This window comes from Struthio camelus, chromosome 22 (genome assembly GCF_040807025.1).
Source record: "Struthio camelus isolate bStrCam1 chromosome 22, bStrCam1.hap1, whole genome shotgun sequence".
NCBI lineage: Eukaryota > Metazoa > Chordata > Aves > Struthioniformes > Struthionidae > Struthio > Struthio camelus.
The window spans coordinates 8,642,222-8,763,058 of record NC_090963.1 but is presented as its reverse complement, the minus strand read 5'-3'; the positions used below and the strand labels follow the sequence as shown (position 1 = coordinate 8,763,058).

At 52.1% G+C, this 120,837-nt stretch overlaps 9 protein-coding genes across 25 annotated transcripts; 4 read left to right on the top strand and 5 right to left on the bottom strand.

Moving 5' to 3' along the window:
- Window positions 1-1,934: 1,934 nt before the first annotated feature.
- LOC138061878 (uncharacterized) lies at window positions 1,935-12,609 on the bottom strand. The gene is made up of 8 exons (XM_068916452.1): window positions 12,444-12,609; window positions 12,024-12,094; window positions 11,756-11,918; window positions 8,852-9,369; window positions 6,970-7,116; window positions 6,542-6,712; window positions 4,217-4,432; window positions 1,935-2,208 (listed from the first exon to the last, which is right to left on the bottom strand). The coding sequence occupies exons 1-7, from the start codon at window positions 12,595-12,597 to the stop codon at window positions 4,226-4,228; spliced, it is 1,431 nt and encodes a 476-aa protein (XP_068772553.1). The 5' UTR covers window positions 12,598-12,609; the 3' UTR covers window positions 1,935-2,208; window positions 4,217-4,225.
- A 199-nt stretch (window positions 12,610-12,808) lies between these two features.
- SIAE (sialic acid acetylesterase) lies at window positions 12,809-18,760 on the top strand. The gene is made up of 11 exons (XM_068916895.1): window positions 12,809-12,834; window positions 13,312-13,400; window positions 14,413-14,574; window positions 15,769-15,932; window positions 16,032-16,170; window positions 16,273-16,456; window positions 16,884-16,993; window positions 17,080-17,213; window positions 17,407-17,561; window positions 17,649-17,844; window positions 18,010-18,760. Exons 2-11 carry the CDS (start codon window positions 13,355-13,357, stop codon window positions 18,232-18,234), a joined length of 1,515 nt encoding a protein of 504 aa, XP_068772996.1. The 5' UTR covers window positions 12,809-12,834; window positions 13,312-13,354; the 3' UTR covers window positions 18,235-18,760.
- A 354-nt stretch (window positions 18,761-19,114) lies between these two features.
- On the bottom strand, window positions 19,115-24,487 carry PANX3 (pannexin 3). 2 transcript variants are annotated; one of them, XM_009681928.2, is made up of 5 exons: window positions 22,954-24,487; window positions 21,642-21,784; window positions 21,158-21,372; window positions 20,300-20,964; window positions 19,115-19,314 (listed from the first exon to the last, which is right to left on the bottom strand). In XM_009681928.2, exons 1-5 carry the CDS (start codon window positions 23,132-23,134, stop codon window positions 19,253-19,255), a joined length of 1,266 nt encoding a protein of 421 aa, XP_009680223.2. In that variant the 5' UTR covers window positions 23,135-24,487; the 3' UTR covers window positions 19,115-19,252. The 2 variants fall into 2 exon arrangements, with proteins under 2 accessions (XP_009680223.2, XP_009680224.2); XM_009681929.2 differs by having other exon boundaries at window positions 19,126-19,314; window positions 20,312-20,964; window positions 22,954-23,279.
- On the bottom strand, window positions 24,476-29,062 carry RPUSD4 (RNA pseudouridine synthase D4). Of its 3 annotated transcripts, none has more exons than XM_068916662.1 (7): window positions 28,941-29,062; window positions 27,066-27,231; window positions 26,186-26,387; window positions 25,843-25,936; window positions 25,593-25,743; window positions 25,160-25,257; window positions 24,476-25,007 (listed from the first exon to the last, which is right to left on the bottom strand). In XM_068916662.1, exons 2-7 carry the CDS (start codon window positions 27,187-27,189, stop codon window positions 24,810-24,812), a joined length of 867 nt encoding a protein of 288 aa, XP_068772763.1. In that variant the 5' UTR covers window positions 27,190-27,231; window positions 28,941-29,062; the 3' UTR covers window positions 24,476-24,809. The 3 variants fall into 3 exon arrangements, with proteins under 3 accessions (XP_068772763.1, XP_068772762.1, XP_009680228.2); XM_068916661.1 differs by lacking the exon at window positions 28,941-29,062 and adding an exon at window positions 28,025-28,215; XM_009681933.2 differs by lacking the exon at window positions 28,941-29,062 and adding an exon at window positions 27,331-27,499.
- Window positions 27,483-35,513, top strand: HYLS1 (HYLS1 centriolar and ciliogenesis associated). 2 transcript variants are annotated; one of them, XM_009681932.2, is made up of 2 exons: window positions 27,483-27,616; window positions 33,504-35,513. In XM_009681932.2, the coding sequence occupies exons 1-2, from the start codon at window positions 27,611-27,613 to the stop codon at window positions 34,428-34,430; spliced, it is 933 nt and encodes a 310-aa protein (XP_009680227.1). In that variant the 5' UTR covers window positions 27,483-27,610; the 3' UTR covers window positions 34,431-35,513. The 2 variants fall into 2 exon arrangements, with proteins under 2 accessions (XP_009680227.1, XP_068772764.1); XM_068916663.1 differs by lacking the exon at window positions 27,483-27,616 and adding an exon at window positions 28,347-28,475.
- PUS3 (pseudouridine synthase 3) lies at window positions 28,950-36,143 on the bottom strand. Of its 4 annotated transcripts, none has more exons than XM_009681931.2 (5): window positions 36,011-36,143; window positions 31,892-32,325; window positions 30,048-30,616; window positions 29,390-29,580; window positions 28,950-29,257 (listed from the first exon to the last, which is right to left on the bottom strand). In XM_009681931.2, the coding sequence occupies exons 2-5, from the start codon at window positions 32,276-32,278 to the stop codon at window positions 28,950-28,952; spliced, it is 1,455 nt and encodes a 484-aa protein (XP_009680226.2). In that variant the 5' UTR covers window positions 32,279-32,325; window positions 36,011-36,143. The 4 variants fall into 4 exon arrangements, with proteins under 4 accessions (XP_009680226.2, XP_068772756.1, XP_009680225.2 ...); XM_068916655.1 differs by having other exon boundaries at window positions 28,950-29,251; XM_009681930.2 differs by having other exon boundaries at window positions 35,993-36,126.
- DDX25 (DEAD-box helicase 25) lies at window positions 36,075-46,723 on the top strand. Of its 4 annotated transcripts, none has more exons than XM_068916659.1 (12): window positions 36,075-36,162; window positions 36,829-36,886; window positions 38,724-38,768; window positions 39,126-39,261; window positions 39,361-39,453; window positions 39,564-39,666; window positions 40,489-40,603; window positions 41,106-41,283; window positions 43,056-43,293; window positions 43,733-43,895; window positions 44,189-44,377; window positions 45,827-46,723. In XM_068916659.1, the coding sequence occupies exons 5-12, from the start codon at window positions 39,392-39,394 to the stop codon at window positions 45,886-45,888; spliced, it is 1,110 nt and encodes a 369-aa protein (XP_068772760.1). In that variant the 5' UTR covers window positions 36,075-36,162; window positions 36,829-36,886; window positions 38,724-38,768; window positions 39,126-39,261; window positions 39,361-39,391; the 3' UTR covers window positions 45,889-46,723. The 4 variants fall into 4 exon arrangements, with proteins under 4 accessions (XP_068772760.1, XP_068772759.1, XP_068772758.1 ...); XM_068916658.1 differs by lacking the exon at window positions 36,075-36,162 and adding an exon at window positions 36,223-36,302; XM_068916656.1 differs by lacking the exon at window positions 36,075-36,162 and adding an exon at window positions 36,678-36,742.
- A 1,650-nt stretch (window positions 46,724-48,373) lies between these two features.
- On the top strand, window positions 48,374-55,578 carry VSIG10L2 (V-set and immunoglobulin domain containing 10 like 2). Its single transcript, XM_068916451.1, has 8 exons — window positions 48,374-48,422; window positions 49,025-49,381; window positions 51,878-52,177; window positions 52,961-53,242; window positions 53,500-54,180; window positions 54,715-54,834; window positions 54,937-54,961; window positions 55,031-55,578. Exons 1-8 carry the CDS (start codon window positions 48,374-48,376, stop codon window positions 55,164-55,166), a joined length of 1,950 nt encoding a protein of 649 aa, XP_068772552.1. The 3' UTR covers window positions 55,167-55,578.
- A 1,097-nt stretch (window positions 55,579-56,675) lies between these two features.
- CDON (cell adhesion associated, oncogene regulated) lies at window positions 56,676-117,503 on the bottom strand. Of its 7 annotated transcripts, XM_068916775.1 has the most exons (23): window positions 117,269-117,452; window positions 103,126-103,229; window positions 102,438-102,556; window positions 101,598-101,914; window positions 92,425-92,561; window positions 89,762-90,034; window positions 88,016-88,162; window positions 87,602-87,745; window positions 86,676-86,963; window positions 85,555-85,824; window positions 84,284-84,637; window positions 79,920-80,203; window positions 77,896-78,070; window positions 76,612-76,740; window positions 74,620-74,826; window positions 73,725-73,906; window positions 71,878-71,983; window positions 68,478-68,600; window positions 66,805-67,032; window positions 65,314-65,588; window positions 62,771-62,850; window positions 57,782-58,035; window positions 56,676-57,113 (listed from the first exon to the last, which is right to left on the bottom strand). In XM_068916775.1, exons 5-23 carry the CDS (start codon window positions 92,498-92,500, stop codon window positions 56,947-56,949), a joined length of 3,762 nt encoding a protein of 1,253 aa, XP_068772876.1. In that variant the 5' UTR covers window positions 92,501-92,561; window positions 101,598-101,914; window positions 102,438-102,556; window positions 103,126-103,229; window positions 117,269-117,452; the 3' UTR covers window positions 56,676-56,946. The 7 variants fall into 7 exon arrangements, with proteins under 7 accessions (XP_068772876.1, XP_068772875.1, XP_068772874.1 ...); XM_068916774.1 differs by lacking the exons at window positions 101,598-101,914; window positions 102,438-102,556; window positions 103,126-103,229; window positions 117,269-117,452 and adding exons at window positions 95,660-95,891; window positions 97,485-97,751; XM_068916773.1 differs by lacking the exons at window positions 101,598-101,914; window positions 102,438-102,556; window positions 103,126-103,229 and having other exon boundaries at window positions 117,269-117,503.
- Between the last annotated feature and the right edge of the window lie 3,334 nt (window positions 117,504-120,837).

Genomic DNA, 120,837 nt, shown 5'->3' with positions numbered 1-120,837 from the left:
GCACCTGTATGATGTCAGGCTGGCCATCGCGTGTCCGTCAGTGACGTCACGCGAGCCGACTCGCACCTGTATGATGTCAGGCTGGCCGTCGCGTGTCCGTCAGTGACGTCACGCGAGCCGACTCGCACCTGTATGATGTCAGGCTGGCCGTCGCGTGTCCGTCAGTGACGTCACGCGAGCCGACTCGCACCTGCACGACGTCAGGCTGGCCGTCGCGTGTCCATCAGTGACGTCACGCGAGCCGACTCGCACCTGTATGATGTCAGGCTGGCCGTCGCGTGTCCGTCAGTGACGTCACGCGAGCCGACTCGCACCTGTATGACGTCAGGCTGGCCGTCGCGTGTCCGTCAGTGACGTCACGCGAGCCGACTCGCACCCGCACGACGTCAGGCTGGCCGTCGCGTGTCCGTCAGTGACGTCACGCGAGCCGACTCGCGCCTGCACGACGTCAGGCTGGCCGTCGCGTGTCCGTCAGTGACGTCACGCGAGCCGACTCGCACCTGCACGACGTCAGGCTGGCCATCGTGTGTCCGTCAGTGACGTCACGCGAGCCGACTCGCACCTGTATGATGTCAGGCTGGCCGTCACGTGTCCGTCAGTGACGTCACGCGAGCCGACTCGCGCCTGCACGACGTCAGGCTGGCCGTCGTGTGTCCGTCAGTGACGTCACGCGAGCCGACTCGCACCTGTATGATGTCAGGCTGGCCGTCGCGTGTCCGTCAGTGACGTCACGCGAGCCGACTCGCGCCTGCACGACGTCAGGCTGGCCGTCGCGTGTCCGTCAGTGACGTCACGCGAGCCGACTCGCACCCGCACGACGTCAGGCTGGCCGTCGCGTGTCCGTCAGTGACGTCACGCGAGCCGACTCGCACCCGCACGACGTCAGGCTGGCCGTCGCGTGTCCGTCAGTGACGTCACGCGAGCCGACTCGCACCCGCACGACGTCAGGCTGGCCGTCGCGTGTCCGTCAGTGACGTCACGCGAGCCGACTCGCACCCGCACGACGTCAGGCTGGCCGTCGCGTGTCCGTCAGTGACGTCACGCGAGCCGACTCGCACCTGTATGACGTCAGGCTGGCCGTCGCGTGTCCGTCAGTGACGTCACGCGAGCCGACTCGCACCCGCACGACGTCAGGCTGGCCGTCGCGTGTCCATCAGTGACGTCACGCCAGCCGACTCGCACCTGCACGACGTCAGGCTGGCCGTCGCGTGTCCGTCAGTGACGTCACGCGAGCCGACTCGCACCTGTATGATGTCAGGCTGGCCATCGCGTGTCCATCAGTGACGTCACACCAGCCAACACATGCAACTATGACATCACACTGACCTTCAAGCATCCATCAGTGTTGTTGAGCCATCCAAGCCCCACCTGTATGACATACCAGCCATCACTCCACCATCCGTGGTGTCACACGAGCTATCTCACACCTGTATGACATCAGGTTGGCCCTGCTGTGTCCATCAGTGAAGTCACACCAGCTGACTCCCGACCACTATGGCATCCCAGTGGCCTTCATGCGTCCATCAGTGGTGTTGGACCCTCCAAGACCCACCTGTATGACACCACGCCAGCCACCCTACATCCACCGGCAGTGTCACAGCAGCCGACTCACGCCGGAACATCGTGGTGGCCACCACACACGTCCCTCAACCGCATCACACCGTGCGCCGCCCCCGCGGCCGTCTGCCACCCGTCAGTGACCTCGTGCCGTGCCACATGCGCCTGTAGGCCACCGCGCCGGCCGTCACGCAGACGTCGCACCACCCAGCTCATGGCCGTACAGGATCGTCCCGGCCAGCGCGCCTCCCCTCCCCTCCCGCCGCCCCGCTCCTACCTCCACGTATGACATCACACCCCCCGTATGACATCACGCCCCCGTCAGCATGACATCACGGCGGTCACAGCGGGCGCCCAAGGAAAGGGGACGCCTCTCACACGGACGTTTATTGGCGGCCCGAGGCGGCCGGGGGGGACATGCACACCGGCGGGGGGGACCCGGCGGGCGCCGGCGCGGGGCGGCCCGGCGGGCGCATGCGGGGGGCTCGCCGGGGGCCAGCTCTGCCGGCGGCTGAGAGGGCTGAGCAAGCCGCGGGTGCCGGCGAGGGGAGGGGGGGGCGAAGCGGGGGCGGCGGGGGCGTCCGGCGGCGGGGCTGCGGCTGGCGGTGGGCGTCGCGGCGAAGGGGGGCTCCGTCCGGCGCCTCGCGGCCGCTGCAAACAAGGGAGAGAGGGGTCAGCGGCTCTGCCTGCACCCTGCACCCTGTCTGCACCCTGCACCCTGTCTGCACCCTGCACCCTGCCTGCATCCTGTCTGCACCCTGTCTGCACCCTGCACCCTGCACCCTGCCTGCACCCTGCACCCTGTCTGCACCCTGCACCCTGTCTGCATCCTGTCTGCACCCTGCCTGCACCCTGCACCCTGTCTGCACCCTGCACCCTGCACCCTGCCTGCACCCTGCACCCTGTCTGCACCCTGCACCCTGCCTGCATCCTGTCTGCACCCTGCCTGCACCCTGCACCCTGTCTGCACCCTGCACCCTGTCTGCATCCCTGCTCCTACCTGCACCCTGCACCCTGTCTGCACCCTGCACCCTGTCTGCACCCGTCTGCACCCTGCCTGCACCCTGCACCCTGTCTGCACCCTGCACCCTGTCTGCATCCCTGCTCCTACCTGCACCCTGCACCCTGTCTGCACCCTGCACCCTGTCTGCACCCCTGTCTGCACCCTGCCTGCACCCTGTCTGCACCCTGCACCGTCTGCATCCCTGCTCCTACCTGCACCCTGCACCCTGCACCCTGCCTGCACCCTGCCTGCACCCTGCACCCTGTCTGCATCCCTGCCTGCGCCCTGCACCCTCTCTGCATCCTGTCTGCACCCTGCACCCTGCCTGCACCCTCAACCTTACCTGGACCCTGCACCCTGCCTGCACCCTGCTTGTATCCCTTCTCCTGCCTGCACCCTTCTCCTGCCTGCACCCTGCTCCTGTCTACACCCTGCCTGTATCCCTGCCTGCACCCAGCTCCTGCCTGCACCCTGCACCCTGCATGCATCCCTGTACCCCGCTCCTGCCTGCACCCTGCTCCTGTCTGCACCTTGCCTGTATCCCTATCTGCATCCTGCACCCTGCCTGCACCCTGCCTGCACCCTGCCTGCATCCCTGCACCCTGCCCGCACCTTACTCCTGCCTGCACCCTTCCCCTGCCTGCACCCTGCCTGCACCCCTGTGTGCACCCTGCTCCTGCCCGCACCTCTGCCTGCACCCTGCTCGCACCCCTGCGTGCACCCTGCTCCTGCCTGCACCCCTTCTTTCAAGCCTGTGTGCACCTGACCTGCACCCTGCTTACAACCCCGGGTGCACCCCTGGGTGCACCTTGCCCCTGCCTGCATCCTATCTACACCCCTGTGAGCCCCCACACCCTGCCTGCACCCATTTGTGCACCCTGCACCTTGTCTGCCCTGCTGCGTGCACCCAGACGCTACCTGCACCGTTTTTCAGGCACCCAACCCCTGCCTGCACCCAGCCCTGCATCCTCCCCCCAGCAAAGCAACCCAGCCGGCCCCCCCCCCCAATTTAGGGGGAGGTGGAAATCCAGCCCCCAGCAGTTCCCACTCCCCATCCCGGCTGCATCCCAGGAAAAAACCCCGGCTCCACCAGCCGGCGTCGCTGCCTCCTGGCCCTGGCGACACCGAGGGCCCTCCAGGTGCCGGGTTCGCGTCCCGACACCCCCTCCGGTACCGTTCCTGCGCCGTGGGCGATATTAAATTTACTTCTTTTTTTTTTTTTTTTTTTTTTCCTGCCAGGAGACTGTGACACAGAAGCTTTTAAAAATAGCAGGCGCCGAGGCGAGCCGGCCGGGGCGGTGTTGCTAAGGGAGAGCCGCGGCTCCAAATCTAGGGCTTCGCCTCGCGCGCCGTCTCCAGGCTCGCTCCCGCCGGCGCGCTCGCGAAATTGGGGCACGGCAGGGCGGAGGCGCGCGAGAAAGAAGGGAGAGGAAAAAAAAAAGGGGAAACAAAAAAATCTTTCCCACCTGGGAAAGGTTTTCGAGTGGGATGCAGCGCGGTGCGGTGCCTCTTTGCCATTTTGGGGGCGCCACCAAAAAAAAAGCCAAAGGGAGGGAGGATGTTGAGGTGCTAAAATGATGGGGGAAGGTGGAAAAAAGCAAGGGGTTTTTGGTTTTTTGGGTTTTTTTTTTTTTTTGAGCCCTAAGGTGCCCTCACCCGGCCCGGTTAGTCGCCGTTGCGGAGGTCGCCCACGCGGGTGCTGTTGGCGCACTCGGCGTCCTTGCTTTTCCGCTCGATCTCGCCGCCTTTTATCTTCTTCCGAGTCATGTGGCCGCGGAAGCTGGCCTGGATCTTGGCAGCGGCCGCGTTGGCGTCGGGGTCGTCCAGCGGGATGTCCAGGATGTCCTCGTCCAGCTTCGTGCACGCTCCCTCCTGCAAACAGGCACGGGGAGGGGGTTTTTTGGGGTGATGGGGGCACGACACGCACGGCGGCCACGGGAAACAGCACCTGAGCGCCGAAATTGGCCTCTTGTGCAACAAATCTCAGCTTTTCATTGGCGCCCCGCACCTCTCGGCGGGAAAAACAGCTGCATTTCTGCCACGCCACCTTGTCCCAGCCCCGAAACGCAGCCCCTCATGCTTTAATCCGGCGGCGCTGCACGTGCCCTTGGGGGCAAGGTGTCCCCCATCCAAATTTAGCGCCGGAGACTGCAAACTCTTCAGCATTTTTATAGCCCAGGAAGAGGGATTGGGGGGGGGGGGGGGCGGTGGGAACGGCGCTGCTCGCCGGCACGATTGCTCTCCACCGGAGCGAGGCGGCGGGAACCGACGGCGATGAATCACGCGCCGTCGGCTCCCCACGAGTCTAGACGGGGGGGGAGATCGGCCGGGGCCACCCCCGTGGCACCTCCCATGCAGCCCCGTGTCCGTGCAGATGGATAAATCCCACCTGGAGCAGCGCTGGAGTGAATCACTGCACCTCACTCCCGCTAAATCACTGCACCTCACTCCCCCTCCGGCCGGGCCGGGCCAAGGTGGGGGGGGGGAAATCAGGCCGGACCCATGAGGTCACAGCTGGTATGGGGTTTTCTTTTTTTTTAGGATGCCCGCCGTGGCAGTGAGCTTCCTCCCCCCCCCACACCCCTCCGCTGCCATGTCCCGCTGTGGCATGTAATGAAATCCGCCGGGCTCTGCGCTCCGGCCCCCGCTATCAATAATTGAGAGAGCAGCGAAACAGGATCCCCCGAAATGAGCGGAAACAAATGCAGAGGGGAAAAAAAAAAAAAACCCACAAGGGACCCAGTGGAGGTATGCGGTCACCCTAGGGTGGGGGGAGGAAGAAGAGGGGCTGGTTGAAGGCAAAGATGGTTTTTCTGGGCTGCTCCTCTCCCTCGTCGCGGAGGGAAGGAGGAAGGGTGCAAGGTGGCGTTGGGCACCCCCAGCACCCCAAAAAGCCACAGGAGCCGGCCTGGCTCCGTCCCCTGCACCTTCCTGGCCGTGCGGGGATGTTCTTGGGTGGCTTCAAGGACTTTGCAGAGCTTTTTGGCTTGTTGGCAAGCTGCGAGAAAATAAAATCGGTGGTGGGGAGAGGGAAGGGGGGTAAAAGCGATGGTGGCTCCGGCGGGGAGAGAAGGGGAGAGAGGGACCCGTCTCTCCAGCTGTGCACGAGGAGGGAAAAGCAGCCGAAGGTGGGGAAGGGAAAAAAAAAAGGGCACTTTCTGCCGGATCGGCTGCCTGAGCTGGCTCGGGGGCCAGGCAGCAAGCAGGGGAGGTGGCCGAGAAGCCCCAAAATCACCCACAGAGCCTTTTCCGAGCCCAAGTCATAGGAGGCGACGCCGTCGGGGAGAGGTGGCCGCCCCAAAAGGGACCCCCCCTGGCCGGATTTTCCTCATCGGAAAAGCCAGGGAAACGTACGCCGGGAAATTCCTCGGTGCTGGGAGTGGGGGGACATCCCCATCCTCGGGCTGCCGGCACCCCGGGCTTGGCCCCCCCGTCACCGGAGCTGGGGGAAAAACCAAACCACAGCATGGGAAAGAGGTCAAGCGGCGATGTTGGCACCGTGGAGCCGACAAATCGGCAGCGCCCACAGGATCGGCCGGGGCTCGGGCGGCCATCGGCGGTGGGGTGGGTGCCGGCGGCCCCTGGGGGCTGCCCCGAGTCGGGGGCCTGCGGGGTTTCGGCAGTAAGGCGCAGTGATTGCGGGCGGCATCGGCGGCCGGCCGGCTGCCGCCTTCGCTCGGCGCGGCGAGAAGCACCCGGACACCCACACGCGCTGGCGCCTCGGCAGCCGAGCTCCCCACCGCCACCACCCTGGGAACCCCCCCCCTTGCCAGCCGCCGTCACCCCGCTTCTGGCCCCAAATCCTTGCCGAAATGCAGCCGGAGCAGGGCCTGCCAAGGGCAGCGAGGCTGCAAACCTTGGGCTGGAGGTGGTGGTGCGAGGGTGGGGGGGGGGACGTGGGAAAAAACCCACACAACCCCCCAAAAAAAAAAAAAAAACCCTAAAAAGCCCCAAATCCCCGCTGCCAGCACGGCTACGTACGTTGCAGCAGTCCATGGTGGAGGTGACGCTGGCGGGCGGCCGGAGGGCGAGAGGTGCCGCGCTGCTCTCCCAGGCGCTCCGCTCGCCCGGCGCTCTCGGGAGCCGCTCCGCTCGCAGGTGGCAAGTTGAGCGGAGCCGCTTGCCTACGTAATGCGGTTGCTCCCGGCGAGCCTATCAGACCCGCGCCGCCAGCACCACTTCTCGCCAGGCTTTTCGGGTTTTTTTTTTTTTCCTCCTTTTTTTTTTTCTCCTTTTTTTTTTTCTCCTTTTTTCCCCCTCCTCTTTTTTTTTTTTTTTAATTCCCTCTCCTCCTCGCCCGATTTTTTTATTTCGCAGCGACTCCCCTCGCTCCCAACTCCCTCGTAACGCTTAAAGGCACAGGCAGCCCACGCCGAGGCGGCGTGCGGTATAAAGACACTATCGGATACCGGCTGGGTCGCAAGGCGCTGGCCGCTGCCGCGGGCCGGGGTCCCGTACAGTGCCGAAAGAGGCAGGGAGGGATGCTTGCAGGGATGCTGATGGGCTTTTCCCCATTTGCACTGGTTTGCCATACTGTATTTGATAACGGGCTGAGCCTGGAAGGGTTAACGGAGGGGTAACGTGAATTTTTGGGTGCCCCATGCCCAGGGAGCGCAAGCCCGAGGGGCTGCTGGGGGCTGGATGCAGCAGTGAGAAAACTTTCCCGCGAGGGATGCTCAGGGCTTTGCCCGGGCACCCTGGCTGCCGCTTCGCTCCGGCACCGTCTGGAGGGGGGGGGGGTTTCCACCAAAATGAGGGGGAAAACTTCCCGGCGAGGCCAGGAGCCCCCGAGCGGGGTTGAACGCCCCCTCCCCGCGCCGTGAGCTCAGCCTTGCCTGCGCAGCCCGCTCTGACCTAGTTTTCGGAGCTGCCTCCCCCGGCACAGCACAGTGCTCTGGGAAAAGGGATGGGGAAAGGGCTTGGACCGGCCACCCGGGATGCGCCAAAATGTGGGTCTGGCCCGTGGGGGCCCTTCGGAGAGATGCTCTGGATGAGCTCACCCGGCTGGTTTGGGGTTTTTTTTGTTTTTTTTTTTTTTTGCCTAAATCCATCCAGCCTTTCCCTGCTCGCTAGGAGCATTTGAACCCCAAAACTTCAGGGGTTTTCTGGTAAAAGGAGATGTGCAAAAACAGCCCCATATGTTTTGCCAGCCCTCTGTGTCACTCTAGCTGCACACGGGCTACCCCCAAACCCAGCTTTCGTCCTCGGGCCATTGTGGCCACAGCAAAGCCTGGGAGCCCCTTAGGGCTGCTGGGATGAGATGCACAACCCTGGGGCAAGATGCATGCACTTAGGGTGAGATGCATGGTCCCAGGGCGAGATGCATGGTCTTGGGGCAAGAGGCATGGGCCTGGGGTGAGATGCATGGACTTGGGGTGAGATGCATGGTCCCAGGGCGAGATGCATGGACTTTGGGGCGAGATGCATGAACTTGGGATGAGATGCACAGCCCCGGGGTGAGATGCATGGTCCCAAGGCGAGATGCATGAACGTGGGATGAGATGCGCAGCCCTGGGGTGAGATGCATGGCCTCAGGGCGAGATGCATGAACTTGGGATGAGGTGCGCAGCGCCAGGGCAAGATGCATGGACCTGGGGTGAGATGCATGGACTTGGGGTGAGATGCACGTATTTGGGGTGAGATGCACAGCCCTGGGGCGAGATGCACAGTCCCGGGGTGAGATGCATATCTCCGTGGTGAGATGCAGGGCCCTGGGGCAAGATGCCCGGCCCCAGCACAAGGGCCACGATCCCCATTTCCACTCCAGAGCCCCCCACCGCCGTCTTCCCTCGCTCGCCTCTAATACCAGGCTTGGGTGTTGCTAAGCAACTGCACAACTCGCCGGCTCGGCGTGCCGATGCTGGCTCCGTCCTGCTCCGAAACGCTCCCCGGGGACGCGGGCATCACGCTCCCACCCCCCGGACAGCAGTCGTCCCGTCTCCCCTCACCCCAGTTTTGGGTCCCAAGGGCTGTGCCTCGCATCCCCTTATAGCGCCGTCCCAGAGGGGATGAAGCAGATCTGAGCCTCAGCTGGGCTTTGGCCATGGTCCTTGCCCATCGTCTCCTTCTCAGGGAGTCTGATGGCTTCAGCCTGCCCCTTTGCCAGGCCCATCCTATCTCTACCACCACCACCATTCCTGTCACCATCCCCGTCATCGCTATCCCCATCACCATCCCTGTGCCCATCACTTCCTCAACACTGTCACCCCTCCCATCATGATCCCCATCTTCATCGCCATCCCCATCCTGTCATCGTCACCATCCCCAAGCCCATCACCATCACCTCCTCACCATTGTCACCACCCCATTCCCATCACGATCCCCATGCTCATCGCCATCCCCCATTCCTGTCATCATCACCATCCCCATGCCCATCACCATCACCTTCCCACAACTGTTATCATCCCATCCCATCATGGTCCCCATCCCCACTGCTGTCACCATCACTATCCCCACGCCCACTGCCTCCCCACCGCTGTCACCAATCCCATCGTGATCCCCATCCTCCTGCCCATCATCTTCTCCATCCCCATGCCCATTACCATCCCCACCCCCATCGCTGTCACCATCACCATCCCCATCACCGTCACCATCCCCATCCCCATCAGTCACCATCACCATCCCCATCACTGTCGCCATCCCCAGCACCATCCCCAACACCATCCCCATCCCCATCCCCATCACCGTCACCATCACCATCCCCATCATTGTCGCCATCCCCAGCACCATCCCCAACACCATCCCCATCCCCATCCCCATTACCATCACCATCCCCATCACTATCACCATCACCGTCACCATCCCCATCACTGTCACCATCACCATCCCCATCAGTCACCATCACCATCTGCATTATTGCCACCATCCCCATCCCCAACACCATCCCCATCCCCATCCCCGTCACCATCACCATCACCGTCACCATCCCCATCCCCATCCCCATCAGTCACCATCCCCATCCCCATCACTGTCACCATCCCCATCCCCATCACTGTCACCATCACTGTCACCATCCCCATCCCCATCAGTCACCATCCCCATCCCCATCCCCTTACTGCCCCGAGCCCCTCATAGCCCAGGTTCAGGCCACGCTGCCAGCCCCTGCTGCTCCGCTATGCCCCTTCAGCATCCCATGGGGCATCCAAACCCGCCGTTCCCATTCCCGCCCCGTCCATCCCCATCTCAACGCTCCCATCAACAGGTCCCGGCGCACCAGGAGCGTGGGCAGGCCCCAGCCACCCGCCTCGGCCGCACGGTCCCGGGCGAAGCGGGCAGGGACGCCAACAAATACCCTCCGACCGAGCTGCCGAGCACCAAAACCAGCCCCGAAGGTGGGTGAGGGACCCCGATCCCGGCCCCGGGCCACCTCCGGAGCAGTGTGGAGGCGGCGTGAGCTTTTTCTGCCCGGAGACGGCTTTTTCCCTCCTCCCCGGCGGCCGGCGGGCTCCGCTCGCGGGAACAGGCTGCTTTTTCAAGCATCCCTCGAATCTCGGCGGCGCCGTTCGCGCCCGCTGGCGCCGGCAGAGCCGGTTTCTAAGTACCACAAATGCCACCTCTTCCCACCAGCGCCGGGGAAAAAATAGCTCCTCGCGCAGCGCCGCTCTGCTCTAAAAAAAAAAAAATCCTCCTTCCAGCTTTGAAGCAAAGGCCGCGCGGCTCAGCCTTGTGTTGAGCCCGCGAACCGATCCCCCCCTCCCCGTTTTACAGCTTCGGGGTGCCTCTCGCCCTCCCGTCGCCCGGTTCCGGTTTTATTCCCGGGAAAAAAAAAAACCCCAAGAGCAGCGCGGGAAACGCCGGGAACGCCAGCCGGGCCTCTAAACCGGAGGCCGAACGGGGAGCGCCCGAGAGCGGGACCACGGGACCATGGCAGACGCGTCGGCCGTCCCCGCGCCGGGGGGGTGGGCGGACGGGCGGGCGGGTTTTTCGGGCGATCTCCCGGCCGGCGAGCTGGCACCGCGCGGGGCGAAGCCCAACGCTGCGGAGGAGACGCGCCAAATGCCAGAACATTTCTGATCGTTAATGTCGTCTTGAGCCGCTTCCAGGCCGGGCGGGTTTTTTTGGGGGGGGGGGTGGTTTTGGTTTTTGAGGCTTTTTTTTTTTTTCCTCCCAGGCTGTCGCCCGCGGCGAGTCTGCCAGCGCTTGCTTGGGGGGGGTCAAAGCCGCCCGCCCCGGGGGCGATCCTGAACGATGGATATCTGGATGGCGTTTTCCGGGGGCTGCTCACCCCGGGGACGCTAAACCGCCCTTTTCCCCTGGATAAAAAAAAAAAGGGGGGGAGAAAAAGGGGAGGAAAAATAACCCGGCGTGCGGTGCGGGAAAAGCAGCTTTTCCTGCTGCCGAGGAAGGGGCAGGCGGCGCGGGGAAGCGGAGGGGGGGAGGCGAGCCGGGGCCGCTGCCAGCTTTTTCCGTGCCTCCTTCCTGTTTTCCGCGACGAGCGCCGGGGGCCAAGGCGCCCCGCCGACCCCCGGCGTGGGCGAGCGCGGCGCGCCGCATATGGCAGCGCCGAACGGCAAGGAAAGTGGCGGGGGGGGTGGTGGGGGGGAATAAATAAATAAATAAATGAATGAAAAGGGAGGCAGCGAAGATGCCCAGGTGGGAGGTTCGGAGCCCCCTCCTCCGTTTGACCCGGTCCCGTCGCAACGCTTTCCCCGGGAAGGGGGTTTAGCAGCGGCCCCCGAACGCCGGGGCTGCAGGGCCGGGCGAGACCTGGGCCGAGAGCAGCTGAGCGCCGCGGGGACCTCGGGAAACAGCACCCCAATTATCGGCGCCGCCGTTATTAAGTCCTCGTTACAAAGCCTCCCGCGCGCAGCCGAAGGCCCCAGGAGGGCAGGATCCGGCCCTTCAATCACCGCCCCTCATTTTAGCTCCTGTTTCCCAGCCGCCCGTCCAAAGCGGCGGCGGGTCGCGTCCCGCGGGACGCGTCCCCCTTACGGGGCGTTACGGCCCGCGCCAGGAGCCCCGGGGACCGTCGTTAACCCGGTTACGGTTTTTCCCGGCCTGCTTTTCGGCGCCGGGCGGGAATGAAGGCGGTTTGGGGAAGCGGCACCGCGGGAACCCGGCGCCGCGCTTTCCCGGCGCTGCCCCGGCCGCCTCTGCGAACGGACTCAAAACCGCCCGGTTTTGGGGTACGCTTGGCAAAAATAAATACCCTTTAATAAGCAGAAGGGCGGCGATTCGCTCGTGGTCAAGCCCAGCTTTCCCGCGAGGCGGCTTCTCTCAGCTGCTTCAGCTCCCGGCGGGCCCTGAAGCCCCTAAAGGCGGCCTGGATTTTGGTGACGGCTTCTTGCCTTTTCTCCCAGTCTTCGTCCCCGAACGGGAGCTCCTTCAGCGACGCCTCCGCCCCGTCCGGCCCCGGCTCCTGCAGAGAGAGGGCAGGAGGGAAAGGGCTGCGCGCCGAGCCCGCCGGCCTGTCCCCTCCCCAACCTCCGGTCCCCCCACGGGCCGCGGCCGGGCGGGAGCCTACCTGGAAAGCGGGGTTGTTGTAAAACCTGTCCTCCAGCCGGGCGCCCCACTCCGCCGGGTCGGCCGAGCTCCCTGGAAAAAACGTACCGGTCACCTCCCGTCGGGTTGCCGAAAGCCGGCCCGACGCCACGGGAGATGGGCGCAAGGGAAAGGTTGGATCCCGCCTCTCCCTCCCTGCCCCCCCCACCACGGGATGGGCATGCTGGGCAGGCCCGATGCCCTGGGAGATGGGCACGTGGGGCAGGCTTGATACCCCTTGGGATGGGCACGCTCTGCAGGCCTGATGCCATGGGAGATGGGCACTATGGGGCAGGCTGCACCTGCTCCAGGATGGGGGCATGGGGCAGCCCTGGGGCAGGACGGTGCTGGTGCTGGGGGGGGGGGGGGTGCTGCGCAGCAGGGATGCAGCCTGGCTACTCACGCTCTCGCTCCTCGAGCAGCGCCTGGAAGTGCTCGGCGGCGAAGGCCACCACATCCTGGGGCTGGGTCCGCAGCACCTCCCGCGCCAGCCCTTCCAGCAGGTTCCTGAAGCCGGCGGGGACTCGCAGGTGGGTGTTAGAGAAGGGGATGGCCATGCCCTGCCTCACCTGCGGCGACAGAGCCGCGTCTCACCCCGACCGCCGCCAGCGGCCAGCGCCGGGACTCGAACCCGCGACCTCCCGAGCGGGGAGGGAGGGCAGGGGAGGGGAGGGAAGGGGAGCGGGCCGCGCCGCGCGCCGCCGCCAGGGGGCGCCGCCGCCCCGCCCCGCCGCGCCTGCGCAGGCCGCGCCTATAACTGCGCCTGCGCGGCCGCTCCTCGGTCAGGGGCGGGGGTGAGCACTGGGAGGAGGGAGCGCCCCGGCCCCGGCCCCGGCCCCGGCCCCGGCCCCGGCCCCGGCCCCGGCCCCGGCCCCGGCCCCGGCCCCGGCCCCGGCCCCGGCCCCGGCCCCGGCCCCGGCCCCGGCCCCGGCCCCGGCCCCGGCCCCGGCCCCGGCCCCGGCCCCCCAATCCCCGCTCCCTTCCCTAGGCCGCGACCAGGCCGCGCTCACCGCTGCGGCCGCGCTGTTGCCTGGCAACCAGCCCCCCTCCCCCAGCAACGGCGGGTTGCCCTGACGCGAGGCCCCGGCCACGCCCCTCTTGGCGGTGGCCACGCCCCCCCGCGTGGGGACAGCCAGGGCGCCCGAGGGCGCTGCACCCCGGGGTGCCCCCACCGGGTTTGGGGGTCAGGGCCTGGGGAGGGGGTGGGGGGGTTACTCGGAGGCGTTGAGGGCGCTCTGAGCACGCTGCCCTCATGTCCCCCCCTTGGCCAGGGCGGCGCGGCGGGAGCCCCGCGGCCTGCTCGGCGGCGCGGAGATGGCGGCGGCCTGGCTGCGGCTGCTGGCGCTCGCCGGGGTGGCAGGTGAGGGGCAGGAGGCCGAGCCGAGCTGTAACGGGGCCGCCGCATGCTTCCTCCCACTCTCGCCCGCTGCTGCGACGCCTCGAGGCCTTTTACATAAGGCGTGACTTCGCCCGCGGCTCCCTGCCCGGTCCCGGGGGCTCTCTCCCTTCCCTGCTCCCCGCGGCTTTTTATAGCCTCGCTTTCTCCTCCGACTCGTTTTTATGTAACCAGGCCTCCTCGATCTGGGAGGCAGCCTCGAGACAGCAGCCAGGCCGCTGTCGCTATTAAACGGGGCTGATCCGTGCTGCCGGTTGCCCGAGCGTCTGCATCGCTCCCTGAGCGTCTCCCGGGAGCGAGGGGGATGCGGGCAGCCCCGGGGGCGCAGGGAGCCAAAGGGTTGCCAGGACGTGATGCAGGAGGAGCATCGTCCTGGATCGTCCGGAGGAGGGGTTGATCGTCGCCTGGAGAGCGGCCCTGTGGGAGGGTAGAAGTGGCTCTCCCTGGAGGCTGGGGACCTTGTTTCTTAACCGATCCTTCATTTCCAGGCCGCGTGCCTGGTGCGCGTGGGGTTTTTCTCTGCCCAGCTTTCTCCGCTTGGCACGCCAACAGCCGAACTCTTTTTTTGCAAGGGGGGGAAAAAAGGGTAGAGCATGTTTATGGGCAGGTTGGGCTGACAGAGAGACTCTAATACTATTATTGGTGGAATTGTTACTGAAGCCTGTATACAAACTTTTGTAAGACTGGACCTCTCTCTCAATGCAGGTACTTTCCCCTTGGAAACAAACCCTTGATTTAACCACCTTGGAATTGACCAAGATTGAAGGAAACCATAAAATAATGCAGAGTATAGACTAACCTATGCTTAGGAAGGAGTCAGACGCCACGCGTCTCTGCCATAATGTGATTTTTATCGTTGCTTTTTGCCTCTCGGAATGATGTTCGTGATGCTTAGCAAAGCTGCTGCTGCCCCTGGGGTGACTGCTGAGGGGTTTTGGCATTAACCAGGCTGTCGCGGTGTTTTTTTACGTCCTAGGGGCAACGTTTCGCTTCGCCTCCTATTACACAGACCACATGGTGCTGCAGAAGGAGCCGGCGGGGGCCGTGGTGTGGGGCTACGGGGAGCCGGGGGCCGCCGTGACCCTGTCTCTCGCCAGAGACGGAGATGTTGTCATGAAGAAGGTGGCGCAAGTTAAAGGTCAGTCTCGGCCCCTTGCTTTTAAACAAAACAAACAAACAAACAAAAAAACAGATGGGAGGCAGCCCCAGCACCTCGGAGCTCGTCTCCCTAGGGTGGCCCCAGTGCGGGTCGGAGTCAAACTGCTGCCCCACGGTTATGCGGAGGCTCGCGCAACGCCGACAGAAGTGCCATGGTGATGCCTCCAGCTCGCGCACCGGTGGGGCTGCGTGTTCCCGATTCTCCCCCCCACACACACACACCCTGGGAGACCTGCAGGCCTTCGGCCTCCCTCCTCCCCACCAATGCCAGCCTCTGCTCACTTGAGTTTCCAAACAGTCGACTCCTGTGTGTGCTGTGCGAGAGCCAAGCTGCTGTTGGAGTGGGTGGCGGAGCGTAGGCTCGAGGCTGTGGAGGGGAGGACGGGGTTTGAGCCTCTCTCCCTGTCAAAACGATCGCCGGGAAAACCTCCAAAGTAGTCCTGGCTTTTTTTTCTTTTTCTTTTTGGATGCATCCCCCTCAGAGGATGCTACTGCTAATGATGATCTGTAAGTCCTAAATGGTGCTGCCTCTGCAGGCACAACCTTCCTAGCGGCTAGGAGGGCTCGAAGGTATCTCAGATCTCACGTGCATGGGATCTGCATCGGTGTCCTGCTGCCTCTGTCCCTGCAGTTCCCTGCTCCCCCCAACTCAGGGTGGGGGGAGCAGGGTTCTTGATAAAAATTTCATAAGTGAGTTCCTCCAAGGGCTGGAGAGGCATCTTGTGAGAGAGCAGTGATCTGCTTTTACCAGGGTCTGGGAAATCTGTGGGATCTGGGCCCAGCTGGGCCAGAAAATCTGTGTTAGGCTCAAGTCGAATGTCTTTGTGCCTCAATTCTGCACCTCTAAAATTAGCTGGAGACGTCTCAGTGTCACACACACCAAGCTGCTCCTCTAATCCCATTCCTCCCAGCAGCTTCTGCTCTGACACATTAGTCTTGGAGATTTTTTTTTTTTAACCCCTGCCTTCCTGCAAGAGGAGAGACCCGCTAAATACAGAGAGGTTCTTTATCCAAATGCACTTGCCCATTTCCCCAGGCTGGCTCTGTATGGGGAAGTTTTCCTTCGTTAAATGTTTAGCTATGGTGATCGTCAGCCACTTACCCATTCCCTTTGCAAGGCTCCTGAGGCCTTCGTAGGACTCCCAAAAGAAGAGCAACCGTTCTTTTCTTTCAGAGCCCTCTGGGACATGGAAAACCGTCCTGGATCCTATGGCTCATGGCGGCCCTTACGCTCTGACGGCAGAGCAGCGCTCGGAGAACCTGACGCTGCAGGACATCTACTTCGGGGATGTCTGGCTCTGCAGCGGGCAGAGTAACATGGTGATGACCGTTCTGCAGGTAAGCCCCATGTCGCAGAGTCAAGGCGACGTCCAGCCAGCTCACACGAGCCCTGTTGGGGAGAGGCCTCGCCAAATTGTGGCCCTGCCCGTTTCCTAGATCGCCAATGCCAGCCAGGAGCTCGCAGCCGCCTCTCGCTACCCCTATGTCCGCGTATTTGCCGCAGCTCCCGTGCGCTCTGATGTGGAGCTGGAGGACCTTGCATGGATCGACCTGCCGTGGTCTGTCCCAACAGCTGGTGCGTGCTGCCTGCCTCCAGAAAGGCCTGGAAATGGCTCCCCTCCCTTTTTTTTTTCCCCCCTTGTTTTTGGAGACCTGCAGCATGCTGCTCCTTGAACAGGAATCCTGGGCCACGGCAACTTCACTTATTTCTCGGCCCTGTGCTGGCTCTTTGGGCGCTACCTCTACGAGGCGCTGCGGTACCCCGTGGGGCTGGTGGAGTCCGCCTGGAGCGGCACCCCCATCGAGGCCTGGTCCTCGCCAAGGGCTCTGCAGGCGTGTGGCCTCCAGGAGGACACGGGGAGGTGAGAGCAGATCCTGCAGAAACGCCTTCTGCTCCGCACTGCGCTGCTCTCAGGAGCATCCTCGCCCCCGTGTGCCCGGAGCTCTCGGCTCCTCCTTCCCTTCCCCATCCCACCGCCTCTCCCTTGCTCTGCTGCAGCAGCCCTGGGTGTCCCTTGAGCCCCCCCTCCACCCTCAGTGAGTCACTCGAGCACAGATTTTGCCCACTCTGGGAAAAAATTCCCTCCCAGGCTGAGAGCACAGGGCACATCTTGGCAGGTAAAGGGCGAGGAGGTGGGAGAGATGAAGCTGAAGGCTCCTGCCTTGCGTCTTGCTCGTTTTAACAACGCAAGCATGTTGGTCCTTGAGGCCCTCGAAGCACTAAGTGCCGGAGCCAGTCAGGTGTTTTGTGCAGGATCTGCCACCTTCCAGCTCTGTCTTATTTTATAGGCTCTCCCCTCGTGAGCATCTCTCCGAGCCGCAGGTGTCTTCCGTGCTCTGGAACGCCATGATCCACCCCCTGCTCAACATGACACTGCGAGGGATCATCTGGTACCAGGGTAAACTTTCCCCCCTTCCCCGCTTAGCACAGAGTGGCCCCCGCTAGCCAGCTCGGCTCTCACCGGCCCCTCTGCTCTCGTTGCAGGCGAGACGAATGCCTTCCTGCACACCGACCTGTACAACTGCACCTTCCCCGCGCTCATCGCCGACTGGCGCCAGGCTTTCCATGCTGGCTCCGCGGGGCAGACGGGGCCACTGCTGCCTTTTGGATTCGTGCAGGTGAGGTGACGGTGGGGTTTGACCCCCGTTTGCAGCGCCCGTGGGCTCTCCCCTTGACGGCCCCTAGCAGTGATGGAGCAGAAGTGCCTGCTGTGCAGGGCAAGGCCACACTGCAGCCACCGAGTTTGGGAAGGGGCCCAGGGGCGGCTGAGCCTGAGGCCCTGGCGCTTACCCTGCTCTCCCTGCCTTGCAGTTGGCCACGTACCGTCGGCAAAGCCCCGACGACAGCTTTGCCCGCCTCCGGTGGCACCAGACGGCCGACTTCGGCTTCGCGCCCAACCCCAGGATGCCCGGCACCTTCATGGCCGTGGCGATGGACCTGGGCGACGAGCACTCTCCTTACGGCAGGTGAGCCCTGGCCAAGGGGGTGCCCCCTCGCTGGGGTGCAGGGTGTGGGTAGAGACCAGGCCAACCCCTCTTCCTCTTCCTCGGCAGCATCCACCCCCGGGACAAGCGGAATGTGGCCCACCGGCTGCACCTGGGGGCCAGGGCCGTGGCGTATGGGGAGAAAGGCCTGGTTTTCCAGGGGCCTTACCCCACGCGGGCCACTGTGGATGTAGCTAGGGGCCTGATCAACGTCACCTACAACCAGGAGCTCCTGTGGCGCCAGAGGGGCGAGCGTGCGTTTGAGGTGAGGAGTGGGAACACCGCAACAGCTTCTTTTGCTGCTGTTTGAACCCAAAATCTCATCATGAGCCCTAGAAAAATTCCAGGGTGGGTACGAAGCAGCTGGAAGGAGGAGGAGGCCGGGGTGGGGGAAGGGAAGCTCGTGGTGACAGAGGCTTCTCCCTCCCAGGTCTGCTGCTCCAGCCAGCCTCCGCTGTCCCCGTGCAAGTGGGTGCCAGCGCCCGTGGTGGCCGTGGAGTCCCACATGGTGACTCTGGCACCCACTGGGTGCGGGGCCCTGGCACTGGGCTTGCGCTACGCCTGGGCCGAGTGGCCGTGCGAGTATGAGGCGTGCACCCTGTACAACGGCCAGGGCCTGCCCGCGCCACCCTTCCTGCTGAACGCTCGGCTGTGAGGGGATGTCCTCTTCCAGGCAGCTTCCAGGCCGTGCTAATGGAGAGAAGGGAGCCCTTACTGCTTCCCCGCACCTGGCAGCAGCTTTCCCAAGGGAATTTGGATGAGGCAGGGGGGAGGGAACACAGCCCTCCTGCACCCCACCTCGTCCAGCTTCTGCCTGCTGGATGGCTGTAGCTCCAGCTTTGCCTCGCCTACACACAAGCAACACAGGGCTGTACAACAGCAGAGCCCTTAACAGCCGTGGCTTTCCAAATTGGGGAGGGGGCTCGTTTGCTCCCTGTCCTGCTAATTAAACAATTCCCAGACACCCCCCCCTTGGCCCTGAAGTCAAAGATCTGCTTTGATATATTAGACAGAAATGGGGAGATGAGAGCCCCCCCCCCCCCCAAAAAAAAAAAAAAAGTCAGATATGGACCACACTGCGGCTGGGATGCTGATTTGCACAGGGCAAGTCTCTTCCTTATAGTAGCAAGTAGCACATACATAGGAAAGCTGGTTAATAAAGGAATTAAGCAGCTCATTTAATTCTTAGGTCTTTTTTCCTCCAGGGCTGGGCTACTCCCACACCTCCCCTCCATCCCCATTCCTCCTGTAACAGCAGGGAAGATTTTGTGAAATCAGGTGCTACGTGGCACCCAACGCTCAGAATAAGACGTCTGAGATAAGATAGTTTCTGCACGAAAAGGCTTTGTTTGTTTGTTTTACCCTTTTTTGCTGAAGATGAGGGGCTTGAACCCCCACACCCTTAATGCTATATATAAAGAAAGGGAACCCCAAGAGGAGAAAGACCTCAAAGACCCAGCAGCTGCCCTAGTACAGGGAGCTCGGGCTGGTCGCTGACACCAGAGCCCCATGTTACAGACGCTAGCACACCGGGCTGTATCAAAACCTGAGTTTAATGTATTCAAGCAACGCCACCACCAAGGAAGTGGGGGAAACTGGATCCCAAATGGGGCGCGGGGAAGGCGGGCTGCGGTCCAAGGCCATCGTGCCATGGCTGCTGCGGGTTCCCAGGGTCAGGCCGAGCCCAGTGAGTCCCTGGCAGCTTTTTCTTTCTCTTCCGCTCTGGGCTTCATTTCTGGGCAGGAGGGAGAGAAGGAAATTATTAAGCTAGGTGCTGGAGTGAGCTCAGGCGGGGCTCTTGGGCTTTCTCTGCCAGCGTGTGACTAGCCAAAGCACCAGGCGCACTAGCCCTGTGGTTGCTGTGGCAACACAGATGCTAAAAACAGCTCAATTCGTCCTTTTTTTTTTTTCCTTTCTCCTTTTTTCCTCTCTAAACCACAGACCTCAGGATGCATAGTCAGGGCCAGGAAAGGAACCCAGGCATCCTGGCTCCAACTCCGCAAGAGATTAGCTGTCTAGCAGAGCCTAGAAACCACGGCTGCACAGGCCAGGGAGCCACGTGAGCCCGCCAAGGAGGTGCCCCCCCCCCCCCCAGCTCCCAAAATCAAAGCAGGCTGGAGAGAGCAGCGATAGCTGGGTAGGGTCTCTGCCAGGCCACCCAGCCCACTGCACCCTCCGGGGCTGTGCTAAGAGGAGACCGTGGCGCAGAGGGCTATGGCACAAGCCTGACTCCCAGAATCCTTCACTGGCACTGCCAACACACCAGCACCCGGGGGCTTGAGGCTCTAAAGGCCACTACCAGCAGGCTTGGCTCTTCTCTCTGCCAAAAATAGGGATCCCCCAGCCCCCCCAAATTCCCCCCCCCACCCCAGCCAAGCCCAAAGCCCAAGTTGAAGCCGGCAGCTCTCCCATTTCTCAGCAAAACTGTTCCTATAGCAACTGCTGCCCACGCACAGGCTCCGAGTATCGTCACAGCCCTGGCTTGCCAGGACCGATCCCCTGCCGTAAAGGGGGAGATTGAGCCATCAGCGACCCCCCCCACCCTGCGACACCCCAACAACTCCCCACCACCACCACCTTAAGGTCACAGCAAAGGGTTAAGGGCCAGGGCGGGTGCATCCGTCCTCACCCCTGCTGCCTGGGACCTGATGGCCTGAGAACTGAGAAGAGCACGCGAAGCTCTTCTCTTTCCTCTACCGAAAAAGTGCCTGAGGACCTACCTAGGGCCTCACCGTTGGGCAGGGGCACAGCACCATCAGCCTCCGGGGCACAAGCCTGGTATTTTGGCTTGGTGGTCTCCAGCCCAGCCAGCAGCGTCATGAAGTCGACGACAGTATCGATGTCCTGCTTGTTAGAGGTGGCTTCCCGCAGGGCGCTCACGGCATTGAGGCGGCTGAAGGACGTCACCTCAGAGATGTTGGCCCGCAGGAAGAGCAGGATGACGTTGAGGTCGTTGATGGGGCAGGTGAGCATCTTGCGGCTGAGGAGGTCAAAGGCGGGCAGCATCTCATAGACAGAGAGCAGCCCCTTGTCCCACTGGCAGAGCTGCAGGGCATTGTAGATGACAACAGGCGCAAGGAGGACATAGACGCTGCCGACGGAGAAGCTGATGAGCTGGAAGACCGAGAAGAAGACCAGCTTGCAGGGGATGAGCGGGGGCACGTGGGGCTCGGCCTGGAGCAGCCCTGTTCTGATGGAGCAGCTGAACTCATCCTGGAAGAAGATGTTGAGGTGAAGAAAGACCAGGTAGAGGCACGTGGCGGCCAAGAACAAGAGCAGCAGCAGGTTCCTCAGGAGGTAGATGAACACCAGGGAGTGGGAGCGCTGCTTGCAGGTGAGGTAGCGCTCCAGCAGCGGGAACTCGAAGTATCTCTCCTCACGGGCCCTGGGGGGAGAGGGGAGACAGCAAGGTGTTAGAGCCACCCCCATCACTGAGGGAAACTGAGTCACTTCACTGAAGGTCCCAGGCGAGGGCATAACCCCAGCACAACGCAGAGAGGCTGAAGAACAACGCGGTGACCAGTTGGAAAGCGCCCGTTGCCCAGGGGCCTCGCTGGGCCCTCGTGCCACAGCCTCACCTCTCGTACTCCTCCCAGAAGCGCTCCGGCTCGGCGCTGGCCTGCTGGACCTTCCTCATGTGCTGCACCAGGCGCACAGAGCGGTTGTAGGACTTGTCCAGCTCGTCGATGATGAAGAGGAGGTCAGAGTGGAGCGCGGGGGTGGCCGCGTAGCGCCACAGCAGGTAGGGCAGGTACATGAGCACGGCGACGACCAGCAGCGAGTACGGGAAGATCTGAGCAAAGGAGACAGCGGCCAATAAAGCATCCCCCAGGGTTGGCGTTTAGGGGTGCTGAGTGGCTGCCAACACATGCACGCGTTGAGCTGAACCCGTGCTGTCCCCACCTGCATCATTCCCAGCAGGGGAAACCGAGGCACAGATTCTGTGTCACATCCCCCCCTTCACTTCTGCTGGGCACCCAGCAGGATGTGTCCTCGTCAACGCCGTGGAGGGACCTGACAGCGCCCAGACATGAGCTCCTAGCCCACCCCAGACCCCCCTACCTTGAGAGCCCAGAGGGACTTGGTGACAGCGTGGCCCTCGGCGTCAAAGCTGTGATGGACGAGTGATTCCCAGCAGGCTGTGTCAACGTAGGCGGACTGCTTCCCCGTGAAGTTGGCAGGGGAGAAGCAGCTGATCTGTGAGCCTAGGACGAAGAGCGGGGTCAGAGCCTGATGAGACAAGGCTCCCGCATGCAGGTACCACGGCCCAGGGCCGCCCTGGGTGGGAGGCAATTACAGCCACAAACCTCAGCCTCAGAGGTCCAGCAAACACAAGCGTCACCCAAGGAAAGCATGTATACATATATATATGTATGTATGTATGTATGTATATAAGGGACCACTTGGAAATGGGAAAAAGCCCGTTTCGCAGTCATCTTGCAGCTGCCCTTCTCCATCACTGGATTCTGTGGCTCTTGGAGGGGCACTGCTACACGGCAAGGACTTTTCCATCACTTCCCTAACACATGCACCTTTTTTAGCATGACCATGGCAAGGGAATTAAATAGAAACAGGCCAGAAACCAGAGTCAAACCAAACCCCCAGAGGCAGCAGCAGAACTTCAGCCACGTCCAGATTTAGCTTGAGGTCAAGACGCATCCGATGATTGTGTTATCAAAGAAACCCTATGTCCTGCAATCGCAGGCTCGCTCCCATCAACCGGGGGAAAAACCAATCAATGTGAGCACTGTGAGCACGCTCTCCGGGCCAGCCTGGCTCCCCCAGGGGATGCAGGGACAGTGTAAACCCCAGAGAACACCCACAGATGCACGAGGCAGAGCAAGAAATCATCCGCGACTCAAAATAAACACCAGCGCCAGCGACCACATCAGCACACGAAAGCCAGCAGCTTCGCCCTCCCCAAGCAGCCTTGCCTCTGGGCAAATCCTCCTGGGAGATCCCACCTGAACATCACCGTCCTGCTCCGAAACCACCCGCATCCCTGCAGCCCATGGCACTGCTATTCCTATTCCTGGACTGTACTGGTTCCCAGGAATTAATTAATAACTGCTCATCAGCAATCAGTTACAGACAGAACGCTTCCTAAAATGGGGATTTCCAGACATCCATGACTGCCTTATGTTGGACCGTGGTGCAAAGGTAAGGGTTTTGCAGTGATAACTGCCCCTTTGGATGCATCAAACTGCCCCCAGTGATCAGAGAGCAGTCAAGACTCAAAATCCAAACCCGGATCCCCTTCCAGCCCCTCCCGGCCTCTCCACAGCACCACGGAGCTGCACAAAACCCACGACCTACAGACGGAGCCATCAGGGCCTGGCCCTTGCCCCCCCAGCCCAGCCCGGCGGTGACTCACCCGCAGAGAACTCGCGGGCGAAAGCCAGCGAGACGAGGAAGAGCGGCAGCCCCACCGTGACGAACTTCAGCACGCGGTCGCTCGGCAGCTCCAGGCGCAGGCCTTTGGCCCGGGAGCCGTTGGGGTCCGGCAGCAGGGCATCGGAGAGCATGTACTCGGCAGCCGTGTGCGAGAGGGACATTTTTTCGGTCAGCGCAGGATGGGCCACAGGGAAGAGGAGAGACCGCTGCTACTGCCTGGGGCTCTGGTACCATCTGAGGTGCAACCAGCGTGGCGAGTGACTTTGTAGGGCTGAAGGCGTCGCTCGCCAAGCGTTATGTACCGGGTGGCTGTAAATGACAGCTTAGACCATGCGTTAAATCGACTGATAATTACAGGGGAAGCCTCTCCCCGGGGAAGATGCAAATAGTACGCCCCGAAATAGAAAAAACAGCCGTCAAAGCACCAGGGAGCACAGCGATGGCTGGGAAGGCGGCATTCCTCCCCGGCCACAGCCATTCCCATCACAGCCTGGCTCCGTGTGGTTTTACTCCCCTCTCTCATAAGCAGATGTATTTCTAGCAGCGCGTTCGAGGGGCGTGGGGCTCCCGAGCTATTTTCACCTTGTGTACCGAGCAGGGAGGCAGGGGACAGGGCATCACCCCACCGAACCACCCCAGGCGGCACCGTGGGGTACAGAGCGCCCCTTGCAGCACCCCAACCCGAATCCGTTACACACTCGTGCAGGTGTAGAGAGAGGCAGCAGGGAGGAAGGGACATGGGAAGGTCCTGCTGCCCAGTCCTGAGCCCTTGGGGACAGGTCAAGAAGGGCTGCGGGGAACCACAATACTGTCTAGCAGGGCTACAGGCACTGGGAGGCCGGAGGACATTGGTGGCTGCATTTTTCAGTAGAAAGTAGCTTTGGTTCCCCTGGACAGCAGCTTCTCAATCTCTCTGCTCACCCCCCTCCTCAGCAGCAGCGTGAGGCTTTGCCGTGCGGAGGAAGGAACCTGGCTCCAAGGGACCACCAGCCCACACGAGAGCGGGGACGAGGCGGCAAACTTCAGAGGGAGAGGGATCCAGATAACAGGATCCAGAAATAAGCGATATGGAAATCAGGAGGGACGGTGGGAGAGGAAGAATCCCCTGGGCCTCGTCGCTGAGCAGGGCTTCGTAGTCACTGCCGAGCACAGGTCCACTAGCTAGAAAGCCCCGTGCCTGCATCTCCTACAGCATGGAGCAGAGGGAGTCCCAGAGCGGCTTGGCCAAGCCGAGGAAAGGAACTCCCTGCGATGCCGTGGCTCTGTGCAGCCTTTCGGCACAGCAAAAATCCACAGCCGCTGCCAAACGTACTCAGTTTTCAAACGAAGGTGTCTCCAAATTTGAGCACACGGAGCCAGCCCTGCTAAACAGCCCTGGAGAGACCAGCGGCAGCAGAAGGGCTGAGTCCCTGAACCAGGAGGGACTGCACCCACACACAATCAAACCTGCTCAGGAACTGAGGTCCTCCTGGCCTGACCACAGAGAGTACACGAAGCTTCAGCACCATGGGAACTGGATCCTTTATTGCTCAGAGACAAGTCCAGAGCATGGACAGCAAGTCCACTTTCTGTCCAGCCTCGTTTGTCTGAACAAGAAGCTCTTCAGTGCACCCAGTCACGATCCTGCACCAAATCGGGCAGAAAACACACTCCAGTACCTGGTTTGAAGCCAGCAGCACTGTTACCCAAAGGCAAAGTCTCTCTCAAGCAGCAGAGACCATAGATTTCTTCACGCTACTGGCTCTAAGGCAGATGCCACCGCAGAACAGCTGGACCCAGCGCTACCATGTGCTAGAGATGCAGAGAGGCACAGCACCAGTCTTGTCCTGCCTCTGCTCAGGCCTCAGGAATCTCCAGCTTCAGCTTCATCATCGTGCTTTTGAAGAAGTCAGGTGTTTTGCACACCAGGTCTATCTGCTTGTCCTTGCCAGTGCCCAAAGGGAGGGAGAGCCGGTGGGCGTGGAGGTGGAGGGGGAGGTGGCGAGCCTTCGTCTGTTCCAGTTTCAGCCTCTTCAAGGTGATTTCAGGGAGCTTCTGCACCAAGGACAGAAAGGGAGGTGAGAACGGTGCCAACAACCCTCCCACAACCCGATCTCTTCAGCTGGGAGGGAGGCCTCAAAACGCCGGGAGGCTCCATCTGCCCCTGTATCCTGCCCTGGGCCCCACCAGCATGGGACCAGCCTTACCTGGGGTGCCAGCTTGCTCCAGTGCGAGTATTTGTGATCCCCCAGGATGGGGCACCCCAACCCGTAGGCCAGGTGAACCCGGATCTGGTGCTTCACTCCTGAGGAGGGGAGGGAAAGAGGAGAAACGTTACCACCTCCACTCTGAGCCTCAGCTCCGTGCTTGCTGCCCACCCAACACATGCCAACACAACCCTCACAGAAGGAATCTGGATAACCCCGTGCCGAGATCACTGACAGCCAAAGAGCGGCAGCAAACCATCGCCCAGAGGAAGCTCATGCCCAGAGCGAGCCTCGCTCTGGCCTAAAAGGATTTAAGTCATGTCTTTGCTTCCAGGGCTGCTCTGAGCACCCCGCAGCTGCAGAGCTGCACAGAAAGCACAGCCAGGGCTGATCAAGCAGCACCCTGAGCGTCAGCATGGACGCCACGACTTACCTGTAATGGGCTGCAGCTCCAAGAGAGAGCAGGCAGAAGAGCTAGCCAGGACACGGTACCGTGTCACGGCGCTTTCGGCACTGCGGTTCTTGCGGATTTTCACCACCTTCCCATCCTCGGGAGCCAGGCAGTAGTTCGGGGCCAGCGTCATCTGGACCGGAGCGAGAGGGTGAGCTCACAAGCAGGCAGGAGAAGCGGGGAGCTGGGGGAGCGCGAGCCCCAACCCGCAGCCGAGGGGACGATCGCTCACCTTGTAGTGCGGCTGGTGGCTCTGCACCTCCTTCTCCACAATGGGGATTTCCACGAGCCCCTCAGCAGGGTCTGGGTCCCCCAAGCTGATTGCCCTGGGGAGAGAAACTCGAGGTCTGCAGGGCGCCAGGCCTTGGCACACTCAGAGCAAAGAGAACGCTCCGGTTATTCCTCTCCATCCCCCATAACCCAGCCCCATGACAGGAGAAGCAAAGCAAAGATAAGCAAATTCCCACCGCTAGCACAAAGCCCTGCTACCCTGCACCTATGTGTTGACTGTCCCCTCACCCCTTCTCGAACCTACAAGCCCTTCAGAGACCCTTTTCCCACAAAACCTTTCCTACCAGTATATCTTCTCCACCTGGCGAGTTTTGAAGAGGAGCCGGATCTCGTCCGCTGCCTCCTTGCTCCGCGCCAGTATCATCACACCTGTGGTCTCTTTGTCCAGCCGGTGACAGAGGTGCAGAGGCTCGGCCCTCACGTTCTCCAGCATCTTGGCCAAAATTGGCAGCACGTCAGTGATACAATTCTTGATCCCGGGGCCACCTGCATAAGCCACAAGCAGCAAGGCAATTAGAGCAGATATTCACCTCTCTGCGTACCTTAACGCACTTAAATTACCCGCCCATAACGCGAGAGGATGGGACTGCAGGACAAGGTAGGATTCCTACACCATCTTTTTCAACAGCGATTGTTATAAGGGACTGCACTACCTTTTCCACCTACAAGACAGATTGTTCAAGACTCCTCAGTATGAGAAGGAACGCAAAGATGACAAACACCCCAAAACACTCCTTGGAGCTCAAAGTAGGAAGGAAAAATCTTATTATAATGAGGAGAGAGATAGACGATACCCTACCAGCACCCTCAGTCCGTTTCCAATTTCCCCTCTACAGACAGACAGGAGATCCCCCAAGACCCAGGTCCCTTTTCAGCTCGTTACATGCTAAAATCAAAGCAACAGCTTGCGCTGTGCAGACCATGTGAGATCACTACAGTCTCCACTGGCTCATAAACTCTAAATCAACATCTAGTACTTCAGCAGTAGCATCTACTACATTTGCAGCTAATTTTGATCAATACTTAAAGCTATGGGATCCCCAACAGTTTGATGCCTGAGAGAAGGAAGATCAGCAGAGGTTTCACTATGAGAAAGACGATAAAAGAGACAACGTGCCGTAGCCTTAGCACTGTCACCGTGCGGCGTGATCTGCTTTCCCTCACCGTGCACAGGAAGGCCATAGGGTTTGTTGATCACCACAATCTCGTCATTCTGGTACACGACTCCCTGTCTGAGCACTTTGGCCAGCACATTGGGGTGGACTTGCTGCAGCTGCTTGCTCAGCATGGCGAGTTTCCGGACTCGTCTCTGTAGCGGGTCTTTGGGGATCTGTGGAAAGAACAAAACACGACCAGGGGAGGATAAACTGCTTTGTGGTTCAACTCTTGGCTTTCGCACAAAGCTCCTATGTGACCTTCAGCTACTCGCCTGCCTTCCATCTGCTCCCGCTCCTCGCTCCGCAGCAGTGTTCTGAGGACAACTGTGATGCTAGCAGTTACTACGGTGACAAAGGCCAGGCACCGGCCCACAGTCCTACCCCAACGACCGACTTTGTGGGACCCGGCTTAGCGCGCGCAGAGGGGCCGCTCCAGGTCCTCCCCATTGCCTGGCTGCTTCGACATCTGCTGCGAGTGGCAGCGAGACCTCAATCAAGCTGTCACCTGGCCCCTGCCGACAGCAGCTAAGGAGCTAACGCCAAGGCTTCAAAATGAAGGTACGGCCGTAAGGCAGCAACTAGCATGAGCAGCGCGGCGATTCCTCGGCTTTTTAGGGGGGCTCCCCAACACTCTGTCCTGGCCAGGAGGTGAAGGGAAGGGCAGAGCACCGAAACCCAGCGGGGACAACACAGGCGCGCACAGGACCGCAGCCCTGCAAGTCTGATCCATCCCAGCCCGCCGCCTTCCCCTGCAGCCTGGGGCGCGGGCGAGCTGCAGCCGGGCGGCCCGGGCCGCGGGGAGGAGGGGGGATCCCGGCCCAGACCCCGCTCCACGTGGGCGCCCCCCGCCGCAGTGCCCGCCGGGAGCTGTAGTCCGCTGCCAGCGCCGTGCCCATGGCGCCGCAGTGCCCGCCGGGAGCTGTAGTCCCGCGGCTGAGGGCCGACGGCCCGCAGCCCCGCGCTCACCTCTCGCTTCTCCCGCTCGCTCTTCTCCGCCCGCAGCCGCTCCGCCAGCTCCTCGGCCCGCAGCGCCGGCGCCGCCGCCCGCCGGCTGCCGCAGACGCTGCGTGCGGCCTGGCCCAGGGCTGCGGCGGGCCGCCACAGCCGCAGCCCGCGGCCGCTCACCGCCGCCGCCATCTTCCCTCCCCGCCCCTTCTCCGTCCCCTTCCGCCAGGGCGCGTGGCCAATCGCGGCAGCGGGAAGGCGTCGTCTCAGCGAGCCTGCCCAATGGGGGCGGGAAGGCAGCGAAGCGACAGCCGCATCGGCCAATGGGGTCGCGGCGGAGGGCGGGCCTCGGAGGAGGGCCACCCAACGGCGGCGGGCCCCGCCCCGCCGTTTAAACGCCGGTGACGGTTAGCAGCCGTTAACGGTCGCGGCGCGAGGACGGGAGAGCAGCCCCGGGTGGGGCGCGCGGCAGGTACCGAGGGGCGCGCGGGCCCCGCGGGGGGGCCGGGCGGGCGGCCCCGTCAGGGGCCGGCTGTGGTCCCCACGCCACAGCTGCCTCTACCCAGCATATCCCAGTAGCTCCCAGTAGCTCCCGGGCGGCCCCAGCCCAGTCCCTCTGGGCCTCCCTCAGCTCCGGGGCTGCCCCCCCCCCATCGTACCCCCCCCCCCGAGAAGGGACGAGCTGCTCTGAGGAGGGGGCCGAGGTGCCGCTTCCCCCCCCCCCCAAAGCGAGTGCGCAGGCAGACCAGGTTTAGCAACCTCCCTCCACAGACCATTACACGCTAGCATTCGTAGGAGTTCCTGAAATTTATAAAAATATCATTGCAAAACTGCTTAAAAAACAAAAAAAGCTACCCTTCCCCCTGGAGCAGCCTTTCTTTTGATGAAGCAGGCTTGCTTCTGGCCCCCCTCCCCCCCCCCCCCCGCCCGTGGAAACCTGCTGTCATCACTCGGTGTCTACGCAGACCCGCTTGGGAGCTTGCTCAGTGCTATCGCCGTTCTCTGTGGCATCGCCGTGGCTTCTCTTAGGCTCTGGGTCCGCTCCGGTCTCTCTTTCCCTGCCCTGTGGCATTTCGATGCGTCCCCTCTGCACAAAGTGATGGATGCGGGACTCCAAGCCCTCGCACTTGGGGCGGTCCAGTAAAGGCTTGTAAGTGCGAGCTTTGACTCCTTCAACAAAGCTGCTGACCTGATTATGGACTGGAGGTTTCATATCTCCCCAGAGGACAGTACTGAGGTTTCCTGGGCCTGTAACTTAAATGAAGAAATAGCAATGGTTTGAACAACCTATTTGATGATTACCCCTCTCCCTTCTTTTCTTTAAACAAATTAGCCCTTGCCTTGTGTAACTCTTGAGGTAGGTATTGCCACAAAACCATTCCTTACCTTTTTCAGTAGCCACAGGAGCAGCATCTAGGCCTCGTAACATGTCACGTAACACTTGAGTTTTGACCGCGTGGTTGGCCCAAAGCTGCTGTAGGTGCGTAACATTGAACTCCTGCACTTCTCGGTCATAGAGCCACTGAATGTTCTCAAACTCACAGTCATACAGAACCAGGGGAAACTCTACTGCCATGCTAGAAAAAGGAGAGAAGGCATTATCTAAAGATGCTCGGACAGCAGGAGCCCTGCTAGAGCAAAGATGCTGTGATAGAGAACGCTTACAGTGGATTAACGCAGGTCCAGGCTAACAACGCTATGTCAGTCTTTGTCCTTTCTGCTAAAAACAGGGCTGTCATGTACAGAAGCCCTTTTCTGATAAAAACTTAAGTGTTGTTCATAGGGTTAGTTTCACCACGCCCCAAGGAGTGAAAGCATCAATAACTTACAGCTTACTTTTCCAAGAACAAAGACGTAGCAAGTAAATGAGATCCTTCAGGATATCATTTAGAGGCCACTGGCAGTTTTCTTCCGTATTGTGAGAGACTGCTTCACAGGCTGACAGATAAGTAGTTTGCCAGCAGCACTTCATGCATAGCAGTCTCTCTTCTGCTCAAGCACTGTGAGAAGCAGCCTGGGAGCTTGTCTAAGCTAAGTACAGTACCTGTACTGTGGTTTTCGGGGGTTCTTCGCTACATCCAGAAGCTCATCAATAATTTCTGGGTTCTCCATCCTCTGTCCAATGAGGAAGAGGATTGCCATCATACAGCGGACTTGGTGATACAGGAACGCCAGTCCTGTCACTTCAAACTGGCACAGTCGGAAAGGGTCCTGCAGCCCAGTTTCTGCTCCCCTATCCACCCACGTCACTTGTGCGCTAAGAATAGTTCTTTGGAAGTTGATTACGCCATTGGCTACGTCCATTTTGCACAAGTTACGGAAATCGTGGGTCCCCACGTATCTCTGAGCGGCAGCATGCATGAGGGCCACATCCAGATCTGCACAAGGGAAGAAGTAGCGATAGGTCCTCTTGAGACAGCTGAATCTAGCGCTGAAGTCAGGCTCTACAGGGGCCCAGGCTAACACACGTATGTCAGGTGGGAGCACCCTGTTTAGAATATGGGTGTAGCGGAGCTCATCCTCACAGTTACTGCCTTTGCCTTCCAAGTCACCCTGGTGACCATTTAGTTTCTTGCCCTCTGACAGGTTTGAGCGGAGATCTAGGGAAATCACCTGCAAAATTGGAAAAAATGGGATTATACCTTGGATGGGCTTATTCAGCATGTAAAACCAACTCTCTTCCTACACCTCTGCTTTCCAATTTGAAATAAATTCAGGATCTCTTACAGATGAAGGTGCCTTAAATGAGTCTATCTTACCATTTTTTCCTGTGGGTAAAGCTCTAAGCGCCTCTGCTAAGGTTCCTAGCAGATGCTGTAGATTCCTTTAATAAAACAGAGGAAGTTGCAAACTGCCTACATAGCATGGTCTCTAAGTGGCTTAAGTTTTTATCAGTGCTTGCAGGATACGCATGTGCTTTTTCTTCTGGGGATTATGACTTGAACCCAGTAACAGTCTGATTGTTCAGGAAACCTGGTGTGGGAACAAGTTCAACGATAAGTGCGACATTAACACTGTACTTGGATGAGCACTTTAAATGGCACTAGAAAAGGTGGTCTGTGCCATTGTACTAGGTCAGAAAACTGTGCGCTTCATGTTGTGAACCAGAGTGGACAACTGTTCCAAGATAAAACTACTCAGCAAAGCCGCAAGTTAACCCAGGCCTGTTTCCTGACCACAGACAGAAGAGAGGGAAGGAGGGAGAAAGACTGGCCTGAAAGCAAAGGCACCTTAAAGGGCTTGCGGCAGTGCAAGAAGGCTGTGCTTTCGCAAACAGCTGAGCCAGTCCGATGGCTCCTTGCCACCAAGTGGGATGGCTTGCTCCCCTCCCTCCAGCTCCTACTCCCACACTCCCTTCCGCTCACTGTGGCTCTCCTCAGACCCTTCTGTACAGGAATTCAACTTCCTCGCTCCGCAGGAAGCTATTCAATTATTATTTTTGCTGGGTTAGTGAGTTAAGTCAGCTCAGAGGGGTCTGCCAAGTGCTGCAGTCAGCACAGGAAAAGCAACAAGTGCATACGCAGAGGAAGGAGCATCTCCCCTTTCTGGCAGCGCCAAGCTATTCTAATTGCTAGTCCCATTTCAGGAAGCTGCAGCCTTAAGGGTATTTCATCCTCTCAAAGCAAGGCCCTGAAAAAACAACACTAATAAGCACTGCAAGTCTCTATTAAATTATCATTCCGCATGCAAGAAACCATCACCATGTTCGCTTGCAGATTACTAAAAAACTGAAGGCTTTTAAAAACATATCCAGCCTGTACTATCCTGTAGTTAGCATTGGGTTCATCACTGCTGTACAGAAATCTCACAGGATCTCCATCTAAGCTCCACCACCCTCGCTGGAGCCCACAAATCCAGAAAAACAAGATGGCCTAAGAGGATTCTGACCTGTCCAAAGGCACTGACTCCTTTGTCCGTCCGCCCACAGCGATGATAGTTGGAGGTCTGTCTGTCATCTACCAGCCGCGTCTTCTTTAACGCTTCAAACAGTTTCTCTTCAATAGTGTTGCTGGTGTTCTCCTGGCTGGCAAAACCTTGGTATCCCCAGCCCAGGTAGGCGATCTTCAGTGCCACGTGCCTGCGGCCGTAGGCGCTAAAATCAAATGGCCGTTGCTGGCGTTTCCTGGCTTTCCCAGCCGCCGAAGGAGCATCTCTTACGCTAGGACCTTCCTTGCCCTCTAAGAGTTTCTCCTGCAGTCTCTTCACTTCCTCTTCCAGGTCCTGCACCCTCTTCAGGAGTCTTTCTTGATCAGCAACCACAGTCTCGTCTGCCATAGCGAGTGGATTCCTCGTAGTCGTAGTTACCGAGAGCTCCTTGAGGTCTGCAGAGAAAGAAGGAAATCTGGGTTTCTGTGTTTTTATTTGGCTTTTATTACACATTTGCTACAGGCTTTCTCTAGAAAAGAATTAAGCTGATAGATCTGCAGAACTTTTTTTTTTTTCCTAAAACATCCCTTGGTGGTCCTAGCAGAACATGGGCACGGACAAGTGAGTTTAGCTGGGACGGTTTTTCCTCGCTCCATGCAACGAACCCCTTTTGCACTTCTAATCACTAATCTTCCAGCTACTGCTGTAACATCAGATCTACTATGTCAACCCTGGCACAGTGATAGCACATTTTCAGCTAGCCTTTTGCTATCTGTACAGAGCTGTCACGGAATAGTTTCCATTTTCACAATGTGCTCAGCTAGCATCAACACTTCAGACAGCCTGCTAACAGCTGTCATTCATCTTACAGCACCATCTGCTCTAACGTTTCATAATGGCATCACTGCTACACGATTAAAACTTGGATTTTCAGACTCGTTTAACGGAATAAAGATATCCAAAACCTTTGAAGTGAATGGAAACAGTGTCCTGCAGATCTTGAGTCCTACTATAAACTGGACCAGCAGAGCACAAGACTCAAGCAGTCCACAGCTTTCCCTTAGGTTATGATGCCCGATATCTAAATAAATGTCTAAAAACATACCGCAGGGAGCCTTTTCCTTAGCTGTGGAAGTAAAATACCCTCTTGGACGTCCCTAGATGTAATCACAACTAGGTGCCTCTGTTTAAAAGAGCATATTTGTTTGCATAAGGGAAAAAACATTAATACATCTGCACAACACTGACAAAGTCAAAGAGTGAACTGAACGTGCTTTACTTTTATCCATCGTCACATTAGTATTTCATCTACAGTGTAATTCCTGTTAGTACAGTTTCATGCAGGAATTTAGAAGTCACATCAGAGGGGGCTTCAAGGCACAAAGATCATTATAGCTGCGATGTGTTTGTATTTGATGCATGGAAACAGCCTTCTCTCAGTGGCAGTAAGGTTAGCAGTGTAATCAATCCTTTGAGACCCCATCTGTGTAACTGGAAGCTAAATAAACACTCATGAACTTGAGAAGTTACTCGGTGGCCAAGAGTCAGAGGTTAGCCTTCACAGAGCCTCCTTTATGTGCCTTCAGCCAATTCAAATGTACCCAAAGAAATTAACTGCAATTTATCTTTGCAGAGTCGATCCAGCTCAGCAGATATCATGGAGGAAATGATGGGACCTGACAGGTATAGATGGGCCGCCCTGAACGACGAAGAGCGGCTAGCAGGAGCGGCTGCTTTGGCTCTTAGCCAACTGTACGCAGAGCAAGGAGATGGCGATAGCCGAAGAGGAGCCTGGGCGCTTCCCCAGTACGATCCCTACAGCAAGGCCTCGGTGGCTTCCGGGGTCCGGCCCACTCTTCCTATGCTGTTACGGCACAAGCAGGCCGAGCCCTGTGTGCCATCCTCTGGGACGTCGAGAGGGACCAGGAGGCTAGTAATGAAAAGGAAAGTGCTGAGGCGGAGACCTGACGGAGGAGTAGAGATCTCTGACGAGTCGGTCGCCAGCGAACCAGAGACCAGTGTCGAGAGCGACCCCGAGGTCTGGAACCTGCAGCAGAAACTGCTTCACCTCAGCACCCATCTGGAAGACAGCATCTCCGAGGGGGAAATCGAGTCAAACAGCAGTTTCCTCGACGAGCCTTCCCCGGAACTTTTTCGCCACCGGCAGACTCCCCCCTTTCTTCTTAGGGACTTCCAGAGCCAGAGCTCTCCCTCTTCCCAGCAGGACACGTCTGCGGTGGGACAGCCAAAGTCTTTCATCCCTCCAAGGTTAGAGCAACTGGGCCGTAACCGTGGGAAAACTGACCGCGTAGCCAAGTATTTTGAATACAAGCGAGACTGGGAGATGTTCCGAATACCAGGGGAGGATCAGCGGAAGGAACTGCGCTGGGGCATTCGGGAACAGATGCTCTACAAGCCTGACCTCCCAAGCAAGCCTCAGCACTTCTACGTCCCCAACAGTTACATAGTGCCTACTGAGAAAAAGAGAGCTGCCTTGCGCTGGGAGGTGCGCTGCGACCTGGCAAACGGTCTCATACCCAGAAAAAGCTCTTCTTCATAGTTACATAAAGTCCTCCTCCATCCACAGGACTATCGCTTAACTTCTCAGGTGCATATCATTCTCCTAGATACTTTTTTCCTTCTGGAGGCCCCAACAATTTGGAAAATCTCCTTTGTATTTATACACATGGGCTGGTTATGGTATAAAATTACTTTACCTAGCTTCTTACTCCGTTGGCCTGGTTAAACATCGTTGCCTCTCTGCTAAGACGTGCAAAGCTTCTTTTTGAGCAACTATTGCATCAAAAAGTATGGGAAGCAGGCAAAATGAAGAACAACCAGTCAACCTACTCTGTGCTCAAGAGAATAACCAGTATAATAAGTCTTGTGATTTTTTGCAATGAATTGTTCCTGCTCCTCTGGATGGATTGTTGTGTGAGCTATTAATGCTGTTTTATTTATGGTTTCTCAGCAATATGTTTCTGTAATAAAAGCATGTGAAAAGAGCTGTTCTGTAGATTACTTAGAAATAGTACTTGGCACAAAATCCTCCTAAATAAATGTCTATTATTCCAGACATATCTTTGCACCTATAAATGCTCGACTTCCCTTGCCTTGTTTTACCCCGTTTTAAAACTGAAGTCCTGGATGAAGTAAAAATAACCCTTTTTATCCAGCCCTAGGGACAGACTTTCTTACAAGAAAAAGCCTTCAAGCCGCAACATGGAGAAGGTATGAAGAATTCACTTAGCTACCAGAAAACGGCAGACTCCAGAGCTGGCTTGGACAGTTTAGTTGCAGGACACGGACAGGAAACGAGCGCAGGAAAAAACGCCAGGGCATCTGTCACAGATGCCCCAGCTAAATCCCCTCTGCCTTTACAACGCGGAAGCCCTAACAGTTTACCTAGGTAGGTATACCTTGAATTCACGTGGGCCCTTTTTATAAGTTCAAACTCTGTACCAGCTTCCTACTCGCTCTGCAAAAAAACAGGAGCGGAAGGAGCTTCCTCACTGTCAAATTTAGCCCTTGTTTTCAAAGGCTCCCTCACCAGCATGTAATTCCCTTCACAAACAAGCTACATCACAAAGAAATAAGGTTTTGGTGGGGTTTTTTAGCTCATGCTACAAATAAACCACAACTGTCTCCCGAAAGATGCCTTTCACCCGTCATTGTCCTTCTGCAAGTATTTATAAAACCTGTTTCTCCTTCTGTGCCGATGCACGCACAGGCACGCCCCCTCTACACACGCTGCAATTTCATCTCCGATTTCAGAGCAGAGAGACTCAAAGATGCAAAAAAGCTAATTAACAAAGACAAACCCCGAGTCCACGTGCTCCCCACGCTTCTGGGATAGAGCGACTCCCGAAGACTACCCGGGTCTGATCCCAAGGCACCAGGGCTCTCCCTGGGGGGGCTCAAAAAGCACGCGTAGCCCACGTTAATCGCCAACGGACCGCACGCGTCTCTCCCGTCAGCACCGCGGTCGGCACGGATCCTACGTCGTCGCCCTTTCAGCGGGGATGCCTAGGGCTGGGGAAAGCCACGAGTGCCACCTCACGGAGCTTCCCACCGCTCGGCCCTCCTTGCCCCTGGCAGCGCGCCGGTTTTCCAGGCTGTTACCTTGCGCTGATGACGTACCCGCACGCCGCTCTGCTGATCGCTGGGACAAATTCCTCTGGGACAGCTGAACCGCGATAAGGCAGCTAGGGAAAAGGCGCGGAAGAGACGTGACGGCGAGAAGGGGACACGGAGGCAGCGGCAGAAGAGGCGGACACAGCTGCGGGAAGACGGTGGGGGGAAAAGGCTTTAACAATAAATAAATAAATAACACAACTGAGAGAGCAACTCAACGGAAACGGGACGGCCAAAACACCACAGGGAGACGACGGGACCCAGGGAAGGCCGAGCCGCGCCCCGGAGCCCCAAATCGGTCCCGATTCTCCCCAATCCTCTTCCACTGATAATTTGCAAAAGCGCACCGGAAATTCTCCCGTGGCGGGGGAGAGGGAGAGGGGGCGCGCGGGGGGGGGGGGGATAAGAGGGGGCGAGGCCCGGGGGTAAACGCACCCACCGGGGGGGGCCGCGGACCGACACCCTCTGGGGGGGGCACCGCCCCCCCGGGGCCGCCATCCGGCGGGTCCCCGCACGCCGCGGCCACGCACAGGCCCGGCCGGCTCCTACCTCCGCGCCGCCGCCGCCCCGGAAGCGGCCGCGCCGCGGGCTGCCGGCAGGCGAGGGCGGGGCGCCGCCGGGTGGGCGGGGCCGTGGGCGGGGCGCCCCCTCGTGAATATTCATGAGCGCGCGGCGGCGGTAACGGGCGCGGCGGCCATGGGCTCGGCGGCGGGGGGCGCGCAGGGCCTGGCGCCGCGGGTGAGGGACCCCGCAACCCCCCCCCTCTGCCCCCCCCTCCCACCCCGCCCGCTAACGGCCGCTAACGGCGTCTCTTGCCTCGGCAGCTCTCCGGGCTCCGCGCCCCGCGCCGCGGCCGCCGCGACCTCTCCGTGCGCCGCCGCGGTAAGGCCGGGCCCGGGCCCGTGGGGCCGATGGGGCCCCGCGCTGCCCCACGGCGGGGCCTGGCCTGGCCTGCCCCATAACGGGGCCCTGTGCCCCTGCCCCATGGCGGGGTCCCTGTGTCCCTGCCCCATAACGACCCTGTGTCCCTGCCCCATGGCGGGGTCCCTGTACCCCTGCCCCATAACGACCCTGTGTCCCTGCCCCATAACGACCCTGTGCCCCTGCCCCATAACGGGGCCCTGTGCCCCTGCCCCATAACGACCCTGTGTCCCTGCCCCATAAGGGGGCCCTGTGTCCCTGCCCCACGGCGGGGCAGTGTACCCCTGCCCCATGGCGGGGTCCCTGTGTCCCTGCCCCACGGCGGGGCCGTGCCCCTGCCCCATAAGGGGGCCCTGTGTCCCTGCCCCACGGCAGGGCCCGTGTCCCTGCCCCATAAGGGGGCCCTGTGCCCCTGCCCCATAAGGGGGCCCTGTGTCCCTGCCCCATAACGGCCCTGTGTCCCTGCCCCACGGCGGGGCCGTGCCCCTGCCCCATAAGGGGTCCCTGTGCCCCTGCCCCACGGCAGGGCCTGTGTCCCTGCCCCATAAGGGGGCCCTGTACCCCTGCCCCATAAGGGGTCCCTGTGTCCCTGCCCCACGGCAGAGCCGTGCCCCTGCCCCACGGCGGGGTCCCTGTGTCCCTGCCCCATAACGGGGCCCTGTGTCCCTGCCCCACGGCGGGGCCGTGTCCCTGTCCCATAACTGGGCCCTGTGTCCCTGCCCCATAAGGGGGCCCTGTGTCCCTGCCCCACAGCGGGGCCATGCCCCTGCCCCATAAGGGGTCCCTGTGTCCCTGCCCCATAAGGGGGCCCTGTACCCCTGCCCCACAGCGGGGCCATGCCCCTGCCCCATAAGGGGGCCCTGTGTCCCTGGCCCATAACGGGGCCCTGTACCCCTGCCCCACGGCGGGGCCGTGCCCCTGCCCTATAAGGGGGCCCTGTGTCCCTGCCCCATAAGGGGGCCCCGTTCCCCTGCCCCATGGCGGGGCCATGCCTCTGCTCCATAAGGTGTCCCTGTGTCCCTGCCCCATGGTGGATCCTGTGCCCCTGCCCCACAGTGGGTCCCGTGCTGCCCCTGCCCCATAATGGCCCTGTGTCCCTGCCCCACAGCAGGGCTGTGCCCCTGCCCCACAGTGGATCCTGTGCCCCTGCCCCACGGAGGGCCCTGTGTCCCTGCACCATAACAGCCCTGTGCCTCTGCCCCACGATGTGTCCTGTGCCCCTTCCCCACGGTGGGCCCTGTGTCCCTGCCCCATAACGGCCCAGTGTCCCTGCCCCACGGAGGGCCCTGTGTTCCTGCCTCATGGTGGATCCTGTGTCCCTGCCCCACGGTGGGTCCTGTGCCCCTGCCCCATGGTGGGCCCTGTGCCCCTGCCCCATAACAGCCCTGTGCCCCTGCCCCACGGTGGGTCCTGTGTCCCTGCCCCATAACGTCCCTGTGTCCCTGCCCCACGGTGGGCCCTGTGTCCCTGCCCCATAACGGCCCAGTATCCCTGCCCCACGGTGGGCCCTGTGTTCCTGCCTCATGGTGGATCCTGTGTCCCTGCCCCATAACGGCCCAGTGTCCCTGCCCCACGGTGGGTCCTGTGTCCCTGCCCCACAGTGGGCCCTTCCCCTGCCCCATGGCAGGCCCTTCCCCTGCCCCATGGCAGGCCCTGTCCCAGGGTGGGCCCCTGCCCCTGCCCCACAGTGCTCCCCTTCCCCTGCCCCCCGGCGGGCCCCGTCCGGGTGCGCGGGAGGCGGTGGCGCCCGGCAGGGCTGCCTGCCGCGGTCAGCGCTCGCCTTTCCTTCCCCCGTGAGAGCGAGGCTACGGGAGCGACGAAGAGGAGGAGGAAGGAGACAGAGGTGGGTCCCGCCACGGCTTTCTCCCTCTGCTTTGCCCCCCGCCGCAGCCCCCCGAGGCGCTCGGACAAGGCGGGTCGTGCCGCTCACGTGGCGCCTCGGCCCGGAGAGGGGGGAAACCGAGGCACAGGATGGGGGCCCTTCCTCCTTTGGCTGCTGCGGAGCCCGCGGAAGGGGCCGAGTTTTCCAAGTTTTGCGCTAACGAGGCGCTGCTGCACGTCAGCGGGGTCGGGGGTCTCTGCAAGACGAGCGCGGCTGGCCGCGGGCCTTCGCGTTGGCTGGGAGGGGAGAGGCTCTCGGTATAACAGCGGTCTGTCGCAAACCGCGCTCTTTTTTCACACCTTTCCGCGCCCTCCTCAGTGGACTTAGCTGAAAGCTCCCTCTTGAACAAGCTCATCCGCACGTCCCTCGTGGAGTCCAGCCATCACGTCGAGATCCTGCAGCAGGACCCCACCTCACCGCTGTTTTCCGTCAAAACCTTCGAAGAGCTGCCCCTGTGAGTACGTGGCAGCCCCGGCCCCAGCACGGAGCTGCCGTTGGGCCCCGTTATATCACACGTGATGCGTTTCTCTGCCTTTTTTTTTTTTTTTAACAGGAAAAACGAGCTCTTACGAGGGATTTACAACATGGGCTTCAACAGACCGTCCAAAATCCAGGAGACGGCTCTGCCGATGATGCTGGCGCATCCGTGAGTACAAGGGGGAGCAGACCGGCGCCCCTGAGACCTCCGTGGCGTCGGGACGTTAACGCGGGGACGCCGGAGCCCGGCGCTCGACTTGAGCCGCCGTTGCCTTGCAGGCCCCAAAACCTGATTGCGCAGAGCCAGTCGGGGACGGGGAAAACTGCAGCTTTCGTCTTGGCCATGTTGAGCAGAGTTAACGCTGCCGAGAGATACCCGCAGGTAACGTGGGGAAGGGGAAACCCGTGCCGCGGGGGTTTGCCCCTGCCCTCGAGACATTGCGGTGTCTGTCCAGGGCCAGAGCTCGGGCTCTGTTCAACAATAAGGATTTTGGTCCCTTTTTCTATGTGATTTTTATATCTGCTGTGGCTACTGGTGTGGGAAGATAACTCCCCACCGTGTCACATCCCAGCTATACCCGGGCTAAAAATCATGGGACTGGATGAAGCCTCCAGCTGAAAGAAGAGACTTTTACTTGCTAACAGTGGATTAAGCCAGGGTTTAGGTATCCTGAGTTTAAATTACGGGGAACTTCTGGCCAACTTTAAAAAGCGGCCGCCGGGACTTGAGGAGCGCTTTTCTGTAGCTCGTTTTACAGTGCTAGTTTCTGGTTGCTTAAATGCACCTGCTAACCCAAGTCTCCTCCCTAGATTTCAGTATCATCTATCCGAGCTGCTTATTGCATGTTAAGGTCTCTAATCGCAAATGGACGAGGTAATTTAAACTGTCGCTTTAAAGCTGGACGCAGAAGCAAACGGCACCGCACCTCCAGAAGCACGTTTCCCCAGCAAAAATAGCTACATCGACTCCTTCCTGCCCAGCTCCCTCCAGCTGGGTTATGTTCCCAGCTTCCTAACCTCCAAATGTGACTACTGTTGCTGATCCCCGTGTGCTTTTGGAGGAGCTTAGCAGCGTGGGACTCTAGCGTTCCCTGATTTCCCACCTCGAAATAGTGTCATTTGCCCAGTATCTCTTGCCTCAGCAGCGGCCTCTGCTTTTAACTTGACGTGGCTCTCCTCTAACGGCTCCCTTTCCTCTCAAAAGTGCCTCTGCTTGGCTCCAACCTTCGAGCTGGCCCTGCAGATTGGGCGCGTGATTGAGAAGATGGGGCAGTTTTGTGTTAGCATCAAAGTTACGTACGCCATCCAAGGAAACAGAGGTGAGTCCAGCCCCGCTGAGCGGAGCTGCAGGAGATGCAACATTCCTATAAATGAATATAGGATAAACGCTAAAAGGCTTGAACTACCAGGCCGTCTCTCAGGTGCTTTACACACCTATGTGAGGGCGCATGCAGTTTTGGTGTATATATTCCCCCTCCTGCCAAGGAATATTGGTAGTGATCCCTGGTTCCTTCTAAACTCCCTCCTCCACCCTTTCTGCTGGTTTCTCACCCCACTCCGCTGTTGGGAAGCATCAGCCCTGCTTGACTGCTACCTGCAGTTTTAATCTGTGGAGCCCTGCGTTGTGGTGACCCCCCCACCAAAGGCATCGCTGGGCCATCAAAAGGTGTAACAGCGGGGAGAAAACGTGCTCAAGCAGCCAGAAACACGTCACGTTTCGAATCGGGAGCGTGTGCAAAACTGCCCCACTCGTTCGTAGCTGGGCACGTGGCTGCTGGTTGTGTGGGAAGGTGGCCTGATGCGATTCCCTCCTTCTCGCAGTTCCTCATGGCACCATGCTGGAGGAGCAGATTGTCATCGGGACGCCCGGCACGGTGCTGGACTGGTGTTTCAAACGCAGAGTGCTCAACCTGAAGAAGATCAGCGTGTTTGTGCTGGATGAAGCCGACATAATGATCGACACTCAGGGCTTCTCAAGCCAAAGCATTCGCATTCAGAGGTGAATACTCGGTCAGCTTGCGTCCTGGAACGAGTTGGAGCTAAACCAGCCAGGTTTTGAATCAGTAGTTGGTTTAAAGATTAAATCTCAAGTTAAAAAAAAAAAGTAAACTGAAATTCAAGTAGAGATACTCAAATACAGTGTTTCTGGATGACCTTAAATGAGTTGGATAGAGGAAGAAGGAAACTAAAGCCAAGTTTGTGCAAGAAAATGTAAAACTAGGGAGCCAACAAGACTGTTTCTGTCTGCAGTATCTCTCTGGTTTTAGGACTGGTCCCTACCTTGTTTCGAAAGCAGAGCAGTAAAACATGCTTCCCTGCTTTTTCCTGTTTGCTCAGCTTTGAATCGATCAGTCGCCAAAGTTGCTGAATAAGCAAAGAGAGTGTGCTATGAGAGTGGTGGAAGAGGTTTACTGCTGCGAAAATGAGCTCTTGCACATCAGCACGCTCCTATCTGCTTAGACCAGGCATCTGGCTTTCTTTAAAACTATGGCAGTTAGACACATAGGAATACTTTTATCTCGCTTAAATTTACTCTGACCTATTGCGTCACTGGGGTTAGCATCGCTTTGTGTCGAACACAGCACAAATAAAATAGTTGAAAATAGCTTTTTCTTCCGGATGTGATCCAGATTAATAAGCCCCTCTGTGCATCAGGCGGTTCTGCCTGATCAGGACAGGGTCAGTGATGGACCGTCAACTCCCCGCTGCCCAGGCCGACCCGGGCTGGAGTACCCTGGTGATACGGGTAGCGAGAGCAACAACCAGCGCAGCAAACCTCCTCTGTGTGCTGCACGGCTTAGCTGGAGGCATCTGGGGAGCAAAAAAAAAATGCCTTGGGGCTAGCAGCCGGCCGCTCCTGGTTTAAATAAACGCTGGTTTTAAACAATCTGGTTTTACCCCCTTCTCGCTGAAATGCAGATGGAAAAAGTTCTGCTCGTAAAGTAGCGCCCCGTGCAGATGAACTCTGCTAAGGGGATGCTAAAGATTCCTCTTTGGGCTCTTTCTAGCATGATTTAGGGACTGGGTTTATTACTTTTATAAGCTTTTCTGTGGCTGTTCTTTCAAATTCAATACATTCAAAGCATTCTCAGCAATCCCAGGAAATAGGAAGTTGGCAACTCAGAGTCTGTTACATGACATTTACAGTCAAAACTCAGCCTGGATCTCTTCATCCGCTCCCCCATAACAGGGCTTAATCACCCTGAACCCCAGCGTTAGGATGCGGAGAACTCCTCAGCAGATATATTTTATTTGCTGTTACCCAGGGCAGATCTCAAGCTGACCTGCATAAAAGCTCGCTCACAAAAGGCTCGCTTTGTCCATGACTAAAACGAAAGCTTTTCAAAAGCCTGTTGTCGAGCTGCTTTCACAGGTTATGGATGGCTTTGAATTGCTGCTAAAAATCTTTGTGGACCACAGAGGTATTTACAGAGCGAGTTACAGAGTTTAAGATGTAGCTAGCAATCAGGGAATACAGGGACCCAGTGCTCGGAGCGTGCGAGGGTTCTATGAGGGCAGTGCTCTGCAGATCCAAAGAAAGAGGCCACGTATCGACTGGGGGTTTTTTCCCTTCTCTCACAGATGATCTTTCCAGATAATACTATAAATGTGGAATTCACCAAAAAAAGCCAATTTAAGTCACTTGTTTAGACAGGTCTCTTCCACATGAGTGACATCTTGAGATGGAGAGAGCCCTTTGTCCCCAAAGCGTGTTGGTCCAGGGGTGCTAGCGGCATGTTGTACCACTCATGAGTCCTTTTTCCGCTCCAGGGTTTTACCCAAGGACTGCCAGATGCTGCTTTTCTCCGCAACCTTCAAGAAGACAGTGTGGAAGTTTGCGACGCAGATCATCAGCAACCCCATCGTAATAAAGCTCCGTCAGGAAGAGCTCACCCTGAGCACGATCAGGCAGTACTACTTCGTGTGCGAGAACAGAGTGGAGAAGTACAGAGCCCTGTGCAACATCTACGGCAGCATCACCATCGGCCAGGCTATAATCTTCTGCCAGGTAAAGCGGCTGAGTTGCCTCGCGAGGTCGTCGTATTTGTATAAACGATCGGCCTGACAGTCCCGACGGCAGAGCCGGGAAGCTGGGGTGGATATAACCAGTGATGGGTGCGCTCGGGTGGGTACGCAACGTTCCTCCCATCACTGCCACCCCATCCCCTTGGCTTTCCCCTCCGCTTACATTCTTCAGTACCACCTCTCCTGGGGGGATAACACTGTAATTTGCTAGAGACTCGTTGCGTTTTGGTTTGCTGAGTGTATCTAGGTCTAAAAAGCTGCTCTGAACAAGAGCTTTGTCTGTGGTTCCTTGGAGATCAAGCACAAAGGCACCCAGGGGCTCCCCTGAAAGGGACAGGGGATTTGGGGGGAAAGAGTCTTGGTGAAGGATTGCTAGTGCATGAGAGGAGATCGGTCAGAGCCTGCCTCTGCCCTGTGTCTAGACGCGGAAGATCGCGGAGTGGCTGTCGCTGGAGATGACCGAGGACGGACACCAGGTAGCCATGCTGACGGCCGAGCTGACAGTTGAGCAGCGGGCCAACGTGATCCAGAGGTTTCGCGATGGGAAGGAAAAGGTCCTCATCACCACCAACGTCTGCGCTAGAGGTACTGCCTTTCCCCCGCGGCAGGTACCAACACGCTCGCGGGGGCTGCGGGGTGGAAATCCCCCCGCTTTGCCCATCAATTTTGCCCCATTTTGCACTATCAATTTGCAGGGAATGTGGGCACGAGATGCTGTTTCCTTTCTTAAAGTTGCCTTCATATCTCAATGCAGTGTGTGCCGCAGAGCCGAGGGGGATTGCTTTAATTCAGGCAATGAATCAGCCCCACTTTCCAGGGCAGGTGACCCCTTTCCCAGCTGCCAGATGCCAGCAGCGAGTGGCCTCCCTCTCTTTCAGGGATTGACGTGAAACAAGTCACCATAGTGGTGAACTTCAACCTCCCCGCCAACCTGAAGAAACAGCCCGATTTCGAGACCTACCTGCACCGCATCGGGCGAACGGGCCGCTTTGGGAAAAAGGGCATAGCCTTCAACATGGTCGAAAGCCGCAACTTGTACCTCTTGCGCATGATAGAGGAGCATTTCCGTGAGTATCCGGGTACCCATGGGACGCACGAACGGGAGGAAGCAGAGTGCCGGTATTAGGAAGTGCCGGAGCGAGTGCAAATAAATTGTCATTCATAAACATCACGAATCGCAAGTGGATTTCCATGGGATTTGCAAATAAGGCATTGACTGGTGACTTTCCACATCACAGCTCCTGGTACCTGTCCGGCCTGAGATTTTCAGGGAAAAAGGAGGCTATTGCAACCTTTCAGGGCACGCAGAACCGCATCCTTCCCTTGGCTTTGTCCTCAGAGCTGCTGAACTGTTTTGGCAGCATTTCCTTTAATTTAGAAAACAAACGAGCCCGAAGGCAGACACCTGGCAGACAAAACAGGAGCCAGTGTTTGGCAAAGATTTTTTTTGAGCAGCAACAGAAGTGTCGGTCGACTGCGATGAGCAGCCTGAATAACGACGAGCTGTTCACTGAGGTTACAACGCATGCGATCGCACAGGGACGCACCTTCCGTCAGTGATCTCGGGGGACCGATGCGTTTCCTTGCTGCCTCTTGGGTTCCCATAGCCCGTTTCGTAGGAAGGAAAAGTTGTTCAGCCTCTCTCTGCCGAGCTGAGAGGTGTTAAGCATTCGGGAAGGATGTGTCCGACCACAGCCATGGATAGAATTAGCAAAAGGAGCCCAGTGCGTGTTTTCCAAGGGACGAAGAGCCAAGTGGATTAACTCCAATAATCTGACTTGTCTTTTTTACGGCTTTAAAGCTGACCGTAATGTTGAGGTTCAGGGGACAGGGCTGTCTTATAGGGATAAAGTGTCTTCTAAACATTCCCTGCTTTGCATCACTTCCCGGTGAGCGATGGCGATGGGCCCAGTGGGTCCAAGCCCGTCTAGAAACCTAACGCCGCCGGCTGCTTTTTGCTCGAGGCCCTCGCCGCGCATCGGCCTTATCTTGGCAGCTGCCTTAATCCGGTTTACGCTGCGCTTTCTCAAAGTTTATTTGACTATCGCTTGACGTCCACAGAGTGGAAAGCCTCCGCTGCGTGCTTCGGCGAGGTTTCCGGCCCCAAACAGGGTTAGCGCGTGGCGCGAGCCAGGCGGCAATATAACGCAGACAGATGCTCGGCCAGCCGGGCTCTGCGTTACCGCTAACCCTGCACGTCCCGTCTTGAAAAGGCGCGAGCGTTAAAAAGGCCGATCGCTGTTGATGTGACGGCGTGTGGGTTACGGGCAAGCGCCTGAGTTGGTTTTTAGCCTCCGGCCTATGGAGGCACGGCAAATAGCTCAGGCTCTGCTGAACCGTTCCTAGTTTTCTGTCCTCTCTCGAGTGAAAACGGAGGGCAGAGCCTGCGCATCGGTCCCGGCTTTGCCCTGAAGTGACCGCGTCCCTCCGTCGCCGGCTCACGAGTTGGCTGATGCCGGGCTGGGCTCCGTTTTACCCTTGCTGTATCAGGCACTACAGATTCTTTCTTTTCACAGAGACCGAGATCAAGAGGCTGGACCCGGATGACATGGACGAGCTCGAGAAGATTGACGAGTGAAGAGCGGGCCTTCGCTTCTCTGCGGTCAGTTTGGGGTTTAAAAGAAGAAAAAATTAAGGTGACGTTTTCCAGTTTCCTTCCTGAAGATGCCCATTTTTGTTGTGCTGTTTTAGAAGGCAGAGGGGAAAACCCCTCAGGCCCAAAAACTCTTGTGGTTGTTTTCTGTGTTTTACCTCGGAGGCTCTAAGAGCCGCTACTTTGCCTGGCTTGATGAAGCGCTTGAGAACACGCAGGGACTTGAAATGGGGTGAGTCGCCTCAAAACCGGATCTAGGCGCATGCAGAGTGGACAAAAACTAGTAACCTGCCCAATAAATCTGCCGCTAGTCAGCAAGTAGCAACAGCGGCTCGTGCAGCATCGGTGGCAGCAGTGTTTCTGGCACAGGAGTCACCGAGAAAACTTCCAACAACGCCCGAAAACCAGGAGAAGGGAGCGAGGTATACAAATAATCCGATCCCGCTAGATGGCAGCATGAATTCGTAACGGAGCCGCCAGCCGGAGCTGCGATCCCAAATCCTCTCCGGGACCCGAAACGCAAACTCCACGCGGCGTTTCAGACCGTGTCGGTGGGTGACGTTAGTCCTCCGGGGGGAGGGGGGTCATACGCCCCCCAGCCCGGCTCTCGCAGCCCCGACCCGGGGATTTATTTGCAGCCGCTGGGTTTGGCAAGTTGCCTTTGCGACGACTTCTTTAACCTCCTCCGAGCCGTGCCAACACGGAGAGGTGCCCCTGTCCCGCGAGACGCTAATGTTGGCCCCAGCCCGCTCGATGCGCTCAGTCCCTTTGCTATCACCAAGCCAAAATAATCCGTAATAAAACCGAATTATAAATAATTACCAGGGAGTTGTTGCTTGTCCTGTGCCAGAGTCCCTTAAAATTTATCGCTTCTTTTCCTTGCAGGCAGAAGTATTTTTATTAGGGCAAAGCGTTGACAATTCTGTCATTTGCCGGATCTGCCAACACCCCCCCCCTCCAAAACCTCGCCTTTTCTTATTTCTTTCCAAACCTGACCTGTACGGGCAGAAAAACGAGACCGGAGGCACCTGGCAGCGGCTCAAGGAGGGGAACGAAGCCGGAGAGATTTATGTGCTTGTTTCCCCAGCCCGGGGCAGGAGGCGGCCGCGGCGATGAGCTCACCCCGGCTCCGAACCCCGCCGTGCCCAGCTGGGTTTTCACCGCATTCGACACCGTTTCCCTCCCCCCAAAAAAAAAGCTTTTTTTTTTTTTTTTTTTTTTTTGACGTTGCCAAAGCCGGGATGAGCTGGAGCAGGCGGGTTCCTGCCACCGCCTCCCCGCCGGGTGGTACCGAAACGCTGAGCTCCCCGGGGGCCTGCAGGGCTCAGGGAGTCGCTCCCGGGGAGGGGGGGGATGAGGGCGGCTGCGGCGGGGGGGAAAGGGGCTGCGCGTGAAGACGCCGGGGGTCGGGGGGGGGGGGGGCCTTGTTTCACTTGGCTCCGGCTGCGCGGGGCTCCTGGCAGGTAGTCTCACGGCTTTTTTTGTGTTTTTTTTTTTTTTTTTTGCCTCAACCACGTAATTTTTTGGTAACGAGCAATTCATTCTCATTAAAGAACAGGCTGCGGGAGGCCGGGGCTGGGGGGGAGCCGATGCGCCAGCGCCGGCGACGCCGACCGGCAGGTAATTCTGTGCTGTTTGCTTTGGCCCCGCCACCCGGCGGATCGGCGTTGTTTAGGCGCCCGTTTGGCGCCCGCCGCCAGACCCCCCCCGTGCGGGAACAAGGCGCACTTTAAGGCCTCCGACCCCCCCCCCCCCCGCAGCAGAAATGCTTTACAAAGTATTCCCCCCCGCCGCCTTCCCCCCCGTTATTTTGCAGCCGGATCAGCGCCCGGCGCCGGTTTGCAAGCACACGCTGAATTGCGCGGGAACCGGCGGGCCGACGCTCCCGCGTCCCAGCGGCGCCCGGATAACACGGAGCCGGGTGCAACTTTGCCCCGTGCCGGGGACTGCAAAAACCTGGGGGTGGGGGGAAACCCCAGCGACAGCTTTGGTGCAAAACACCCGTTGCGCGGCACCTGCCCGCTGCAGCTCGGCTGGCGCCCGCTTGAATTACCCTGGCTCCCGCGTTTCGGCTAAACGCGCCCCGCTCGGCGCCTCCCATGAATGTTTCATGGCGCAGGGCGAAGCCGAGAGCCGGAGATGAAATATCAAACCCGGCGGGTGCGACGACCCCCCCGCCCCCCCCCAGCCCACCCCCCTCAAAGGGGCACACAGGCCTCCTGCACGGCACTCCTGCCACGAGTGCGCGCGGCCTCAGCCCCCCCTTCCGCCGCCAGCGAGATTGCCGGGGGGGGGGGGGGGAACCGAGCGGCCTCGGCTTTCGGCCTGGCGAGCGTGATTAATCAGGGCAATGAATAATTGAAGATTAATCCGGGCCGGGGTAACCAGAGCCGCCCGGGGGGGGGGGGGGGGGGCAGTGGCAGAGAGGAGCCCTGCTTCGGCCAGCGGCGCCCGGCGGGGACATGGCGCCATGGAGCGGGGCCTCTGGATCCTCTGCCTGCTCCCGGCGCTGGCGGGCGGCGAGCCGTGGGGTAAGGCGGCGGCAGTGGCGGCGGCAGTGGCGGCGGTGGTGGCGGCGGGGGGGGGTGGCAGGGAGGGATGTCCCATGGGTGCACCCCCCCCCACCCCCACCCCAACCCCACGCAGCGGGAGGCGCAGAGACCTGCCCAACTCAGTGCACCCCAGGCCACCGGTGGGTGCGAGCAGGGAGAGCAGTGGCAGGGACGTCCCATGGGTGCCGCCCCCCCCCCCCCCAAAAGAAAACCCTTTTCCCCAGCCCCATGGGCCCGGGGGGGCGGGGGGCGCAGAGACCTGCCCAACTCAGTGCACCCCAGGCTAGCGGAGGGAGAGAGTGGGGAGATCAGCAGCGGGGGGCGTCCCATGGGTGCAACCCCCCCCCCCAACCCTGCACAGTGGAAGGTGCAGAGACCTGCCAAACTCAGTGCACCCCAGGCCACCGGTGGGGGAGAGCGGCGGTGGGGACGTCCCATGGGTACAGCCCCCCCCCCCAAAAAAAACCCTTTTCCCCAGCCCCATGGGCTGGGAGGGGGGGGGCGCAGAGACCTGCCCAACTCGGTGCACGGCAGGCGGCTGACGGCAGCCCCCCCCCGGCCCCGGGCAGGCCAGCCGCTGGCGGCCGGCGAGGCGGCCTACGAGGAGCGGACGGTGACGGGCGTGCGGGGCCGGCCGGTGGAGCTGGCCTGCGGGCCGGCGGCGCTGGCCGCCGCCGTCGTCTTCTGGAGCTTCGCGCCGGCGCCGGGGCCGCCGGGGCCGCCGCGGGCCGTGGCCGTGGGCTCGGGCGGCCGGGCGGCGCTGGCCCCCGGCGCCGGCGCCCTGGGCCGGCCCAGCCTGCGCAACGGCACCCTGCGCCTGGGCCAGCTGCGGGCGGCCGCCCAGGGCCGCTTCCTGTGCCAGGCGCTGCTGCGCGAGCGGGGCCGCCTGCGCGCCGCCTACGCCGCCGTCCACCTCCGCGTGCTGGGTGAGCCCCCGCCGCCCCCCCGGCCCCTCTTGCAGCCCCCTGGCCCAGACTGCCAGCCCGCTAGCCCATAGACCACCCCTCTAGCCCATAGACCATCCCGCTAGCCCATAGACCACCCCACTGCTCCATATCACCATCCTGCTAGCCAATATATATCCCTACTAGCCCATACTGCCATCCCACTAGCCCAGACTGCCATCCCACTAGCCCATAGACCACCCCACTAGCCCATACTGCCACTCTGCTAGCCCATAGACCACCCCTCTAGCCCATAGACCATCCCACTAGCCCATAGACCACCCCACTAGCCCATACTGCCATCCCGCTAGCCCATAGACCACCCCACTAGCCCAGACTGCCATCCCGCTAGCCCATATATGACCCCTCTAGCCCATATTGCCATCCCGCTAGCCCATATACCACCCCACTAGCCCATACTGCCTGTCCACTAGCCCATATATGACCCCTCTAGCCCATATCACCATCCCACTAGCCCATATCGCCATCCTGCTAGCCCATATACCACCCCACTAGCCCAGACTGCCACCCCACTAGCCCATAGACCACCCCACTAGCCCATAGACCACCCCTCTAGCCCATAGACCATCCCGCTAGCCCATAGACCACCCCACTGCTCCATATCACCATCCTGCTAGCCAATATATATCCCTACTAGCCCATACTGCCACCCCACTAGCCCATACTGCCATCCCACTAGCCCAGACTGCCATCCCACTAGCCCATAGACCACCCCTCTAGCCCATAGACCATCCCACTAGCCCATAGACCACCCCACTAGCCCAGACTGCCATCCCGCTAGCCCATATATGACCCCTCTAGCCCATATTGCCATCCCGCTAGCCCATATACCACCCCACTAGCCCATACTGCCTGTCCACTAGCCCATATATGACCCCTCTAGCCCATATCACCATCCCACTAGCCCATATTGCCATCCTGCTAGCCCATATACCACCCCACTAGCCCATATTGCCATCCCACTAGCCCATATATAACCCCACTACTCCATATTGCCATCCTGCTAGCCAATATTATCCCCACTAGCCCATACTGCCATCCCACTAGCCCATATTGCCAGCCCATTAGCCCATATAGCACCCCACTAGCCCATACTGCCTGCCCGCTAGCCCAGACTGCCAGCCCACCAACCCATATACCACCCTTCTAGCCCATATTGTCAGCCCACTAGCCAATATACAACCCCACTAGCCCATATACCACCCCCTCAGCCCATATTGCCATCCCGCTTGCCCATGCTGCCATCTCACTAGCCCATATACGACCCCACTAGTCCATCTACCACTCCACTAGCTCATATACCGCCCTACTAGCCCATATTGCCATCCTGCTAGCCAATAAAGCTCCTCTCCCAGTAACCAATACACCAGCCCACTAGCCCATGCAGCACCCCACTAGCCCATATAGCATTGCGCTAGCCAACACACCATCCCACTAGCCAACATCAGCACCCCACTAGCCCACGGAGCATCCCACTAGGCACCCCGCAGCTCCTTCCCCGGGGCCGGTATCCATGCCACTAGCCAACCTGGCAGCTGCTCCGCCAGCAGCCAGCCGAGCAGCCCGGTAGCCACCCGCAGCGCCTCCCTAGCCAAGCGGTCCCTCCTCGGCCGCTAGCCCAGACCCTCCGCCACTAGCCACCCCCCTCGCTCTGCTCCCGGCTGGGGAAAGGAGGGATGTGGGGACGGCAGAGGAGGGATGTGGGGTTGGGGAAAAGGGATTTGGGGTGGGAAAAGGAGGGTTTGGGGGCTGGCAAAGGGGGACCGAGGTGGGGAAAAGCGGGATGGGGAAGAAGAGGGAATGAGGGTGGGAGAAGGAGGGATGTGGGATGGCAAAAAGAGGGATGTGGGGCTGGGAAAGGAGCCGTGTGGGGTGGGAAAAGGCGGGATGTGGGGTGGGATTGGGGGTTGGAAGAAGAGGGATTTGGCGTGGGAAGAAGGGGGATGGGGTTGGAAAAGAGGGATGTGGGGTGGGAAGAAGAGGGACGTGGGGATGGGAGAGGAGGGATTTCAGGTTGGGAAAAGAGGGATGTGGGGTGGGAAATAGAGGGGGGCTGGGGATGGAGACGAGGGATTTGGGGAGGTGGGAAGGAGAGGGATGTCGGGGTGGGGAAAGGAGGGTTTGGTAGAAGGGGGTTGGGGTGGGAAAGGGGATGGGAGAGGAGGGATTTGGGTGGGGAGAGGAGGGGGGTGGAGTGGGAAGAAGCGGGATTTCAGGTTGGGAATAGAGGGATTGGGGTGGGAAAAGGAGGGACGTGGGGTGGCGGGGGGGGAGAGGGATCTCAGGTTGGGAAAAGAGGGATTTGGGGATGGGGTTGGAGAAGAGGGCTGTGGGGCGGGAAGAAGAGGGATTCGGGGTTGGGAAAAGAGGGCTGTGGGGTGGCGCGCGTGGGGGGGGGGGGGTTCAGGTGGGAAGGGGGGGCGCGGGCGGGGGCAGACGGGGCGGCGCGGCCCGCAGTGCCCGTGTCGAAGCCGGCGGTGCGGCCGGCGGCGGCGGCGGTGGCCGAGGGGGCGGCGGCGGCGCTGCGCTGCGCCGTGCGCGAGGGATCGGCCCCGCTGCGCTTCTCCTGGCGCCGCGGCGGCGGCGGCTCCTCGGCGGGGGCGGCGGCGGCGGCGGGGGCGGCGGGGGCGGCGGCGGGGCGCGGGCCGGCGCTGCGGCTGGCGCCGGCGGCCCGCAGCCAGGCGGGCTGGTACGCCTGCACGGCGCGCAACGAGGTCAGCAGCCGCAGCAGCGAGCCCGCCTACCTGGACGTGGCGTGTGAGTGAGGGCGGGGGGACACGCGTGGGGGGCGGCGACACGCGTGGGGGGAGGTGACAGGCGCGCGCGGGGGAGGCGACCCGCCTGGAGCGGCGCGCGTGGGGTGACCCGCGTGGGGAGGGGTCTCGCGTGGGAAGGGGGCATGCGCGCGTGGGGAGGCAAACCGCCAGGGTACCTCGCGTGGGCTGATTCGCGTGGGGAGGTGGTTTGCGCGCGTGGGGGCGACCCGCCTGGGGTGGTCCGCGTGGGGGTGACCTATGTGGGGTGACTCACGTGGGGAGGTGGTTTGCGTGCGTGGGGGGGCGACCCGCCTGGGGTGGTCCGCGTGGGGGTAACCCGTGCGGGGTGACTCGCGTGGGGAGGTGGCTTGCACACGTGGGAGAGGTGACGCGCATGGAGCGGCGTGCGTGGGGTGTCCCGCTTTGGGTGACTCAAGTGGGGAGGTGGCTTGCGCGCATGGGGAAACAACCCACCTGGAGCGGTGCGTGTGGGGGGGTGACCCGCATGGGTCGTTTCGCGTGGGGGGTGACTGGCGTGGGGAGGTGCCTCACGCTCCTGGGAGAGATGACCCACCTGGAGCGGCGAGCGTGGGGTGGAGCCAAGTGGGCTGTCTCGCGTGGGGTGACTCGAGTGGGCGTGGCTCGCACGCGCGTGGCAGGTGACCCACCTGGAGCAGCGCTCATGGGGTGAGCCGCGTGGGGTGTCTCGCGTGGGCTGTCTCGCGTGGGGTGTCTCGCGTGGGGAGGGGGCGGCGCCCTGACAGCAGCGCCCGCGTGAACGCAGACGGCCCCGACGCGCCGGTGATCAGCGCGGCGGCGGCGGGCGGCGGGCGGCGGCGGCGGCTGCTGGCGGCGGCCGAGGGGGCGGCGCTGGTGCTGCGCTGCCGCGCCGCCTCGCACCCGCCCTGCCGCTACGCCTGGCTGCGCGACGGCGCCCGCCTCCAGCCCGGCGCCACCCTGGCCCTGGCCCGCCTGGCCCGCGGCCACGCCGGCACCTACGCCTGCCTGGCCGAGAACCCGCGGCTGCGCACCCGCGCCCGCGCCGCCCTCCGCCTCGCCGTGCGCCGTGAGTGCCGCCGGGCCGCCGCCTGCCCGCTGCCTTCCCGGCCTCGCGCCCCGCTCCAGGCCCGGTTCGATTCCCAGCTCCGGTCCCAGTTGGGTTCCCAGTTGGGTTCCCACTCCAGTTCCCAGTTGGGTTCCCAGCCCCATTCCCAGTCTGATTCCCAGCACCAGTTCCAACTCGGTTCCCAGTCGGGGTCCCAGCCCCATTCCCAGTCGGGTTCCCAGTTTGGGTCCCAGCTCCATTCCCAGTCTGATTCCCAGGTCGGTTCCCAGTTGGGTTCCCTGCTCCGGTCCAGTCTGGTTCCCAGTTGGGTTCCCAGCCCCATTCCCAGTCTGATTCCCAGCGCCAGTCCCAACTCGCTTCCCAGTTGGGGTCCCAGCCCCATTCCCAGTCGGGTTCCCACTCCAGTTCCCAGTTGGGTTCCCAGCCCCATTCCCAGTCTGATTCCCAGGTCAGTTCCCAGTTGGGTTCCCTGCTCCGGTCCAGCCTGATTCCCAGTTTAGTTCCCAGCCCCATTCCCAGTCTGATTCCCAGTGCCAGTCCCAACTCGGTTCCCAGTTTGGGTCCCAGCGCCATTCCCAACTCAGTTCCCAGACCCATTCCCAGTTTGGTTCCTACCCCGGTTCCCAGTTGGGTTCCCAGTCGGGTTCCCAGCCCCATTCCCAGTCTGATTCCCAGCTCCACTCCCAACTCGCTTCCCAGCTCCATTCCCAGCCCCAGCCCCAGTCTGGTTCCCAGCCCCATTCCCAGCTCCGGTCCCAGCACCATTCCCAGTTGGGTTCCCAGTTGGGTTCCCAGCTCCATTCCTAGTCTGATTCCCAGCTCAGTTCCCAGCCCCATTCCCAGCTCCAGTCCCAGCACCATTCCCAGTTGGGTTCCCAGTGCCAGTCCCAACTTGGTTCCCAGTTGGGTTCCCAGTTTGGATCCCAGCTCCATTCCCAGTTGGATTCCCAGGTCAGTTCCCAGTTCAGTTCCCGGCCCCATTCCCAGCTCCCCCAGCTCCGTAGAGACGCGCGGTTGCGGCCGCACGAGCCGCCGGAGAATCCAGCGCTGAAAGCGGCGCTCAGGCCTGGGCTCACCCTGGCTCTGGCCCAGCTCCCCGCGCCGCAGCCCGGGCCGGGGCGAGCCACCATGCTGACGGCATTTTGGGCCCCGTGGCCTCCGCGCGCCGAGCGCCGGCCCCCGGCTCGGCGCAGTATTCGCACCCTGGTGCAGCTGAGGAACTGAGGGGTTCTGTGAGCGAGCGGCCATCAGTAGGTTTCAGAGTGAACAAGCCACGGCTCCTCCTCCCTCAGCGCTCCCTGCTGAGCGTGCATCCTGCTGCCAACCCGGGGGCACCGTGGCGTGAGCTGAGCTGGGAAGGGCTCTGACAGCCCTTGCGCTGGGGTGCGGGGCGAGCAGGTTGGGGGGAGTGGGGTGGGCACCTCCCTCGCACCCCGCCGCCCGGGGCTGACGCGGCGGCCGCCCTCTTGCAGCCCGGCCCCTCGGCGCCTCCTACCTGGCCGTGCCGGGGGCGGCGGTGGGGATGCTGCTGGCCGCCGCCGCCGCGCTGCTGGCCGCCCGCTACGTCGCCCGCAACCGGGAGAGGCACCCGCGTGAGTGCGCCGGGGCGGGGAGGGGGGGCACGGCAGGCCGGAGGGACGCGGGGGGCGCCCCCGCCGCGGGGACCCCTCGAAACGCCGCCCGTCCGCCCGCAGGGCTGCACGACCTGCTCTTCCGAACGTAAGTGCCCCCGGCCGCCGGCTGCTCCGCCGGGGAGAGCCCGGCGCCAGCGGCCGCTGCACCCCGCAGGGCCGGCCCCGACGCCGCGCCGACGGACGCCCCGAGCGGCGAGGACGGCGCCGAGGCTCCGGCGGGGGACGTTCCCTCGGCCTCGCCGGACGCCGCAGAGCCGCCGGCGACCGTCAGCGCCGCCGTGCCGCCATGAGCTCGGCCTTCGCCCCAGCCGCGTCCTTTCCTCCTCGGATTTCGCGCCGCGGGAGAGGTGCCGCTCGCCGCCGCGCCGCCTCCGTCCGCCCTGCGCAGAGGGCGCCGCGTTTCACGCCTCTCCTGGCGTCAGCACAGCCGCGTGGGGGGCGGCGGTGCCGTGCTGGGAGCCCCTCGCCGCCCTCCCGGCGCAGGCGAAAAGGGAGGATGCGGGGGCCGATCGGGCTCCCACCAAGCACCCGGCGAGCCGAGGGGGCCCCGTCGCCCCTCCCGCGCCCAGCGGCGGCTGGAGTTCAAAGCAGAGGCAGCCCGGGGCAGAGCCCTAAAAATCAGGGCAAAACATGGTTTTTTTTAAATAAATAAAGCGCAATTAAAGGGGAAGGCGGGGGGAAGCCGCGTGCTCCTTCCCTCCGAGGGCGGCTGCACGTGCGTCGCCTGGGGCCGGCTGTGATTTCCGCGCCTCGATCCTGGGGGGCTGCGCGCGCCGCTTTTTGGGGCAGAGGGCTGTTGCAGGCACGAGTTTGTTTTATTTACCCTGATTAAAATTAAAATTTGGAAAAGAGAAAACAAAAGGCCCCGGGGGGGGGGGTGACGGTTACACCACCTACGTCATGCCGCAGGTGCCGGGCTGAGCTGCAGGGCTTTTGCAAGGACCTGTTTAAAGAAGGGGGCAAAGGCAAACAGTCCGGCGACCAGCATCCCCCTTTCTCTCTCCGAGGCAGGAGGGCAGACGCGGGAGGCACGCTGCAAAGGGCCCCGCGCGTCGCCTTCGCCCCTTTTGGCGGCAGGGACTTCAGCGTCTCCCCTTTATCCCTGTGCCTCCTGCTTTGCGGGGGCACCTGGGGGATGAGGAGGGTGAGGGGGGTCACGAGATGGGGTCGGCTCACCAGGGCAAGGCGCTGCTCAGCCCTCCGCACAGCACCGGGGGAAGAGGCTGCTCGAAGAGACCCTCAGGCCAGGCACGCTCTGAATCAGCCCCAGCCGCAGTCCCACATCCCGTGGGATTATTTTGATCGCTGGCTGGAGGACTGAGGCCCTGTTAACGACCCGTTCCTCTCGGGAGGCGAGACAGGCTGCGTTTTTGCGTGTGCTTTGGGAAAAAAAAAAAATTGCAAGAGTATCAAAATACTGGTGAACAACTACCGATACACACAGCAACCAACTTAACCCTGAGCTCTGCCTCGGGAGTCGTACCCAATTCATCCAGTTGCACCAGCTGGTAGATCAGCTGGGGTTCATTTTTCTACCCCCGGTCCGTTATTTGCCCTCTTTCCATCAGCTTCTTCCTGGAGAAACTGGAAGAGGATCAGATGCATTCATGGAAGCGAGCGTTCGAGGACCGCAACAAACGCCAGCAACGCGGCAGCTCTCGAGGGCGGCCGTAAACTCTTATGAACTTCAGAACTGCGGAGGTCTGCTCCGCTCCGTTACATCCGTGTATTAGGCGCTTCCGCCTCTCTCCGCAGAAGTGCTTCTCTCACTGGTAATATTCCATGGAAACCACACTACATATTTCCCGTTGTTCTTTATATTATTACTTTTTTTTTTTTTTTTAAAACACATAATCAGGCTAGTTTTATGGTGCATGGGGAAAAAAAAGGAATTTCAAGGCATAAATAATATAAAAAGGCAACCATTTTAAAAACAAGATACATTCATATGACACTACTACAAAAAATAAATAGTGACTCTCTCTGTTATAATTAACATCCCTCCATCAGTCCCTTTCAGTGACGCTGCTGTGCAGTTACTGGCTTTAAGTGGAGAAAACGGTCACTTCCTCAGGTCTCCTGTAGCTGGAGCTGTCGGAGGTCCCCAGAACTGTTTAAAGTGACTCCAGATGATTTCCATCCTGGCTTTTCATTACAGTCCTTTGAAACAGGCTGCAGAATAAGGGGACTCCAGCTCAAAACGTGGTTCGATGTTTCTGAATGCAGGCAGCTGTCACCTGCAAAGCAAGAGCAAGTCGGGTTTTTTGGCATGTCATCTCCTCTTCCAGCTCACCAGACCCACAAGCACAACAAATTCAGATTAATACACAGATTTATTCACGCTCTACCAGGCACAAAGCCTAGGCAAAGCATTAGGCACTAGTTCAGAGCATCAGCTCTGTCCAAGCGCACTGACCGGACCGATATCCAATAGGTCACATTAATTACTTTGGGATTCCCAGTCTAACTTCCATCTGCCACTCCGTGCCTGTTCGCGCCTACGGGATGGCTCTAGGCCGTCACGGGTGCCTGCTCGTTAGGAGCAACTCCATTAGGCAGCATTTCAGCGGTACACATCTGGTTCGGGAGATCATGGGTAGGCTGTAGGTACAGGCAAGTGCCAGCCAGCATAAATCAGTCGCAGCCTCGTTATCTGGAGCGCATCTGCTAGATGAGCTCCGTTTAAAGGCATCAGTCACCAAGGGCATGACAGTCACAGGCACCTGAGCATCTCTGCCTCCATTTTCTGCAATGGGAACAGTGGAACGCCTCCTCTTTTCCAAAAGCCAGGTCTTTTGTGGGCCTAATTACTAGCTTCCCTGCAATAAATTAAAGCGCCCTACAGCTGTTCTACAGCATATACCTGGCTTTAAAGCCAGGCGCTACTCCCTGCCTAATGACTTACCTTCTGTGCAATCTATGGAGAGCTGATTCAGGTTCTCTCGGCAGCACGAGTGCTGGGCGGAGGGCTGCTCCGCTTTTTCTTTGCTGTCTTCCTCTAGCCGAGCGCTGCATTCTGGGACCGTGGAGGCTAAGCACATGGCCACCATGACGTGGTTCAGAGGTTTCATCTCCAAACTGTCCTGCTGGTAAGGTGCTACGATGGGCACGACAGGTAGTGTGCTGCTGCTAAAAGTGCCATTGGTTTTGGTGAAACACCTGTGGACGGAAGCCAAACCAGAATTACTCAGAGGCCTGATCACTCGCACATTTCTTCTTTCCAGCACTTAAGATATTTTGAGAAACTGCAATTTTTAAGTACTTCACCATGTGTCATTTACTGTAACAGCAGTAAGAGAGCTTGCCAAGTAAGTTTTAAATATATTTTTGGGATCAATTCTGGCATTAATGAGAGGATTAAGCATTTCTTCCTCCCAACAGACAGCTGAAAGCATTCAAAACATTTACCCAGTTATTTCCCCCACCTACTGTGACCCGATGACCCGAACTGCAAGCCCGCTCCTTCATCGAAGCAGCCCCACAAAACAGATTTTCATTGCCAAGAAAAGGAGCTCGAGTTTGAAGCCCAAACTTGACTTAACTTAGAAAATAAATGCTAAATGTTAAGAGTGAAGGCAAACTTAAAATATGTTCAATGTTATAAACGTAACTTCTCCCCGCTGCACTACTCGGACTGTGGCCCTACAATACTTGGTTAAGGAAGTGCAACTGAAGTTAGACTGCTGCGCCAATTGTTATAGCAAAGCTATTTAACCTTTACACAAAGGGGAGCTAAAGACCTTAATACATATGTGTACCATTACAGTAAGCAGTGAACACGCCTATAGCGTTGCAGCTCCCTGGACAACAGTGAGTCAAGAGCTTACACGTGCAACTCTTAAAGAAGCAATTTCAATATAAGAAAGCCCCAAAGCAGACACTTTGGTGCGACGGTATACGAAACCAGAGTTACTGCACAGGTAACACCTTTAGAGCTGTTACCTAACACTGGGAGACTACCCAGAAAGACAAATAAGTGCTATGACTACATCCTTTCAGGGGAATACTGCACATTTCCATCATTAGCAACCTGAATCATTCATTACATCAACCCCCTCAACATCGAAATAAGGAAGGAAAACAGTGCAGCGACACTATTGTCTGGTGTGAGCAAGCCCAGAGAGGGGAGCATGCTCATCAGCGCTGTTAGCCAAAGATGCTCTGAAGCACTCACGCGGTTAAAGAGGCTTCAGGTTTTACACACAAATTATACGCTGATAGGCCAAATGGATACAAGTCAGAGCCTTTTTATTGCTGCCAAACCTAAATATAACTGTCGCCTGCTCTGCTCACGATGACAAGCCCGATCCATCTCACTATTATATCCGATTGTTTATTACTACTTACTAAGTAGTTACCTAAGCACTGGCATTTTGGGTTGGCGCCCACAACTGCGCACTATTCCACGTGGGCTCAGAAGGTGTTTAACAGACATGTAACAGAAAAACTTACTGCGCGTGACAAGTTACAGGTTTACTCCCGAAAAGGAATCCATCCAGAAATCAGTGAGTACTTTTTTTCCCCCCTAAGTAAGCTAATTTTAGCAGTGTCTCTGGCCACAAAAGCATGGCCGTACATACTTAAGGCCATTTCGTGCAATTTGCAGCACGACTTTCACAGAGCTAGAATACCTATCATATCTATAGTGACTGAAAACAGCTGGAATGCTAATGTATCTATAAAAGCTATGAAACACACAAATTGAAGCCAGTAGCCTAGTTGTTCAGCTGCTAGCTAGTTTATCCGGTAGCACAAACTGTTTCTTTTGAGCGATTCTGCCCCAAAACGGAGCAGAGTTGATCTTTACACTGCTGACAAAGGCAAAAAAAAAAAAAAACAAAACCAAACCACACACACTTACTTTTGCCATCAACCACAACAGGGTATTTGCTATCAGAAGCTGCTTTGATAGCAGCTGATCCCTTGGCAAAGTACTAGACTCCAAAACTGATTTAATACACTCAGATTTGCAAGTTGCGTGGGGAGGAATTAAGTTTGGCAACTACTGTCCAACTCCCATAAAACATTCATTCCAATAAAGGTCACAGCCATGGGTAAAAACATCACACCCCTGAGGAACTCGTACTCCAAACTTCTTCAGAGCCTCAGTTTCCTTTTTCACCTGCAAAGTGCAATCAATATTGCTAGACCTAAAGAGAAACAAAACAGCCGGTATAAACTTAAAACAACTTTCTCGACGCAGAGGCGAAGCAAGTTCCCCTGCACCAAACGTTTCATTCACAGACAATTTGGAGCGAACCAAAACATGGGACAAGAGCTGAAACAGGAGTTCAGGTGGCCCCAGGGAGCCCTACGAAGGAAGGGGCACCCCAGAAATCTGCTCCCCTCCCAAGCAATCCTAGGACAGAGCAGCACCTAGTCTCACAGTGCTCGGCAGCTTCCCTATTTTGTCCTTCCGTTTACATAACTGCCTCCAAATTATTATTCCAAGTACCAAAATACCACAAAAGCCACTGAAGAATCCACATGAAACACATCTGGTCTTCAAACAAATCCATTTATTAGTTTGCATTTCTTTCCACAGAGGTTTTGACTACACTCACTTATTATTTAAAAAAATTCTTAGAGAAACCCATTTTAAAAATGTTTGGTTTTGCATGTTTATGGGACTTCCTTTTTAAAGGCAGATGTCAGTACAACTCTTTGTACTATTGTGCTAGCTTGAACAAAGCTGTAAGAGATCCCGTTCAGCTTTTTAAACTTAAATAACCACGTTCTGATGGAAACTAGTCACGTATCTCCAGAGCGGAGTAGGTGTGAATGGTAGTGTAAAATCTCTAACGCAGAAAATACATCTTGTATCGCATCTCGCTGCTAAAATCCTGCCATTAAACCATAATCTGACTTAAAAGCCCACATCAGGATGACTTAAAGAGTTGGGCAAGCAGGACTATACCAGCTCATTTGGAATGCATATTTCAGATTTGCGGTCAGAGTACAAAGACGTGCCAGAGCAAAGTGAATTTGCAAAGAGAGAAATTGCAAGCATGTGCGCTCCTTCGCAACAATCGCTTATCTAGAAAACTTTAAGGAGGGGTGCAAAATGACCAGAGAATGAAGGGGGAAAAAAAAAAAAAAAACAGGTCTCAGGCCTAACATAATAAGCATAAATCACTCTCGTCTTCTAGGCTTTGTCCACAACAGCAAAATGAGTATTCACATTTCAGCAACTTCTACCTCTGGCAAGCCTCCACGCGCAGTAATGAGAGCATGAAGTGCTAATTTAAACAGAAGACCAAGGGATTTCACCACCGTAATAAGAACCTGCTCCGAGATGGCTATTGCCGAAACCAGCTCTGGTAGCCACCTATTAAGTATACTAAATCTTCAAAATGAATTCGTTTGCGCTCGGTCAAAATTCACACCAACTACTAAATTTAACCCCGTATCAGCAACAATTCCAGGCGTTCAGTGGAAATACGCTGATTTAGGGGCTAGCAGCATCAAGGTGGAACGTACGCGCAAGGCCGAATGCACCTGAAACGCTCCCGAGTAGGGCAAAGGTGGGGAAAGAACCCCAGCCCCTAATTCCCACCTGCCCAAACCTACTTGCTTGACTGCGCTAGCCATTAGGCCTTTCTCCTCCTTCGCGGCCATAAATATAACTCACAGGTCTCTGGTGTAACATTCAGAGACACTTCCGGTTCTCTCTGTTCCCTTCTCCCTGTCCTCCTTTCATTCCCCCACTACGAGGAACACAATCAAGCGGTCCCAGCTCCCAAACGGCTGCGCATCTCCCTTGCCAAAGGGAGGTTAATATTCCCCTCTGGGCCAGGCAGCTGTAAAGGACAACTTGTTTCTGTATCGAGCAGTCAAATATAGAACAGGGGTCTGAAAAGTCAAAGTTCAAACACTGCTGATGACCCATCTGGGAGGAACATTACAGTTGCCCAAGAGAGATCCCATTTTCCCTGTTCTTCTTAAGAAAAGGGAAGAAATTAAAACTTTACATATGCTTAAAACTGGAAAACAAGCTATTAATTACTACGTAACACATACAGCATATTCCAAATTACAGCCAGTTGTGCACATCTTGACTGCGGCTACGTGGTCTGCCTTGAAAACAGAGACAACTGGCTTAAGGAAACGGAAGCTCTCTTCCCCTATAGACTACCTGTGACATTGCCCTGGAGAAAGCACGCTCAGGTCTACCTACGAGTTAACTCCCTGTTCCCATCACACTTACTCATGTATTTACGGAAGTAAAAAAAAGTTTAGTGGAAAACTTGGATTTTTTTTTTTATTTTTGAAAGTTAAGAACCTAATAAAAATCCAGACTGCCAACCACAGCGTAGAAGACGGGACCTTCCCTTATCATCGTATACAAGGGTCTTCTTTCTCATGCAGAAATACATCCCACACTTGGCAACAGCTGGCCAACCTTCTCCTGAAGGCCCAAAACGTCTCAAATCTTACGTTTTACAAAGAACTGCGTTGTGAAACCAATGCTGCCATTCTAGTTTGCTGGCACTCTTAAAAGAATGGCAGGAAATGCAAAATACAAAAGATCGATTTAATTGTATTTGACAAACTGTCCGTCCATACCAAGCGGATTTTGCTATCTCAAAACTGAAGAAAACACAGAACAAAGTCGTCGTCCAGCACCCAACCTGCCTCACTGTTTTTTTCTCAAAATAACCAGCTGATTCTCTCTAAAGGTGTTCTGGGGGGTTAATAACTCATTTTATTCTATCCCACAAACAACAGCCAAGCGGTTGCTTCTCAAGAGTCACGGCAAAATACATTCGCCTGCCCTGTAATCCTCAGTCAGGCCACAAGCTCTCTGCTTTGGTTTTCCCATCTTCAACGTGGGATATAAAATAAGGGCTTCTGTTTGTAGGGGTCCTGCGGCTACGTGTATGCCTTCCGTTACCTGTTATTGTTCCGACAATTTCGGCAGTTGATACACTCCGAGGGGTCAGTCTGAGGCACTGCTGTGTACATCCCGCCACCCTGAAGAAGGAAGGAGTCGAGAAATCAGTCACTGCTCAAACACACGAGATACGGTCCCTGATAAAGGAGAACGCAGGTCAGGGGAGGTGAGCACCCCCAGAGCTTTCCCTTCGTTTTCAAACGCTAATCACCTTATCAATCTTCCGATCCGTGTCCTGCAACACGGCGTGGCAACACTAAGCTGTTCTGCGGAGTCAAGGGGAGGTGTTTTGCCAGCGTGTGCGTCAGAGTAAAGTAAATAACTGTAACTTAAGACAAGCATGCGGTAATTTCCCCGGTCTGTTTTCAGCTTAATACGCTCAGGTTTAATTTAATAAACACACTGTAAATATGTTTATTTTTTTTAACACTGATGACAGACATGAAAGCAAATTCCTGCTCGTTAGCAAACTGTGCCCGTCCAGGGAGACGGAGTATTAACTTTGCAGGGCTGATGTCACAACATAAACCCATCCCACTTTCCTGCAATTACTCCGATTAGATCAGTTTACTTCGCTACACTGATTTTTGAAACATTTAATATTTTTACAGATGGGGTAATTCCTTAGCCAGCAATGACTCTGGGTGAGAGGGATTTTGCGTTGTTAGTTTTGGCTGAAGGGGCCATTACAAGCAAGTAAAATGCCCAGATTAACACATACCTCATTGTTAAACACTAGGCGGACACCGATGTGAGCGCCATTAGAAAATGGTGCTGTAGAGCTGTGCTACCATGCCGCATTTCAGAAGAGGAGCGGGCTGGGGAAAGCCCACTTGGTTTTTGAGACCTGCAGCGGTGGGCAAGAACAGCTTCTGCAGTCCTCTTTATTTGGGTGAAAACAGTTCTGGCCCTAAGTTTGTGAGGCTGCTCAGCCAGATATGGATCACTGAGGAAATGCCTAATTAGTCTTGATTGCCATCCTGGCCAGTTGCTCTCTTCCTCATTCAGTCCAATCAATGAAACAATAGAGGTCTAATGAGAATGAGAACATCCTGTTCTGCTCTGCCTCACCAGTGTGCCAACCTTATTTCTTCTACGTGGGAATAGAGTGGGTTACTCACAAACGATCTACAACAAGGAGGTTTAAAAACAAAAAAACCAAACCAAAACAAAAAAAAGACACCCATCAACTATACACAAAGAACAAGCTGTGGCATTTCATGGCCGTATCTCGCGGCACGGGGTTTTGCAGACTGGCTCCAAACACATGTAGTCAGAACAGACACCTGTGTTATCACGTGCTCTGCACAAGATCCATGTTGTGATTCCCGCATGCCAAAAAGAAAAAAAAATTAATTAGGAGCGACAAAGCATCAGTGCAAAGCCCCTAAGTGCTGCGTGCCCAGGTTTCTTCCGGGCTAGTTTTTAGGTACTGCAAAACCTTCCCTTCTGGAGCACTTGTACCGTTTGAAACTTTGGAGGGCTCACCACCGGCTGGACAGGTCACGAAAACACAAGTTTGGGCCTCGGCTGGTTCGTTAAGGCAACAGAAATGCTGCACTTCTGTTACGTGAGCAGACCAGAGAAAAGCAGGTGAAGAACCAAAAAATCTAGACTCAAAACTGGAGTTATCTGAAGCGACAACTACTGTGCCAGCACTAATTTGTTGTTCAATAAAATGAAGTGCTTGTGTTCAATTACTAACACAAACAATAGCCCCATTTTTTTTCCTCCAGAAACAGCATGCGTTACTCAGACTTTTTGAACTTTTTCTTTCAGTTTTCCTGGGCAATGTTCACAGTTTTGAGTAAGTTTAGTAAGTTTGAATGCAAGCCATCTGTTTCCATAGACAATAATGAAATCATTATTCTCTCTTGGAAACGGGACACATTTCAGCAAATGAAGTATTTTTCCACAGCATACAAAGGCTGGATCACAGACTCAGACTAGTTTTTAATTTTTATCTTAAAATTTCAAAACAAAAAAAAAAAGAGTCTGTCTCAAAAGTTAAAAACAAGGGACTAGAAAAGACAGTCTCGTTACGTTGCTGCATTTTGAGACGTATGGGCCGTTTTATTTTATGGAACCTCCTGCTACATTCGTGCTTTGGTATAATTAATAGCATTGCTTAGAGTTACAGATCTGAAACAGGTGGGGGAAAACGGGTGATCCATAAAGCTGCAGAATAAGCAGCTATAATTAAATCTATTTCACTTGAAGATTGAGAAATACCATATGTACAAGTAACATATCTCAACCCAGCACGGAAGAATTCTCAAAGCTTACATGCTGTTAAGAGGAGGGTAAAAGCAGACTTCCCAGAGTAAGTGGAATTTTTGCTGTCATCCGATAAGTCTCAAATGGAAACACGATATTTGGATCAGAAATCACAGCCCAGTTGCCTCCTCTGGGAGGAATAATTTGGTGGAACTGGCTGTTATCAATGGAGGAGTAGTTCCCCACCCAAACTAAGCCTGCTTCTACAAACTCCAAATAAATCCCCGAGGTCGAGGCTGGGCCTTTCACTCCGGGTAAGAGCTTACGTTCACAAGATGGTGGGGATGTTCATAGTCCACGTGCGCCCGGGAAAGGGAGCTGGCGTGCCCTGGGTAGAGTCCAGCTCCTCCATTCGTGATCCCATTAACTCCATTAGCGACTTTATGATGGACATGCGGACAGCCGTTGCTGAGGCCGCCGTTGCTTATGAAGTTTCCGTGAATGCTGCCATTGACACGGCTCGTGCCGGGTAAGGTCGTGTATTCAATCACTTGCCCGTTGATATCTGCCCCTTGATAGAGGTAGCCAGGAGGGTCATATTCTGCAAAAGATCCAGACATTATTGCCATGATTTTGCTACAGAAAGCATACTGACTACCAAATGAGAAGTTAAACGAGCACCTCTAAGAAACAAGAGGCACTTATCTTCCCTTTCTACAGTCTTGTAAATTAACTGCAATGTTTAAGGGCTTAGTATATAAATGTAGAAATGGAAAACAGCCGTACCCTGGAAAACAGACCAGGAACACTGGTCTTACAGGACTTGGCTGACGTCAGTCTCCAAGAGGAGCGTTCTAAAAACAGACCATTTATATAATCGATAGACTCTCTGCTATCTTTTACAAACTACTTCCAAAAAAATATCTTTGGCCAGCAATTGAAGACACTATCTTATCTTTCGAGAAGTTTTGCTTCATTTCTCATTGTCAGAGAGTAAGGACATCTAAAAATAACCACAAGCTATGGAAAGAACAAAGTTGATTTACGCATCGGGAACAGAAAAGACTACTAAAGAGATTCTGTTAGCACAGACTAGCTGGTGGGTATACAGCACCTTGCAAAGTGTGCTTAAGCTCCAATGTGTCTGCTCAATGCTCCTAACTTGCAAACTGGCAGGTTTTCCTTATTAACACCTCTAAAAGACTTGGACATTCAACCCAATTTTATTGTGAAGGGACTAGTAGGTAACAAGGGACTTGTCCTTCAAGGGCTATAAGTTCTTTCACTTTCCAGATATATATATATATATATATATATATATATATATATATATATATATATATATATATATATATGAGGGAGAGGGGAGAGGGGAGAGGGAGAGAGAAATGGAGCAAGAGATGTTGGGTTTAAGTCCCCACATTTTAACGAGTACTTATGAGTTCAGTCATTGCAATCAACAGAAGTCTATGCAGCTGCTTAAAGTTAAACATAAATCTAAGAACTTTGCCCAGGCATTTCACACACTATTGTTTAGATAAAACTGCAGCACAACCCTACAATAACGCAGCAGGGCAGGGAGCCTCAGAGAGGGACGTTATTGCCATTTAAAAACAAAACAAAAAACAAAAAAACAAAACACCCACACCTTCTCTGAAGGCACACCTAGAGAATACATGTCACTAAAAAAACACCAGCTGGCTCACAACAGGGTGCTGTCTCCCGTTCATGGAAACGCAATAGGAACGTTACTAATTTTACCCAGATAATATTTTCATATTGAACACCAACATGAAAGGGAACCAAAAATAACTCACTCTGCATGGCATTTTGTTGACGGTTCTTCCACAGACACATGGCAATGAAAACTATCAGAATAAGCACCATCACCCCGAGGACGCACCCCACGATCAAATACAGCATGTCACTGCTCCGAACCGGGCCATTCGATGGCCCAGCTCCGCTTCCGCCACCCCGGTCAGGGGAATTTGGTGGTGTGCTCAAGTCTTTCACTGGATATTCTGATGCTCCTGGCGTGCGTTTCACTAGATGAAATAAGAGACAAGTACGGGTACGTTCATTAAACGAGTTTCTACGTGTATTTTTTTTTAGTTATGAAGTGAAAATAATTACTGCTGGAGTTGAGATCCTAATGCCTCAAAGAGAAAGCTTCCAAGTCAATATTAAAAAGTATAATAAAGAAGGCCAACTACTATTGGGTAATAACTATTTGCCTTGGAAAATGGTTATTATCCAGCCTGCTAACCCTCTCATTGAGGTCACTTGAAACTTTAACAAGCAACTCGACATACACTCAGCTAGAACTGCACTAACTCCCAACTTGAAAGAGCACAAATCTTTCCACTTCTGAGGTCAGGAAAAACCACAACATGCATTTCTATCGTCTAACCACTGCCAGATGACCTACTTTTATCTGATGTGAACCCTGCTAACCCTGTTTTTAAAACCACACTATTAGAGATATTAAGAGTTGAAGTGAAATCACCGAAAACAAGATGCTGGTTTAATCTAGAACTCAAATTTACATTAGTTTCCAACACACCGCAGCTCAGACTCGTTCCATCTAGCACTAGGAACCTGGAAGAGGTGCTTAGGTTAGGAATGAAGCTGGTCAGAGAGAAGCAGGTATGTCAGATGAGTTGAATCACCTCCTGAGTATCGGGGGAAACGCATTTTAAGGAAGAGTCAGTACGAACGACAACAGATTACGTCTTGCCCGTTTTTTAAATTAGGGAGAAGTGTATTCCTCAAACCCTGCAGCTCCTAGCCTTCCCTTCAAAGGCTTTGCTACTAACTTAACTAAATTTTGATGCTTCCGCTCCTAGAGGCTTAAGGAAAAAAAAAAAAAAAAAAAAAAAAACCCCACTTCTTCATAGCACTGCATTTGAAGTTTACTGTCTGCATTTTCCCTTTACAGCCGTACTTGGTTTTAGAGATTAAAGGAGACAGGAATTCTTTGCAAAATAAATGTGACTGCCATATCTGACACTTCCAGAGAACAGTACAAACTTTGTGCCAGAGGCATGCAGGATTAGCGATGGAGGCAGCCAACATAACCATCAATTGCTGTGGTCTGCACTTACACAACGTGTCACAGAGCCCCGAAGACACAAAACAGACGTACAAATCAATTCTGTCATCTTCAAGAGCACGGTTGCGTCCTAAGGAGAGGCTATCAACACAGCACAAAACTCCCCAGAACAACAATACCATCTCTTAGGCCAGACAAATCTGCAGAGCTTTACGGAGAGTCTTTCTTGGAGCCCGACGTATCAGTTTCCACACGTTCAAAACAATCCTAGCTACAGGAGACAAAGCAATCCCCCAAAGGATTCCGGAAAACCAGAGTCTTCGACGCAGCAGACTTGTCCGTTGCAAAATGAAAAAAATTCAACACGACAAGTTTTATGCAACGAAATACCCCCTTTATACTTCGCAGACCAGCAGATGCGCTTTCCAAGCGCCTCACCTTTGGTTTCGCAGATCATCACGTTGCTGTACTCGCTTTCACCACCTTCATTATAGCACTGCATTTTAATGTCGTAAGACGTTTCTGGCTGCAGGTGATTTATCAAGTGCCACTGCTTCGTACCTACAAAAAAAAAAAAAAAAAATTAACTGCATTTCATCTACTCGCATGAGTCAGTATTAGGTACGTGTATGTTGTAGTGTCTTTCTGTATAAAGTGCTGGGGTACCACAGCTTTTCCTCTGAGCATAGAAATCTTCATTAACCATTTTTTGGCTTTTTATTTTTTTTTGGAATTACGGAATTTGCAATGTCTTGCAAAACAGATTTTTCCCAAAAAACTTTGAATGAAAATGTTGTTTTGATTTTATACATTTTTAAAACTGAAATCACTATGAATACTCTTCGCTACAAAAAAGTGGAAGTCGCTGAACTCGCAAAACAGATATCCAGAACGGCTGCTGACTTTGAATTTAAGGATTTGGGAAATCTGGTTGTCTTATATGGGGAATTGTTCTCTTCTCCCCTGAAACATTTTAAAGCTGTTTACCAACATTTTTTTTTTTTTTTTAAACAGAATAAGCTTTCCTTGATTCATCCCTGGCGTACAGGTGTCTAGGATGGCTTAGATCAGTTATTTACAATATTCAGGGCAAATAAGAAAAACCCAGCAAAAGAGACAGAAAACAGATTAACTCCAGAGAGGGTAAAACTCCACCGTGATAAGAACTCCCCCGTCCCCGTTCGCAATCCCGCAGCATCTCTAGTAACTCGAAGCGTGAGATGCCAACTAAAGCAGAGTATTTTCTCCGGAAGGACACATCTGGGTTAGTTGGTGAGTAGAAGCCGCAAATAATTGAACGTATGTTTTATTAAACATCCTAGGAAACAGAACTGGGCAGTAAGGCCGACTCTGCCGTTGCGCCTGCCCCTGCGGAGACGTTTTGCAAGCCGAGCAATCTTCTCCAACAGGACGGTTTTGTCATCTCTGGCTGCCGGCCAGCGTTTCATTTAGACACCCTCCTGAAGTACCGAGCACTTCAATATAAATCACCGGCAGTTTTTACTTTCACGGGCTTGTGACAAATTTTAATAAACAGGGACCTCTTTTTTTTCGGGAGTTTAATTAACTGTTTGAGCACTTCTAATCCCTCTTGGAAAATACCACCTTGAACTGTTTCCACTGTTTCTAAGAAACTGTCATACCACCTACTGATTTAAGCATTAATAAAAAAAATAAAGCCCGCTCGGCTGGCAGGGGCTGTCACCACGACGCCACTCGAGCCCTGCCGAATCCGAGCCGACGTACAGATACCCCGGCTCGGCGGCCCGAGACCCCGCGACGAGGGCCGCGCTTGAGCCGGTGCCGTCGAGCAGGACCCCGGCGTCGCTGCAGGACGCGAAGCTGGGCTTCAGCCGCCGAAACGAACAGGCGTCCCAAACGACAGCGCGCCAGCCCCGGCCGAAGCCGGAGCCGGCCTTTCCCCAAAGCGCGCGGTTTCCCGAGATTTGGGCTTTTCCCCCCCCCCAGCGCCCCCCGCCCCCAAGCATTCCTTTCGGTAATTACTACACCAGGTTTTAGGTTTCCGCTGCAAACCATTAGTGGAGCTGGAATCAGTACAGGCACTTTAACTGTCCTCTTCGTGCACCATTAGCAAGGGAAAACATTTAAACAACTGACATCAGACTGCATTTACATTTCAAATTCAATCGCTAGGACCCTCGCAACAGAGAGACTCGGAACATAAAACGCAGGTTCGGGCTGAGTCGGCCCTGCGCTTGCTTAAAGCCCCTGGAAGGGACTCCAGGGCCATCCGAGTCGCTCTTTTTTTTTCTTCTTCTTCTTCTTTTAAATACAATCTGATTTTGCCTGTAGCAGCATTTATAAGAGAAGAGTTTTCTGTAGAGTTTTGAATGTCTCAAAAGACAAGACTTAACAGGAAACAGGGAGGAAAGCCTAGGGCGACTACTTAACTAATACAGGCATCACTACGCTTTTTCCACAACTCGTGCAGTCGTTTCAAGATAAAATTCCCCGTCAAAAATAAACTGATGGATTCAAAAGGTAACAGAGGAAAAAAGCAAGATTTATGGCGAAATAGCTAAAGCAAATCATGCGGTTCTCCATGTTTTTCCACATCTAACGCTTCCAATCGCACTTTCACTGAAAATAGCTTTTTCACCGAAAAGCTGGTTTAGGGGAGCACAGTAAAGAAAAGTTCAAGTTTAAATATTTCCACCAAATGAGTTTCTGTTCCAGGCTTTGGCAGAGCAGAGCAGCTGCTAATGGTTTCAGACTGCCACAAAGAGTTCAATACACACACACACACACTCAGAGGAAAAAAAAAAAATTAAAAAAAATATCAGAAACAAGCTAATTTCACAGCACAGTGGAGCCCACTTAAACAACTAACTGCTTAGTGTATAAGATTTATAAACACACAAGTTCAGTCTAGCAAAGGCTAAAATACATTTGCAGATGAAGCTGCTCACTGCATAAGCTTCTTGAAAGCAATCCTCTGAGCAGAAACTCTGGATCTTTAATAGCTTCCTAGTGTGCTAAAGCTTATGTCACGCATCAAAGTACTGCACATACTATTGTCTGTGCAGGGGAAAGTTTTCAAAATAAGGGCCCATTCCTCTTGTAACCGAAATAAATGAGGGGAAAAATAATTAACGTCATCGGGACAGAATGAGATCACTACATTTACTCAGCCCAAGCAATAAGGGCATTTTAAGCAAAATATTTTTAAAAGTGTTTTCCACTTCTGGACTAGCATAGACATTATCTAATAACTTCTTCCAGGAAAACGATGATCTAATATTCATAGAAAAAAAACACCCTCTGATTAAAATGCAAAATGCAGCACAAACTTACCTGCGTCTGCAGGGTCCTGCTGCCCTTGAGGCTAAAGGTAAATTCCTTATAGCAGGAGAAGCATTTAAGCAAGGTAAAATGAGAGATTTCAAACGAGCAACTGAAAACCCTGTGCTGGGGTTCAACATCTTAAAATCCATCTAGTTAAAATAGTCTGCAACACAGATGCACTCACCCTGGCTTAAATCTCATGTATGCTGGTTTCTCTTTATTCAATTACCTCGAGTTAAGCCAGTTTAAATACATCTGCATTGAGGATCTGCAGTGGCATAACAAGAGAAACTTAAAAACAGTATTTAGATCTCAATTTTCAAATGTAGATGAGGCTTCAGATGCAAGAAACAAGTTCATGTGTGGGCAGAATTTGACGTTATGTAGTTGAGATAGCTACTTCTGTGAAATATATTGTAAAGACTTAGTTTGGGAAAAGCAGTTTAGATTTCATATAAACACAGCCAACATGGCTGCATGATGTTCTTCCCCATCAAGTAATGTTATTAAGTAGGCGCATACTGCACCGTACCTTCCACAACATCCCTCTTGTAGTCGCTGTCGTTGTCACTGTCCGTTGGCCGATAATAGATATAAAATCCTTGAATGGGTGTGTTGTTGTTACTCGAAGTAATATACTAAAAGAGAATTGAAAGAGACTGCATTAGAGAAGGAAAAATTAAATCAAATACTCCAGAGCGATCACCACTGACTAAACGCTTCGAAAGTTTTTTTTTTTTTTCCCATGCACTAAGACTATTTTCAAGAAGCAACAACTTGTGTGATAGCCCACAGCAGTTGAAAAATCACAACCTGCATGCACTGTGGTTACGCTCTCACAAATTGCTCACAACTATATGAAGGTTACACCGCTTTGACTGACAATTCTTCCTTGCTGCAGAGATGAACCAGACACATTGAACAGCGCTGCTGCTATTTTTGTGGAAAAATAAGTCCCTCAACTCACTAAAAATTTTGCAGATTTCATCTAAACAGCCTTCCAAATGAAAACGGTCTTTTGAGAGTTGAAAATGGGAGGATCCAAAGCAGAAGAATTAAACTTGATTTGATGGAGGATTAAGCCTTTGAAAAGCCCAACTGAGCACGCGCCACAGACGCGCAACAACACGTAGGAGGAAGGTATGCAGTGAAGTCACCGCGCAAAAAAGGGACTATCCGTCGCTGCGGATGCGTAGCTATACCTAAGACCGGCACAAAGCTGAAGAGGATGAAGGAGGATTCTTACGGGCTTGCAATGCAAGAGAGGAACTCTGGCACCGCGCTCCTCAGACCAGCTGAAGCACTGGCACATAACACCGTCCTCCCATCTCGCTTTCAAAACAGTCAATTAGGGTTTGACCATTAATGGCATGGAAATTAGCATGAAAAACAGTAACAGAAAAGTTGTAAGAGTATTTTTACTTCAGGAAGAGTTACGGTCGTTCTAAAATTCAGCTCAGAATATTTTACTGTAAGTTATGCAGCCTCCTGAGGAACTAGAGGTTATTTTAAGTTTATTATCCTTAACATCTCTTAGGGCTGAGCTAGTAGAGCAAACTAACACTGGGAACTCTACACGTTTAATCCTCCAAAGTATACTAGGGGTTTAGATTTCAAAACAAGAGCAAAGAATTTCTGCGGGTTTCAATAAGGACTTTAAAGTACTTGTTTACAAAAGACAAGGTACCAGAGGAAAGGAAAACGTTTCTCTAACACGAAACTTCTACCAGATGCAATGGAAGACGACAGGTTTCTAAACGCAGCAGCGGTTCCAGCCAGAGCCGCCTGGGCTGACCCAAGCGGCACAAACTACAGCAAGACGACGCCAACTTGCTCACAACTCATGGCATTAGCAGTCTGCACAGAGTTAAGCCCACTGGTGCCTCTTGATACGTTTGTGCCAAACCAAGCAGGCTAAGGAGGCTGCAGCCTTTCACTGCAGCTGCCAAGTGAGCTTATATCTGGTCTAACCTTAAGCGCACTCAGAGGAGCCCAGCACCTCCAAGCTGCCGCGTGGCAGCCAAGGCGAGCGGCGTAGAGGGCAGCCTCTGCAAAGGGAGGCTGGGTGGCAGCGCTGAGGGGCGAGGAAGCAGCTGGCAGGAGCCTCTGAAAGGGGAAAAAGGGCTTGGAAGTGGGAAGCAAAGGGCTTGAGAGGCACGTGGTCCAGTAAGTTATCTGATTTTACAGTACAAGAATGAAGCGTCCCAGTCCTCTTCTGGGAGGAGGATCACCTCCGTGTCTCGAGGGGAAAAAAAACCCACCACTCACTATGCTGCAATTACCTAGCTCTTAATCCTCGACTTTTAAGGGCTTTGTATTGGCCAAAGCAGTAAAAACTGGCTCACAACTGTGAAAAGAACAGAAGACTTTCATACTTACAGTCCATTTTAACATGATCTGAGTGTCGCTGATGGCTTCAGTATAAGCAATGTGAGGTCCTGCGATAGGGCGGTTGGAAAACCGGCTGGTAAAACCAGCTACTTGGTAAGGCCGAGATGCTGCACTTCGGGGGCTCTCCCCATAATTGTTCACAGCAATCACACGGAACTTATACATTTCTCCTTTTAAGGGAAAAAAGTGAAAGAAAGAAGGAGTTACAGCAAAACAAGCACTAGAAACAGGATTCAAGGAGAGACTAAACAGATTAGGAAGTACTTTTTGCACAACATCCAGTTAGAAAAAAATATGTAGGACTCATTGCCACAGACTGATGTGGACATCAGAAATATAAACAGCTTGCAAGAGTGATGAGGGAAATTCACTGAAGACAAAAATCCAAAGACACACGGAGACAGAGATGCCGCCATCAGCTCAGGAAGCCCCTAAACTGCAAACTGGGGAGCACCGAGAAGATACACGGGACACCTATCACCATCCATTACCCCTATTCTTACGCTCTGTCCCTGTGCTGGAAACGCTGGAAGAGACAAGAAACCAGGAGAAACATCTTTTCTTTAATACAGTCTTCTGTTTTTATGTTCCGAGTGCTTACTAGCATGATAGTTAAGTTCAAAACAGCCATAACACATAACCTTCATCTCCATGTGACAAAGTGTTGCATTATGGCATCTCCTTTCACTTGGAAAGCTAAGAAAGCAGCACAAACTTGGGTAATGAACTCCTATCCCACAGCAGAACAAGAACAAGATAATCCAAGCACAAGTTAAATTGAAACGATCAAAAGTCTGAAGAATTCTCTCAGCAGGAACACAGTCATCTAAGCATAGAAAATGGCACCGACAGCTGAAGCAAAGGAAAGATCCTTTTGTAATACCTGGCTCCAAGTGACGAACTTCCACGGACAGTTTAGAAGGCGAAATGTTATCAGCTGCAATTAGCCAGTCACTGTTTCGGCCCAGGCGTTTATATTCTACTTTAAAGGCAGTAATGGGGGAGCCACCATTTGCTCGTGGTATCCAAGTGACGTAGACGGATGACTCTGATGCTGTGGAGATAGTAGGTCGATCGGGAGCTTCCGGAACTGGAATGAGAAATTCGGTTACAGGGGGATTAGAGCCATGTGAAGCTCCATTGTAGTGCAGAAATGGATTAAACTAGATGTTGATGTTGAATTGGACTTCATGTATTAACAGGGAGGACCTTTAAATCCTCCTTTAATCACTGCTCCCTTTACTCTCCAGGAAAAGGTGTACGACATTCCTAGTCAAAAGGAACGACAGTACTTGTTTCTATGTTGATATTTTAGTTATTGGCCAAAAGAAATTAAACTACAAGGTCACAGAAAATACCCTTGAAGAGCAGGACTTCATCACAAAACATTTACTTTATCAGCAAAATAATCAAAAAAAAAAAGATATGGCAGTACACTACCCCAACCCATCTGTACATGGAATGCAAACATACACTAAACGAATGGGAACAATTTGGGTATATTAAAAAAAAGAAAACTGAAATTCCTACAGATCCAATGAGGCTTTCATCCATACACACTAATGAGCACTCTATGCCAAAAATACCATTGGGGAGAAACAAGAACAAAGAGCAAACAAAGCATGCAACAAGTGATATACTTACTGAACTCACTGGAAGGTACAGACAGCAGTGGAATAGAGAGAACGGAAAGAGGTGGTGTTAGTAAATCCAGTTATAACCATTCTGACTGATGAGAGCTGACAGGTTTTACTACACTGGCTCGTGTTCGTTAACACGGAGCATGCCACTGATGGAAACAGAACTGAGTAAGGACCAAGAAGGTGACAGCTTTGGGGGCGTTAAGCAGCCTGAGCTGTTTGCAGCTGGGCACACACACTGTCCCCCTGCGTGGCTCCTCTGGTATTTGGCAACGCCAGGAGTACACAGTGCTCCGCTCCCTCACCTGGTGATAGATAAGCCTCTCCGTTCAACTTCCGCTTTACCCAAACTTTAGATACCAAATCACCTTTGAGGTCTCTGCCCTTGAATAAATTTGCCTGGGTCAGGCTGATGGGTTCAAAGGTTGGGGTGAGGAGAAAAAGGACTATAAACATCCTGTTTTCACTGGAAGGCAGGCTAAAAGTCACACCTCTCTGGAAGTGGCTGCATCTCCTTGTAAAAAGAAATAAGCCTGTCCCCGGAAGCCCCAGAAAAACATGATCAGAACAGATATAATTCACTTTTAGAGCTCAGTACTTTGAATATGGGCTTCACCTCTGGCTCTTCCTCTAGATTCTACTTGCACAGTGCAAGAGAAGAACAAAACAGTATTTAGGGAAAAAAGTAACTGCAGGTTTAAAAATTAGCAGAGGAACGTGGGATACACATGAAAGACTACTTTTATCTCATATTTGAGAACCAAATACAAAGGCAACAATATCTTCTGTGTTCACCATTTGCTAAACCCAGAGCTTCAAATATCTCACCATAAAAGCTAAATTCTGGAGGAGATGCATTACCTGGTAAGTTAAAGTTGCCGTAGAAACATCAGTGAGGTAATGCAGGTGGCTGCTTAAAATGCTAACTCACTGCCTGGAATAAACTAACCTTTCAGTTAATCCCACAAACTATGGTCTTTTACTCTGGAAACACATATTAGAACAGAAACTCTGGTAGGTGGAAGTTGCTAATATCTGACCTCATTCCCAGAAGTCTCACAAGAGGAAAAAAACCCACCCATCTGTATCAAAGAGTCCTAAGGAATAAATAGGAAATAAAGTAGATAATGCAAACATACAGAATAGTAATAAACGCTTTGGAAGTTAAACTCAGATGCATCTCGGTTTGCACTGTAACTTTCAACACATGGATTACAAACAATCCATACACCTACCTCCGCTGTGCCGAGACAGATCTGGAAGGACGACCCCAAAATTATTTGTCCCTTCATGAATGACGGGATGTTTAGGAATGCCTACTGGTGGAGATGGAGCCTGAGTGTTTTTCGAGGATGATGTTCTTTCTAAGAAATGTTTGATATACAGTAAATAAACTCAGCGACTGGAGAAGAAAACGATATTCATTGCCTCTTACAATAGGCTCACGCTCCACAGGATCGCTAGCTACAGGGTAGAGGACTAAAGCCCTGGCTCCAAATCACAACTGAACAGGCAGGATAGCAATTTCTTAGGGAGTTTCTTCAGGGGAGCAAGAGAAGAGACTTTTCCCTTCAGCCCAGGGATTCCCGCAGCGCGGATCAGCTACTGTCAGCGACTGCTCGTCCGTGGTACCAACACCCACGGCAACGTGCCTTGCTTTGTCAGCCTTTGCCAACTCCTGCCTGGGTTTCAAAGCCCTCTCTCACCACAAAAATCACAACGTGTAATGCAAATTGTACATTGAAATCAGTGCCGAACGGAAGAGGCTCAATGAAAATACTATGGAAGCTGCTTTTGACCCAGCGGGACCAAGGATATTGGGCTGAATGGGCTTTTGGCCTGTACCCGTGCAGCCATTTGTAGGTTCTGCAAATTCGTGGATTTTGCAAACACGTTATATTTTTAATGAAGTTTTAAACTATGTGGCTCTTGTATAGAAGTATGAAGAATTTCTGATTATCTGTATGAATAACTGCAGGAATATAGCCACCAGCTTCTAAGCTGGAATGGGGAAAAAAAAAAAAAAAAAAACAGTGGGAAATTTTGTCGTTCTCCGCACACAAGTATCAAAATAACTGGCTTCTGGTCAAAAACCACTGAGGGCTTTTTAGCGAAGCTTCTGCAAATCAAACCAGAAGAAGTTTTGTTCATTCAGATATGAAAACACAAAAAAGGCTCATCGTTTCAGAGAGTTTCTTTTGTGGTACTCAAAAAATTGAGCAAGTACAGGCTGCCCCCGACCATGACTTGGCTCCTTTAAAGCAAAGGAAACTTTACAAGTCTGAACAATTACCCCCAAAATACTACTGTCAAGCATTTAATGGCTTTTACTTACTAACAGATCTGGTATCGCTCAGTAAAGTTTGCTCTACACGTATCTTAGCTATTAGAGGCTGTTCTTGAGCAACTAAACGGCAGAGCATTTCATAAATGGGTTAACAGACAGCATACGGCTGATGCAATTTAAATAAATGTCCTCTCAAAAGCCTGGGACACAGGGAACCTTGTGCTGCACCTACCTTTGCTAGTGCGAAACGTCAGCATAGCAGGCTGGCCTTCGCCAGCAGCGCTCCTCGCCACCATTAAAACTTCATACAGGCTCGACGGCTCCAGCTCCGTGAGCCGGAGCTCGTTCTCGCTGCCAGGGACACGCACCGTATGCCAGCTTCCCACCGCGCTGACGCCGTCGTCCAGCTGCACGCAACAAGCACAGCACATGCGGACAAACCTCAGGGTCAACAGTGAATTAGATAAAACCCAACGTAATACTTAAATCCCTAATCCCTTTAGAACACAAAAGCATCCACAGGACCATTGCAGCTGGCTGAAATTCCCCATTTCTTCCTGTATTTAGCTATGGCCCGTCCTTTGTTCGGTGCCATCTCCAAGCACTTTTGCAACAAAGCTGAACGTCAACAAACTTCTTCTAAACGTTCCTTCAACAGACTTGACCTGCATTCCCTCTACGCACGCACATTTGCTCCTGAAAAAAACCTCCTCGTTAGCACTCGTGCCTAAAACTAGCAAGAGACCAAAAGATTTTCAATACTTCAGTCTGCCTTTAGCTAGCAGCATGCATGACATTAAAGGCTGGACCCAACACCCTAATGAGAAAGATATGTTCCCTGAGCTATCCCAGCTTTTCCCGTACTTAAGCATTTTGAAATATTTATTGGCTAAAACGGGCAACAAAAGTACGTCTTAGTTACTTCTAGAGGTTGGAAAAAAAAGTCAGGAGGGACACCAAAGAGGTGGTTTTTATTAATGCTTTTTTCCTCTTTTTAAAAAAAACACTTTTTAATTTAACAGTGCAATCACCAGCTCCATTTAGGAAAGAAAAGAGATTCAGGGTAGTCTCTTAATGCTTGACCTTTTCAGGAAAACATTACCCCAAATCCCAAAGGGAAAGACAGAGATTCTACCAAAAATAAACTACTAAACAATATAAGACTTTAATAAAACATGGAAGGCAGATCTAAATGCTATGGATTATCAAAGGTTACGCCAGAGGTCTTTGTTCAAGTATTTTCTTCCAAAGAGACCACTCTAATGTCCTCCCTCCCGCCTCCGCCAAGATTTTTTAAAGAAGGAAATTAATAAAATAAATTTATGAGAAAAAGAGACTACTACCCTAAAAAAAACACGGTAAGCCCACTACTGAAAAAACATGAGTGAGCACGTTTAACATGGAAAGGATTGTTATGAGCGAAGGGCAAGCATCAAAAAGGTCAAATCCGTATTCAAAACTGTCAGTGCTTATGTGAACTAACCCTCCTTGGATGGGAAATTATATCAACAGATTTGGCATTAGGTTTTCAGGAACTAACAGGTCAAAAACCTAAGCATTCCCTCCAGGCTAAGACAAGATCAGGATGTAGGGGATTAAAAAGCTTATGAAAAATAAATCAAACAGCTTTGCCGCACAGAAAACTTGTTTGCTTGGAAGAACGGGCACAGGCATCTCTTGGTTCTAATTTTAATCAAAAAAAGAGTTCACTGCTGACACACCATAGGTTTTCAAGGACATGCTAGGTTATCTGCCGAAGAAGTCTTAGTTCTCCCTCATATTTGATCATTTCAGTTTAAAACAGTCTCTCAGGATGCAAGGTAGTGAGTTCTCTGACATATTAGGCTAATACTCAGCTTCCCTTCTGATCTCAAGTGTGCCCATAATAAATCAGATTCACGCTTGCTCACATGAATGCAATTTTAAAGTCACTGGAGTTTGCAACATGCCCCAGAGTCCAATTCCCCCTATACCATAATGATACTGTAAAGAAATAAGAACTTAGGCTCTGCTGAACAAATCTCACTTAAATCTAGATAGAACAGCATACTTGTGACCAACTTCAGTCATCCCTAAAACAAGCTGCCTGTGTGGCCACAGTAAAGTTGTGGTTCAACTCTCTGTGTATTCTCTCTGGCCTGACACCATATCCTTGTTAACACCAGTATTGTAACAATTATTGGTTCCTTGAGAAACCTAAAACAATGAAATCCATCTGCTGTGGTGCAATACTTCAGTGCTGCAAAGAAATACTACCTTGCGATATTTCACAAAATAAGCGTTGATGGGCAAGCCGCCGTCCCGTCCTGAACGCCACACCAGGTTGTACATGTCCGGCTTGAGCGTCTGAGGGGGGCTGAGAATGATGGGGGCTTCGGGGGGAGACACACTATTCGAGGCTTTTTCTGTTGCAACTGCATCAAAATGCAGTTTTGTTGGAGGCACACTTGAAAGCTCTGTCGCCGTAGCAAAATCTCTGTCACCTTCGTCGCTTTGGGCAATCGCCAAAGGAGCGATTTCTTCAGCTTTCGTGCTAGTTTCTAAAGGAACAGTAAAAAGAGGAGTCTGGTTACACCTTCGAGATGACGTTTATTCGCGTGTCCCCCACCCCGAGGCGGCACTAAATCGTTCAAGAGCGTCCTTTCCAAACAAACCCTACTGCCAAGCCAGTTCAAGAGATCCCCAAGCAGGCTTAAAAGCAGCAGCAAACTGCACCCTTGGCTGCGCCGTCTTGGCTTTTTATTCAGGGCAGAACAGGGCAATTTTTTTTTGTCAAGTGGCGTTTCACAGTAACAAAGACAGAAAGCCTGAAACCCGGCATCGCCGGGCACGGTTAGATTAGTACCTCAGGTAAATTAAGTAGCGGCAGCGGACTTGAAAAGAAAAGTCACACAGCTGCACTTGTGACACAAATTGTGTAATTTTAAGTTACTCACGGTTGTACAAGGAACTTTTCATGCCTCGAACTGGCGTGCACACAAGAGGACATTCTCCTGCTTCAGTTTTTGAGGTTTTAGCTGTAATTTCGATCAGCTTTGAAAGTTGCACGACTCAACTATTTCATTTGAAAATTTATGCTGAGAATAAACTTGGTCTACAGGCAGGTCTAACATGCAATTTAATACCAACACATTTCTAGAAATCCTGCTCTAGCCTTCTTCACGCTATTTACTTTGCCCGGCGTGAAAAAATAATATCAGTAGTACGAAAGAGGCCAGGAGACAAAAAAAATACTGTTAGGCTGATGCAGGGCTTGTCAGCATTCCAGGCAGGAAAGGGGTGGCAGGTTGGACATCTGAGATTATCCAGGACAAGTAAACGTCAGTGCTTAAAACGAGAACGTTTGGGAACTAGCACAGCTCCTAAAGGTTGCAGGCTGCAATGTCAGGACTGCCAGATGTTCCTAGCCCTGTCCATTCTTCCAGATTTGTGTAGGTTTATGTTACGGGCCGGGGTCTGGAAGGGGAAGGGAATGAAGGGAACTTGGTTTACAAAACAAACAAATTCCTTGGTAATGTAAAGCCTAGGCAGCGTTAGCCTGGCTGACTCGGATTCCTTCAAACCTCCATTAAAATACCAGCAGCAAGTGTGGCTGCTATTTTTGGCCCCTTTTTAAAAGCTGGGAAGGGAAGGAACGTTCCCTTTTCAAACTGTAGGCGCGTTTTCTCAGCAAGCGTGTGTCGTTTGTTGCTTTCTATTTATTTAGGGATGCTACAAAATTTCGGGGCAGGAGTAGGGAACACCACAAGGAGGAAGCCTCCAAAGCCAGACCCAGTTTGCTTAAGACGTCAGAAGCCCTGCAACAACCTCGGAGCGAAAGGATATCTACTACTGTCAGCGAGCCAGGGGGAAAGTGATGCATTGCCACACGCTAATATGGGAAACAAATGCCGTAGTCGCTGGAGGAGCCAGAAGGCCCACTGTATTGTGATGGACTCCTAGGATTTGTGGGTGGGCACAATATGGTTTGATGCCTGCTGGCGCTGGGAAACGGACTGTTGCGCATGAAGAATTAGTTGTGGTTTAGGCTGGTGACAGCAGACCTGCAGTCACTGCTATGTTTATTGCCCCGAGAGGCGAGTAATCAACGACTGGCAAGTAATTTGTATTTTTGCTTTTGGAAAACAACCGCGGGTAACAATTTCCGTTAAGCAATTTGGCTCTCAACGCTTTTTGCTAAGTTTTTGGTATAATTGCTGCCCTTATAAAGCAGCACATCAGACTTTTGTTTGCTTCTGTGTCATTACACAGCCCCCTCCAGCTATTGCTTTCAGGACCATCTCCTTTCCCTTGGCCGCTTAAACTTATTCTTCCTCAGCTTCACAGCCCCGCTGGGAAACACAAGCAGTGCTATACTGGGTCAGATCGGAGGCTGTTACATGCCCCAAATCCTGTCCCGAGCAGTGACCAGGAGGAGATTTTAGGGAAGCTTTTGTGCCCACTGGTCTCTGCAGTGCTACAGTAATATCTCTAGTTTAACGAGGTGCTGGGAAAAAGTACTCCCTCGCAAACTGAGAGGAGCTGAGTGTCCCTAATTCAAGCATTAAGAGAATGTATTCGGACCTCTTACTTGCAGTCGCCTCTATTTTAGAGCCTGCTGTCACGTCCCCCCTCCGGATGCCTCATTTGGAAGGTAAAGAGCCCTCATCTTTTCAGTCTCTCCTCCTACAGACACTATTCTGCATCCTCGAGAAGCCCCTCGCCATGTTTCACAGCACCTTTCCTAATTCTTCTCCCCCCCTTCTTGAAACCAGGGAGCAAACACGCAAGCTGTTTTCAACTCGCCGGCATGCCCTGGATTCGTACGGCAGCACGGCAACGCTTCTATTTTGTCAGTGCTGTCTCCGCTGTGCAAGCGGATCGCGTTCCCAGGCGTTTCGTTGCCCGCTTCTTAAACAACGGGTGGATCCTCCCTCCTATTAGCTTCTTTAAGTACCTTAGCAAAGGCCAGGAAAAACGCTCTGAAAATCTGAACCCAGCAGATCACTGAAGTCGGCCACACCTGGAAAAACCTTTCCAATCAGCCCTAAGACTTCTCAGACATGTCTGGCCCCGGTAAAAGATAGGTTGAGCCTGCCCTCCAATATATCATTTACCTACCTCTACGAATGTTATTCTTTCTTGCATTTTTGTACTAGTCTGCCTGCAACTCAGACTGCTGGGAGTATATTTTCCTCCCCTCGACTTCCATTAGATATTAAGTTATTCTGTAGAGTTAACACTGTGTTTCGTAGTGCTGGAAAGCTCCTGCCAGGCATGCAACCACCACAACTGTCTAAAAAAGATTTAAAATAAGTGCCATGGATATAGGATCCTAAAGCTATCATTTTACATTTTGGTGGTTTCTCACTATGATGGTGGCTTAAGTTGCCCTGCCCACTTTTAAGGCCATGCAATGAATCAGGTCATGGAACAGATCCAGCAGAAGGAAAAAAAATATATACATTTTTCAGCCAAATAAGCTCTCTTACTGTGCACTTGCGCAAGGCAAATTACAGGAACAAGCTGCACAGGCTGAGAGCCGTCTAAGTTGATCCCACCACCAAAGAAATGCACTGGAATCACAGCTTAACTCATTCAGGTGCTTCAGAAATGTTACCTGGCACAAATTCTTCATTAAGAACTCTAAATGCTCGAGCATGTCTTCTGGCATGGATGGAAACCGTTCTAAAACCTTAACAGCTCCCAGAAACTACTTAAGGACTTTTATATCAAAACCAAATGCCTTAACCACCCTCTGCACCATAATCAGCAGCTAGTACAACATATTAGAAACCGATAAAAGTTAATAAACAAAACATTAAACTTGAACTTAGTGCCATAAAATTCTGAGGCAAAACTGGGATTTTTATATTCGATACAGGCTGTATTCTGGGATGAGATTTAGTTTTGTGTTTCCGCTCAACAGGGTCCAACGATAACTTTCATTTTATGAAACTACATGATGGGATCACTTTCTTTTAGAGGAAGGAAAAAACCCTGAAGAAACTTTCAGCATCTTTTCAAATTATATATAAGTGAGTTAAAAAATCTAATCTGCGGTAATAAAAGAACTTTACATACGGGATCATATATATGCTGAGAATCTTAAATCCCACTGACCTTCAACTAAACTTCCAGAGAGAAGATGCTGAAAGAATTGAGAAATGTAAGTCACACCCTGTGCCTATAATCTGTATCTTAGTTCTTATGCAGGGAGTATCATGAGGGGAAGCTTAAGCGTGTTACTCATATATCACTCTCGGGTGAAGAAAGGAAACAGTTCTGTTCCTATCCTGCCTTTAGTTTAAGAACTGTCGTCTTCTAGTAGCAATCTCTGGAAATAAAGAAAAAAACTGGAAAGTTTCTTTATCAACCATAGGAATGCGAAGCCTCATACAATACACACAAAGCCATTTCCTATCTACCTATCAGCTGACAACAGGCAGAAGGGAGAAACTGAGCCATAACAATAGCTTAGGCTCCTCTGCTAAGTTTCCCCAGGACACCCTCACTATCAACCTCCGCTAATTTCTTATTTGAACGCATTTCTCACCCAATAGTTATATCAGGAGGCTGACTACCACTACTTTCCTCCTTATAGCACTGGATTCGAGACCAATCTCGTATTTAAGTCTTACCGACTGTAAGGAACGCTTCTGACACCACAGAGCCGTGTTCATTCGTGGCTTCGCACGTGTATTCCCCAGCATGGTCAGGAGTCGCGTTCCTAACGTACAAGGAGCTCGACCCTGCTTGAGACACGGTGAAGTAGGCGGGCTCTGTAACGGCGCTGCCTGGTCTTGCGTGAGGGGGTTTCCGCGGTTTTGAACGAAGCGCTTGAGAAGGGTAGCTGGTAATAAGTCCTCTGCTGCTGTACCAACGGATCACCGGAACAGGCAGGCCAGAGGCATTGCAAGACAGCGTAACATCCCCACCATCTAGCACACTGACACTTGCTGGCGGAGCAACTATAACTGGCCTGGAACCTTTGCCTGGAGAGGGGAAAACAAACAAAAAACCAAAACAAAGAATAAATTTGGCTAGAGAATATAACGCTTAAGACCAAGGGGAGTCCATACAGTGTCAGGCAAGCTTTTCGTTTTGTCTTTTTAGCGTTTGACTGCTATTCCCTCTCAAGAATTAAGAGATGAATTGAAACTTGTGCAGAGAGAAACTAATACAAAATCGCACTCAAACCTCAGTTTATATTTGCTATATAAGAAAGGCCAGTTAGTTAGGAATACAGTACAGAGGCAAAGCTACCTGTTTTAGTCCAGTCCTTGCAATTACAGGCAACCAGGTAGCAGAATATCCACTCAGCCAGCCTCTGCACGCCTCAAACTTAAGCACAGAAAAACTCAAAAGCTCCAACTACACACCACAGGGAGAAAACGGGAACAGTGAGGGTGTTGCCAATGTCACATGGTAGTAGCAAAAACGAAGTTTTCTGCTGTTATTACAAAGCATCTCAGACTGGAAAACACTCTCTTGGGATCTGCTAAAGCGACCCAAGGGAAGTCTGCGTTAACCCAAGATCTGAGGAGCGTATCGTAACCTTAAGCATATGAAAGGGGCAAAATTACTCAGCAGCCAGTACTACTAAGAATACCAGCTCATCCAGCATAACGCTACCTAGAATCCACTTGAGGATAAATTGTGTCACATCCAGCTAGAAACTGTTTTAACTGCAGCTGATAGTTTAGGTTTTAAGTATCAAGTAATGAAACTAGCCCAGAAATAAGTGTAGCTCTTAAAACTCAACTAGAAGTCAGCACCTTATTTGTAAAGTCTGTTGCATACTGTGGTCAGAAGCAAATTGATACATAAACAGGAGAAGCCAGAATAAAATTCAAAGTAAGAAAATACAAGTGCCTAATTTGAGTTCCTGGAGGATTACAAGCGCTCCTACCCAGCTGGACATTAAGTCTCCCCGTGGACTGCACAAATCCAATCCCATTGTTTGCCGCACACTGATACAAGCCAGAGTCCTCCTCGGTGACGCCACTGATCCTCAGGCTGTTTCTGGTCGACAGGTGCCGTGAAGAGAGAGGGATGGAAACTGCGTTATGGAACCAGGTGAGGGTAGGAGCAGGGCTTCCACGAACGTCACATGAGAAATGCACAGTTGCTCCAACAGTCACGGTTTCATCTTGCAGTCCTTTAGAAATTGAGGCAGGTTCTAAAAGAAGAAATAATTGTATGTAAGTTATCTTAGCCAAAATCCTGAAAAAACCCTGCTTGAATCATTATGGAAAACGTTACACAAACTTACCAAAAGCTAAGCAAGCAGCACGTACTTCTGGTTCTATGCAACATAAAGCTGTTTTTTCCAAGACACTTGCTTATTTTAAAGGCCTTTTCCTTCTATTCCAAACGGTTACATTTACATTAATACTGTAAATAGAACACTTGTCTTTTTGAAATAATTCTTCAGCAGCACCCCCATGAAAAAGGTACGTCGTTTTACGTCAACAGCCTATTTTTTGAGTTCCTCTAACGTATATCTTTCAAAAAGAAAGCCAAACGTGCTGTGGAGAGGAAAAACCTCAAAAAGAAGAAAAACACTACAAAGGAAAGAGGCTAGGCTTGAACTGCAGTCGTACAAGAGAGGCCTTTATTGCTTTCGATTTTGTCCTCGTCAGGACACATCACCCCTCCTCACCAGCTTTTTGCGTATATACAACCCCAAAAGAGCAACACGTGAAGGCAGTCACATTATTTACACTGTATCACGTACACACTCGGCACTTTGCAGAAAAATAAATTGATCATTTCTTGCCTTCAGAGTTTGTTATCTTTTACTGTTAAATTATTTCAGACTGCAAAGGATTTGAAAAGAGATAAATAGTTATAGGTTTTGACTTGGGAGATCATGAGATATGCTTATTATGCACTTATCTTTGTTTTAATATGTTTAGGTTGAGAAAGAACGTTAGGCCAAAAATAGCAAGTATACAACCAAACAAAATATGCATGGCCTGGACTTCAAAATAAAACTTGCAATTAAAAGTTCCTTCTTTTACATCTTACCCAATATATTAAGTGAATAGTTAACGCTTTTCGCCACTCCAAACTCATTTCCCACCACGCAGGAGTAATTGCCAGAGTCCGACGCCTCAAGCCTATCTGTCACAAGATGGGAGTGCAGCATTTTCCACCTGCCTCTACCCAGCGCATCTTGGCCGTCTTTAAACCAGCGGACAGACGCTGAAGGCAATCCACTGACAACGCACTCTAGCATCAGAGAACTGTGCCGGGGCACTGCCAAACTCTGGGAAACTGCGGGGTGAAGTATGTGAACACCTGCCGAGGAAGAGCCTGCAAGAAAGGAGGCAAGACTTATCACTAACCTAGTTTTCAAACCTCACAGTGAAGCGCTGCCCCATCCCATCCTCTGGTCCCAAAGCTTTGCCATGTCTTTTAAGAAGCTCTAAGCATAGCTAGTTAGAAGTATTCCCTTTTCAAGGCCTAAGCGCTCTGCCCTCTCAGGACCTGAGAGGCAGCCCCACTGCTCCTCCACAGCAAGGGGAAAATAACAATTTGATCAGAAAGCACTCCCTTCTTAACGCGTGTCAGAAAGAAGCAAGGAATCAGTAACAAACTGCTGTCCTTTCGCAGGGCGACACATACCCAACTCTTAGGGTGCAATTAAGAAAAACAGATACTTGTCCAAATACGCAGGACAGATTTTACATAAGATGGTACTTAAGACTAGCAGATACTTAGGCTGATGTATCCATGCTAAAACCTTAGGGATTTTTTTTTCTCCTTAATAGACTCAGATTTAACAACAGAAAATGAAAAATGATATTCATCAGATATTTACTAACCACATTATACACAGCAGAGGACAACCATTCGACTGTCAGAACAGTAAGAATTTAAGATCTAGCCAAGAGTGTGATTTATTGAATTCAAGTGCATCCATTCTGGAAAGCGTCAAATTAAATACTTACGAATGACTATGAGCTTACGTCCAGTGGGTTCTATTTTGAGATCATGAGTGACTGGGTTGTATACTGCACATTTATACGATCCTTTGTCCTCTAAAGATACATTCAAAATCTGCAGGTTCCCAGATGGAAGAATTAGGTAGTTATCTAAACAAGAGGGGAAGGAAAAGAGGATTACATTGAACTCCGTTTCAAATAAAGACTTTTTTTTTTTTTTTTTGAAAAATAACCTGTTAAATTAATCTACTCTCATTTAGGATCACAAAGAACGTATGCTACTGTGAAAAGGATATTAACTCACAGAGCTAGATTTACAGAAAATGAATTGCACAGCAAGTCGTGCAAGTTTTGGGATAAAATTCCAAAAAAGCTTCTGCAGACATTTATGTCGCTGTACGGTGACATTAAACCTCTCACCTGTTGATTGTTCCAGCCATTTTCCCCGCACTCGAAAGCGGACCTGTGCTTTAGGGTTACTTTCTGGCACCTTGCATCCAATGAAAGCAGCACCTCCTTCCTCTGCTGCAATGACAGGTTTCACTGAGGTGTCAAAATTATCCAGACCTAGAAGAGAATTTGTAAAAGACTAAGAGCAGACAAAACTTGGGGGAGGCAAAGGGCAGTAAGCATAGTATTTCGGTTTAAAATATAGCTGATGTCAAGTCGGTAATTTTTTCTGGTCCAGCATTTGGGCATTCATATCAACAGGTGTGGTCTTTTCTGTAGTCCATAATACTATAAACCTGTTTACTCTTCATGAGCTTCCTCACTAGGCAAGCAGCCAGCATTTAAATGGAACCGTGAGGAAAAAGGACCCACGTATGTCCTTTTCCCCATTAACTGCCTCATGAAAAGCAAGCACAGACATTGGTAAGGGAAGACTGTAGCGTTAATTATGGGCTCTGAAGGTGATCAGGAGACAATTTACACTAACAGCAGGAAGGCTGTCCATAAGAAAAGTTAAATTATCTCTTGTTATATACTGTGTACAGCAGCATCTCCCACTCATTGTCTTGCGCAAGGAGGCAAAGGGAAAGCCTCAATAGCTAACAGCACCTTCCGATTTGCTGCTAAAAATCTCAAAGGGAGTGGAAAAGTGTGAACGGTACTCCTCTTCCACTCCTTTATGTTCAAAGCATCTTCTAGGTTGTGAAATTTTTCTACGCTAGCCACCCTTATAGCTCTCTTGAGAGGGTCTTGCTATGGGTCAGTACTTTACCAAAACACTTACTTCTCTCACTTATAAGAAATTTTCCTCTCGGGGGATTTTGGACATGCTCCATAGATGAGGTACCCTTACAGAGAAATCACTCAAATCCTGCTCGACAAAGGCCTGATTCAGACAGCACTGAATGAAAATATATATTTCAAAAATATATATTCACTGAAAATTTTCACTGAATGAAAATATATACATTTCATATCATCTAACATTAATATATATGTATTTCAGCACAACATCATCCTTTCCATGTAGGAAACAGCGCACTTCCTCTTTTCAGGCTCTTTTAAACCAAGTAATTTACAGATCAAGCACCAACACAAAGACTGATTAGAAGAACTAGTGCAAAGAACCCGGGAAGTTGCACCTAACAGAGGAGGAGAAAGCCTGTAACAGCTAGATAATTTTGACAAAGTGAAATTGCTATAAATTAAAAGGAAATTTTGCAGCTCCGACTGATTTCCCAGTCAACAATTCCCACTCACGTCTCCTCTGCCCTTTTCTAACCAGCTCTTGTGCCCAGGAACTTCTATTTAGACAGCCCAGTTAGCACTGCAAGGAAAACTCACAGGACTGAAATATCACATTTGAAAAGGCAACCAAATGGTTCTTGCTTCGTAAAAGATTATTTTGTACGCTTCAAAACACGTGCAGAGATTGATCATCTTTGCAAAGGCTGGCACGGTGCAGAAGCTTACAAGTTACTAACTGCAGAGCACGCTTCTGCAATGGCATGGCAGCTCGGATGTGGTTTCAAGATCCTTTTCTGAAGAGAAGCCTGTAGGAACCTAAATACTAGGAATACCGTGTTCCTGTCAGGAGGGAAAAAAAGGTTGCCAGAAGGAGTTTTCTACAAGTCAAAGATTCCCCCTAATTATACAAACCAAGTGAGGACTACATAATTTGCATAGAGCAAGGATCGTAAACAAGAAGGAACTTACTGCCTATCGTTACCGTTGCGGGCCTGCTCACAACAGCGCCCACGCTGCTGTTAGCGACGCACTGATAGGAACCACACGTTGACGGGCTGAGGGAGACGATTGTCAAAGATCCTGACTGGATTTCTACTTGTCCCACCCTGCTGTCCAAGCGCTCTCCATTAAACAGCCAAGAAATGAGAACCGCGGAAGGCTCGGCAGAGCAGTGGAGTTGAACCGGCCCACCAGACTTCTGCACAGTAGACAAGGGCTCAGAAGTAAAACGGGGAGTTAAATCTAAAAGGAAAAATGACATTAAATTAGTGAGCAGCATTTATTAGTGCATTTTGCAAATACATGCAATGAAATATTTCTCTCCAGATAAATGAAGCATTGACTTACACAGAAGACTGACCATAAACTGTATTACAGTAATGCCTTCTCCTAAGGCCTCTCCCACCGTTCACAAACCTGGCAAACTTCTTGCGTCAATCTTGGAAGGGATCAATTGCCTCAAAAAAAATAGTTTCTCAGCAGAGGACCAAACATCCCTAAAAGACTATTCAAATAAAACATGGACAAAGCACCTCTCAACTGCAAATCATTAGTGATATTCAGATAGGATCACGTTTTCTTCCGCAGGAGAAGCTCATTCTTATAAATTCCCACTCTGCTACAGAGACTCAAACGCCAGGGAAAACAGGACCCAATTCAAACCCCATGAAAAAAGTGACTGATTAAATAAACGTAGGTTCAGCTTACAGGAAGGGCAAGATAAATCTCAAAGTACACCCAAGGGAAAGACGTTGCACCCAGAATACATTGCAAAGGGTAACAAGGGTGGGGGGGGAGTTACAGAAGTATTTCGAGATTTTTGGTAACAGCAACGAAAACCTAAGCCTTGCATCCACATAAGACCGACAGCACTTGATAAAGACACAAAAAGATCACGATTGCTAGAGCCAGCAAAACGGAGAGCGCTAGCTACAACCAGACTGGATTTAGTCATAGGGTGAAATAGCACTCATCACCTGAGGAGAGAGAGTACAGTAATGTGCAGCTGTAGCTGATCTGTCCCATATGAAGCTGGCCCAGACGTGACTTGTAAAATTTTAGAAATGGCAGCAGCCTGCCAGGTATTTATGCAGAACCGTCTCCGAGTCTGCAAATCTAATTAAAAATAGCAGGATAAAAAAGCTGGATGAACAGCAAAGGCTCTTGTTAATTCCAAATACATGGACTTCATCAGGATGAGAATGACGAATCGGGACTCCATTATCTTTATTCAGTAAAGATGAATAGAAACAGGAAAAGCTGCTAATAAATAAAAGCTTCAGTTCCACAAAACTTGGTTATGAGAATCCATTTATTCGCCAGTAGAAAATTCCTGCTTCTTGGAAGAAATTTTTTCCTATCCTGGCCAATGAAACATTGGGAATCATTTCCATTTGTTTTCTATGGAATTCTCCACCGAAGATTTTGTACAAAGGATGGAAATAAAAGGCAATTAATACCACAAGCTCCTATTTGGCTAGAAACACGTGAGGAAAAAAATATGTATTCTAGAATAGACAAAGTGTCAGGGAAAAACAATTTCTAGTTTGCAATTAAGCTTGACTCCCACTATCTGGACTTAGAAGACGTTAAACGACATCCAAATAAGAGACAGCTTTCTTTTAGGTGGGGCCCTCAGTCATGCTTTTCTTCTAAAGTCAGTCCATCCAAGCACTGCTTATACAGATGAGTTTCAGATGAGAAGCTGTGCATTTTTAACTGAACCATAAACTATCTGCATAAACATAAAAATGAAACTGGAAATTAAAGTGTGGCTTCACTTAAAAAAATATGAAATCCATAAAAATGGTATCCAAGCATTTCACAGGACTCCAGATGTACATTTTTAGCTTTTAATTAGAAAATTGTTTTTCCTGTTAAGTTCAGTTTGAATTTCCAGGGATAAGAGAAAAGCAATGACCTTTTTATACTTGCTAGCCACCAGTGCAATGAAATTGCATTGGTACTGTCATCTTGCCTCATCTTCCTCTCTGCCCTTGCTTATACCACTAACACTTTGCGTTGAATGCAAAAGTCAAAATTGGTAGCAGTGACCCTGCAGCTGGAATTTATCTCCTCTGACTGCTTGAAAAATAAAATTTATCCCATTTGCCTCTAACGATTGGCTATGAAGTGCTAAAAGTAGTAAAAGCTTCTTTTTTGTGTGGTTACATTAAGACAAGCTGACTGCACAGAGCAGATGTGTCAATTAAAACCATTCCTCCTCCTTTTTTTTCAAACGCGTAAGAGCTGTTCCAACTGCAGCCATACATCAACATTCATGGTTTAAAGATCCGATTCCCCTTTTTCCCTTGCAGATTTCAAGCCACTCCTAATCCCGTGAGAACACAAGATGCACTGCACACAGCAAAATTAAGAGTCCAGCTAGTTCATGGATATCCCAAAGAACAACCTACAGAGCTGAGTCTTCTGAATTCTGGCATTTGTTCTGAGCCAAGTTTTCAAAAACAAGTCATATATTCAGCCTAAGGCGTGGGGGCTTCAGAGTTTAAGTGCTTATGCATTACAGTTGGCCACTTCGAAATTGAGGCACCCAAAAATCATTGCTCCTTCAAAAGCACGGGCTCAACCTCCAAGCAAGTTGTCACCTAACGGGTGAGAGAAGGTCTTACCTGAACTCACGGCAGAGATGAGCGCTGCGACAGCGACAGAGAGCAGTGCCTGTAAGCGTCCAGGATCTGGATGCATAGCGCCAGATTACACAAGTTGGAAGCACAAAGCTCCAGATTAAGATGAGGCACTGAAACAGCTACAAAACAAACAAACAGATGTCAACTCTAAGTTTCAGGAATTATTCTTTTAACTCTCTCACAATAAAGTGTTTGGATAAAAAAATAAAATAAAATAAATAAAAAAAGCACAGCCAGGAAAGAGCCAATTTTCTTTGCAATATAGAAACCATCTGTAAAAGTGAGTTAGAAGTTGAACTTCATAACAATGTTTCCAAGTATTATTCTTAATATTTTTCCACAGATGGGATATGAGGCTTACGCACTGTATCCGTACGGCCGTGATAAATTAGACTACTTTCCAACCAGAGGAATTGCAGGCCAAAGTAAACAGCTTATCTATCTGAGATAATATTGTTTGCAAACAATAATCATTTGATCATCTATCACCAGGCTACACTTGTTTTACAAGTTTTTATGAATCTATATTCTGTGACATAGCTACTGCTCATAATTGCCGTGAACCTGCTTACTGAGACATGTCATCTGCTTTCTTTTTGTCATCGCTTCAGTGGAAGTTCACGCTGCTAATGTGCGCCGACCCTCTTCTGATTTACAGTCAAACCGGAGCAAACGTTTACTGAAACAACATTACCAATACTAATCTCATCCTCATACCCCTTTATATCCCCAAACTGAGGCCGATTTCTTTCGTCTCATACGTCCTTACAGGACATTCATTAGGCAAGCTGTTATCTACACCGCTACTCCTTCCCTCAGCTATATCACACATACATCTGACATAATTCGACTATATTAGACCTCACTTTCAGCACCAAAAAATATGACACCAGCAGCCCAATTTGCATAAGGCGACAGTCTTCTGACACTCAGCTCCTCCATCACTTAATTTGTGTTTGCCTTTTGTAATATAAAGATGAGTAAGATCATTTAGCACAATTACTTCATTTATCAACCCACCCAAAACAGACCATGCAACTCCGCTGCTGATAACACTCAACATATATTTTAAACATCTCATTTATCAGACACACATATAAACACGTATCTAACATGCATACAATAACTAGGGGCTCTACTGGCAGTGCACAGAAACAAGTGCAAGAGTACGTTCGATGGAAATAAGTCATGAGCATCACACTGTTTACTGCGCGTTCGTGGAGCCGTTCGGTTTCCAAGAAGTCAGATCCAGACATCAACAGCAGAATTACTCTCTCAATTTATTTAAAGTTACAGCATTTATCATCAGGTCGCTGTGAAGTATATATGCAAAATAAGTATCAGGAAGAGACTCCAATAATAACAATCACTTCTGATTTTTCTAGAACTATTTGCTTCTTACATCTTCTCCCTGCGTATCGCGCTCCACATTTATGACGACGGTTGTAGAAGGCTCAAAGAAATTCTGCAGAGCTCTGCTCCCATTTCTGGGCGTTTTTATCTGATACCACTGCGAATTCAGCTCAACCATCGAGATGAATCAGTAACTCTGCAGATCGGGCTGCAACAGTTTGCTAGCTCCTTAAGAGAGGAGTCACGACTGTTTTGGTAACACACAGATGGCAGAAGAGACTAGCTGTGCAGAAAGCATTTTGGTTTATTTGAATTCTCACTCGGTTCAAGGGCAGCAGAGCCGCTCCACCAGCGAGCGTATAGGACAAAGTAAACATGCAGAGAACTTGTTAACATCAAACACTTTTCTGAAGAGGGTGGGGGGCAATGTTGCTTTTTGCCAAATCTTTCCTCAACTATTTATTTATGAAAAGCAATGAAACGTATATTCTAGGTCAACTTTAACCCCAGCACATGGAGCTACTGGGTTATTTTGCAGCTGTCTCTTTAAACAAGGCCAGCTCATTATCTTTAACTAAACTTTATCTTTTGAGATCTACTTTATCCAGTCTCTGATTTCCCACTGTTTATCTTTCTCTTTATATGTTCCTAGCTGCCAGTGTCAACAGCTACTCGTCTTTTGACCTACCAGTTTGGCTTTTGTAGCCTTGTAGAGCGGTAAGCCCAACTATCACACAGTGAGTACACAAAGAAAGCCACATAGCCAATGTCTTTTGACTGGAAAAAAAAGAAAAATATCAACTTCAGTAGGTGTGGTACTGTTCAGCAACAGTACCCAGGCTTAGACAGACAGTTCCTCTAACATCCACTTTTGAGAGGACTCTGGAGTCCTCTACCTCTGAGCAAATATGGGGGCATACGGAGAAGATGGGACCCCACATTCAAAGCACAAATCAAACTATTTGCTCTTTTTTTTCCTTCTCCTTCCACACGCGCTTCACCTGTTGGCACTGCAGAAGCCTCTCGCTGCTTACAAAGAGACCACAGTTTTGGAGGCCATTAGACCCTCAATCGAGAAACAAGTTTTGTCTCTTCGCCCTAGTACAGTATTAACACATAGGGAAGCGCTCAGAGGCTAGGCCTTCCACCGCACCGTAAAGACAGAAGACAGGACTCCTCCTCTGTCCGTCACCACTTAAATCATCTTGAACTCCCTTTTTGACCACTGCATTTGACAACAAGTATCAGTCATCAGGTCTACCGGGAACAGACAACAGGAACATTTTGGCTAAATGCGACTCCATATATCATAAGTGTCACTGAGAAGATGACGCTATTTCTAAGCCTTGTAAAGAAAACAGTAATAACAGAGACTATTCATAACAACAGGAATAATATTTTCAGAGTTGAATAACGGTGGCCATGGCTTTCATGGACTGAGGAAAGGAAAAATGGAAAATGACTTAGGCTTATTTAATTTAAAGGATGAATCTTGGAAATAACTGACAGATTTTCCTCATGTACATGCTTGGTACATAATGAAAGCTCTTTGCTCTTAGAGAAAATAGACAGGAAAGTATGAGACGGCAGTAAACAAAAGGAGAGAAATCTAAACACTTTATATAACTGGCTTGAAGCAAAAGTAGTGGAAAACACAAAGACTAAAGGTCACATTATAGCCTAGTCCAAAGCCTAAAAGATACCTACTACTGCACGCACGCTGTCTCATACACATTAACAGAGAACATTTCAGTGTATTTCTGACCACTTTCCATTTGATGATGGTCCATGATGCACAACTCAATGCCTGGCAAACAAATACATCCCTTTAAAAAAGGCGATCACAAAGACTATTTTTATTTACCTTCCTAAGGCAAGAGGTATCACCAGGGATTATTACGTGCTCACAGAACAAGGTCCCTTTCACTTTCATTGGCAAGTTCTCCAGATCGTTGGTGAAGCACATCAGAAAGCCGCAGCGTGACAAAGGCCCATACTTTCACTACTTACACTGGAACACCTTCATCTAGAAGTCATCTTCCGATTATTTTCATTCGGCACTCGACCCCCTTGCCAACTCTGAAGTATCTGTTGCTCTTGTACAGCAAAGAAAAAATGGAGACCAAGAAGATAAAGGGCTTTTGTCAAGAGGAGGAGTTGTTAGGTCTAACAGATGCTTAACTCTTGGAAGTACATTGCACATAGAGAAACGTACACCGGACACATCGCGGGAGATGATCAGCAAGAAGAAGTACGCTTGAGACAACATAATTCCAGTTGCGTGTCTCCTCTGTCAAACTGTTTTCTAAAGAGGGATCCCTTGCCAAACAGCCTTCGGGCCAGGTACGTGCCCATCAATCAGCTCACCATTTCAGACCCCTCACCTTTGGCATGCCATCTACCGGTAAGCAAAAGAAATTATCAAGAGCTCTTCTGAAACGCTGAGTACAACAGACTGGAAGCCTTCATGTTAGTTAATGTCTTCAAAGAGCACCAGCGGGGGCTCCCTGTGCAGGAGCGGGGCTGTCCACGCTGCTAGGGCGTTGGGTCAGTCCTGGCACTCCTACGCAGTTCCTGGCCAAAGCTCAGGAGCCAGCGTGGGCCAGGGACCCTTCCCATAAGGCAGCCACCACACAATGGCCTCATTACAGAGGCTTGAGGAGCTTCCTAGGAGGGACACGGGCCAGGCAACAGCCCCAGGCACATTCGCTTACCAGAGCGGACATAGCCAACGTCCCACTGAGATGAGAAGGAAAGACGCACATACCAGACTAACTAGGCAGGCTTTTCATCTCCGATCTGGATCGGCTTAGCGCAGCGAAACAGCACAGCCCTAGCGACGACCCTTCACTCTGCGCAAAGCTTCGCGCTTGTTGCGAGTTTAAGGCCCATGGCTGTTTCGCAGTAGTTTCAAGAGTCTCTAGTTGTTGTTGTTGTTGTTGTTTTTAGGAAATTAACAGTCTTTCTTCAACTGTCAACTTCTGTAACGCTCAACGCGTCTCTTCTGTTCAACGCGACTAACTTAACCTACCTCCTCCAAATTAACTTGACACACTCCTGCCTTTACTTCCCCAAACAAGAAGGCTTTACAGCCCAGAAGGTGGCAAGTACTGTTGTCTACCACGCATTCATACAGTAGCAAGCCCAAGAGGACCCTGACCAAAATCATTCCTTCAAAACACAGCCTGCCCTGCTCGTTTACCAGACCGTAGGCACTTCTTTGTCTCTACCCTTTCAGCTGAGGGCAGAGTCGCTACTGGAAAGAACATTATTCCTAACCGGCTTTTTTAGACTGTTAGCTCACCCGCTCGGCAGGAAGATGACTCAGGGAGCTATGTCAGACGAGCACGACAACGGCTGGTAGGGAAACGGCAGGACCACCCTTCCCAACTGCAATCAGCCACCAGAGCGCCTTCGCCATCGTCCCACGTCAATCCAACTGCTGCCTGCCATGGCGCTCCTACTCTTTTGCTCCCCTCCAGAGCTCATCTGACCTTGGAGGAGCCATTTCAGCACACCAAGCTGAGTTAAAGCTAACCCAACAGAAAAAGGAGGAAAGGCACATTCGGGAACAGAGGGAGTAATTCAGATTGCCCACTCCACCTCTCCATGCTGACAGCCTTCTCTAACTTTAAAAAAAAAAAAAAAAAAAAAAAAGCACACACACCCTCGGAAAAAGTGACCTTTACCTAGACGGAAAGCTTCTGCTTCAGCGGCAACGCTGCCCACACGAGCTGAAGACGTGACACAGCCAGTCCTTCCGCTTGGAATAAAAAGGCTTTTGACTCCAAGCATTTCAGATTTTTGTTAAACAGCGGCAACTCCAAGCCAATCCATCCAACGGCACTTTATCATAAATCCTGTATGCGAGCTAACACCTAAAGCGTGACAAGTACGGAGAACTTTTTTCGAGGTTATTCATTAAGTTACAGTATTACGAGAGAGAGAAAAAAAAAAAAACTTTCCTTTTAAATTGTTCTCCAAGGTTTTTGCTGCACTGATAGAAACAACTGAAGATTTTCCAAGAAATCAGACTTGAGGCAAATAAACCCCCAAGAATTGAAACACCCTGCCTTTAGTACAAGCAAGCTGAGTCAGATCATTAAATCTCACACCAAGACACCTTAAGAAGGAGAAGGAGAAAAAAAAAAAAGGTATTGAAGCCTGTAGCATTCCAGGAGAAAGTAATCAGACATTCCTTCGGCCCCGGACTCCTCAGTGATCTCCGAAGCCTTTGATCACTGCCTGTCTTCGTGCCGTCCTCCTGGGGTCTGGCAAAATGAGTGTAACAGCTGGCATATATACTTCATTAGCTTTGTGTGTTTGGGAGGAGTGGTTAGGAGCCCAGCAGCTACTGACAAGCTGCCCGTCAGCTTTAAGGACTAACCTCCGAGGTTTATTCCCGGGTCTTTGGGAAATCCTTGAAGCAGCCGTGGGCAACTGAGCGCGATGCATTCGCACGCATACCACCTCGCTCGTCCGCTGGCGGCGTGAGACACGGCACGTCGGGAACACCGCTGCTGTACATTAAGGACGCAGCGGGTAGATTTTTTACGCCCATACGAAGGTTTGAGATGGCGAGAAGGAAAGCAAACTTCTCGCAGCGCCATTTTCCTGCATGCTTAATGATCACTCAATCATTAACATCAGCCTTTAAAAAGCAAATGCAGCACCTACAGTGTTCATTACCCTCCCCCTCCCCCCTTTTCAGGGTCTCAATCGAGTCAGTCAAGCATGCAAACTGATCCTGTCGCCAGCAAAAGCATTTCCTTTCACCGTGGTCAGCCAAAAGCAGGGGAAGAAAATGGAAGTGACTTGGAGTTATGGCACCAAAAAGGCCAGACAAGCAAGGAAATAATCAACTCCACATGAGCCACTTCTAGCCCATCACAATGAAAAGGGCCTACGACTAACCCCAGGAAAGGTCACCAGGACTATGGGGGTCAGAAGCTGAAAAAGGCAATAGTGAGCAGCTGCCAGCTGCAATAAGAATCAATGTGTTCCTAATTACACTCAGAAGAGAGGGCTTGAGCACCAAAAAGAGAGGAAAAAAAGAAAAAGGTTGTGCTGTAATCACATCTTGTGTACAAAAAATCCAAGCGCTCCCGTTCTGCTCCCTCCACCTCCAGCACTGAAACTGCAGTTTCTGTGCTACTAAATTACAGGAAGCCAAGCAAAGCAGATAAGAAATCAGGCATTTACATAAGTGGCTCTTTTTTTTTAAATCCCATAATTAGGCATTTGTATTAGAATTACAGCATCATGAAAGACAGGATTTCGAGAGTGCAAGTAATAAAATTACATACTGCAAAGGGATTCAGGGGGCGTTTTGTAAAACAAACTGAACTCTGCCCAACAGTCCTGCAAACCCAGTAGTTTCTCTAGCTGCCTGAAAGACACGCTGGAAAATCCAGAAGGGAGAACCCCGCGAAAACCAGTTTGCTCGCAGCAACCCTAAAGCCAAGCGTGAGAGACGTAAGCAGATCAGAGAACGCAAGGAAACGTACTCAAAGGCACCTACAGAAACATACCCAACGGAAACGCACTTAAAACTAGAGGAAACGGCATCCTTTGATGTCACGTTCATATTTATTTATTACATTTTAAACAAACGAAAGTGTATTTTCTAGATGTGTATCGTAACAACTAAAAGACAAGGCAAGAAATTAGAGAACAAACTCGCTCAGCCTTTTCTAGCCTCACCTGCAATTCCATTTTTAGCTTCTCCAAATTTCTCTCCCTACCCATGCTCACCATCCAGACCAATCAACGCCAGGCCAGCGCTCACGTGGCTCCTATGTATATTCCTGCTGCATGTTTCACACAGGGATTAATATTTTTATTCTTTTTAAATATCTGTCGGGAGTGCTGCAGGGGTGCGCGTGAAGGCTCTCCGGCTTGCAAGCGACGGCAGCTTCAGGTTTACTCCAGGCCATTCAAAAGCTTCTGTGAATCAGCGACGGGTAGCTAGTGTCGAACCTCGACGGCATTTTTTGCGGCCAAAGCGCATAACCGATTGTGCAGTGATTTGTAATGGCGCGTTATTTTTGTCAAAACGAAGACTGAGCGTTCGCTCGGGATGAAGGGCAGCAGATGGCAGGAGAAACAGAAATGGCACTGAGCAGAAGGAACAAGTTATGCATAGGGGATGACGCGGGCTTCTCCGTTCACCCCGCTGCCTCACGCACGGTTACCGCGGCCCTACAGGAACAAGGGACCTGAAGTCCTGATCATCTTCCTTAACAGTAAGGCAAACGTATTGTTTTCCAACGGTATAACACACCCTAAATAACTTCAGTAACTTAACACTCTGTTACAGGTAAGATTTTCAGTGTCATGGGACAAAGGCAAAGCATGCACAAATTGCACAAGTGACACAAGAAAACATTAAACATCTCCTGAAGGGAGAGGTGGAAACAAAACGGAGGGACACATTAGCCTAAAAGCATGACCAACCAGCAGGACTATCTCAAAGATGGAGAAGCTGATCTTTTGCTGGAACCATGAAAGACTTCCACCTGCCAGCAAGAAACGCTGTTAAATCTCGACCCACTTTCACGCACACAAAATGGTTCACGCTGTTACACACCCTGTGTGCTTTTTGCTTTTTCTTTTTGAGTTGCTCTGTGGATTTTTTTTCTTTTTTTTTTTTTTTTGCGCTTTCAGGCCTGGAAAGTCTCATGCTTGGTATCAGCTGTTGGACTCTGATCAAAGTTTAACTTTCCATTAATCCTCTGAGTTATATGTGAGGCTGATAGCGAATTTTTTTTAGAAGACAGTTAAGATTACTCAGATGCTTAATTTGCACTCCACTATTTCAAAAACACCTTGACTTTAAAACCTCAGTCTTGGCATACATATGGTCTTGATAGAAGAACGCATGCTTTTGCCTTGACTGAAGGAGTAGATTTGTGAGCAGAGCGAAGAAAGTTTAACAGTTTGTGTACTGTGCCTTTGCAGCACGCTGCTCCCTTCCCGACTCCCTCGGACGGGAGGACCCTGCAACAGGCCAGCTCTGAGGCTGCACCACTCTGCTCCAGGCTCCTGTACTCCAGGTGCACATCAATATCTGCGTAGCTGTCACTTAATCTTTCCTGTTCTGTGCAAAAGTGGCACTTTATGTTCAAGAACATTATTTCAGAAGCCTCATCCAGAATCCAAGTAATAGCGGATATTCCTCGAGTCTCCCAAGTCAGATAAACTGTCACACGGCCTCAATAAAACAACTTTGCTAGGGACACATGCACATGTTCTCATCTGGGAGAGCGTGAATTTCTATCCTGTATTATAAACACCGGTCAAAGTAAGATATAAATCGAAAAATTTCACAGAAGTCATATTTTCTTTCCCATAAGCAGGCATAACAAAATTAAGTTAACTTTATTAACTTCAAAAAGAACTTGACACAATCCCCCTGCTGCCACACTAATGAAGTGGGGATGGTTTCTGCATCTTCTAGCCTCAGGGGGAGAAAAAAACCAGAGCATTAGCCTAACATATAGTTCTTCTGGGCTACAATTATGCTTAAGTGCCTAAATAAGGGTTTTTTAGACCTCAAAGAATCCGAAGGTATCATTAGTCTAACAGTTCTATCAGAGTAACTGTACACCAAATAAATACCAAATTCTAGCCCTCTGCTCTTCAAGGCCTCCCGAGATCTCACCCTTCTTAATTCTCTCCTGGATGGAAACTGCTTTGCCTCATACTCCCGTTCTCCTCCCCCTCTCTTAAGCTTAATAGCTCAACTTCTGTTTCGATTCTGTCACGCCGCCTCACAATTTGCCAAAGACAACTCTGCTCACCTTCAATCGCGTCTCTAAAGACGCCGCAACGAATGCTTCCCTCTCTTCATCAATCCGCTTCTCTGCTCATTCCTGTAGAACTGGATCCCCGGCGAAAGGGTTTTGTTTTACGTTAATACCATTACAGAGTTGTGCTTTTTCAACCGAAGTGATTTTACTTTGAGATTTCGCAATCAGTTTAAGCCAATTTAAAGTCCAGCTGCTGCTGAAGAGGGCACTAACACCTTCCTTCAGGACCTGGCTTGCATTCTGCTACCAGCACAAATGGTCCTGTGGCCCTTGAGCGAGTCAAATCAGTTGGCAGACCCAGCTGAAAACTAAGCCAAAGACAAATAAAGTTTAGTTTTCCCTTGGCTCAGGGAGCAGTTTTAGCTCACCATGCAGTCTCACAGCACTGGCACAGCGGAGGAAGGAACGGACATCCACAAAAGGGCAGCTTCGCCCATCGGCTGCACGCGGCCTCAGGAGAGCTTATGAAATAACATCCTAGCGCACTCTGAAGTGCCTCCCCCGATATCTTTAATAAGCCCCGAGCTATCTTTAATAAGCCCCCAGAACATAGGCAAAATTAAAGAAAAACAATTGAAACCCAAGTCCAAGCAGTATGTGGCATACTCAGACCACATACTGATTTTTTCAAGTGAGTTAGAAGGCTTACAGTCCCAATTAGCCGAGCTACACGTGCACGCACCACAGCGAGCTTCAGCACTGCCTAGAGGAATATTCTTCCCCTCCAACAAGTTTGTGCTTTGCACATGAAGAAAAAACACCCTCATTTAATCTCTCTACAGTTCCTATAACCAGAATCAAACATCATTGAGAAAGCGATCAGAGCCATACATTTGAGCCGGTCATCAGAAAAATATCTCCGATTCTCAGGCAAAAGCGCTTGTGTCGATGCACGCTGCCTAAGGGCCCCACTCCAACAGGTCTCGCGTGTGCATTTGGTAGGCTTGGACCTGCGAGAAGGGGGGGGAGAAAAAAAGACAACCGCTGCTGAACTCTTGTTAGAGGAGAGCAAACTCGTTTCTGAGGTGGCTCCAAATGAACATTGATGCCTTGTCCACCGATACCCTCCAGCAAGCAATGACTCTAAAAACACATGCAAAAGGCTCTTTTTTAGCTACCTTATCCCCAAGTCCAGCTCAGTCTGTTGCAACTCGCAGGGACAATATGCTGCCCATGATCCCTTATAGGGAAGCACAACTATTAAATCCACACCTGCAGCTGGAATTTATAGCAACCCCATCTACTGCTGTCTTACATCATAGGCAATTAGGAGCCTGTGAACTCATGGCTGCAGGATATGGGAGGTGCGCTGGAACCAGAGGGCAAAGCCTGCATATTAAAGAACGCACAGTTTAGTCCCCCTTAAAATTCACTATGCCAGTAAATAGCCAAGTTCTACATATAAAAGAGCAACTGATCAATTCTGACTGTTTGCCAAATGAAAGTGTTATCCTCCACTTGGAATTATTGTTTCTTTCCCCTCCTTATACATGTTACAGGAGCCCATATACTGAGTCACCAGAACATGCAATGCCAACATCCACTGCTGCAGAACCAAGTCCAAAGGGTAGAGATGCAGGAGAACAATGTTTATTAAAAAGCCAACCAGCTAACCAGTGACAGCTGAGGGAGAAAGCAGAAAAAAGTCAGTCTGTTCTTCCCCCAATTAAAAAAGGCTTCTACTGATTCATCCTTAAGCTTTACAGTAAGCTAACTGGGTGATTCGGTTTTACCACTCTCCTCTCCTCCCTTCCCCCGCGCTCATAGATCAAACCTGGTTTCAAAATCAAAGTCCAAACTCTCAGGCAAAAACATGCTTCTGCGCTTCTTAACACAGTGGGAACAAATCCTGGCACTACTGACAATCATCTTCTAATAAAGTAGCAAAACAATCTCATTAGTCTAGGGCCTAGAGAACAGCTGACTCAACTCAACAGCTGGGCAAAGAAGGAAAAAAACAAAAAAAAACAAAAAAAAAAAAAGAGGAGAAAGCCCACCACACTGGTCAGGTCATATTTCTGCTGGAACAGTCAACTGAACTGGTTCCCCACGCGATGAGATGAGTACCAGGACACAGGGAAAAAAGGGAGAGGAGGAATTTTGGTCGGGTTTGCTCAGCAGCGTTGCGCAACCGAACACCAGCTGTAGCTTCCTGCCTCCTTCCTTGTGCCAGTGCAAGTATAAGCAGCCACGGAGCCAGAGGAGAGGACCGATCCAGCTCGCCACATGGCCAGAGCAGCGCTAACCAAGGGAAGGAGGCAGGAACACGCCACCAAAGCCACTTCTTTCAGCGGTAGCTGCTCATGAAACCATAGCCTGAGGGTTCAGATTCTCCAGCTCTGCTGCTTCACGCTGGGGCAGCGTGAGGAGCTACCCCCTCCAGCTGAGCTCTGAGTCAAAGACACACCATCTGCTCACCCATGCTGGAGGCAGAAACCTCAGACACAGGCTGGATGGACAGTTGGGGGCAGTAATGTCAAACAGCTGCAGTTAAATCTGCCAGAGATCATGAGTCAGAGCCCTAAATCTCCTTCTGCGACTCCTGTGAATCACGGTAATGGCAGCTATTACCAGCATAACCAGTTCAAACACGAGCAGCTTAACTGATAGGAAAGACGTTGAAGTTTCATCACAGGTATCAGGGAGAATTTTCCATCAGGTTAACCTGACTGAACCATGTTTTCACTCGCGCAGACGCATCCTGTGCTCCGACTTTGCTGAACAGGATTTAGTTTTAGATGCTGCCTGTTTTTTACCTTCCACAGCAGGCCCGAGACCCTGGCAGACGCCTTCCCTAAGGCAGAAGGGACGCTGTTACTGCGCGCGCTGGGTGAACTGCGCTAAGGCAACCCTTTGCCTTCCAGAGAAACCGAGAAAGAGTTGGCAGGATGTTAACAGGCAAAACGGCATCCAGAGGATGAGGATGTATCAACTGTCTCTCTCTACCCTCAAACTTATATCCTACAGCACACGCCTTAAGTACTTTTATAGAGAAACCATTAAGTCCTAGTTACACGAGGTACTACCGTATGCTGCTGCCAAGGAAGCTTTTAACTGCTCTTCTTTTTAACGCTGCATCACAAAGTAGGAGGAAGGTTTGAGACTCTCCATGGCATGTCAGTCCCCCTTGAGACTTTAATCCAGAGCTCAGGGACACTGGGGCCCTGCAAAAATGACCACCTCTGGGATTAATTCCATCCCAGGTTAGCATCAATCAGATAGCAAGAAAAATAAGAGTAAGAAGCATCACAGCATTAGTCTTCATTTAAACTTGGCAAAGAAAGTGAGCGTTCTCTTTTGCTGGCTTCCATTTTTGTTTTTAAAGCAATCTCAGACTTAGCCAGAGAAAGGTGCCTGGACTTTTTAATATTAGGGGATTAGAATGGACAACACTTACACACTTGCCAGATCCCAGATAAGTGGTGGCTTGCTTAGGTTAAGCAGGCTAGCGTCTGCCTCCTGCAATATATACATTTCCAGAGTGAAAATAAACAGCTTCACACCTTTGGCTGAGAGAAGGACTTCAGTTTTTCTTACGGCCTCAACCTGCAACCTATCCACTTGAGGATGAGGGTCAAAAGGGTGAAGGTCACTAGCACTTCCCTTACTCCAGTCTACAAGAATAAGGCTGAAGACCTGTAGCGTACTCTTGTGCGCTAGCCTACCGGAGTCCTTGCCACAGCACTTAGGATCGGATATTGCAACGGGGTGTTGTTTCATTCCGTTTTACTAGCTGTTTCAGACAAATTCTGAATATGCCTACGTCCTATATCCACTTACATATAAACAATGTCAAAAATAATAACTAGAAAAAAATGGTAACTTGAATACTAGACCATTTCTTCCCCCCCAAATACTCAGCTCAAAAGCCCGCTGAGAAAAGCATGCCTAGATTTTACTGCTACCACCAAATTTGTTTGAGATTTGTTTCTACCACACAATTTATAGTGCTAGGAGCCTCAAGACACGTGCCACGCAACTGCAGACCCTCTAACCTAAGTGTCCACCATCATCTTTTATCTGGTCCTAAATGCTTCTCTGACTGATTCTTATTGCACAGCAATGTGAAAGGACACCAACAGATGCCTCAGTCTGAATATCTGAATTTAAAAATTGGAGCATTAAGCCTAAAATTCCCACATATTTAGCAAGTTTTGATAAGAACATTTTTTTGATTACATCCGTTGCCAGCTTCCTTCTACACCCTCACAAAGATTTAAAGTATACATTCCTATTTCATTCTGCAACAAAGATTAGTGGCAAGAACAGAAAACATCTTCGGTTCCAAAAAACCCTTAGGGTTTTTTTTCCTTAGCTTGCATTTTATTAGAGGAGACTCCAATCTCCATCAAGCTGTGATACGCTGTCACTGCAAAGTATTTAGGCAACAAGTCTTTGAGTGCTATACCAAAATGCATGTTTTGAAAAGGCTGCTAAGAAACAAAAAGACTTCCTGAAGCTATTGCAAGTATAAACTACTTGCTTGGAAGCAACAGCCGTCAGCAAACTTTATGAAAATCTGGGCCTACGCTTCAGCTTATACGCACGCATAGAAGTGATTCAGACATTTTTGTGAGTTCTTGTCGGGGGAGGAAGAGGTGAGGGGGAAAAAAGAAAAACCACATACTATTGTTTAGTCTGACTCTGCAATACATTTAATCTACATGGAGTTGGAACATTACGCAGCAAACCTCTTCAGCTACCAGAATCATATACATGCAACATGACCAAAACCCAGTCTCCAAATTAAAAGTAGGAAAACACCATTTTAAAGGACTCATCTTGGCCCCGTACAGCACGCGAAAATTCTCCAAAGTACAACTAAAACCTATCATTAACACTCACGAACCCACCGCATCCCCGAGTCGATAAAAATCGACGCAATGCAAGAATATCAACTTTCATGAAACCAAGGAAATTCCAAGTTGATGAGCTTCAGTAACTTGACCTCGATATCAGAGCTTTCGCCAGCACGAAAATAAGACTGCGACAAACCGGGTGTTTTGAGCAGATGGAGGAGCCAGCCAGGTATCTATAACCATAAAATCCTTCAGTCTACCTGAGCCTATCAACAGCATCCATCCTTGATGTGTGCACAGATGTTGAGATGACAGCTTAAGAGGTGCCAAAAATAGTTATTCCGGTATATCCGTATGGATGATAACAGATTTAGCTACATGAATTCTATTGTTAAATTTGCACAACTCACTTCCCAACCTCGTATCCTACTATGCGTGCAATAACAAGGATTATACGTGTGTCACTCAGAAATTAAGTCTTCAGGGTGTGGCTCTACAGCAATTCAAATACATTTAAGTCAGTGCGGAGGCAGGCCCACCCTTCCTCCACCCCCACTGCACAGTCCTGCCATTTCCACTGTGCCAGCCAGAACCCAAAAGCGGCTCAGAAGTGGTCAGGGAAAGGGCCCAAAGAAAGAAACCACAGTGGTACCAACTTAGATCAGCTCAAAAGGCTGCGGGTCCACAGAAGCAGCATCAGATGGGCAGTCAGACAGAGCTAGCCCAATACAAGTAAAGCAGCTAAGAAGCCGTCTTCCTAAATTTAACGTTACTACCTCACTGTTCAACCATCCATTGCTATCTCCTTGTCACCATCGAGTTCATCCCTCTAAGCCTCGTTTTCAAGCTTCTATATAAAACTTTTTTCATGGACACAGAGCGCAACATCTTCTGTTGCATCCACATGAGTCACTTCAGCAACAGTATCAGTCCTGGCTTGTCTGGTTTTTTTTATTAGACCATGCTAGGGATTCCATGTGATATTATGTTTAACGCTCATCTGAAAACTGCATAGCTGTGGCTGAAGATGACCCTTTCCCCAGTGACAGTTTACAGTGTGACAAGAAATAGTGCGTATGCCCCTTACACATGACCTTGCTCCTTCAACTGCAAGGCTTCCTACTTGTTCATAAACTTGCTACAAAAACACCCAACTGGCACCATAAAACTAGAGAGTAAACACGTGTTGTCAGATCCTGCTCGCTCGTTTGCGGCGAAGAATCCCTAGGACACTGCTAGCTGCTACAGAAACACTCCATGCAAAGAGAAAACATTAACGCTGATTCTCTGAAGTGTCACAAACACTTTAATGTCTTGCTCCAAGCTGGATTACACTCAGATAGGTCCAACACTTTACTCGTCTACAGCATCACCACACAATCCCATTAAGGAGTTCACAAAAGCCTTCACGCTTTCCCCGCTGTTACTACCACTGTCTTCAGGGATAGCCATGGCTGCCGAGACACCAAAACAGCACGTATTTACTTCTGCGGCAGGCGCTAATGCCAGTAGCGACACTTCTAACTAGCGTAACAAGTACGTGCAGACGGGTGATGTCATGGACAGAGTTGTCTGCAGTCTCTCTCCAACCTGCACCTTTCCAAGGCTTGGCAGAGCATCCGTTTATCTTCTGGTCCGCTTGGAGCCAGAGGTATTTGACACAGGCTGATCCTCATTCCTCCTTCGGTACAGGGGTGTTGGGACATACACAGGTTGTTACACAATTTCAGCAGGCACGCGGAATGAAACGGTGCAGAAAGATGCTTTTCAGTGGGGGAGGCTGGGAGAAGAGGCACACGTGCATTAAACAAATCATCTATTTGGAGCTCTGGCTCCTACTTGTTCTCGGTTATATTATTCGCTCAAGAGTGGATTAATCCATCACTGCAAAGGAATCTCCTGATCTCAGAGATAAAGGCAACAAGTCATGCACTGACGGTCTACGGATCCTCCTGAAAACCTCCAGCCTTTTTCATACCCTTATTTGGACTGATGTATCATCTCTTAACAGGAGAGAAAAAAAAAAAAAAAAAAAGGAAACAAAAACTGAAAAGATACTACCGAATTACAGTGACTTTACTCAGAAAAACCTATTTTGGATCAATCTAGAACCAAGTGGGAAATTCAAACTCTAGAGAAAAGAATCATCCTCAGTTTGTTGCAGAAGAGCTCATTGTTAACTGTGCTCTTTCCCTGCCGCAGTTCCCCTGACTGCACGAGAAGCAGTCAGATGGGGGTTCTCCCCTCAACTGGGGTATCCAAAACCAAAAAAAATCCATTCCTTTTAGGATTCTTCAGAGAGAGAGGCAGCCCGTCCTTTTAGCCAGATAACTGGTTTTTTTCACTTGATGAGGACTTTGAAAGGGAAGCTCCTAGTACCTTCCCCTTGCAGAAATAAGGACATCTCCAATTATACCTGTGCTACAGCAGACTGTAAGTTGAATACAAAGTCTCTATGCAAAACGAGTGACGCTCTCCAAGAGGAAGATCTTTGGTATCCGGTTTTCCTTCAGCGATTTAGTAGTTCATGCAAGACAATTACAGAGGCATTTAGGAACCATCTTTTCTTCACCTGAGATTAAGGAGGTCAGAGATGATCCCCACACCTCATCTATGACTGGAGCTGTCAACCATAATGCAGGTGTCTCATCAGCACACAGAGGGTGAGGGAGGTACCTGGCAGGATGCACGTAACACAGCCCACAGATATCTTTTTAAACAGTTCCATAACTCACCCCAAAGAGGTAAATCAGTGGTGCCCAGCCACTGCCCACAGAAGCCACCGGACAGAGCCCCGTTCGCATCACCTCAGACAGAAGGACCGAGAGAAGCAGCTACTTCAAGACTCAGCTTCCTGCTTTATCTGAGAAAACTATGCACAAAAGTTATCACTGCAGTCTGTTCTAGTACAGCTGTGTTAGTTTTAGTCTGGTTAGTACAACCGATAACCGGGCAGACACTGCGGCCTGGGCTTTAAACAGTCAAAACACCAAGAAGTACACAGAGAACTGTGCCCTGGCTGCCGCTGCGTGCCAAAACCTGGGCGCATTGTTTTCATCACTACTGGCACTCGCTGCGCCTCGATCCAGCTAAAACTGCTGCCATCATGCCTTCATCCCACCACGGAGATATGTCCCCACAGGTGAGAGCGCACGCCTGACTACAGCAGGGCTAAGTCATTTGGAAACCTTCGGTTTAACTGTGTTCAGCGTAGCCAAGATAGCAGGGCGCCCTGTTTCCATCTTACACGTGAATAGAAAGACGTTTCTCCCTGAGCGCTGGCCAACAAACCACAGTAAGCTGAAGTAGAAACGTGCCTTCCTCCTTTATGAAGCCCATTTTTCAAAAACGGGCTGATCACAGCACAAGCATTTTCCCTCGTCTAGTATTCTTTGGCATTTTACAGGTTCTCTCTAAGGAAAACCAGGGTTTTTAAGGCAGGCAGACTTTGTACAACTTCGAGGTAGGAAACATTAAACTTGTCTGTGAATTAAACAAATAAGGCTCAACCACTTGGTTCATTATCAGATACAATGGCTGAAGTCTGTGGGGAAAGCTAAACAGCAAAATCTAGTATATAAATCAAAGGCATGATCAGACAGACAGGTGAGGCAGAGGGTGCGGTTTCACATTACAGCTAAGCCGAGCTGAAAGCTCGCCGCTGCCAAAAGGGATGGTCTCACTCCCTCAACACGTTCTCCTCCCCCCGCCGCCATTCCCTCATTCCCTCCTGCTGGTCTTGGCATCGCCCCCGACTGCCAAGCTCGACAAAAAATATTCTGATTGAGCTGGCTTCTCCTGCTCTGGTTTTCAGTGGTTTTCTTCTCTGCCGTTTTAGTGAGCTGAACGGGTTTATCTGGCGTTTCTAGCCAGAGGTAGGGGATAGGAGATGCAGGGGGAGCAAACGGCAAGACCTGCCCCCCTGGAAAGCAACTGGCTCTTACTTCAGCTCCAGCTGCAGCATCAATCTCTGCTCCGACTGTGCAGTTTTATGAAACAGCTAGGCCAATTTAAAAGCTAGCTGCTGCCAAAAGGGGCCGTCCTATTCCCCTCTCTGGCCCCCAGAGGCCTCCCCCTTCATCCTCGTGGAAGATTTAGCAACTCTGTAACTGCAGGGCAAGTCCACGCACTGGCTGATCCAGCAGAAAGTTTGGGGCTCGTTTTGGAAGGGCTAGCTGAACTCTCGGCCCCTGCGGCTGCACCACTGCTGGAGTCCCACAGCAGGGAAGAGGCAGGAACATACCTGCCACTTCCTGCAGCGGCTAGTCGTCAGACTACCTTAGCTGTAACGTGAAACTGCACCCAAGGAGCTGGAGGAAAAAATTATATCTATATAGTCCCACCTGGCTACAAGAGCTCCAAGAAACCTAGTAGATATGGGGGGAAAAGAAAACAACCCACCTTGCATGATTACTTTCCCTTCTGTTGAAAGACACAAGATATTTCTCATGCATAAAGAGCAAGCTGGTGGCTTAATGGAAAAGACAGGTGGTCTGGACGTACAAATCTCAATCCTTAGGAGGGCTGAACAAGCAGTTTACCCTCAAGTCATCACCGTCAGAGGAGACCCATCACCAATAACAGAAGTGGAGAAATGAACTGGAGGAATCTAGGTGGAAAACTACAACATACGTAGCCCTGGAAGGTGTACTGAGTCACCTACCGAGAAAACAACAAGATGACCCGAACAAGAGAAATACAGGCAACTACCTTTTCTAAACGTTCTTGGGAGAGGGTAATTGGAGACTTCTCTTGGGAGCTTAAGAAGCGACTACAGTAAAGACTTTTTTGAGGAATTTGCCGAGAAGACTGGAGGAGTAAGGATGGCAAGAGGGAGCACCTCTCCCTGGAGCGAGAAGTAAGATACAACGGCAAGTTCAGATAGTGTTTTGAAGTCAACAGTGGAGACTTGTCAGATGATGTTACACTCCAAAACATCTTACAGAACTGCGCAGGTTATTTCATCGAGCGTGGAAGAGCACTGCAAGGGAGCAAGATGTTTCTGGGAGCCTTTTGGTCCCCAAAAGCTGAAGACAGTATCCCAGAGTGAACCATTCACATACAGCTGGTATGAGAGGGGGACACAGACCATACAGAGGAACGGTACCAGTCAGGATTGCCGCAACTTTTTTAGGGAGTCCATCAGGAGAATATGAAGCTAGTAGAAATGGAAATATGCTGAGGAGAACAAATCTAGCACCAATTCTCCTATTAACAAGTTAGACTGAAATAGCAAAGAGTGTACAGAGAATACAGTTTGGTCCCCACAGACCAGCTTTAAGAGTCTGTGTTGCCAAAAAAAAAAAAAAAAAAGCTGGCAATTCTCATTTAAAGAAGAAATTTGATCAATTCCACTTGATGCAAGCGGAACTGATCCAAGTGGCAGCTGCATGATTTGGATGTTGGATTCCAAAACATGTAATGGCATCTTCTCCCTAATACTTCTCCTGCCTATTCAGTCCTAGAAGGGCTGAGAGATCATCTGTATGTGAAAATGCGTGTGTATATACAAGCAAAAAAGGCAAGTTATCAGTTGAACAGAAATCAGAGGAAGTTAATGAGAAAAGCAAGAGACATTGAGAAAAGACTGAAGACTACAGACAAGGGAAGCATGCTGCAGGCAGGGGGCATTTTTGATATTCCAACAAAAATTTGCTAGAAAATTGATACATCGTTACAAAATAGTTAAGGCTGCAGAAAGCAGGGAGGTGCTTGGTCTGTTTCTCTTCTGCATTGTTGGGGGTGGGGGGAGAGGAAAAGAGGTTCTACTCATATTATACAAGGCTGAAAGCAATTTAACATGACTTTAAGCTAGCATTTTTATACATTCTCGTTTGTAACTTGGGTGAGAATCTGCTCAGAAGCTCCTGTCCCACTGGAACACTAAGGAAACCCAGAAAACCGATAGAAAAACATTACAGCAGCATCCAAAAAGGGCAAAAGTGGGAAACCAGCATGACTCAGCTTAAGCACAGAGCCACTCACTAGTCCACAGACCTCTAGCAAAGCAACAGACAAAAATCCAGTCTCTAAATAAAGGTCAAGTCTGCAATATCAATCGATACAAATTAGCCTAACAAAAGATGTTAGGCAAATTCCTAAGCACCATGCAGCATACTGCTTGAAAACGCTTCCACGTGAAATGCCATCTGAAATATCAGATCTCAGCAGATTAGTCAGTGAAGTCTCGCTGAATCTCAGGGCTTCACCAAAAGCTGCACTACTCCTGAGGGTTTTTAAGCCTCCCTGGAATCACGTTCACTTAGCAACTAAATCTGCAGTTATCACACTGGCACAACTGCAGTCACAGGACAAGGTGTTATGGAAATGAGAATTGACATAAACTAGATGAAGCAAAATGCATTTTAATGTAGCTTTGCACACATCCATGAACACATAATACAAGAGGTACCTAGAGAACAGAACTGGAAAGCAGCGGACTGGAAGCACCAAAGGATGAGAGTAACCAACCCGACCATCGCTGTACCAGCAACCGGTACAACACTGATGAGAGGGCAGACGCAGGGACGCAACTACTCAAGACAAGAACACTGCCTAAAAACTGGGATTCACATTTGTGGGCGCAGAAACGATAAAGAAGATGCAAAGTAGAAAGTTTCCAAGTTAAAGGGCCTTCTAAAAGGAAACACATTAAAACTCCCTCACATGAAGAAGTATTAAGAGCAGGACTGACAGGCAGTATGGAAAATCCAGGTAAAGGCCGCTGCTTTTTTGCATACAGAATTGAGACTAGCTCATGCTACCTACATCCATTGTTTTCATAAAGTTCATTCTGCAGCAAAGAGGACATCCATGCACGTCTTGAGTGCATGGATGCATGCATCCATCTTGTACAGATGCCAGTGTGTCCTACTGCTCTTTGCACCAGGCATTTGCAGCAGCTTTCCATGGAAGGTAAAAATCAAAGCAGCTAGTCCTTCACACGGTCAGTGATACCAACAACGTTAACAACCACATAAAGAGAAATAACGCAAGAAGGCATTGCATGACTGTATCATGCAATTAGTTGTATTCGTATCTGTATCAGGCACCACTTTAGAAAATAGCTTTATTCTGAGAAATGATTTAATCATCACATGCTTCCCAGTTAGTTTTTTGGCACTGCATTTCTGGCAGCTGAAGCTTTACTATTCTTACACTTAATGGTACCATCTAAAACTGACTCTTATCTCAAGTAGTCACCGAATTCATTTCGGTGGTCTTGGTATAACCAAGGATTTCATTAGGTAAAACAGTTCTGCTCAGAGCTATGTAAAGCAGGATTTCTGAGATGACGAGCACTAGTAATGCTGTGTTCACGCAAGGAAATCCATTGCTTTGCTTCACAATTTTCCACATCTGCAGAGTCAATGTTTAAACAAGAAAGTGTATTTTTAAGCTTTGACAGTTAAAATCCTCTAGTGACATCACCTGAAGTTGTAGCACAGCTGCCTTATTCCTCTGGCACAAGAGTGGGCCAAAATAAGCATTAACCTCAGTTTATAGGCTTACAGCACCCCCTGAGATAATGAAAGCACAGGTGGGATATGCCCCTGTAGCAGTCAGGACTCTCTCCTTATTTTTGCCAGGTCTTGGGTAAAGATATATTAAGCTCAGTACTAGTTCTAGCGAGTACTAGCTGGGGTGTCCAGCAAGCCAGCAGAGGGAGTATGCAGGAGTACGGATCCCAAACAGCACTCACCAGCACCAAGAGGGGCTGGTATGCAAACAATGAAGTAAACAAAATAGAGATGGTTTTAGCTGGTGTCCCACAAAACCCTGAAGAAACCAGTGCTTGGAAAAGGGTGGGAGGAAGGGGGAGTCAAGCTTGCACAAGGGACAGCAAAAAAATCCAAGCTACTTTCCATGGTTTATTAGATGTTGCCAAACACGGTTGGACTGAAGCATCCTGCCAAAGCTGGGAATACCGCATCAGTATTTCAGCAGGCTGCACAGCCAAAAGCAGTGGCCATGCCATTTTTCACCTTGCACAGACACATCTACCTACAAGCACTCAGAGGAGCTTACAGGTGTAAAACGCACAATCCAAGTAACCAAACCATCTCACTCGCCCTTGTGTGGGTTACTAAAGCCTCTCTACTGGAACTGTTCCCATCTTATTTCCTACTGCTTAGAGGAAAAAATAAGTTTCAGCGTGAAACAGGTAATTCAGTGGATTCCATCTTGGTGTTTCTATTTGCAAGTCTAGCTTTAAATAGCTGAATAGTTTTGAGTAACAGTCATAGGTTTCTAAGGCTGCTTCACAAGCCTGCAGATTCTTCTGTGATGCTGGAGACCAAGCCAGTTGGAGGCTTCCTTCTTGTTTTGGAGAAGGGATTAAATGAAAATGTTTATTTCTTTTTACTGCTGTTGCCATGCTCTGTTATCAACCCCGCCTCACAAGAGAGTCTTGTAACTGCTTATATTATATATACATATATATGGGTTTTGGTTTCAGTGCATTTGAACTACATGAACTATGTTCATAGTCTACTTTAGCTTGGTAGAACAAAAGCATGCTGTTTATGATTAGGGCATATAATATCAAGTTTAACAAGAAAATTTTCAAGAATTCATGCCATGAAGCATTTAACGCTACTCATGAACTGGGAATTTTTGGAATATAGCAAAGTAAAAAAAAAAAAAAACGGACTGTTGCCATCAGCAACTAAGCTATGACAAGAGCACTTTTTCTTTTTAAAGAAATTATGGACAAGCAGTACATCACATAAATTGAGACTGTCAAAACACCAAAGTTGTTTTAAATAAGTAGAAAAACAACCAGCTCCACAAAGCACCGCCTAGTTTGAAGTCCAAACATAACAGGATTACCTGCTTTGTTCAAAGTCACAAAATGAAAATGTTTGGCCGTGAACCACAAATACTAGAAAAGTTGACACGCTACCAGTAACCTCAATGACCAGTGGCTATAAAATGACAATTTTAGCTTTCAGTTTACTAAATTGTATTTCTGATACGTGTGAAAGACGCATTTTACTAAGTAAAAACCCCTTCAAAACTGACAGTTTTACAGCTCCACATTCAGCACTGCTGCTCCTTTTGAGAAGCCTCCTAACGCAAGATGCAGCAAATCATTTTATGAAGGCAGTAAAAAAGCTACATAAAGCGGTCACATTTATGGATTCACCCATCCTTTAGAAAGTTACCAGGCAATGACAAAATAAACACTGTCCATTTTTAGCCTAACAGTTGCAAGTTTTGTGTTTTAAGTCTGAAAAACATTTCCCCTTCAGTTTAAAAATATAAATATTGAAAGCATGCAATAGTTGACTGAAAAGGTCTTTTATTAAAATTCACCAACTATATCATTTTTCTGGTAAAGAAAGAGACAAAGCAAATAAAATTAATGGCAAATTCAAGAACTGGATAGCGTGAAGGATGGCAGGCGCCAACGCACCCAGAAAGTCTTGATATAAAATAAGAGTTAAGATGTCACGAAGCATTGGAGCAGGATTCTTCGGGAATTACGCATCATCTTTTGCTTTAGGGGCTGACTTTCAGCCACCCTAATTGCAGAGAAAATTACGTTAAGATTAAAAACACGCATCACGATATCACTTTTAAGACAGTTAAGAGGCTATACATGAGTACAAATCCATCTCCTACTGCATTTGGTAGCGACTTTAAGTAGAAAAAGCGTTTCAATTAAAACTTATGACAAATATAGCAGAGTCAGATTAACTTTCCCTGTGAAGTAAGACCTTAAATCAATAACAGATTCAAGGCAGAGTAGTTAACATTGAAAATTGTGCTCTGAAAATTTTTTTAACTCACCAAAGCTCGCTCTAAATTGGCTTGTTTTAGTATTTTCTCCCCACTTAAGTCTTACAGACCAAGGACAAAAAAAAACAGTCAGATGGTTTAAATAAATCGTGCGGCTGAGCTCCGACTTCAAATATAAGAAGCCTGGACTGCTCGTGTGCTTTTGGGTTGGGCTTTTCTCTTGCAAGATAAGCTGTTGAAGTCATGCCTTGCTTTTAGTCCTGCCAACATATGGCTTCTTCCAAGGAAGCCTCCCCCGCCCACCATCCCTCCGCTTGCCCTGCTAGCTAGAAAAAAAAAAGACACACACACACACACACGAGAAAAAAAAATACCGAAAAAAAAAGGCACTGCAGGGCAGAAATTCCTCAGGTGCTCGCTAATGGCATTCCCAGGGGCTCCGCGCCGCTTCGGGGATCAAGAGCTCTCCTGGCCCCCGCTGGGGTAAGGCGCAAGGAGTCTGTTCCGTTTAATCAAGCACAGAACGAGCCGCCGGCCCCATTCACCGAGCTGTCGCCAGGGCTCCGAAAAGGCATCGGGCAGCGGCCACCGCGCTCAGGCGGCTCTTTCAGGCAGCGATAATGAGCCGCGTTTGAAAGGGCCACGTTAATAATATCACCTCGGCGCTATTCTCCGCGGGCGCGGCAGCCCCGGGGGGGGGGGCACCCGCTGCCTTCCCCCCCCACACACACACACCCCGCGGCTCTGGACCCTTTTAAACCGCTGGGCGGGATGAGGAAGGAGGTGGAGGGGGGGTGAGGGGGAGCTGCGGCGCGGGGAGCCGGCTGACAGGAGGCGCCGGCGGAGCGGCCGCCACCTGCGGCAGCGCCCCGGCGCCTCGCGCCCCCTCCCCTCCCCCCTCCCACAACGGCCGCGCCTCGCGCCAACGGCCGCGCCCCAACGGCCGCGCCTCGCGCCGCTGCCCCCCCCGCCCCGCCCCACGCAACGGCCGCGGTGGGGGGGGAGGGGCAGGGCGGCGCGCCCCCCCCCCTCCCTCAGCCGCCCCCCCCTCCTCCCGCCCCGCCCGTCCCCTCAGCGGGTCACCGGAGGGGGCGGGGGGGGGCAAAGCGGGCGCGTTACCTCTCGGCAGCCGCCGCGCCCCCTGCCCACACAGCGCCCGGTCCCGCTCGGCGGCGGCGGCGGCTTCCCAGGACATTCCAGGCGGAGCGGGCGATCCGGACGGGAGCCTCCATCCAACACCGCCCCGACCCGCCCCGCCGGCCGTGCCCGCTCCGCTCCGCTCCCCCCGGCCCCCTCTCCTCTCCTCTCCCTCACACACACACACACACACGCGCGCGCACGGAGCGCCGGCCCCGGCCCCGCCCCCGGCCCCGCCCCCGGCCCCGCCCCGCCGGGACCTACCAACGGCCCCGCCGTGGGGGGGGGGCGGGGGGCAGCGCCAGCGCTCACGTACACACCACACAATACAGGCAGCACAGCACAACACCGCACAGCACAGCACAACACCGCACAGCACAGCACAACATAATGCAACACAATATGACACACGCGCGCCCTGCCCGGGTAGCGTCCTTCTCCCCCCCCCCCCCCGGCCAAGGTGCTGCGGGCCCTTTAAGGGGGGGGGGAAGCTCCCCGCGCGCCGCACGTGCGCGCGCTCCGCCGGGGGCTGCACCGCGCGGCACCGCCTGCCCCGCCGCCCCCCCGCCCCGCCGCGCCGGGCGAAGGTCAGCGCGGGAGCGGGCCGCCCGCCTGCACCGGGCACGGGCTGCTTCTGTGCACGGGGCACAGGCCGCCCCCATGCGCCGGGTGCTTCTGTGCACCGGGCACAGGGTGCTTGCTTGCACCATGCACAGGCCGCCCCCATGCACAGGGTGCTTGCTTGCACCGGGCACGGGCTGGCCTCATGCACGGGGCACTTGTATGCACCATGCACAGGGTGCTTGCTTGCACCGGGCACAGGCTGGCCTCATGCACACAGCATTTGTATGCACTGGGCACAGGCCAGCCCCATGCACAGGGTGCTTGTATGCACCATGCACAGGCCACCCCTATGCACAGGGTGCTTGCTTGCACCAGGCACAGGCTGGCCCCATGCACGCAGCACTTGTATGCACCATGCACAGGCCGCCCCCGTGCACAGGGTGCTTGCTTGCACCAGGCACAGGCTGGCCCCATGCACGGGGCATTTGTATGCAACATGCACAGGCTGCCCCCGTGCACAGGGTGCTTGCTTACACCGGGCACAGGCTGGCCTCATGCACACAGCATTTGTATGCACTGGGCACAGGCCAGCCCCATGCACAGGGTGCTTGCATGCACCAGGCACAGGCCAGCCCCATGCATGCAGCACTTGTATGCACAATGCACAGGCCAGCCCCATGCACAGGGTGCTTGCTTACACTGGGCACAGCCCCCATGCATGGGACACTTACCTGCAGCATGCATGTGGTGCTTGCATGCACCATGCACAGGCCAGCCCCATGCACAGGGAGCTTGTGTGCGCTGTGCACAGGCAGCCCCATGCATGGGATGCTTGCTTGCACTATGCACAGGCTGGCCCCATGCACAGGGTGCTTGTGTGCACCATGCACAGGCCAGCCCCATGTGCGGGGTGCTTGCCTGCACTGGGCATGGGGTGCTTACTTGCACCGGGCACAGGCTGGCCTCATGCATGGGGCATTTGCCTGCAGCATGCACGGGGTGCTTGCTTGCACCATGTACAGGTCGGCCCCATGCGGGAGATGCTTGTGTGCACCATGCACAGGCCGCCCCCATGCACGCGTTGCCTATGTGCAGAGTGAATATGCTCTAGAGGACCCTGCTTGAGCAGGGGGGTTGGACTAGATGATCTCCAGAGGTCCCTTCCAACCTAAACGATTCTGTGATTCTGTGAAAAGCCCGTTCCTGAGCACCACGCAAAGGCCATCCCTGTGCACCCATGCAAAGGTGGGTTCCATGCAAAGGCCTCTTGCACCCAGAGGGCCCTGCGGTACCCGTTGCAAATTCACCCGCCTCGTGGAGAGGCGGCCAGCTGACCTCTTTGCCCTTGCACCGCAGGGATCCCCCCCCCAAGCCGTACGCTGGGGTCCCAAGCTGCAAACACCAGCCGCGAGCACGCATGCGAAGCCCTGCCTCTGGGGGCCTCTGGAGACCTCTGGACGCCAACCTGCGAGACCCGCGGGCTCCGCTCCCCTGTGTTTAGCAGCCCTAATTTTATCCCGGAGAAGGTTTTCCTGCAGGACGTAATTATTTCCACCAGCGTAAAGGGAAAAAAAAAAAAAAAAACACCCAGGAGGAAAAAGAGCTGCGGTTGCCCTCTGCGGCGGTCGGGGGCCGGCGCGCGCGCGCGGCGCGCTGCTCCCAGCACCGGGCAAATCCGGCGGGGACACTCCGGGCGAGCTGCCGAAAAACGCGGTTCCCCGCGGCCGTCGGTGGGACGGGCTCTTTGCAAAAAAAAAACTTGAATGGAGAAATCGGCTCCTGTCTCGGCTGCGTTATAGTGGTGTTGCCGCGCCGGGGACCGCAAGCAATTTTCCGCGTGCAATTGCAATGCTGCCCGATGCATATCTGTTTTCCACCCTTGCACCGCACCAGGGACCCCAAGCAATTTTCCGTGTGCAATTGCAATGCTGCCCACTGCATATCTGTTTTCCACCCTTGCACTGCGCCAGGGACCCAAAGCAATTTTCCATGTGCAATTGCACTGCTGCCCGCTGCATAAATTTTTCCACCTTGCACCGTGCGGGGGACCCCAAGCAATTTTCCAGTGCAATTGCACTGCTGCCCGCTGCATATCTGTTTTCCACCCTTGCACCGCACCGGGGGACCCCGAGCAATTTTCCAGTGCAATTGCACTGCTGCCCGATGCATATATTTTTTCACCCCAGCACAGCGGCGCCGGACCGAAGCTCGCCCGCGGATCGGCGCGCCGAGCCGCTTGCCAACGCCGACGGGCTTCCCGGGGCGCCGAAGGCACAAGAGCGAAATTTGGCCGGGCCGATCGCTCCTCGCCCCCTGCGAGGAGCTGAAGTCGTCGCAACGAATCCGGCGTAAATCTCCTTGGGGGGCTTGGCGGCGGGAGCGCGCTGCGGCTGAAGTCAGGCCTTGGGACCGCCTCGGCAGGGGACGGGAGCGCCGGACGGGGAAACCGAGGCAGGGAGCGGGCCGCTTGGCGGAGGAGAGGCTGGAGAGGAAAGGAGGAGGTGAAGGGGAGACGAGACGAGAAGGGGAGGTGAAGAAAAGCTGAGGAGCAGAAGGAATATGAAGAGGAGAGGGGAAGGTGGAGAGAAGATGAGAAGATGAAGATGAAGAAAGAAGGAAGATGAGGAGAAGAGACAAGATGAGGGGGAAGATGAAGGGAAGAGAAGGAAAGAAGGAAGATGGAAAGGAGAAGAAATGAGAAGGGAAGAGGAAGAGAAGATGAAGGAAAGGAGAATGAAGAGGAGAAGAGAAGAGGTGGGAGGGGAAGATGAAGGGAAGATGAAGAGGAGAGGAGGGAGCATGAAGAGGAGAGGGACGATAAGAAGATGAGTGGGATGACGAAGAGAAGGTGAAGATGAAGAAAAGGAAGACGAAGAGGAGGAGGGGCAAGATGAGAAGGGAAGATGGAGGGAAGAGAGAAGAGAAGGAAGATGAAAAGGAGAAGAGAAGGGGAGATGAAGGGAGGCTGAAGAGGAGAAGCAGGGAGA

What these genes read in the sequence shown, in the direction of transcription:
- LOC138061878 (XM_068916452.1), bottom strand. Translation starts at nt 12,597, where the DNA reads ATGGCCATCCCCTTCTCTAACACCCACCTGCGAGTCCCCGCCGGCTTC. An exon ending in GCTGCTCGAGGAGCGAGAGC is followed by an intron (nt 12,095 to 12,443) that starts GTGAGTAGCCAG and finishes CGTTTTTTCCAG; the next exon opens with GGAGCTCGGCCGACCCGGCG. An exon ending in ACAACAACCCCGCTTTCCAG is followed by an intron (nt 11,919 to 12,023) that starts GTAGGCTCCCGC and finishes CTCTCTCTGCAG; the next exon opens with GAGCCGGGGCCGGACGGGGC.
- PANX3 (XM_009681928.2), bottom strand. Translation starts at nt 23,134, where the DNA reads ATGTCCCTCTCGCACACGGCTGCCGAGTACATGCTCTCCGATGCCCTG. An exon ending in AGTCCCTCTGGGCTCTCAAG is followed by an intron (nt 21,373 to 21,641) that starts GTAGGGGGGTCT and finishes TCCTTTGCTCAG; the next exon opens with ATCTTCCCGTACTCGCTGCT. An exon ending in GCCCAACGGTGAGGCCCTAG is followed by an intron (nt 19,315 to 20,299) that starts GTAGGTCCTCAG and finishes CCTCCTGCCCAG; the next exon opens with AAATGAAGCCCAGAGCGGAA.
- DDX25 (XM_068916656.1), top strand. Translation starts at nt 36,701, where the DNA reads ATGGGCTCGGCGGCGGGGGGCGCGCAGGGCCTGGCGCCGCGG. An exon ending in CCTCTCCGTGCGCCGCCGCG is followed by an intron (nt 36,887 to 38,723) that starts GTAAGGCCGGGC and finishes TTCCCCCGTGAG; the next exon opens with AGCGAGGCTACGGGAGCGAC. An exon ending in AGGCTATAATCTTCTGCCAG is followed by an intron (nt 43,294 to 43,732) that starts GTAAAGCGGCTG and finishes CCCTGTGTCTAG; the next exon opens with ACGCGGAAGATCGCGGAGTG.
- CDON (XM_068916773.1), bottom strand. Translation starts at nt 92,500, where the DNA reads ATGCATCCAGATCCTGGACGCTTACAGGCACTGCTCTCTGTCGCTGTC. An exon ending in TCTGTCTCGGCACAGCGGAG is followed by an intron (nt 74,827 to 76,611) that starts GTAGGTGTATGG and finishes TTCTCATTCCAG; the next exon opens with TTCCGGAAGCTCCCGATCGA. An exon ending in AATTGTCGGAACAATAACAG is followed by an intron (nt 58,036 to 62,770) that starts GTAACGGAAGGC and finishes TTCCGTCCACAG; the next exon opens with GTGTTTCACCAAAACCAATG.
- PUS3 (XM_009681931.2), bottom strand. Translation starts at nt 32,278, where the DNA reads ATGGCAGACGAGACTGTGGTTGCTGATCAAGAAAGACTCCTGAAGAGG. An exon ending in GAGTCAGTGCCTTTGGACAG is followed by an intron (nt 30,617 to 31,891) that starts GTCAGAATCCTC and finishes CCAATTTTGCAG; the next exon opens with GTGATTTCCCTAGATCTCCG. An exon ending in TCCTGTGGCTACTGAAAAAG is followed by an intron (nt 29,258 to 29,389) that starts GTAAGGAATGGT and finishes TCTTCATTTAAG; the next exon opens with TTACAGGCCCAGGAAACCTC.
- SIAE (XM_068916895.1), top strand. Translation starts at nt 13,355, where the DNA reads ATGGCGGCGGCCTGGCTGCGGCTGCTGGCGCTCGCCGGGGTGGCAG. An exon ending in TGGTGATGACCGTTCTGCAG is followed by an intron (nt 15,933 to 16,031) that starts GTAAGCCCCATG and finishes CCCGTTTCCTAG; the next exon opens with ATCGCCAATGCCAGCCAGGA. An exon ending in CTCCAGGAGGACACGGGGAG is followed by an intron (nt 16,457 to 16,883) that starts GTGAGAGCAGAT and finishes CTTATTTTATAG; the next exon opens with GCTCTCCCCTCGTGAGCATC.
- RPUSD4 (XM_068916661.1), bottom strand. Translation starts at nt 28,195, where the DNA reads ATGGCGGCGGCGGTGAGCGGCCGCGGGCTGCGGCTGTGGCGGCCCGCC. An exon ending in CTATGGCCTTCCTGTGCACG is followed by an intron (nt 26,388 to 27,065) that starts GTGAGGGAAAGC and finishes TGGCTTATGCAG; the next exon opens with GTGGCCCCGGGATCAAGAAT. An exon ending in GGAGCAAGCTGGCACCCCAG is followed by an intron (nt 25,008 to 25,159) that starts GTAAGGCTGGTC and finishes TCCTTGGTGCAG; the next exon opens with AAGCTCCCTGAAATCACCTT.
- VSIG10L2 (XM_068916451.1), top strand. Translation starts at nt 48,374, where the DNA reads ATGGAGCGGGGCCTCTGGATCCTCTGCCTGCTCCCGGCGCTGGCGGGC. An exon ending in GCTCCCGGCGCTGGCGGGCG is followed by an intron (nt 48,423 to 49,024) that starts GCGAGCCGTGGG and finishes GGCCCCGGGCAG; the next exon opens with GCCAGCCGCTGGCGGCCGGC. An exon ending in GGATCCCAGCTCCATTCCCA is followed by an intron (nt 54,181 to 54,714) that starts GTTGGATTCCCA and finishes GCCCTCTTGCAG; the next exon opens with CCCGGCCCCTCGGCGCCTCC.